We start from the raw sequence: 144,179 nt of genomic DNA on the forward strand, positions 1-144,179 counted from the left end.
ATGAGCATACTTGTACATGTATATCTCTGCGTGCTTGTCCAATCATCTTATTAGGATAAATTCCTGGTTTTACTCCTGCTTACTTGCTGTTTCTTCTCAGTCTTTTTTGCTGTCTTTCCCATCTGTTTCAACTCTAAATGTTAAAGTATCTCAAGGCTAAAGCCTTAGCCCTCTTTTCTAGCTTCACTATGGCCTAGATTATCTCATACATTCCCATGACTTTAAACAGTATCTATATGCTGATGACTTCCAAATTTATCTCTACAGTCTTGACATCTCCTCTTGAGCTCCAGACTCATATATCCATCTGCCTTCTTGGAATATCCACTTGCATATCTGTCACAGAATCTTAAATGTAATGTGACCAAAAGAGAACTCTTAATTTTACCCCAAAATATACTCCTACCTTGGCCTTCCATACTTTAGAAAATGGCATCACCATCCACATAGTTAACTCCAGCCTCAAACAAGGCGTCATCCTAATTTCTCCTTTTCTCTTTACCCTCAGCCCCCATATAATGAATCTTTCAAGTCTTTTCAAGTCTCTCTCCAAAACAGAGCTCAAATCTGCCCCTTTCTGATGTTAAAAAAAAGAACAGACATGCATGCTTTATCATATATTGAATGAATATCATTATGAGTTTCAAAAGCTTTTAAAATTTTTCCACATGATAGATAATAGGTTGCTCATGTTTCTACCATTTTTTAGGTTTACAAAGTGTTTTCATGTTCATTATCTCTGTGAATTCTCTTGACAGCCCTGCCTGCAATGTAGATGATGTTTATTTCCTTTTAGAGATGATGGGCTTGAAATTCCATAAATTTGGGATGTGTATAAGTTACTCAGCTTGATGATGACAGAGGCAGGATTCAAACCTTTGTCTTCAAGCTTCAGTGTGCATGGTAATCCCCTGCAGGTCTTGTTAAAGCTGTCTTCTGGGTCAGAGTTTCTGATTCAGTAAATTTAGGTTGAGGTCTAATAATGTATTTCCAACAAGTTCTCAAGTGATACTGATATTGCTAATCCAAAGACCCACCCACTGGTGTAGTCAGTCCTAGACCCAGTCTATCTATATTCTTGTGTGGTCTCTCTTAAAGAATGGGGATATTCCACAAGCAAGTGGTTTGCCTAATCCCTTTTCTCCATAAGTCCTCTTTATATTTAGCAAATTGTTAAAGTACTATCTTGTGTTTTCAGTTTGTCCACATCAATGATGCTTTTAAATACAAAAAAAAAATCAACACATATGTATCAACTCTATTGAATGAAGTGTATATCATTTTGTTATGTTAAAAAAAATCTGCCCCTATTTACTGCTACATTCACTTGCTACCATCTTAATCCAAGCCACTAGAGCCTGTCATTCAGGCTACTGCATTAGCCTCCTAACTGGTCTTTCTGTTTCCCCTGTTGCCCCTCTACCATCCTTTCTTTACACAGTAGCCAAAGTTATATTTTAAAGATACAAATGAGATCTCGTTGCCTCCATGCTCAAAACCCTCTAATGGTTTCAAATCACACGCAAGATCAAATAAAAACTCATCCCCAAAAGGATAAACCCAAAGAAATCCAGGCAGAGATACATAGTCAAACTTCTGAAAGCTAAATAAAAAGAAAAAATCTTGAAAACAGCCAGAGAGAAATGATACCTTAAGTAGAAGGAAAAAACAATTCCAATGTTAGTGGATTTCTCTTCAGAACCTATGGAGGTCACAAGGAAGTGGCACAATGTTTTTCAAGTGCTGAAAGAAAAGAACTGCTAACACGGAATTCTACATCCAACAAAAGTATCCTTCAGGAATGAAGGGGAAATCAAGACATTCTCAGATGAAGGAAAATTCAAAGAATTTGTCACTAGTAAGCCGATCCTTAAAGAATGGCTAAAGGAAGTTCTTCAGACAGAAAGAAATAATAAAAGAAGGAATCATAGAACATCAGGAAGGAAGGAAGAACAAAGAAAGAACAAAAAAATGGGTAAATAAAATAGGCTTTCCTTCTCTTGAGTTTTCTAAATTATGTTTGATGATTGAAGCAAAAAGTAAAACACTGTCTAATATGTTTCTCAGTGTATGTAAAGGAAATACTTAAGACAATTACATTATAAACTGTGTGTGTGGGGGGAGGTAAAGGGACATAAAGAGAAGCAAAAATTTTATACTTTGCTCTAATAGGTAAATGACACCAGTAGACTGTGATAAGTTATGTATATAGCTATATGAAGAGATACACTAAAACATCTGTAGATAAATCAAAATGAAATTCTAAACAATGTTTAAGTAACCCACAGGAAAACAAGAAAATGAAGACAAAAGACAGAACAAACAGAAAACGCCCAAAACAGAGACAACTAAAATGTCCCTCAATAGGTGAATGGTTCAACAAAGTGTAGTACATCCATACCATGGACTATTACTCAGCAATAAAAAGGAGAAAACCATTGATACACACAACAACTTGGATGAATATCTAAGGAATTATGCTGAATAAAAAAGACAATCTCCAAAGGTCACATAGTGTATGATTCCATTTATATAACATTCTTGAAATGACAAAACTGTAGAGATGAACAGATTAGTGGTTTCTGAGAGTCAGAAATGGGGTGGATGTAACTATAAAAGGGTAGCATGAGGGCTATCTTTGTGGTGATGGAATAGTTCTGTATCTTGATTGCAGTGGAGGTTATACAAATCTACACAGGGTAAAATGGCTTAGAAGTATACACGAACATTGAACCAATGTTGAATCCTGGGTTTGAAACTGTCCTCTAGTTATGTAAAATGTAATCACTGGCATAAAGTTTCAGTTATGTAAGATGAATAAGTTCTAGAGATCTGCTGTACAACATTGTGTCTATAGTCAACAATTGAGCATTGTACGCTTAAAAGCTTGTTAAGAGGGTAGGTCTCCTGTTGAGTTTCTAATGACAAAAGAACAACAACAACCAAAAAAAGGGGCAGGAGGAAACTTTTAGAGGTGTTGTATAGCTTATTACTTGATTGTGGTGATGGTTTCATGGGTATATCTTCAAACTCATCAAATCATCCAATTAAATTATACACATTAAATATGTCCAGGGTTTTTTATATCAACTGTACGTCAATAAAGCTGTTGGAAAAACCAAGATGTAACCACTGTGAGAACATGGGAAAACAGTACAGGAGACGTCTCTATACTACATTTCCATAATCCTATGAATCCATAATTATATCAAAATTAAAAGTTTAGGGACTTCCCTGGTGGCACAGTGGTTAAGAATCTGCCTGCCAATGCAGGGGACATGGGTTCAAGCCCTGGTCCAGGAAGATCCCACATGCCACGGAGCAACTAAGCCTGCAAGCCACAACTACTGAGCCTGCGTGCCACAACTACTGAAGCCTGCGTGCCTAGAGCCCGTGCTCCACAACAAGAGAAGCCACCGTGGGCTTCCCTGGTGGCACAGTGGTTGAGAGTCTGCCTGCCGATGCAGGGGACACGGGTTCGTGCCCCGGTCCGGGAAGATCCCACATGCCGCGGAGCAGCTGGGCCCGTGAGCCATGGCCGCTGAGCCTGCGCGTCCGGAGCCTGTGCTCCGCAACGGGAGAGGCCACAACAGTGAGAGGACCGCGTACCGCAAAAGAAAAAAAAAAAAAGAGAGAAGCCACCGTAATGAGAAGCCTGTGCACTGCAACGAAGAGGAGCCCCAGCTCGACGCAACTAGAGAAAGCCCTGCGTGCAGCAATGACGACCCAATGTGGCCAAAAATAAATAAATAAATAACCACAGTAAATATTACAAAATCTGTAATAAATTATTAAAAAACCGAATTAGGGAAATATTTTAAAAAATTAAGTTTAGAAAAGGGTAACCTCAAAAAGAGAGATATACCATGATGATGTATGAGAAGACTCAACACCAAGATAGCAATTCTTTTCAAATTGATCTATAAACTTAATTCAATTTCAATCAAAATCACAACAGGATTTTTAACGGATCCTGACAAGCTGATCCTAAAATTTATAGAGGAGTCATGCACCAAGAATAGACAAAACAATTTTGAAAAAGATTAATGGGGGGGGGCAGATTCTCAACACTTATTACATTATAGCAATTAAAAGAGTGCTGTGGGATTGGCAGATGGATAAACAAATAGACCAGTGGAATCTAAAAGAGCCTAAAAACAACTCATATAAATCTATGAGAACTAGATATATGACAGAGGTTGATTATAAATCATGGAGGATATGATATAGACTATTCAATAAATGGTATTAAAATGATCCATGTGAGAAAAGATAAAAATTAGATTAACTTCTTCAAATCCTACCTGAGAATCAGTTCAAAATGAATTAAAGATCTAAATGTTAAAAGCAGAATTTCATAATATTTTGATGCAAATATAGAATATCTTTATGGTCTAAGAGTAAGGAAGAATCATTAATCATACCCAAAAACCTCAAAAAGTTTAAAAGAAAAGATGGATAAATGAGGCTGCATTAAATATTAAAATGTCTATAGAAAAAAACAACACTATAAAGTGAAAACAAGCCATAGGGTGGGAGGATATATTTGCCATGCAAAAATTGAAAAAGAAACAGCATCTAAAAGACATAAAACAAATCAATTTTTAAAAGGCAACCAGCCCAAAAGAAAAACGGGCAACGATTACAAACAGGCAATAGACCCAAGAAACTAGAGTGATCTATAAATATATGAAAAGATGCTCAACCTCACTAGTATTCATGGAAATTAAGAAAAAGGAGACATGATTTTTACTTGTCGGATTGGCAAAAATTAAAACTCAAGAAATATCAATGGTATGGTGTCGTGGGACCACATAGACTGGTGTCTGTTATTTGGTACAGACACTTTGGAAAGTAATCTGCCAAGACCCAGAAAAACTAAAAGCGCGTGTACTCTTTAACTAGGCAATCCCACTCTACTATCTAAAAGGTACATACTCTAGAGAATTTGCCACCTAGTGTACAAAGACACATGAACACCTGTGTTCACTGCAAGTTGTTTTTAATAGTAAAAAAAAAAAAAAGGAAACAACATAAATATCCATCAATTGGGGAATGAATAAATTAAATGTGTCATGGTTGTACTATAGGTTACGGTTCAGCAGTGAAAACAAACTAGATCATTATGCACTCACATGGATTGATCTCAAGAACATAACGCTGAATTTTAAAAGTACATACAAAACCATATAGTGTATTATTTATGGCCTGGAAGAAAATGTATCAAATTAAGGAAAATGGATGGACTAGAAGTGGGAGATTAAGGGAACTTCAACTTCTCCTGTAGTTTATTTTAAAAAATAAACTATTTTAAAAATCTGTTCTATTAAACTATTCTATTTTTTTTTAATGGAAGACAAAGTAAATATAGCACTGTATTTCCACTCTGCGTGGCAAGAACACAAGTGTTTGCTATATTCTTCTCTATACTGTCCTGCATTTTTAAAGTTCTCAAGATAAATGAAAGATGTGGTGTCAGATGGTTCTGATAAATACTCAGTTTGAGGAACCACCCTATTAAGGATCTAGTAACTTTATACGTTAACCTTCCCAGGGACATTTTCACTTTTAAAGAAGGCTGCAGTGTTTAATCCAAAGGCAGAGGCACTGTGGTGTTTGCTGTCACTTCTGAATTGTGGGTTACTAAGTTTTGCAGGCAGAACTTCAAAGGGTGTGATTTTCCTCCTATGTGCCAATCCTGCAATTTGGGTGAGTTGCCACCACTTTGACAGAATGATAGGTTTCCCTTAAGTTGGACAGCTCAGGGAGAGGGAACAGAGCACATTTCCCCACTTAATTATGCTTTCACTCTTTATCAATAAACCTGCATTTAAAACAACTCCACAGAAAATAAAATTTAGAGCAGGATTTATTGAAACACAGACACCTAGGTGCAAATAAATCCCGTCAACTTTTATTAAGCATTTGTTCTGTCTTGTTCACCAACCCTGAGTAGATTGAACACAATTTAAAGATTTCTTGGCTTGTCTGCAGAGTATCCAGACCTGTCCGTGGCTCTGAGACGCCTACTCCCTTCACCCCAGTCAACTCAACCAGTTGTTTAAACTGCTCGAATCTTTCTTCAGCCACAGTTTTGAAGTGAGAGTCTTTTTATTGCTTTGGGCATGTTCCTTCTCCTCGCCAGTGCTCAGAATTTTAACTATGTAACTATTCAATTTCTCTCTGTCTCCTTACATGGGGGAGAAACGGGATTTCTGTTCCACACAGCTTGGCAAAGGCTAGCAGGGAGTGAGAGATTACAGCCAGATGTACATCTGCATGTCAGCAGCAAGAAGGTCTGGGATGGTGCTTTTTCAATCAGAAGGGAGTCATTTTCCCCCTCAAAGGAGAGGGCCTCCTCCCTCTTATCAGATATTTGGCTGCTAGCTGCTCACTGATTAATTACTGAGGTTGCATCCCCACACAACTGGTCTTCTTAACAATTCTAGCAGGCTTCCAGTTCATTCCTGAATGCTCTTCTTCTTATTTTTTTAAAAAGTATCCTCCTCTCCTAAAGCATACATTTGAAAAAAAAAGAAAAAGAAAAACAGCTAAAAGAACAAAGCATAGATTTTAAACAAATAAAGTAATTCTACCACAATTTCTAATAGAAAATCAAGCGCCAGTGGGAGAGTAGTTTCAGGGGCAGGGAAACATTTTGGGTACCCTTCAAATCAGAACACCAAGCCAATCACTTATTCTATTTGCATGTGAGGTATTATTCCATCTATCTTTTGGTTAATTCCAGAAATCCCATTTATATTGGAAAGGTAAGGCAACACAGGCATCCCTTTTCTGTACCCCCAGCAGCCTGCCACATGCCCAGTAGAAATAGCATATCAAGTTCATTAGTAGTTAAGTTCCTTTTCTAGTTTGACTCTTTACTGAGAATTTCCATCTGTTTTCCAAGACAGATATATGAGGTGCACAATACAATCACTCCATGAAACCTAGCCTGGAAACTGCCTCTTGGGTCACATTCTCATTTCTAAGGCGCTCAACATGCAATGCAGACAGTATTAGGAGCAGTTGATTGCGAGAAGTATAATTATGGCTTCTCCAAGACAGGCTGAAGTCACAAGGATGGGCTGACAGTCACTACTTTAACTAAGATCCCGCCTCTGTATCTGGGGAAAGACTGGAACTTGATAAATGAGCAGTAGCTCTGTGATGTCAACGACAATTAGCTCTGCAAAATTTGGGAGCAATCCAGTCGAAAATGTGTTTATTCAAGCTCTGAAAAGCTGTACCTACCCATCGGACCTCCTCAGGTTCATCTCTCTCTACTCCCCCACGTAACACACACCTTGTGGGCCACTCCAACAATTCTAAACTGTGATACAACTGACAGATGATGTTCATAAGCGTGACACACTCCCGTGGGTGAACTCGGGGAATATACGATTCTCAGCATGTTGGCTGGTAATTAGACCCTTTTCTCTAACTCTCATTAAAACATACTGAAATGCAAGCAAGTGAGAGTGACGCTGTTATTATAAGGAGAACCTTGAATCCATTCCAACTTATAACTAAAGTAAATGTTGGTCTGTTCACTATTATCAGTAACAAATTATTGATGTCACACTTTACAGCCAATCATGACACATCAACTGCGGTTGACAGCGGCTATCCTTATCGTATCGGTGACTGCCATGTTCTCTCATGTCTCTGCGGATGCTTTTCTCTCTGCTGTAAAAGGTCCTAAACCCCACATGGTAAATCCACAAAACAAGTTTGTTGATTGACTGAAGGAATGAATGAATGAAGTGCTTGCAACCTCAGATAAGCCTCCCACTGCGTTTATAATGTTCACACATTGGGCCGCAGCCATGCATCAATGAAAAATAATATTCTGTTACAAATAGGAAAGTCAACTGTGATTATGGGCAATTTTCTTAACCAGAAAGCATTGAGTAGTAAGATGCTTTGCAGCTGTACATTTTTATTAAGGGCTGTTTAAGTAAACATAAGACATGTTTGCCAGGAGAGGGTAAAAAGACGGATGCAAATTTCAGTCCGAAAATAGGTACATTCATTATTTCTTGCATTTGCCTTAAAATGTGCCCCGAAAACAGCAATTATCCTTGGATGTCATTTTTGAACAGCGACAGGGACCAGAAATAGTGACTTAATTTGGGCAGGAGTTTGCTGGGACATAATATGGCTACTGTGCCTGGAGTCTTTCTTGGTCATAAAAGCAGTAAGGAAGTATGACATAACGGTGTGATGGTGAATCACAGCCCAAGCCATTTTGGTTGGCAGAATTTGAAAGACAAACATTACTTCAGGAGCAGAGAAGTCGTGCCTAATTCCCTCCGTGCCTGGGCTGGGATCTCTTCAGCTTGTGCCGGTCCTGGACTCAGGTGTGTCCACATGGACAGGGGCCATGGGCGCAGGGGCCGGTATGGTCCAGCCAGGAGGTAGGTCTGGTAGGGATGTGAGGACTGGAAGGCCTGCCTCCATATCCTCCCCTCCAGGGAAACCAGGCAGCCCAACTGAAGGAGAAGGGCATCCTTGCGGTGCCCTGTGGAGCCGGAGGGAGCGGGATTGGAGGAAGAGGAGAGGCTGGTCCCAGCAACTCTACCTTGGAAATGATGGGGAGGTGAGCTGATTGCATTCGTGAATCTCTGCCATTTTTACCTCAGGGCAGCCCAAGGCACCTCCTCCTTCCCTTCTAAGGTCTCCCCTTCTGGCTGCAGCTGTGGTCCAAATGGGCTTTGGTGCTCACCATAGGTGACCATAGCCTTGGGATGGAGCCTTCTTTCCTAGCTTGCTGCATTTTCAGAGCTCAGAAACCTCTATTCTCTTGTACCTTTTGTTTTACACTGACAGCCCCAGGCCATCATCCTCTCCTACTTCTGTTTTCTCTGTCTCTGCCCCTTTATGGAAATCAGCTGCCCTCTCATAGTAGGGTAGAACATAGTAGAATCCCAGCAAGTCTTTCGCTGGAGCACTCATCTATTTACCAGGGCTTTTCCCCGCTCTCATTCCTCACGCATACACCCCTAACCCCATCAATTCTCAAATTTTAATTTCAAAAAAAATTGTGGTAACAGATACCTAACATAAAGTTTACCATTTTAACCATTTCATGTGTACAGTTCAGTGGCATCATGTACATTCACATTGTTGTGCAACCATCCATCTCCAGAACTCTTTTCATCTTCCCAGACTGAAACTCTGTACACATTAAACAACTTCCCTTCTTCCCCGATCTCAAGTCCCTAGCAACTACCATCCTACTTTCTGTTTCAATGAATTTGATTACTGCAGGTCCCTCCTGTAAGTGGAATCATACAGTATTTGTCTTTTTGTGACTGGCTCATTTCACTTAGCATAATGTTTTCAAGGTCCATCCATGTTCTAGCGTGTGTCAGAATTTCCTTCCTTTTTAAGGCTAAATAGTGTTCTATTGTATGTGTGTACTATTGATACATTTTGTTTATCCACTCATCTGTCAATGAACACTTGGGTTGTTTCCACCCTTCCAAACATTCCTCTGAACTGTGGAAACACTAGGAATGAACATCAAAAGTGCTGAAGCTTTCAGATGTCCCATCCTCTGTTCTCCGGAATCCTCATCTTGATCATCACAGGCCTCTCCTATTGATCATGCAGATAGGTTGCTAAGTGCCTGACAGACTTTATCATGTTCAATATCCACAACGATGAAGTGAGGCAGGTGTTGCTCCCATTTTAGAGGCTGATTCTAAGACTAAGAGAAGCTAAGCTAAGCAAGCTAAGCTAGCAACTTGGCTCAGGTCAAAGAGTTAATAAGTAGCAGAGCTAGGATCTGAAAGCCCCACCAGAACTGCCCCCTCTGGTGCTTACGCAAGGCCCAGGGGCCCTCTGCCACCAGTTGCTACTCCCTTCTGTTTGGTTTGGGGTCATGTTGGTTTTTTTTTTTTCCCCAGAGAGTTTTTCTTTCTTTTTTTTTTAATTGAAGTATAGTTGATTTACAATGTTTTGTTAGTTTCTGGTGTACAGCAGTGTTATACACATATATGTGTGTGTGTACGTATATTTTCTTTCTCATATTCTTTTCCATCACGGTCTATTACAGGATTATTGAATATAGTTCCCTGCGCTATCCAGTAGGACCTTGTTGTCTGCCTATTTTATATATGGTAGTTTGTATCTGCTAATCCCAAACTCCTAATTTATTGTGTTGGTTTTTAAGAGAAGTAGAGCTGATTCTACACACTGACAGACCATTGACCACATGTACCTGGAGGGGCCTTTTAAATCCTCAAATCCTGACCACCACCACTACCACCCTATCTGTCTCTCTCTCTGTCTCGGCACGTGCACACACAGAGTTCTGAAATCATTCTAATGTGGGGCTGCCAAGACTTCTCTATTGCTGTTTAAACCAGTCAGTGAGCTTTATTGAGATGCCAGGATTTAGAAGACTGGCCTAGAAGACTAGGGACTCGATTCATGTTCTTGGATCTACAACTCTTCCACAAGCTATTTGTTTCATTTCTTCTCCTGAGGCGCTCTGTTCTTATCTACCTTGAATGGATTAAGTAAAGAGGTGCCCAGCATTTTTAAATGCTAGAAGAATTAGGCTTGAGGCTGTTGGCAGATGCTTACCTGTTAGTGTAGGTATGTCTTAGATGCCTGAGTGACACCAGGCTCTACTAAGGAGAAAAAGGCCCCAGGGATTTTGTGGCCGGGACTGGGATATGTGTGTTGGGAGGGGGTACCCCATGGGGGTGAGAAGAGGCCCAGTGGGGTAGGAGTGTTGCAACCATCAAACACAAACTCCACTGCCTCACTCTTGCCAGGAGCTGACACAGTCCACGCTCTCTCTGACACTACCACAAAGACTGGCCAGAGTGGCTGTGCACATGCCGGGACCCTGGGCAGCAGCAGGCCCAGCTGGGTAAACAGAAGTGCAGGAGCAAAACACGCCAATAAATCATGGCCCGGCTGTAGCCTACCCTAGTCCCCTCCTCCCCCTTCCTTTTCAGCTCACCCGGGTCTCCATATGAAGCACATGGGCCCTGGTGTCCTTTGATCTATCTCCTTTCCCTTTACAAGGGAGAAATGTATCTATAGGAGGGGTGAGCTCAGCCCCACCTGTGACCCGCTGCCAGAGTTCCTTGCTAGGAGCCACAAGCATCACACATTCAGCTGCTAATAGCAAAAAAGGGTGAGCAGACATGGAAACACAAGGTTGGCCTATGGTTAGGGGGCCCTGGGTGGTTGACCTTCACAGAGTTATGGAGACAAATGGGGCATGTTCTCCACTTCAAGCACTGGCGCATGGGCCACAGCCTGCCCACACTAAGCCCATAGCACGCTGCTAAGGACCAGAGCTGAGCTCAAACTCTACCTTCCTTTGCCTCACAGCTTGAGGTTTTTATATGCTGCCCATGCTCGAGTTTGGAGCTCTCACATTTTTGAGATCCCTCAGCCTGCTAGCAAATGGATATACCCTCCATTGTATGTCATTGATCCCCAGAAGACTTCTTCCTTCTGGAGGCCCACATAGTGTCATGATCCACTGGATGATCTTCTGACTGCTGTATCTCTAGTGCCTAAAATAGTGCTAACACATAATTGGTGCTGATTAAATACTTGTTGAGTGAATGAATGAATTGACATAGTGTAATGGTTAAGAGGTAGCCTCTGGAGTCAGACAGACCAGAATTCCAGCCCAGGTTCTGCCAGTTTGACCTTGGGAAAGATAACATACCCTCCCTTGGCCTTGGTTTCCTTGTCTGTAAGATAATGATAACAGTACTGTAACAAGACTATTCGCTACTATTATTATTTTGTATACCAACTGCAGGCAACTAGCTGGTCCAGATTAACAGGGGTGCTGAATTGAAGGTTCTGTGGTCTCATCCTGATTCGATAGAAGAGAGTGCTCTAAAGCCTGCTATGGTGAAGATGAGGGAAGTGAGAGCTTACTTGTAGGAAATTTGCCTTCTCTGGTTTGGCTGGTCAAGCCCAAGCTATCTGGAGTAGTCTTCAGGGAGAAGTATATTACATACATACGACAGGTAGCTTTTACCAACCATGCAGGAAAAACATTTATGTCTTCAGTGGGGACTCTCCCCCAGAGTGAGGGCAAGGGATGAGGGTTGGTCTTCCTACTAAAATTCTGAAATCATTCAAATAGCTCATTACTTGCCCAAGAGTTGGAAATAGCATTCAGACTCTTCATCAAAGAGCTCCCTATTCTGAGTCCGCCATCAACAGAGAAGCAGACCCTCAATGGGAAGTCATTTCCCTATTCCTGAGTGGAATCTTTAGCTCTATAAGCAGAATGGCTGCCTTACCATGTGCTTGAGTTTGTCAAATGTCACACACTATATTTCAGACATGTGAGTTGACATCATGTGAGCAATATTGCACTCATTTCCAACCCTATTTGAACTTCAAAGGAGATGTCAGCCTCATTGGCCCCACCTAAATGTGTGGTACTTTTGATCAACTGGTACCTGATGGCCAAGAAGATTTAGAGGCCCATGTGTAATTAGAAATGGAGCCAAGAAAGGGAATTTTTGACTAAAGGTAAATGAACCCAAGTCTTGGAAAGTTTGAGTTCAGCTGGAAACACAAAGCACATGAGGTCAGAGTAAGTCTTAAATTCTCTATCTGAAAACACTCAAATGACATCACCTTGAGTCTGGGAGTATCCTTGGGGTCTGGAGAAGTGTGAGGCAGGAAGCCTCCCTGGAGAAAAAAAATCTTCCCCACCTCCAAGTCTCTCCAGGGACTTTTAGCTCTCAACAAAGCTGTAGGGTGGGCTGGGCTATGAGGGGCACTGTAAGGGTGGGAGTAAACTTTTACTCCCACTCCCTGAGCCTGCTTCACCAAATGATGAACTTGCCTGTGTGCATTACTTGAAAATTACATAAACAGCACCATGATCTCCAGAAATACCTCCTTGTTGGCCTCCAGCAAGTCCCCGTTTTTACAACTTTGGGGCTTGACATTCCTCATGCTCAGGGAATTTGGACAGACTTTAGGGAGACCTTAGCAAACAAGAACATGTGGTTCAAGCAAATGGATGCCATCTGGCCAGTTAGCAAGGGTTGTAGGCGAGGGACACCCAAAAGGGAAGCAATTTTGAGAGTAGTCTGAGGGCGAAGGCCCCAGCTGAGGAGAAGAGACCTCAGAGATATTGTCCTGGGATCTGGCTACTTGAGGCAACTGGGGGCTGAACACAGCAACAGAAAGGGGAGACTAGAGGGCAAGGAAGATAAATGGGAAGGCTTCCTTCCAAAGTCCTCCTTCTCTATCAGACAGAAGAGAGACAAAGCTGAAAAACTGCTCTCTTCCTTTCCTCTGCCCACCTCCCTCTCTTGCCAAATGAAGGAGGTACAAAGGGGCCTGTGAATAATTGCATTTTACAGAAAGGCTAGGCCCCCTTTTTTACTGATAAAGAATTTGAAATAGTCATTCTCTAAATAGAAAGGATTTCACCCAAGTTATTTGCACTTCACACCTGGGCAAAAACTGCAGACGATATCCCTTACGAATATAGATTTTAAAAAACCCTCAACAGGGGCTTTCCTGGTGGCGCAGTGGTTGAGAGTCTGCCTGCCGATGCAGGGGACGCGGGTTCGTACCTCGGTCCGGGAGGATCCCACATGCCGTGGAGCGGCTGGGCCCGTGAGCCTATGGCCGCTGGACCTGCGCGTCCGGAGCCTGTGCTCTGCAGCGGAAGAGGCCACAACAGTGAGAGGCCCGCATACAGCAAGGAGAAAAGAAAAAAACCCTCAACAAAATTCAGAACAGGTAAATCCATAGAGACAGAAATTACATAAGTGGTTGCCAAGGGCTAGGGAGAGGGGAGAATGAGGAGTGACTGCTTAATGTGTATGGGGTTTCCTTTCGAGGTGATGAGAATGGTCTGAAACTAAATAGTTATGATGACTGCACAATACTGTGAATGTACTAAATGCCAGTGAGTTGGACACTTTGAAATGGTTGAAATGGTGAATTTTATGTATAGGTGTGTTTTACCACAATAATGAAAAATCCTTAACAAAATACCAGTAATTATTTATTGGTATATGAATTACATGAATTCAACAACATATAAAAAGGATTACATACAATGACCATGTGGGATTTTTCCCATGAATTCAAGGTTGGTTCAAAATATGAAAATCAATCAATGTAATACACCATATTAATAGAACAAAGGACAAATCCCACATATTCATCTCAGTAGATGCAGGACAAGCATTTCACACAATCCAATATCCTTTCATGATAAAAACATTCAAAAAACTAGAAATAGAAAGTAATTTCCTCAATCTGACAAAGGACGTCTATGAAAAACCCACAGCTAACATCAGATTTAATGGTGTAAAACTGAAAGCCTTCTCCCTAAGTTCAGGAACAAGACAAGGATATCTACTCTTACCACTTCTATCCAACATTGTACTAGAGATTCTAGTCAGGCCAGTTAGGCAAGAGAAAGAAATAAATGGCATCCATATTGGAAAGGAAGAAGTAAAAATATCCCTATTCACAGATAATATAATTTTGTACACAGAAAATCCTAAAGAATCTACAAAAAAACCATATTAGAGCTAGTAACATGTTCAACAAGGTTGCAGGATACAAGATCAATATACAAAAATCAATTGTACTACTATACACTAACAATAGACAAATTGAAAATCAAAACAACAATTCCATTTGCAATAAAAAATAATTAGGAATAAATTTAACAAAGGAAGTGTAAGAGTTGTGTACTGAAAACTATAAAACACCACTGAATGAAATAAAAGAAGCAATAAATAAATGAAAAGACATTCCTTGTTCATGGATTAGAAGACATAATATTGTTACAATAGCAATACTCCCCAAAACAATCTACAGATTCAGTGAAATCCCTAAAAAAAACCCCAGCTGGCTTTTCTTGCAGAAATTGACATGATGATCCTAAAATTCATACGGAAATGGCAAGAGACCCAGAGCTAAAACTATAAAAACTAAAACTAAAACTCTTAGAAGAAAACATAGTTATAAATCTTCATGACCTTGAATTAGGTAATGAATCTCTAAATAGGACACCAAAAGCACAAGTGACAAAAGAAAAAAAAATTTTCGTGGACTACACGAAAATTTAAAACTTTTGTACTGCAAATTATACCATTCAGAAAGTGAAAAGACAACATGCAGAATGGGAGAAAATATTTGCAAATCATATATTTGATAAGGGACTTGTATCTAGAATATATATAGACCTCTTACAACTTAATAATAAAAGGACATATAATCCAATTAAAAGTGGGCAAAGATCTAAATAGACATATTTCTCTAAAGAGGATATACAAATGGCCAATAAGTACATGAAAAATGCTCAAAATCATTTAGCCATCAAGGAAATCCAAATCAAAACCATGAAGAGATACCACTTTACACCCACTAGGACGGCTATAATCAAAAAGACAGATTTTGCCAACAAGTATTGGCAAGGATGTGGAGAAATTGGAACGCTCATACGCTACTGGTGGGAATGGAAAATGGTGCAGCCGCTTTGGAAAACAGTCTGGCACTTCCTTAAAAGGTTAAACATAGAGTTATCATAAGACCCCAAAATTCCACTCCTAGGTATATATACCCAAGAGAAATGAAAACATATGTCCACCCAAAAACTTGCATACAAATGTTCATAACAGCACTATTCACAATGACCAAAAGTGGAAACAACTCAAATGTTCATCAACGATGAATGGATAAAGAAAATGAGGTACATCCATACTATGGAATAGTATTCAGCCATAAAAACAATGAACCTTGAAAACACTGAGAAAAAGCGAAAAATAAAGACCCCCCAAAAGGCCACATATTACACTATTGCATTTATATGAAATGCCCAGAATAGGAAAATCCATAGAAACAGAAAGATTAGTGGTTGCCAAGGGCTGGGGGGAAGGGAAAATGGGAAGTGACTGCTAATGTGTAAGGAATTTCTTTTTGGTGTGATGAAACTCTTCTGGAATTGGATAGTGGTAATGGTTGTACCATGTTTAAAATATACTAAAACCACCGAATTTTATAGTTTAAAAGGGTGCATTTTATGGTACATGAATTATATTGCAATAAAAAATGGAAAAAAGTTGTTTTTGTTGGGAGATCACTCTGATACCTGGTATGGAACTCAAAGGAACTCATAGAATTATACGACAGTGTTATAATAAAATGTTTCAAGTCTCATCTTCTTATTTATATGAACAAGATTTCTCAGTTCTTATGTATATAAAGAAAATTAGAAATAGAATTGATGCTGAATAACTGTCTCTTTCTAGCAATATAGTAATATTTGTCCATGGATACCTGAAAAAAAGTCCCATCCATTTCACTGAGATGCATTTAAATAAAAATATGCTTTTTGGGCTTCCCTGCTGGGGCAGTGGTTAAGAATCCACCTGCCAATGCAGAAGACACGGGTTCAAGCCCTGGTCTGCGACGATCCCACATGCCGTGGAGCAACTAAGCCCGTGCGCTACAACTACTGAGCCTGCACTGTAGAGCCCATGAGCCACAACTACTGAGCCCACGAGCCTAGAGCCTGTGCTCCACAGCAAGAGAAGCCACCACAATGAGAAGCCTGTACACTGCAACAAAGAGTAGCCCCCACTCGCCGCAACTAGAGAAAGCCCGCACACAGCAACAAAGACTCAGTGCATCCAAAAATTAAAATTAAAAAAAAGCTTTTTGTAACTGTTAATTATTTTCAAAACCTTTTAATATATTAATTTTGTTTTGATCATTTATGTACAGTAGTTATAATAATTTTAGTAGTGTTTTACGGATACAGGAAGTAAAAATTAATTTCACTTTATAAGTATATTTTTGTTACAGAGAAGTCTGATGTGGAAGCATTATATTTCACATATAAAAATGTATTACCTTAAGATAAAATTCTCTGAGGGAAATGAACTAAAAATACAGATTCAAGGAATAAAATGTTAAATGTTTAAAATGTTTATATGTTTTAAAATAAAATGATGGTGGGTAAAAGTCACTTCAGGAGCTTCCCTGGTGGCGCAGTGGTTGAGAGTCCGCCTGCCGATGCAGGGGACACGGGTTCGTTCCCCGGTCCAGGAAGATCCCACGTGCTGCGGAGAGGCTAGGCCCGTGAGCCATGGCCACTGGGCCTGCGCGTCCGGAGCCTGTGCTCCACAACGGGAGAGGCCACAACAGTGAGAGGCCCACGTACCACAAAAAAACCAAATCACTTCGGTATTTGGTATTTAGAATACATTTAAAAGAGTGAAGTAACAGTATTATTTAAAATGCTGATATTTATAATAGATTGGAAATAACATCTTTGCAATTATTTACACTTATGATTTTAAAATTGTGTGATAAAAATGTGAAGGGGACACTGTTATTAAAGGTCAGGAAACACTGAGAATGGCACAAATCATTTATGTGGTATTCTTGTTGAAAATATATAACCTCGATCTAATCCTGAGAAAAAAATCAGACAACCCCAAATTGAGGGGCTTTCTACAAAGTAGCTGGCCAGTATCTTAAAAAGCATCAAGGTCGTGAAAGACAGAACTGTTACAGATGGGAGGAGACTAAGGAGACATGACAGCTGAATGCTATGTGGGATCCTGAAACAGAAAAAAAATCAGTGGAAAGACTGGGGAAATCAGAACAAACTCTGATGTTTAGTGTAATGGACTGAATGTCTGTGTCCCCCCTCCCCCAAATTCATATGTTGAAATCCTAATCCTCAATGTGATGGTATTTGGAGGTGGGGCCTTTGGGAGGTGATTAGGTCATGGGGGTGGAGCCCTCGTGAATGGGATTAGTGCCCTTATAAAAGAGTCCCCAGAGAGCTCCCTTGCCCCTTCCACCATGGGAGGACACAGAGAGAAGATGGCAGTTTGCAACCCAGAGGAGGACTCACCAGAACCCAACCATGCTGGCACCCATTTATCAGGCCTCCAGCCTCCAGAACTGTGAAAAATAAATTTCTGTTGTTTATAAGCCACCCAGTCTACAGCACTTTATTACAGCAAACTGAGTGGACTAAAACATTTAGTTAGTATTATTGTACCAAAGTTAATTTCCTGGTTTTGATCACTGTATTATGGTTAAGTCAGTTGACATTAGGGAAAACTGGATGAAGGGTACATGGGAACTCTCTGTACTATTTTTTTTTTGTCAACTTTCATGTAAATCTAAAATTACTTTGAAATAAAAATTTAAAAATCTCAGGGGATTCTCAGGCAAAAGCGTTTGAAGATTATTGAGTTACATGAGTCACAGTGTCCATAAGATAAAAGCAAACCAGTGTAGCTTTTCCTGGTTCTGAGACCTGAAAGAAACTTCTCCCCCAGTGCCCTCACCACGCACTGATATGATAAGGTCCTCAGCATCCTCTTGCAGGAAACTGTGACAAGTCAGGCTCATTTTTCTTTCTGTAGGACTGCATTGTGTCCTGAAAGGATACGTACATCCTTCTCAAGTGCATGTGCTCAATTTATTTTCTTTTCAAAAAAGTGTTTTTCCTGATTACAAAAGCAATATAAACTTCTAATAGAAATTTTAGAAAGCAAAGATAACTACAAAGAAGAAAATTAAAATGCCTCCAATTGCACACCATAATGAGTATGTTGGGCTATTTCCTCCTTGTCTTTTTCCATGCATGTATACACAATTTGTTGTTTTCTTAAAAAAATAAAAATACTGATCATCCTGTTGTTATTGTAAACTACTTTTGTTTATAATTACAATATAAGACCATCTCTCCACATCATGACATATTTTTTTCTAACATTATTTATTTATGTGTGTATGTATGTATGTATTAAAGGTTATACACTACTTAGAGTTATTATGAAATATTTGCTATATTTCCCATGTTGTACAATATATCCTTGTAGCTTATTTTATACCTAATAGTGTGTACCTCTTAATCCTCTACCCCTATATTGCTCTGTCCCCCTTCCCTCTCCCCACTGGTAACCACTAGTTTGTTCTCTGTATCTATGAGTCTGTTTCTGTTTTGTTATATACATTCCTTTGTTTTATATTTTAGAGCCCATATATGTTATATCATACAGTATTTGTCTTTCTCTGTCCGACATTTCACTTAGCATCAAGCCCTCCAAGATCATCCATGTTGCTGCAAATGGCATTATTTCATTCTTTTTTATGGCTGAGTAGTATTCCATTGTGCATATATATACCACATCTTCTTTATCCAGTCATCTGTTGATGGACACTTAGGTTGCGTCCATATCTTGGCAATTGTAAATAATGCTGCTATGAACACTCAGATGCATGTATCTTTTCCAAGTAGTGCTTTTGTTTTTTTCAGATATATACCCAGGAGTTGAATTGCTGGGTCATATGGTAGTTCTATTTTCAGTATTTGAGAAACCTCCATACTATTTTCCACAGTGGCTGCACCAATTTACATTCCCACCAGCAGTATATGGGGGTTCCCTTTTCTCCACATCCTCACCAACATTTGTTATTTGTGGTCTTTTTGATGACAGGCATTCTGACAGGTGTGAGGTGATATCTCATTGTGTTTTTATTTTGCATCTCCCTGATGATTAGCGATGTTGAGCATCTTTTTGTGTGCCTGTTGGCCATCTGTATTTCCTGGAAAAATGTAAATGTCTATTCAGTTCCTCTGCCCATTTTTTAATTGGGTTTTTTTTTTTGATGTTGAGTTGTATCAACTGTTTATATATGTTGTCTCCAACATCATTTAAAATCATGAGATAAAATTCTGTTGCATGGATGGTCCAAAATTGATGTTACTGGCCCCCCATTACTGGACCATGTGCTTGTCAACCATACAAAGGCAGGGACTCTGTCCCTGACATAGTCTCTGCACTCGGGGTAGACACTTAGACCAGGACAGGTGGACCGACACACGATTTATGGCTATTAAATGCAAAAGAAGATGGGGTTTCTGCTTTACCAAAACATAAGCAGGCCTCAGAATATTGCTCTTTCTAGTGGATAGTGGTGGGCTGTGTATTATCTCCTTGCACTTCTGTTTAGAAAAAAAGTTTTCAAGTATATCTCTAAATACCATGTATAATATGTGTAAAATATGTATAATTTTAATATATTTATTTATATATTTTATCAATGCATTTATATAAAATATAATGCATTTATATTTATATATATTTATCAATGCATTATATATTTTGTCAATGCATTTATACTTTGTAAATATATTTCTAGTTTACAAATTATATTAATGTACTATAAACTAATATAATAATTAGGGACATTCTATAACCTATACAAAAATAGAAAATTATTTATAAATTATGGGTATATTAATAATTTGTAAATTATAAACTAAGCTTAGGGTGTATGTTCTACATCATAAAGCATACACAGAAAATAGAAATTTAGGGAATTTCCTGGCGGTCCAGTGGTTAAGACTTCGCGCTTCCAACACAGGGGGTGTGAGTTCGATCCCTGGTTGGGGAACTAAGATCCCACATGCTGCACTAAGACCCCACAGGCTGGTGTGGCCGAAAAAAAAAAAAGAAAAGAAAATAGAAATTTAAAAGTGATTAAAAAAACAGACAATGGAATTAGAAGTTCTAACATTTTCTTCCCACACCTCAATGTGCATACCCCACTTTGGAGATCAGTGAACGGGGAGATCTTCAACTTAATCCATTTCTTTGGAAAGAGAGGCAGCAAGTCACTTTTCATAACACCTTCAAATAGCTTCTGACAGAGTCTGCAGTCAGGAAGTCCATCTCGAACCCTCTTGGACCCCTCCAGGCATTTCAGATTGACTCCTGCAGTGGTCTGCTGATCTTGGTGCCACATGGCTCTTGGTTACATGGCTGGTGTGCTGTCTATTGACTTTAGATTGTTGGAGCTGGTAGGCAAGAGGCGGGTCATTAATCAGTCCAGCACTTAGCATGCTGTTAGCTTTCATTGTTAGAGGCCACTGTGATTTGTAGACCAAACACTGGCCCTGGAGTCAGAAAACATGGGTTTTAGTCCTTCCTCTGCTCCTTGCTTAGTTGTGTGACCTTGGCCGAGCCAATTTATCTCTCTGAAGGAAGTCACAGTGCGCCACAGGAGGCAGTGTCAACGTGTAGAAGAGACAGGCCCTAGAATCAGGCAGACCTGGCTCAAATCTCAGCCCTGCCCCTTGGGTGCCATGCAGTTTGGGGCCAGCTGATCTTCTCTTGGCCTCCATGTTCTCATTTTTAATTGGGGGGGATAATAATAATACGGATCTCACAACCTTGTGAAATTTTGTGAAAGTTACTAGAATAGTACTCAGTAAAGGTTTGCTAAATCTGACTAATTTAAAGGTAAGCAAAGGGGCTTCCCTGGTGGCACAGTGGTAAGAATCTGCCTGCCAATGCAGGGGACACGGGTTCGAGCCCTGGTCTGGGAAGATCCCACATGCCGCAGAGCAACTAAGCCCGTGCACCACAACTACTGAGCCTGAACTCTAGAGCCCGTGAGCAACGACTACTGAGCCCACGCGCCACAACTACTGAAGCCCACGTGCCTAGAGCCCATGCTCCACAACAAGAGAAGCCAGCAAAATGAGAAGCCCGTGCACCACAACAAAGAGTAGCCCCCGCTCGCCGCAACTAGAGAAAGCCCATGTGTAGCAACAAAGACCCAACACAGCCAAAAATAAACAAACAAATAAATTTAACCAAAAATACCCCCAAAGAATTTGCATTTGTAACAAGTTCCCAGGTGATGCTGATGCTGCTGGTAGAGGGACCACACTCTGAACATCAATAGTGTACAGATCTTACACTCTGAACCGTCTTACTACACCACCCAGGTCACTCTCCTGTGAAAGCCTTCACTGACTGCCCCACAACCTTCAAGATAAAGCACACATGCCTCCTTGAAACACGCAGGGCACTTCATGGTCTGGCCTTGTTTAGCTTTCTAATCTCACCTCCTTCTGGTACCCTTCATAAACCCCATGTCCACCCTCCAAAGCTGTTTTTTCATTCCAAATGTGCCACAAGCTCTCTCTGGCTTCTGTCTGCATTTGCCGTTCCTTCTCTCTAGGATGCCTGCATCCCCACACACTCCTCCCACCAACACTTGACAAACTTCTTGTGCTTCAAGATTAGAGATTCAGCTCAAGCACGACCTCCTTGTAGAGGACTTACAGATTCCTATGTCCTACCCCCCACTCCAAGCTGGAGTGAGAGGCTTCCTTGCAGCTTCCAGGTCTCTGGCCTTCCCTCAGTTATAGCCCTTCTTTCATTATGCCGTTATATTCCATACATTGTTTTCTCCTATAACCATGAGAGACCTGTTTTATTCATATCCTTATGTCCAGTGCCTGACACCTGGTAAATGTTTGTTGAATGAAGGTATAAGGTGGATGGTTGACAAACATCTCAAGAACCCAAATAACTATTAAAAACTGCTTGGTGAAAATATGGAATCAGAAAAAGCAAACTGCACCACATCTTCTTTATCCATTCCTCTGTCGATGGACACTTAGGTTGCTTCCATGTCCTGGCTATTGTAAATAGTGCTGCAGTGAACATTGGGGTGCATGTATCTTTTTGAATTATGCAATATTACTCAGCCATAAAAAGGAATGAAATTGTGCCATGTGCAGAGATGTGGATGGACCTAGAGACTGTCATACAAAGTGAAGTAAGTCAGAAAGAGAAAAAGATTATTGTATAATATCACTTATACGTGGAATCTAGAAAAATGATACAGATGAACTTATTTGCAAAGCAGAAATAGAGACACAGATGCAGAGAACAAACTTAAGGATACGAAGGGGGAAGGTGGGTGGGATGAATAGGGGGATTGGGATTGACATATATATAGTACTACGTATAAAATAGATAACTAATGAGAACCTACTGTAGAGCACAGGGAACTCTACTCGGTGCTCTGTGGTGACCTAAATGGGAAGGAAATCTAAAAAAGAGGGGATATATGTATACGTGTGGCTGATTCACTTTGCTGTACAGCAGAAACTAACACAACATTTTTTTAAAGTCCTATGTACAGCCTAGTTAGCTTATATATATATATATATATATATATATATATATATATATATATATATATATATATTTATGGCTGTGTTGGGTCTTCGTTTCTGTGCGAGGGCTTTCTCCAGCTGCAGCAAGCGGGGGCCACTCTTCATCGTGGTGCGCGGGCCTCTCACTGTCGCGGCCTCTCCCGTTGCGGAGCACAGGCTCCAGACGCGCAGGCTCAGTAGTTGTGGCTCACGGGCTTAGTTGCTCCGCGGCATGTGGGATCTTCCCAGACCAGGGCTCGAACCCATGTCCCCTGCATTGGCAGGCAGATTTCCAACCACTGCACCACCAGGGAAGCCCAACACAACATTTTAAAGCAACTATACTGCAATAAAAATTACTAAAAAAAAAAAGGAAAAAGCAAACTGCCTCTTGCTCTAAGCCTGCCCCAATGGCACAGAATTTATCAACTGTTCTTTGTGCCATTGCCTGTCTCCCTTTCCCTTTTCCTTCCCTCGCCCATTTCCAATCCAGCGCTGGAGACACTCTGCCTGTGCTCCTCAGGTTTTCTTTCCAGTCCTTCTGCCCCAGTCTCTGATTGACTCTAGTTCACCATAAAAGCTGCCCCTTTTGCTATAGGGAGAACCTCACATAGGCACCCCTGTCTCTGGCAACACTGCAGGATTCAGCCAACTCCAGTTTGCAAGGGTGTACTTCCCTCCCCTCCAAAGTAGGGAAGATCGGGAATGGAAGGAAAGGGCTAGGGGCATCTATCCTGGATGACATGGATTTCAACTCTCTTTCTGGAGTGTGGCTTATTCTCTTTAGGGGAGTCTTTTCAGGCCTCTTAGAAGAGTGGAATGGGCTCTTCTCTCATGCCATATAAATCTCTCATTATTTTTTTTCTCTTTTTCACATGAAGGCAGATAATGAAGGCTGACTGGCCTTCTGACTTACAAGGTTCCTTGAATAGAAGTTGCTCAGCAGAGATCTAAGAAGCATAAGACAAGTTTAATATTTATAACTAGCTTCTCCCAATGACTAGCCTCAAATATCATCAAAAGAGCTGTGGGGCCACCAAAGCAAACAGTAGGGGGAGTTATACCTTGTAAACTGTAACTATGAGATAGGACCAACCAGCTCTCGTGGAAGTTCAGATAGAAAAAGTCACTTAACGGGCTTCCCTGGTGGCGCAGTGGTTGGGAGTCCACCTGCCGATGCAGGGGACGTGGGTTCGTGCCCCGGTCCGGGGGGATCCCACATGCCGTGGAGCGGCTGGGCCCGTGAGCCATGGCCGCTGAGCCTGCACGTCTGGAGCCCGTGCTCCGAGACGGGAGAGGCCACAGCAGTGAGAGGCCCGCATACCGCAAAAAAAAAAAAGAAAGAAAAAAAAAGAAAAAGTCACTTAACAAACAACAACAACTACAACAAGCAACAACAAAAAACCCTGGGGAGGAGGAAGGACCTGACTTCCAGATTTAACACATTATAATATTCAAAATGTCCAATTTTCAACAAAAAATTATGAGACCTGCAGAGAAGTAGCCCATACCCATGAAAAAACAAAACAACCAATAAAAACTGTCCCTGAGGAAGCCCAGATATTGGACTTTTTAGATAAAGATTTAAATCAGCTATTTTAAATATGTTCAAAGAGCTAAAAGAAACCATGTCTAAAGAACTAAAGTATGAGAATGATGTCTTAATAGTGGATATCCATAAAGAAATAGAAATTATTTTTTAAAAGAAACAAATAGAAATTCTGAAGTTGAAAAGTACAATAACTGATATGAAAAATTCACTAGGGAGGTTCAACAGCAGATTTGAACAGGCAGAAGAAAAAATTAGCAAACTTGAAAATATTGATATTCAATGTGAGAAACAGAAAAACGAATGAAGAAAAATGACCTGAGCTTCAGAGACCTGTGAGACACCTTCAGGTGTACCAACATGCATATAATGGGACTCTCAGAAGGACAGGAGGCAGAGGAAGAAGCAGAAAGTGTATCTGAAGAAATAATAGCTGAAAACTTCCCAAATTTGATGAAAAACATTAATCCACACATCCAAAAAGCTCAACTAACTCCAAGCAGGATAAATTCAAAAATACCCACACCTAGACACATCATAAGCAAACTGTCCAAAGGCAAGGAAAAAATCCTGAATGCAGCAAGAGAGAAGTGACTCATCACATACAAAAGGTCCTCAATAAGATTAACAGTTGATTTCTCATCAGAAACCAAGGAGAAAAGAAGGCATTGGGATGACATATTCAAAGTGCTGAATGGCAAAAGCTGTCAACCAGGAATTCTATATCCAGCAAAACTACCCTTGAGAATGAAGGAGAATATTATTCAGCCATAAAAAAAGAATGAAATCTTGCCATTTGAGACAACATGGATGCGCCTTGAGGGCATTATACTAAGAAATAAGTCAAACAGAGAAAGACAAATACCATATGATCCGACTTATATGTGGAATGTTAAAAAACAAACAAACAGGGCTTCCCTGGTGGCGCAGTGGTTGGGAGTCCGCCTGCCGATGCAGGGGACGTGGGTTCATGTCCCAGTCCGGGAGGATCCCGCATACCGCGGAGCGGCTAGGCCTGTGGGCCATGGCCGCTGGGCCTGTGCATCTGGAGCCTATGCTCCGCGGCGGGAGAGGCCACAGCAGTGGGAGGCCCACGTACCGCAAAACAAACAAACAAACAAACAAACAAACACAAGCTCATAGATACAGAGAACAAATTGGTGGTAGCCAGAAGTGGGGGGTGGGAGTTGGGCAAAATGGGTGAAGTGGATCAAAAGATACAAACTTCCAGTTATAAAATAAATAAGTCATGGGGAGGTAATGTACAGCATGGTGACTAGGTAATAATACTGTACTGTATATTTAAATGTTGCTAAGACAGTAGATCTTAAAAGTTCTCACCACAAGAAAAAAAAATTTTGTGGGCTTCCCTGGTGGTGCAGTGGTTGAGAGCCCGCCTGCCGATGCAGGGGACACGGGTTCATGCCCCGGTCCGGGAGGATCCCACATGCCGTGGAGCAGCTGGGCCCGTGAGCCATGGCCGCTGAGCCTGCGCGTCCGGAGCCTGTGCTCCGCAACGGGAGAGGCCACAACAGTGAGAGGCCCGCGTACCGCAAAAAAAAAAAAAAAAAAGAAAAAAAAATTTTGTAACTATGTCTTTTGATGGATGTTAACTACTGTGGTGATAATTTCATAATATATACAAATATTGAATCATTATGTTGTACACCTGAAACTAATACAATGTTATATGTCAATTATACCTCAACTTTTAAAAAGAAGGTTAAAAAAAAGAAATGACAAACGGAGTCCTTCAGGCTGAAATGGAAGGACACTAGACAGTAACTCAAATCCACACAAATAAGTAAAGAACACCAGTAAATGTAATATTTATCTAAAAACATTAAAGATACGAATATATTTTTGTAACTCCATTTTTTCCATCTGATTGAAAAGAGAACTGCATAAAGCAATAATTACAAATCTATGTTGATGGGTACAGCATGGGTAAGGATGAAATTATGAGATTTTACAGATGAAACGCCGAAGCATGGGGAGGTAGTGTGCCTTGCCAAGGTCACACCACAGTCAAGAGGCAGAGGCAAGAAGTGAACACACGCCTGCCTGATTGCAGAGCCCATGAATTTAAACCCCTTGCTATTCTGTGTAAGGAAGGGCCCTGGGCCCCTCCATCTAGCTGTCAGATGGGGCTCTTTGGAAGAAGCTCAAAACATTACACCAAAGCAGATCCCTGAGATTAGCTCCCCCTTTGTAGATTTCTATTGTCTTCCTCACAGTGTCCCAAGCACGGGGCTAGGAACACAGCAGATACTCAATAATTCCAGCTGAATTGAGTTCCCCTAAAGTGACCTACATAGTTCAAGGACCTAAGGAAAAGCCAGCTTTAGTGAGGAAATGCCAAGACTAGATAACATTCATTAACTGCTTCCCACTGTGCTAGGCACCATGCTAGGTGTTTATAGATATTCAAGTTATCTACTTTCACCCATATAAGAACCCTGTGAATTAGGTTCTATAACTATCCTGTTTTATAGAAAAAGGAAACTGATGCAGCAAGTGTTTAAGTAACTTATGCGAGGTACCCCAGCTGGGAAGTGGCAGAGCTGGAATGTGACCTTACACAGTCTGGCTCCAGAGCCCATGCCCTTTCCGCTCAACCATGTCAGGAGTGTCTGAGATTTTTCCAGCTATAGATATTAGTTCCCATATAAGGAGCTGACATTCAGAGCCACTAGTATGATTTCAGAAGTACAAGAAAGGTGCCTTTTCTCAATATCCCTTTATTAACCCTCCCACTTGCTGGCCGATATCTGAAATTTCACATTTAGAGATTTATTCCTTTGGCTTAAGTTTCTGTCCCCTGAAACAAAGATCTAGGAAACAGTATTATGATACTCTTTCAAGAGAGATGTCTTTATTGTGCACATGCAGACAAGTCAAGGCCAGATGCTCTCATATTTGGAGAAAGGAGAAAACACAAGAGCATGACGGCCTGAGGGCTCCATGGAAGAGAAAGCAACATGGTGAAGAGTGTCAAGCGACAAAAGCCACCGTTTTGGAGCGCCTTTGTCAAATGGCAGTCATTGCTCTGGAAACATCCTCACAGACAGAAGCACTGAGTTCCTGAGAAGGGCAGTCTTTCATGTGGGAGCCTTGGAGGATGGGTCTTCAGGGGCAGTGGTGCTAAAAACCCCGGAGTCATCTGTTTATCCTGGAATTCCCTCCATTAGGTCTGAAATATTACTCAGCACAAATTTTTCTGATTGTCAGTACTGTTACTGCCATCTGGGGAACAACTCCTGTCTGTTAAAGCAAGAGGAAGGGGGCTGAGGAACAGGATGGGGGGAGGGTGGAGCAGCCTCCCGGTGTGGAGGCTGCAGCTGGAGAGCTGCACTTTCCACCCAGCTGACAGGAGCAGCGATGGGGGAAGTGCTCTCGCCTGGGCTGGGCTCTGCCCTTGCTGGCTGTATGACCTTGAGCAAATCATTCCGGCTGGTGCTCTCCTGTCCACCGGACTTCACTTGCCTTCTATATGCTGATGGCTCCCACACCTATATCCTTATACTGAACCTCCCCGCTGAGCTAGAGCTGTTGTCCTAGGAGGGCCGAGGTCCAGAGAACACTCACAAAAAGAAACATCACTTAATTTTACACATCTGTCTATAAGACAAAGAATGTTCCTCACAGCCTGATTTTAGAACCTGTGCTCTCTGCTACACCGTGTTTTGGTTTTTTTAAAAACATCTTTATTGGAGTATAATTGCTTTACAATGGTGTGTTAGTTGCTGCTGTATAACAAAGTGAATCAGCTATACATATACATATATCCCCATATCTCCTCCCTCTTGCGTCTCCCTCCCTCCCACCCTCCCTATCCCACCCCTCTAGGTGGTCACAAAGCGCTGAGCTGATCTCCTTGTGCTATGCGGCTGCTTCCCACTAGCTATCTACTTTACATTTGGTACTGTATATGTGGAAGAGTATGGAGGCTACTGTGTTTTAATTCCAGTGCCACCACTTCAGAGCTGTGTGACCTCGTTTAATGTGCCTGAGCCTCAGTTTCCTGGTGTATAAAATGGGGATGTAATCGTACTTGCCTGTCACATATGAAGCACTGTGCCTGGAACATATTAAGTGTTCAATATGTCCTTTTATTTTTTTAAAATAGTACTTTATTTGTTATATGGAATTAGGTTTAATAGTGGTTTCTCAATATCCAGGGCAGGTATCTTTTCCTTTGTAGGATAATGGAAATTACCCTTAGAGGCAAGATGCACCTGTATGTTACTTATCTCACCCAATGAGGCAAATATTTAAATATGTGCTTTTAAACGTGAAGAAATGAGCAACGGTTGGATTTGATTCCCAAATTCATGTTTTGTGTGTCAATAGAAGATTGAGTCCTTTCTCTGTTTTGAGACATTTGAATCAAATGAAAGCCAATTCAAGTTTGAGAAACATTGGACAAACCTTCAGCCTTCTTGTCTAGACTATAACCCTGGGGGCCTGCCCAAAACTCACAAAGTCACGTGTGCCACCTGATACTTCATAAACGCTCTCCACCACACTGCCAGGGTGGAGCAGAGAGATTGGCACCGTCTGACCAGAGATGGTGTGGTCTATTTGGTGGCATTTCTGGGGCACTGGGAAGCAACTCCTCCACCCCATTTTCCCAATCATTCTGTCCTGATACCTGAAATGCCCACAGCATCTTCTAAGGAACTCGATCCAGAAATATATACCCTATTAGCTCTCATCCCAGCGCTATGGCCTCCATCCATGGAGACTTTTAGCCTCCTTGAGACTCCTGTTAATATGCAAGTATGCCTGTTATGCCCCGGGCTCTTACCAACTAACTCCCAACTTGCAGTTAATTCCTTAGCAGGGCTTGACGGGAGTCGGGCACAGAACGAGGATGTGAACTAGAGGGCTGCCTTGCAGCAGAAGCCAATTGGTGCCGAAGGAGGTGGGGGGCTGGGGGCCAGAGCCTCTGACCTGACCTCAGTGCACAGGGCCCTTGCATCCCTCCCTCCAGTCTACCTAAAACTCCAGACAGAAATTAAATCCAGCATCTGAGCAGCCCAAGACTGGGCCATCAAGTCACACCAATTTGGGCTAATGGGTGCAGAGGAGGCTGGTCTAAATTATGGACCATTTTTCAAAGAGATAAAGCTTTATGACTGCCCAGCCAGTACAGTAGCATGGAACTAATAGCTCACCGAGGGCTGCCAAGTACCAGCCCTGCCAGATCTGCTTTAATGACAAGATAAGAACCATTTATAATTAGCACACTTGGTCTGTAAATGGGCCCTGCTACACTCCTAGCCAAGGGTTTGTTCCCAGGGTTGTGATGAGCATGTACCCACAATGCCTACTCCATTTTTACCAGGATCTCAAAGAAAACCCAAGTTTTATGAAGCCCAGCCCCCACAGACGCTCTCAAATGCTGAGGTAGGGCCATCCAAAGCAGTGACTCAGTTAGGCTGCTGCCAGATCATCAAAAAGCACTACTGTAGGGACTTCCCTGGTGGTACAGTAGTTAAGAATCCACCTGCTAATGCAGGGGACATGGGTTTGAGCCCTGGTCTGGGAAGACCCCAGGTGCCGTGGGGCAACTAAGCCCACGAACCACAACTACTGAGTCCACGTGCCTCAACTACTGAAGCCCGTGTGCCTAGAGGCCGTGCTCCACAACAAGAGAAGCCACTGCAGTGAGAAGCCCGCACACCACAATGAAGAGCAGCCCCCACTCACTGCAACTAGAGAAAGCCCGCGCGCAGCAACGAAGACCGAACACAGACAAAAATAAAATAAATTAAAAAAATAAATTTAATTTCAAAAAAAGATAACATTTTTTAAAAAAGTGCTACTGTAGGGGTGGAGAAACCCTGATGTCTGTTAGAAGGCAACACCAGCACCCTGAGACAGGAGTGGCCCCAGCCTCCCTTGTCTGCTGAGAATGCGTACAGTCTCCCTCAACATTCACTGAACACGATTTTTTGGTGGGCATCGAGTGGGGAGTGGGACATAGTCAGAAGCCAGAGATGCAACTTTTTGGTTTCATCCAACCAGACTGTGAGTGAAAGACATCCCTAGCAAGTTGGAGGGGGGGATGGTGGAGTCCTCCACCGCTGTTCCCTAATACCGCTGGGAATAGACACCCACTTCTGTTTCCTCCCAAGAAAAGTGAATGGACAACAAGGATCCTGTGTGCATTCTCCTGCCATGGTACACACACACACACACACTCGATACACAAGTCCTTTGTTGAGCTCCAAGGCAGGAAATGGGAAATTCAAATAGAAGAGCCTGAGAAGCCATTTCATTTCATTTTCAGGGGGCTTCTCACCATCCTGCAAAGGAGCCAGCCCCGAGTGACACAGACCAGGGCCCTTCCCATGGAGCCTTATTTCTCATCCTCGATAGAAAGCAGAGAACTCCCAAGGCTCAGGTCAGGAGAGGCTTCACCTGACGGGGGAAATTGCCATGGGCTCTGAAATTTCATAACCCAGGGTTGGCCTGATGGGCATGGTGGCTTTGTGTTTTGGTGAAGTGAATGCATAAAAGAGGTGAATATATGCAAAAAAAATCGCAGGAAAAGCTCCAGAAACCCACTTGAGCTGGGTCCGAAGGGGCGGCCAAATAGAGAGAGGATCACTTTCCTTTTCTAGACTTCTTTGTCCTCTGGACTGGTGGGCAAATAGGGAGTTCATGAGCTTGTATATGCAGGCAGTATGTGCCCCAAAGCCCTGGGCCAGGCAATAATGGGGGGACTAAGGGTGCCTGGGGCTGTTTCCTCAGAGAACTGGCGATGTGGAAGGATAAGGAGGCTTTGAATCATCAAAGGGCAAGAGGACTCCAGGTGAAGCAAAAGTGTAAAGGCAAAAATGAGCATGGTAGAGTGGCAGGGGTGCTAGAGGCCTGGAATGAGGCCTGGCTTTCAGAGAAAGCCCCAGGCCGGGAGCATTGAGAAGTAAGGAAATGAAAAAAAAAAAAAAAACAATAAAAAACAGAGTATACTTGTCAGATACTACAGGTTATTGGCATAAGAGTGTTCACTGCCCTTCCCTCGGGGGGAAAAATGTTTGCAGACCAATGTGAGTTTATGCACTTCAAGCTCCAGCCTGATCGATGTCTGCCTAGCGGCCTCACCTTTGAGGAATAAATCTGCTGTCTTCAAAGATCTGTATGGGTCCTAGGAAACCTGGTTGAGGTTCTTTCTCGGATGAAATACAGTAAGCCAGGACAGCTGTGCCCGACATTTCATGAGTAAAAGCAAGGAGGGCTGTGCCTGACTCTGCCTTGTCTGGGAGGGAGCCCCGACCCCCAGCCCCGACTCAGCCTTCCTGCTTCCACTCTGCTCCCTCCCTCGGCCCCAGAGTTGGGAGCCCTCTCAGATGTGTTGTGCTGAAGAATAAGTCCTGGATATTGTTTCTTTCCAAACTCCATCCAGGGCGGCCTTCCCACACTTAGCCTATTGTCTCCGGCTCATTGGCCATGACCTAGGCCTGACCCCAAAGGCAACGGCTGGCTGGTTTCTGGAGAAGTGTTAGCACCGGGCAAGCATGGCAGTCGGGAGCCTCCGCAGAGCCCAGCAGGTCCAGCGGAGGGGCCTGCAGGAGTTAAAATGCAGGCTTAGTCCCCTACTGCACACCTGCAGAGGGACGGCAGGCTTGCTCTGCCCCAATGGCTGGCAGACAGGGGCCTCATTCACAATTCACTGCGTTCCAAGGGGCACTGCGTATCCCAGGCTGCTCTTCCACGGCCTCCTGCTAACGAGTTGCTGCTGCCCACACGCAGGCCGCTCTAATCTTGCAGATAGCCCTGAACCTCCCTCCTTCAGCACATTTTTTAGGAAGGGTGTTTTTTTTTTGCCTCTCTCTCTTTTTTATCATCATCAAAATATATTCACAAAACACCCACATCTCTGTCCACACTATAAATCAGCGTGGGGAGCCTCTGGCCCACAGCCCAGATCTGGCCCTCGGCTTGATTCATCTGGCATGTGGAGGTTACTGTACTGGCTGCCACAGCTGCAACCCAGAGAATAATGCCTGCTCCCTCCCCGCCTCCCACCCCCTGGACCGCTGGGGCCGGCCCATTCCAAAGGGAGCCTCGAAAATAGCCAGACTCAGATGCGGGGTGGCTCCTGTGACTCCCACGATTGCTATTAAACAGGAAACAGGACTCCAGAGCCCAGGAGGTGATTTTCATAATGAGAAAAGCCACTATTTAGCGGCCACTTTGCTAATTTCCAGGACTGACCTAACAAAGCGCGCCACCTACATTTTCTTATTTCACCTTCCCAACCCTTTTGTGCTAAGAACTCTCGTTTTCGTCTGAGCATAGGAAGCAGGGGCTCAGGAACTTGCCTCGCCCCACGGCTAGGAAGGAGCCCAGCCGGGAATCAGAGCCGGCCAGCGGCCGTCGGTGTCTCTGTGAGCGTCCTACACTGTACTCCACTGCTCCGTGCCTGCACTCACGATGCTTCTCCTTATCTCTGAAGCATATGCAGAAGCCACGTGGTGGTTCTGGGGTGACTCCAGCTACTTAAGTGTGACAACCTCTGCTCCATAGATTTATACAACAAACAAACAAACAAAACTGAAGGGCGGAGATTGTGTTTAACGGGCCACTGAGAATTTGAAAAGGCAGTGAAACTCTTCTCAAGTCCAGAGCCCAAAGAAATATAATGCTAGGGGAGTTTCTCATAAAGATTCCCCTCTCCTATTTGCCTAGACAGGTCTGCATGGCCGGATAAGGCGGGGGCGGGGTGGGGGGAGGAGCAGTGGGTCTGAGCAAGGTCTTACTCTCCAAGAGACCTCTTTAAACCCTCCCATGGCATTTCAGTGCCCCAGTGAATCACTGGCACAAGTCTCCATCTCCTAAAAGACTGCATTGGGATGGCACCTCTGGGCAGGTGAGCTAAAGCCCAGACTTTATGCCCCAGTAAAATACAGTATGTCTCTGAGCACCAAGAAAGATGTCATGAATCCACAAATACCCAGCAGTTGAAAGGTTAAAAACAAAGAGAGCAGGGGGGTAAGTTCAGAGCCTGTAGTGTCAGACCATCTGTCTACCTTAAAAAAAAAAAAAGAAATATAAGCTTTTGCCTGATGTGAAATCTGTAAATACCAACGGACCCACAAATACCCTCTGCTGACGCTGCAAGGCAGTAGACAACTGCTTGGGTTTAGGAAAAATCAGGGGAACTCTAGACTGATCCAGGAAAGAGAAGGCAGCTGCTCGGTGACAGAGCCCCAGAGCTCCCCCTGACTCCTGCTTCTTAAGGCCCAAGTGACCAGAGGGTTGGCTGGGCCTCTAACCCCAACGACAGGGTGGTCCCAGAATCCAACAGCTGGTACTAACGGCTCTGGCAGTGCGATACTCCAAATGAGTACATCTCGTTCCTCTCAAGGTCCTTGGAAATGGAAGCTTTGCTATGCTCATTACTGAGAAGGGTCTGGCGCCCTCCAACCCATTTGTATCTCTTCATCCTCTCTCTAAACATTTGTTGTCTGGCAGGCACAGCTGCAGGCTCCTGAAAGCCATGGCCTCAGACCTCCGGGAGACCCGGCCGAAAGGGGCCAAGGTGAGGAGTATCAACCTGAAGGGCATCGGGCCTGATTCTTAGAAGCAAGTGGACCCCGCAGGCCTGACCACGGAAAACCCCTGCCTCTTTTCAGAAGCTGCTCGAATCTTTCCCCGTGTGGCACTCCAGAAGCCAAATAACTCAGAGGAGTTTCATTCTACCCAGAGAGAAGTGTATAAAAAGTGCAAGAGCCTAAGGAAGTAAATCAAAATAACAGTGCATCTAGCAGCCTGGTGACCTATTTCCTGAATTGGATGTTGGAATCGCCTTCCCACAGAACAGCCAATTGTGATGTGTTAGTAATTTCATGCAGTGCAGCCCTCTGGCATGGAGGCGCTGCCCCATTCCTTCCCAAGGAAATTCCACTGCAGGCAATGTTATGATTAGTGGACTAATAACACTTGTCGTTGGAACACTCCAGACAAAGCTGCAGTGTGGACTGGACTCCAAGTCCTGTAATCACCTATTTCATCATCTCGACACTGGAGCCCCGGCAGTAGGGATGGGCTTGTGGATCCCAATAATTAACCAAAGGGACAGCTGCTTGCTTGCACGGGGATCTCCCTTCCCTCCATTCATAATCCCAAGCCAATCCGGGGTGTTAACTGGTGTGGTTACCATGTCCGATAACTGGATGGCAGCTAGAAAAAGAGGTGCTGCAGGCTAATTCTAAAGCAAGCCACCTGCCCGTTCACTTCTGAAGTTCATGCACAGACAGTTTCCTTGTGATTAGCTTGCTGGGGTTCTGGGCAGGCGCCAGGGGAGAGTCCGGGAAGTGTGTGTGTGCTGACATGCCCGCCACCTGACTGGGGGCACTGCCCAGTCCCAGCATGGTAACGGTGAACTCCTCTGCCCTTCCCCTGATGTTGTGCGGGGCCCTGCGCAGAGGAGGCACAGAGTCTCTAACCGCACCAAGGCCTGTGAAGGAAGCAATCGGGTCTATGGGAAATTAGGTGGAGATGCTGAAGGACTGTCTACTCCTTCATTTTGGTCCCTTTTGATTGGGCTTCCAACCAAATCAGAGTTAATTAGCTGAAGGCAGATGCTCACAGTCTTTGAATCAACTGATTTAGAAGTGAGCATTTATAAAAAGAGACTATGGGGCTTCCCTGGTGGCACAGTGGTTAAGAATCCACCTGCCAATGCAGGGGACACGGGTTCAAGCCCTGGTCTGGGAAGGTCCCACATGCCGTGGAGCAACTAAGCCCGTGCACCACAACTACTGAGACTGCGCTCTAGAGCCCGCGAGCCTCAACTACTGAGCCCGCGAGCGACAACTACTGAAGCCCACGCACCTAGAGCCCCGTGCTCCGCAGCAAGAGAAGCCACCGCAATGAGAAGCCCGCACACCACACCGAAGAGTAGCCCCCGCTCACCACAACTAGAGAAAGCCCGTGTGCAGCAACAAAGACCCAATGCAGCTAAAATTAAAATAAATAAATTAAAAAAAAAGAGAGAGAGACTATGATAACATAGACCAGTAGGGGAGAGGGAGGCTGATATGATCATAGAGGTAGGAAAAGAATCTCCTGGGACTTAGTGATCACTCAGAACCACTGACTAGCACAGACCAGTGGATTTGACCTCCTTTCTAACCCTGAAAGCCGTCAGGGCTTCTTGGCCACGTCTTTGAGGAAAGAAATAAACATATAAAAAGAAAACTAAGTTGGGGGTAGGGGCAAGTAGTGAGAGCAAGACACAGACGGTGAGAAAAAATCAAAAAGGAGAAAGGTCAATTATTGTTGGAAGGTAGAGTGCTAAGAGCAACGTCTGCAGGCGTGGAGCAGAAGCACTGGAGCTCTGGGGTGCCTGGAACAGGCTTCAGGGAGAAGCACTTTCCCAGTGCACAGTATTTGATTATTTGAAACACATCAGCGGTTCTCTAGATAACAAGACACAAAGCAGACAATTCTTGGCAATTTTCTTCCCACAGATGCTGTGCTCATCCTCCAAGTTTCCTGACGTAACTACACTGTTCCTGGGGTTCCCAGGGTGAGATGGCTGCCTCCAAGCAAAGTGGGCAAATCCCCGTGTCCAGCCCCCCTGGCCCCAGGTACCAAGAGAGGATGGCTTTTTTCCTCTCCTCCACACCCCCTGAGAAGTACAAACTGTGCAGGTGACCAGACAGCTCGCAGAGCAAAGGCTCAAACATTCTCTGGGAAAGTCCCACCCCAATCCCTTTCCCACTGACCTTTCCAAAATTCATTTGGCTTTGTTTGGGGCTCCACAAGTTATGAAAGTTAGCTTCCAGGAGAGCCAGAGATGAGGCATTCCCAATGTGGGATTTCGAACTCTGTTAATTTCCACCGAAGTGCCAGAGTATAGTTTGGGGGCCGTTTCTCCCTCATATTTAGACAATGATGTAAAACCTGTTGATTTGTTTAGACACAATTGTCCCTCAGCAGGACAGATGGTATTCAACAGAATGGAATAATTAGGGGATTTAAAAGAAATAATTATGTGGGAAAATAGAGTTGGAGTCAAAAATGCCTGGTAATCTAGATGAAGAATTCATGTTTTAAATGTGCATAAAAATTGTCATTGTAAATTTTGTTGCCTTGTTCTCTTGAGGTAAAACAACTCTTTATCAACAAGAGATGTTTCATATCATGCTGTTAAAGACAAACATGATTTTTTAAGAATCGTGGGAACAGTGACATGAAACATTCAGTTTATTTTCATCTCTTCCTGGGGAAACTGAAGTTCCTGGTGAAACAACTTTATGAGGCAATGGCTTAATTACACTAAATGGTTTTTAAAAAAATAACACAGCAGGGTGGGAGTGGGGGTAGTATCTATCTTGTTAAATTGTTTGTTTGACTTTGAGCTGCCTTTGGCTTTCCTCAGCTCAGGGTCCAAAAGATGGGACTCTTTTCTGAAACATACACTTCTTTCAATGAAAGCTTCATGGGTAATGCTCTTTACTAGGCACACATCACTCCTCTACCTACCCAAGTCAGGATGAAAGAGCCTGCCTGAGACACTTGATCCTGAGCCGGCTGAGTCCTGGAGCAAACAGGAGGCTTAAATGCAGGGAGGAAGCCAGTTAACTCCAGCTAACACCCTTGGTCACATGGTTTGCTTGTTGCCTCCCACCATGGCCAGTGCCACCAAGCTCCCTTTCACTTGTGTGATCTGACAAAGGCAATGTGGTGTGATTTTGGCCCAGCACCTTGACGGGGCACTAAGCCAGAATGAAAACGTACAATAAAATCTGCCCAATTCAAAAGGTCTCGGGGTGGCGGGGGGGAAGGTCATGAAGAACCTAGGGGCAAGATGGGAATAAAGACGCAGACCTACTAGAGAATGGACTTGAGGATATGGGGAGGGGGAAGGGTAAGCTGGGACGAAGTGAGAGAGTGGCATGGACATATATACACGACCAAACGTAAAATAGATCGCTAGGGCCTCCCTGGTGGCGCAGTGGTTGAGAGTCCGCCTGCCGATGCAGGGGATGCGGGTTCGTGCCCCGGTCTGGGAGGATCCCATATGCCGCGGAGCGGCTGGGCCCATGAGCCATGGCCGCTGAGCCTGCGCGTCCGGAGCCTGTGCTCCGCAACGGGAGAAGCCACAACGGTGAGAGGCCCGCGTACCGCAAAAAAAAAAAAAAAAAAAAAATAGATCGCTAGTGGGAAGCAGCTGCATAGCACAGGGAGATCAGCTGGGTGCTTTGTGACCACCTAGAAGGGTGGGATAGGGAGGGTGGGAGGGAGGGAGACGCAAGAGGGAAGAGATATGGGAACATATGTATATGTATAACTGATTCACTTTGTTATAAAGCAGAAACTAACACACCATTGTAGAGCAATTATACTCCAATAAAGATGTTAAAAAAAAAAAAGGTCTCGGGGCAGGAGAAAGAGTAGACTTTGAATTCAGCAGATTTGAGATTACTTGAGTTTTATTTAAGTGAGGCATCTGGTCTTGATCTCAAAAATTCATTCTAACTTTCATACTCTTATCATTCTTCGACATTATGTACCAAAGCTGAACATGTAAATAACCTAGGACTCAATAATTCTATTCCTAGGGGTACTCAACAGTAATGCATGCACACGTGCTCTAAGACACATGTACAGAAATACTCATAACAGAATTATTTATAATAGCTAACACTGACAGCAATTCCAAGGTCCGTCAAGAGTGAAGTGGGTAAATTGTGACAAAGTCCTTCAATGGAATACTATCCAGCAATGAGAATGACTGGTCTACAGCTATAAGCAAACATGTACATAAACCTCACAAGTGTGATGTTGAGCGAAAGAAGCCAGACACAGAAAAGCACATCCTGTATGATTCCATTTATATAAAGTTCGAATGCAGGCAAAGCTAATCTATGCTGTTAGAGGTCAGGACAGTGGTTAGCTATGACAGGGGAGTGGCTGGAAGAGGAAATGAGGGGTGTGGTAGGTTGAACGGTGGCCTCACAAAAGATATATCCACACTCCAGAACCTGTGAACGTGACCTTATTTGGAAAAAGGGTCTTTGCAGATGTTATTCAGTCAAGGATCTCAAAATGAGATCATCTGGATTATTTGGCCTTAAATCCAATGACAAGGTGTCCTTATAAGAGATGGAAGAGGAGAAGACACAGAAGAGGGGGAAGAAGGAGAAGGGCCTCGTGAAGAAGGGGGCAGAGATTTACAGCAATGCGTACACAGGCCAAGGAACTCCTGGAGCCACCAGAGCAGGAGGAAGCAAGGAAGTCTCCTCCCCTAGAGCCCCTAGAGGGAGATGGCCCTGCTGACATCTTGATTTCAGACTGCTGGCCTCCAGAACTATGAAAGAATACATTTCTGTTGTAAGCCACTGAGTTTGTGGTAATTTACAGAAACCCTAGGAAACTCATGCAGGGAAGGTGCTCTGTTTCTTGATCTGGGTACTGCTTACATGGGTGTGTTCATTTTGTAAAAATTGATCAAGTTGTACACTAATAGTTTGTGCATTTTTTACATGTGTATTATACTTCAATAAAAATTTATTTTAAAAATCTATGATTCTATATTCTAGTTTCCAAATACCCACCATTTTGAGTAAACAGAGCCTGGCTTTATGAGGTTTCATTGTTTATGTTTAAGCTGTGCTTTACAACAACAAGGAAAGCCTTTCACCAAGTCAAAAAACTCTGCCCCTAACAAATGTATACTCATAGTCTTTCCCTCCACCGCAGTACGGTGAGGGGAACTTTGGAAGACAAAATATCAGAAGCAAGTAGCCAACATCCATTTTCCATATATTTCTTTTTGTTGAAGTAGGCAGCAGGGTGGGTAAGGGGTAACAAATCTCCAGGACAGGAACTGTCTGGAAGTTTGGGGTAATGATAGAATGACCAACACCTTGCTTTTGCTCAAAGTGGATCAGTTGGGAACTCTTTGTGATCAACAAGAAGAAGAAGAAGAAGCCAAACCCTAACCCCACCTTATCTGGCAACTTTGCAGTGGGTGTGAGAAGCATTACATATTGTTTGTGTGTTGTTAAGAATGAGATTCAAAGATGGTTTCCTCTGTCTTGGAAAAAAAAAAAAAAAAAGGACACATTTGGCAGCCTACAAACAATAAACCAGTAGAGGCTTCAGATTTTTTCCAAAAGAATGAGATGACTCCAAAATGAGCATGTTTTCCATTTTCCACTCTCTCCAACCCCAGGCAGATGATTTTGAACGTGCACTCTCCTCACACTGGCTTTGAAGAAGTCAGGACTTGCCAGAACTGTGGACTCAAGACTAAAGCCAAGCACAGATGGAAGTGGCTGTGGAGAGCAGGCCCAAATTCCCTCAGCAGGGATTACTGAGGAACAAAGCTGGCAGGGTGGGGATTGCAAACAGTCACAGGTGCAGAGAGGCGCAGGGCAAGGGATGGAGTGCCGGGGAAGGGCCTTTTTCCACCTTCATATACCTCAGCTCTCATACATATTTGCTTAAAGGGGGCCACTGCTGCCTAAATCCAGTTACTGAACTTGTCGGTTCAAGGAGACCCCATCACTGAAGGTGGCAGACAGACCTGCTGTTTCCTCCTTGATGGAGCAGACTGTCCCCTTTAGCCCTGCCCAGGCACCAAGAATACAGGACTGTGGCCACATTGTCGGGAGCATGGAGGACAAAGTAAAGAAGACCACAGTGGTCTTGCAACTCTGAGAGGGGTTTTGACATTTTCAGTAAGAATAAGCAGTTTTGGCAGTGATTTGGGTGCTGACTTCCTTAAGGGGCCAAATTAGGTTAAAACTGATGGATGACTCTCCTGTAAGTTTCCACCTGCATTGGAATCCTCAAATGTGTATGCTTTGTTTTGAGTGAATGCTGTGTCTTGCCCCTTTTAAAGTGCAAGTTACAAGGACAGCAAGGGCTGGGTCCTTCATTTCTGTTGTCACCTTCGAGCTGTTGTCATCTACACATAGCTGTTAATGTAAAAAAAAAAAGAAAAGAAAAGAAAAAGAAATAAAAAGAAAAGCGAAGACAGAAGTGAAATGACACACGTTCCAAATTAGGCCACTCAGGGATGGTCACAACAGTGACTTCTTCAGCAAGAAGAAAAACCTCACTCAAGGATTTGTTCGAGAGGGAAAAATGTGAAATTAGGGGGCAAAGATAAGAAAACACCCTCCTAGGAGATATGAAAAAAAAGGCAATGTTTGTGAGACCAGATAATAACTAACTGATTTGAAAAGAAGTCAAAACATTAGGTAATGTGAAATTCTGAGCCTTGACTGTAACATATATTGCATGGTTTTTTTTCCTAATTCAGTTTGGTCTGTATGGCATTCCAGCCAAATGTTCTAACCAAAAGCCCTTGAGGAAAGACTGAACATGAGACAATAGTTCATAATTCAATTCCATCAGCATTCACTGAATGCTTACTACGTGCTCAACATTCTGTTTGGTGCTGTGGGGAATGTGTAGGAAGCAGAAAACACAGTCAATGCCTGCAAGAAGTTTGTCATTTAGTTGGGAGAGAGAAGATTTCTAAACATAGAACAACTAAAACAATTAAGTTAGAAAATAAAGACATAGCAAAGAACCAAAAGAAACAGACTTTAGTGCCAAGATGTATGGTTCAGGTAAGAATGGACAATTCAACACCACAAAAAAGCTGAAGTTAGTAAGGAGAGGGTTACGGGATACAAATAAGGTAGACTCCTGGGCTGTAGGAGGAAGGCAAGCCCACGTCACATTCTGAAACTGACATTAACAAGAAAAACTCTAACCGTTGGTGCTATTAAGATGAGGGTATTGTCTCAAAATCAACAAGGGACTGTGAGAACAGCTTCTAAAATCTCAACTGTAAGGAATCGGTTTAAAAAGCTAACATACAAAATCAGTTATCTAATGTGTTTGTGACAAAAGTTTTTGGAGTGTGACTATAGGCATACCTCAGAGATACTGCTGGTTTGCCTTGAGACCACCGCAATAAAGCAAATATTGCACGCAATAAGTCAAGTCACACAAATTTTGTTTTTGGTTTCCCAGTGTGTATAAAAGTCGTCTTTACACTATACTATTAAGTGTACAATAGCACATTTATGTCTAAAAAAGCAATGTGCATACCTTAGTTAAAAATACTTTATTGCTAAAAAATGCTAACCATCATCTGAGCCTTCAGCGATTGGTAATGTTTTTGCAATGGTAACATCAAAGATCACTGATCACATAACACATATAATAACAATGAAAAAGTTTGAAATGTTGTGAGAATTACCAAAATGTGACACAGAGACACAAAGAGAGCAAATGCTGGTGGAAACTGGAGCCAATATACCTGCTCAAAACTTCAATTTGTAAAAAAAAAAAAAAAGAAAAGAAAAATCTGCAAAACACAATAAAACAAGGTCTACCTGTGCTGAATAAGGAGACCTGGATCGTAAGAAGTTGTCAGTTAGTGTGCAGCACTGTTTACAAAGGTGAACCTAAGTTCTTTGGGCTATTAGAAAGGTATATTTTGGATCAGAACAGAGGACACTACCCAGGTGCTCTCCTTCTCTCCCTCCCTTGGTTATGAGTGCCTAAAACATAGTGGTTCCTTTAGAGTCATGCTGGGTGACCCCACCACTTATCACCCCACGTGGACTTGGGGACTTACTTCATCTCTCCAAGCCTCAGTTTCCTAAAATGGGAATAATAATAATAATACCTACCCTCACTGGATTATGATGAGGATTCAATTAGGTAATACATGTGGAGTGCTTAGCACAGGGCCTGCCGTAAGGCAGGAGCTCAGTAAAAGTTTGCTATTGTTTTCATTAGTCATAAAAACATCCTGATTGCCACTAAAGGCTAGATAAATTAGTAGTTAAGAGTTTGGGCTTTGGACTCAGACAGAATAGAGTCTAAATCTATTTACTAGCTATGTAACTTTAGGCAAATTAGGCTGTTTGTTATTATTATTTGCTGTTGTGGCTACTGTTACTACCAACTTGGTCTCCCAGCTATCTTGATACTGGGAAAGAAAATTAGAGGACATAAGTCTTCCAGGCATTGGAAAGGCATACATTCCATCGTTAATGAATAAACTGACCTCCTGAATTATAATCTCCTCTGAGTCTAGTTAGTGTGTATCAGGCCCTCAGAGTCCCCACTGGATGATCTGGGAGTTCCAGTCTCAGTGAACAGCCAGCCTCTCTTGGTCACCATCTACCCCCCCCAACAAGACAGTTTTTGGCTCACAAAACTGGAAGTCCAGAGGCAGGTGGCTTCAGGGCTAACATAATACTGGAACCCCAGTTCCTTTTGCCTGCTCTTCTCTGTGTCCTGATCTCCCCCCTGAGTTGACTTGATCCTCAAGCTCGAGTGAGATGTCTGCGGCAGTTTCAGACCTCACATTCGTATACGACAACATATCAGAGGGAAAGAGACCTCTTTCTTAACAATGAGGGAAACTTCCTCACAGCAAACTTTCCTTCATCTCTCATTACTGTGAACTGGGTCACATGCCCATTTCCAAACGAATCCTCGTAGCCAGGTATATCTGAAATATCCAGGGGCAACAGCATTACCAAGATTGCTTTAGACTGATTAGTCTCCACCCACTGAAGCTGGAAGCAATCCTCAAAACTACACTTGTGCTAAACAATGTGATGGTAGGATATCAAACTGCAATGGCCACCTCCTCAACTGTAGGATATCCGCACTCCTTAATGCTAGAGATAATGAAAAATAACCTTACCCCCGAGCAATTGGCCACTCCCTAAAAGCCAGCTGAAGTTAAGGTCTACCCCAGTGACCTCTTTGGAACTATAGTCATATCCGGAGTAACAGGAATGTCACTGCCTGGAAAAACAGGGTCCTTTTCTAAAATGGGCTTTCCCTTCTGGCCAAACTCCTTGGTCCATAACTGCAGTTGATAGGATCTTTGGGAGAGGTTTCCTTGGCCTTTTGTTTGAATGCTGTGCCCCCTTTATGATTCTATATGTGAAGAGGAAACCAGCCCTTTCCAGCTATGTCAAGACCCTGATTAATGCCTCACTAGCAAACACGACCCAAACCCCAGCAAGCCTGGTTCCTTCCTTTCCCAGAAGGAAGCTAACATGGCTCTCCCTTTGTTTGAAGGTGCTGGGTGAAAAAACACTAGCTGCAGCTTTGGAGGGAGGTAAGGAGGCCAGAAAATCTGTTCCCCTCCTCAGCCCTCTACAGTTTGTCTTGAATTTAAAATGAATCAACCTGAGAAACCAAGATTCATTCAAGCTGCGATTGAGGACTCCAGACACTGACACAGGCGAGGCTGAACTTGCAGAGCTCAGGGTGACATCCAGTTCTGGACGGTGGACAACCATAGGCCTGTGCCTCAGGGTCCAGTTCCCACCACTGGCTTCCTCCTTGACCTGTTTTTAATTTTTCAAAACTCCCACCCCTGGGCCTCCCTGGTGGCGCAGTGGTTGAGAGTCCGCCTGCCGATGCAGGGGATACGGGTTCGTGCCCCGGTCTGGGAGGATCCCATATGCCGCGGAGCGGCTGGGCCCGTGAGCCATGGCTGCTGAGCCTGCGCATCCGGAGCCTGTGCTCCGCAACGGGAGAGGCCACAACAGTGAGAGGCCCGCGTACCACAAAAAAAAAAAAAAAAAAAAAAAAAAAAAACTCCCACCCCTCTTGCAGAATGGTTTCGGTTCTTTGCCTGACCTCTGCTTGGTCTCCCTGGGCAGGTTGCCTTCCTTGTTCTCCCTCAGCTGGCCAGGCTGGCTGGCTGCCTAATTGTCCCAAGAGACAGGAAGGCACCCTTTACATCTCTCCAGTTTGGGTCCGTTTTTACTGCTTCTCTGGAGTTAACATCAAGGACTTTAAAAACATCTCGGTAAATGCAGATGTAGAGGCTAGATAGGATTGTGGTCACCTTGGCCCTCATTTTTCTTGCTGCTCACAGAGTAGGAAAATTCAGTGCTGTTTTTGGACTTGACCCAATACCTTTTCTGTCCAGAAAGCCAATAACTCACTCTCGGAGTGACTTGTTTGGCTCTGCTTGCTATATCACGTATCATATATTATAGATGATATATCACAGTCATTGGCAAAGCTAACTAATGCCCAAACTCCACTCCCAGATCCCAGCACCGACTGCCAGAGGTAACCAGACATTCACATTAATGAGACGTGGTGGGCTGTTAAACCAACCTGCATTATTTGAGGTGAAAGGGTGGAAGCAAACAGACTTCCAAGTTTCTTGGATTAGTATCAGTATAATTTCTTTTGGACTGTAAGTACTGAGAAAGATTGTATTTTCTACATTACTAGGAATTTGTTTTTCAAATCAAGTGAATATTATGTACAGAACATTGTACTCAATCTTAAACGGGCTACAAGAATTTTAGTAAGGGATACATGCCATATGCTTTGGAAAAATTATAAACAATCCAAGGTAGTATATGCTAGGTCAGAAGGAATGGTATAGAGCAAGGCTGTAAGGACAGAAGCACAGGGGACTTTGTCCTTAGTTGATGTATAACAGCTTGAACTCATTTCTAAGCATTGCCCTTGGGCCTTTTCATTCAGGACAATGACATACTCTGGGAGAGGTGGGGTGGAACACCACTGACCACCTAGAGTTAAATGAAACCTCTCATTAACCCATTGCCAACCTGCACCAAGAGTGCCCTGTTCAGTTGCTTGCTTCCTGTGGCTAAATTTGGCCTATCCGGAGGCCCGAAGAACGTCTGCCCAGTGGTTTATATGGCAGTTTGCATTCTGATGGGGAAAGGAAGATATATGCTTAAGGATGTGGAGATGGTGGTGACCTGACCTCCCCGGGAAACGCCCTCCTATATTTCGAGTTGCCTGGTCACTCAGCTTAATGATTTTAAAAGAAGACATTATTTTGTTCAGTGGCCTGTAGTGAAGTTTGCACTCTGCCAGGGAAGAGAAAATAAATGTCTGTGGGAGTGAGGAAATAGTAGGGACCTCCTTGGGAAATTCTCTGCTGGTCAGTCAGCTTATTAATTTTTAAGAGACGTTAAGGGGTCATAAAGAGAACCCTGGCCTGGAAGTCAGGAAGTGTGCTCTGCAGTGGGCCCATCAGCAGCGGGAGGGAGAACATCAGCCACGGGAGCCCACAAGGAGCATTTATAATGATGAGAATGACACAAATGTCACATTTTATACTGCTTTACAGTTTTTAAAGCACTTTTGCATCTACTACCACAAAATCCTAGAATCTTATGAGTGGGAAAGGACTTTAGGAATTACCCAGCATGGCCCCCCAACCCAGGCAAGACTCTCACCTCCACTATCCCTCTCGTTTGATGTTCCAAGAAGCCCTTTGCAGAAGCCAGCTTAGCAAGTAACATCATCTTCATTTTATGGGAAGACCAACTAAGGAGTTAGTTTCAGGCCAAGATGATGCAGTCAATCATGACAAAACTGGCCTTAAACACGCTAGTCCGGGGTTCTTTCCATGCTATCACATATGTCTTTTATATTTAAGAGGATAGGTTCTAGTCACCCTTCTGGCCCTTACTAAGTAATTTAGCACCTAACCGTTCTCAAATTGCTTTAGAAGCTTCAGATCTGATACGTCAATTAGAGTACAAGATCTCTTCAGGCCAGACCTCATACTGCTTTGAATCTCCATCCTCTCCCCACCTCACCACCAGTGTTAGGGGTTCTTGGAAGATACTTAACAAATGCCTGAATGAAAGAATTGAAATTCTAAAATTTCTGAGTTATTCCTTATACCTTAGAGGCATGCCAGGTTCTACTTTCCATGATTTTGTCCTCATCTTTGGAAATTTCATTTGCTTGGAGCTACTGGGGTTACTTGGGCGGGTTGAAATACTCTGGTATCAGGGGTTATATGGGGGAATGTCTTGATATCTTATAGCAGATCCCCTTTCTCGAAGGATAAAACAACTGGCAAGTCAATGACCTAGGTCTGATATTGGCAGGTTGAGGATTCAATATGTATTTTATTTTTCTTTAAAGTCTTGGCTGGAATTCTATAGAATGGAGAAGTTATGTTGCCCCTTTCTGGCCATTGGAATGTATTAAATGAGACACACTGTGCTCATTTTAAATCTTAGGGTTAGAGGAAGAGTTCTGATCAGGGTTATTTGTCATGGGCTTTTGACATAAACTAGCCTTTCCCAAGAATGTTAAGGTGCAATGAAAAGAAGAATCAAAGACTTACATGGAAATAGCCACAGGATTGACTAGTTAGCCAAAGTGCACACTTTTTTCTGAAGTTAAAAATTTATGCTTGGTGATTTCCATTTAAAAATCAAGGTTTTAAACTGCTGTCTATATTGATCTATGCCTGGACTTAAAAAAAAAAACTTTTTGGTTCATAATTCTTTTGATGCTGTTAACATACAGAAGAACTCTAGCTTCCAAAATAGGATATATGTTGCAATAAGCATCTCCTGCTCCTGCCCCCCAAGGACATCTGGAAAGGGTGTTAGTTAAATAGCCATGGATTTGCACAGTGCTATAATTTTTATAGCTATAAAGAAGCCTCCCTCCGCCTTCACCCCTACACCAGCAATGGGTGAGCTACCCCCAAACTCTTTCACGAGGAGAACAAGCAATGGAATCTGGCAGATCACCCTAACCAAATACCACCCAGACAGAAGGAGCCCAACCTGTCTAGTGAAATTCTTTCAAATATATTTTATACTATCAATGCTTAAACTCACCAGGAAAAAAAAAACAATGAAATTTACCAGGAAACGTTTCAGGTAGAGTAATAGAGCTGCTGAGATACACTTAAACATAACTTCCTAAACTTAAACCGCATAATAATCTTTTCCAGATCCTTTTAGCTAGTTTCTTATTCCAAAGTGAACCTTATATGGAATTGCACACACTTGGCCCAGTACAAATTTCACCATATTGAGCCCCTTAGACTTGGCCCACCACTAATTCATACTGTCAACTACAGCTTGGCTCTCACCACTGCCCAATTGTTCCTTATATACCTTATACCGTGAATATTCCAGTCTTTATCTTCAGGTTCCCAAGTCCTCTTTATTCCAACACCCCCATTCTTAGTAGATGAGCCTACAAAGTTTGCTGAAAAAATCGAAGCTATGGAGATGTGAGAATATCTCTCACGTCAGATGATTTTTTTTTCTGAGTACTATCTAAGTTATCCCCTCCCTCTCTGCTGTAGAATTCACCCCTTCATACTTTTCTACTCCCACAGTTATCCTCTCCCTCCAGACTTGCACTGTCCTGTATGGTAGCCACTAGCCACATACGGCTATTTAAATGCAAATGAATTAAAATCAAATAAAATTAAACATTCAGTTCCACAATCACACTAGCCGCATTTCAAGTGCTCAATAGCCACACGGGATTACCTGAAGGGACAGTGCAGATACAAAACATTGCCATCACTGTGGAAAATTCTACTGGATAGCAGTGCTCAGTAGGGTCCTCTGATTTCTTACCTATCCCATGGGCTCTTCAGTCTCATCATCAACAACAGTAACAACTACCCTACAAGTGACCCTCATACCCTTGTTGCTACCAGTATCTAAATGCTGCCAAACTTTTAGAATAGATACTTGCCTTCATGCTTGCATTCCTTTCTTGGTCCTAAGAAGCCACCAAAGACATTTGGGGCATCCTCCACCATTTTTTCCTTGTCATCACCCTCTAAAATTTCTCCTCTCTAACCTGTTTTTCACACCTCTTGTCCCTGGCTCATCCCATTGTTGAAGAAATGTTGCGTAGATGAGACAATGAGCTTCCCTCCTTGATCATTCACTCCCCCCTGTCCTGAAAGCCCAGTCCTCTGCTTTTCTTCTGCCAGCCCTTCTCTGATGAACTCATCTTCCCTTATTTGCCTTTCACTATCTGCTCTATGAAAACGGGTCTCAATCTCATGGCTCGAGATGCTAATTCCTCACCTACCTGCCTGGCATTACAGGAGAGCGCCAAGAGTAAGTGTTGGTATTATCAATGAAGGCAGAGAAAGCTATCTTCCATCCCAATTAATTTCCATGTCCCTTGAAACCCTGTGGGCAAGTGAAGAGTTAGGGATGGAAGGGGGCAGAAACAAAGACTGCAAAAGGAAGACATGGGAACGCTCTGGCCAAAAGAACTTTGTCTATATAATAATTCTGCCATAGTCTTTTCTTATAACCAGTGTCAAAACCTCAGGATAATATAGAAGTTCTTTGTCCTTTTGACTCCTTCCTCTTTCTTTTCTTTTGGAGGGAGGAGTGGGTTAGTAACCTCCGCCTTGCCTTTTCATAGCAAACTCCACAACAGTTGTAGATCAAAATGGAAAACCAGTCACTTGCACCAAGGCACTAGCCTGCAGTAAGCCCACAGCAAATTACAGCCCGGTGTTTTGTGAAGGAAGTTGACAGGACAACACCTCCTTCCCTTCTCAAAATGAATGCATAAAATACGCTCTAGCCTTTAACAGCATCTGATGTCTATAACCAACATGAAGAGAACATCAGAACGTTTCTTCCCCCCTTTGGCTTTTTTTTTTCTTTCAGCAGACACATTGCTCTGCTGATTAGAAAGCTAAGAAAGTGAATAGGTAGAAATATATAGCTTATTCAGCGAAAGAAAAATTAAAGTAATGAAGACAACACATTGCATAGTGCTTGATTTGGTTACACTTAATTTAAAGACCACCAGGTTCTGACCAATGCTCTTTCCCCCCCCCCAGCTTTATTGAGATATAGTTGACAAATAAAATTGTAATATATTTAAAGTGTACAACATGATGATTTGATATATGTATACACAGGGAAATGATTACCACAATCAAGTTAAGGAACAAGAAACACATCCACCACCTCACATAATTCCTTTTTTTGTGTGAGAATGCTTACCGTCTACTCTCTTCGCAAATTTTAAGTCCACAACACAGTATCATTCACTATAGTCACCATGCGGTACATTAGATCCTCAGAACTTACTCATCTTTTAACTGGAAGTTTGTCCCCTTTGACCAACATCTCGCCATTTCCTCCACCCCCAGCCCCTCACAACCACCGTTCTCTGTTTCTATGAGTTTGACTTTTTTTTTTAGATTCCGCATATAAGTGAGGCTATACAATGATCCTCTTTCTCTGTCTCCTGACCAGTGCTCTTGAAATGTAAATTCACTATCCAAAACCACAAGTGAATCCAAAACATTGGGAAACAGGAGAAATTTACGCTGGACAGATGTGGGCAGTCCCCAAACTCAGTGATCTTTGACAGCTACAAGGTCAAGGCAGTTTTTCAAAGTGATTTGTACAAAGTTTGCTTATAAAAGAAAAAAAAAATTTTAAGAGGGCATTCAGTTATATCCGAGGTAATCAAAGCAGCAAAAATAATCTCCAAAGTCAGCATTTACTAGGCAATTTGGGTTAAAATGTTATAAAAGGCAGACTGTTTGGGCTAGTACATCTGCCTCTCTTGCACTTGAAGAAAATTTGTAGATGAAGAAACTGCCTTAAAAAAAAAAAAGAAAGAAAAGCCTCCTTTCCCACAGCCTTCTGCCAAACAGATTCTGTTGCTAGGTAAACAGAAGCTACCAACAATTTATGTACCAATATATATAGCAAATTATAGCTGAGAGGAAGCTTGCTAGCTTATGAAACAGATGGTGATTTGTTGTGGCTCGGGAGAGAACAGGGTTTTGCCATGATGAGCCCCTGCTAGTCTCTCTGACAATTTCCTAGCCTAATAAACACTCTGACTTTGTATGTTATGAAGTTGGATGAGAGTGGAATCATGTAGAAAAGAGAGGAAAAGTTGGAAGGAATGGCAAAGACGATGCTCTTTGAGAGAAGGAATTATGGGTTTTAAACTTTGTGTTTAAATATGAGATATCAGTAGAAAGTAAACCAACACAGCTTGTAATATAACCCCCAGACTTGCCATCTGGGTTGAAGTCAAATTGAATAAGCCCAAGAACATCAACTCCACTTCTCTAACACTATGACAAATTTCAGAAAGTATGGTCAAGCAATCAGAAGCAAGAATAAGAGGGTGTAATCTTCTGTGAACATCTGTAACTAGAGAATATACCATGCTTATTAAGATTGTGTCAAAAGAAATTTCATCGAGTTAAGGCCCTTGCAGCTCACATTTCTCATCCAAACTAAACTAGTGTTTGTTCAATAAGCAACTGGTTCACAACTGGACTTAAACTGTCTCCCCACATCCTGGAACAAACTGTTGAACCACACTCAGATCCACACTGACACCTGCAGGTAATCAAAACAGGACTTCTATGAATTGATTTCTAGACGCAGATTCTCAAACCATTCACCACAGTAGTGTGCAAACCCATAAAACCTAAATACCCTGGATGACTATTTCTTTAAAAAATACTCTCAATCTTTAAGTGCTTTCATAGTCTAAAATATTGTATATAGAGTATGAACTCAATTATCTAGAAAAAAACCCCACAAACATATAGTTATTTCCACTTGGTGTAATTACGGTGATTTTAATTTTCACTTTAAACTTTGCCTTCAATTTTTCATTACTTTTCAGATATTCTCCAATGAGTGTATAGTCCTTTTACAATTAGTTATTGAAAGGCTGCTACCTCGATTTAATTTTTTTAATTGTCAATATCAACATTTTAATGAGTTATTAAAAATAAAATCATGCATAATATCCTCAACAGGCAAAGGTTACAATTATATGTAACATAAATATCTAAAGGAACATTTAAGATGAAGGTATTTTTTTTAAAGATACGGATATATAGTCAAGACAATAACTTGTTTTTTAAATATGCGTTTGAAAGAAAATCTAGGGAAAGTAAGGTACAAAAAGCGATGGTCTCATTTAAAAAAGGATTTTCATATGTCCTAGCTAATAAGCACTAAATATGTTATATATATGAGTGAAGAGGAAGATTTTAAAAGGATAAGTAAAGTTAATGAGGTAAAGAAAAACACAAAGGATACATCATGGCAATTGAAAAATAGTGTACTAAGGAAAAACCTGCCAAACGAGTTGAATCAGGAGGACACACGATAAAAAACAAAGCAACAAACATCCAAACAAAAAATCATTTGAAAACAGTTTACACACATTCTTCCAAAATTGATGCATGTTAGTTTTTGTACTAACATGACAATGTCTATGGGATTTTTAATGTTCATGTTTATTCTTCTCCTAAAATATGGTTCCTATTGCAGAAATTAATATTAATCTAAATTTTCTTCTTCCCATATGTCAGTGAATGAAGAAAAATAACAATTGTCACACAATCATCAAAAAATATTCTGTTACCAAAAAAATTCTCTAACCAAAGGAATAAATGATAGATATGACATATCTCCAGTACAACTTTGTTGATAATTCATTTTCCAGACACCTCTGGATACTACTGTATCTTTTAATACCCTCTCTAGTGCGACCGCTACCTCAATTTTAACCTCCAACCCCTAGTTGTCCCAGGTCAATTTGTATTCACATTCATCAAAGCCTTTAAAAAAAATCCTGCAAAATGTTTTTCTGTGGTAAACTGCTACTAAGCAGCATGCTTATTTATATAGGCTATCAAAACTCCTAAAGACACACAAAGATAAGGAGAAAGCGGATTTGTAGAGTCTAACATACGTGATTTTTCTATAGTCCCTTTCAACTGAGTGAAATTTCAAAGTAACGTTTATTGGATCAATCTATAATTACTGTATTAGAGAAAACAGGATCTATTACCAAGAGACTCCTTTTACAATGACTGTCTGGGGGAAAGCCTGTTTTTCTGGGCTTGTGAAACCAAGTGACTCATTAAATTTCTGAGGTAAAAAATCAACATTTGAAGAAAGCCTTATTCTACATGTTAAAAATTAAGTGTAATAGAAAAATACACCCAGGGTTTTTAGTGGTAGGGAGAAAAAAGACAACTGCTTAAGGGCTTATGAACAAATTCCATCGATAGGCACTCATAAACCTGCAGGCCCTCAGCTTACAAGTGTGTTACATTTCAAACGTTTATTGGTATATTTATTTTTTGGTGCCTGCAAAGCGTTTTCTTGAGGAAACAAAGTCATGGTGGTTAGAGTCCCAAGCTAATTCACAAAAGTAAAACTAAAATACTGAAGGTTTGCAACGAAATTGTAAGAAGTAGTTTTAGTAATAAGATCAAACAAATGCTGGAATGATTTCAACAATAAATTATTTTTCAGTTTTCCTGTTTTGGTACATGAGAGAATAATTATAGAAAGATAAGAAAGGCAGACCTTTTCAAGCACTTTAGATATTAACATTTAAGTTCCCTTTAAAACTTGCAACTTTTTAAAATGTATGCTTATTGGCCATACTTGAAGTTTTACTTTAGTTAACAAATGGACACAAGATGGAAATTAGGGAGAAAAATTAGGAGAGGAATTTTGATATGGAAACTGGGCAAAAACTGAAGCAGAGTGGGGGAGAGGGAACTAAAGAAAACATAGGGGTTGCCTCCACTTCATTCATTCATTCATTCATTCGACTGTTAAGTGGCAGGCCCCATTGGTAAGTATAAAGACCCAGTATTCATCATTCATTCATTCATTCAACCATTCGCCCTCCTCCCCAAGTGACCCAGATAGTCAAGTTGACTGCATATTTTGAAAAAACATATTTGCATCTCTCATACTGTGTGTGAAGTTGAGCAGCTTTTCATATATTTAAGGCTCATTTCTTCTGTGAACTGTGTTTTCATATTTTTGCCCATTTTCCTCTTGTGAGTTTTAGCCTTCTCCCCGCTCTGAAATTTGAGTTCTTTATATATGTATTTGGGATATTAGCCATTTAGATAAGTATTTCTCCCAGTTTTGTTGTGTTTCTTTTGACTGTGCTTATGTGGTGTTTTTGTCTGTTTGTTTTTGTTGGGTTCTTTTTTTGCCACGCAACAGGTTTCTATTTTTATGTAGCCTTTACTTTTATGTAGTTGAAATTATCCATCTTTTTCATTGTATCTGGATTTGGAGTCATACTTAGAAAGGCTTTCCCTATACCCAGATTATAAAGGATTTCATCCATGTTTTCTTATATTACTTACATGGTTTCATTTTTTAACATTTAGATCCATTTGGAGTTTATTCCAGTGTACAGTGTGAGGTATGGAACCAAATTATCTATTTTTACAGAAATCCATTATCCCAACAGCATTTATTAAAAAGTCAATTTTTGCCCCAGTGATCTGGGTATACCACCTTTACTATATGTTAAATTTTACACTTGGGTCTATGTCTGGACTTTCCACTTTGCTCCAATGATCTGTCTGTTCACGCACCAGTATAATATCATAAAGGTAACAGGTTATAACACGTTGGTATGCAAAAAGGGGGCAGCTTTCTCTACAGAAGAATGCTAGCTAATAAATGTGGAAGGAATGACAGAATTGGTAAAATATTTTGCAGCCACCATCTTAAAAACTGACTCAGGGAGGCATCACTAATGGATGCTAAAACTATTGGGTGAAAGTTGTTGGGAAACAGGACATTTACATGGTCACATCTAATACTTTTAAAATACTAATTTAATATTAACTACAAAGGGGGAAAAGTACCTTTACAGTGGAGAAATCTGGAGAACGCTACCTTGATTGAGTGGCTGAACTTGGCATCACCAGTGGAACAACTGACATCATATACCTCCTGATGTGATGCAATGGGAATCACCTATGTGGTATTCTTGCCAAAAAGATTTAACTAATCTAATGTTTAATTGAATCTAATCATGAGGAAACAACCCTACAAATCCGAACAACAGGACCTCATATAAGACAATTGGCCCAGACTCTTCAAAGTGAGTATTTCATGAAAGATGAAAGACAGTGAGGGGACTGTTCTACATTAAAGAAAACTAAAGAAACATGACAACTAAATGAATTTGCATGACCTTTGAGCCTGAATTTTGAATCCTCAATTGAAAAAAATTGATAAAATGATATTATTTAATTCACAGTCCATATTCAGATTTCCCAAATTGTCCCAATAATCTCTTTTAGATCAGAACCACCTAGCTCAACCACAGACTCATGAGAAAAAATGAACTATTTAGTTTTAAGTCACTAAGGTTTCAGGGGGAAGGAGAGGGAGATTACACAGTAATAGCTTATATAAATATGCTACCATTTGTGTGAAATATTGGAAAAAAGAATATATTGATGAATTTGTTTACATATATGCAACCTTTCTCTGTAAGGATACACAGGAAAATAAAACCACAATTGCCGTGGGGAAGAGGAGCTATGGTGGCTGGGGGATGAAGACAGGAGGGAGACACTTCATTTTCTGCCCTATCGTACCTGTAGAATTTTAAACACATGAATGTATTTCCAATGAATGAAGGAGTGAATAAATGAAATCTGTTTCTTTTACTCATGTCTTTCCAGGACCCTTGAATCATCTCTAGTGGTAATGGGAACTCTCATACCCTACTGATGAGAGTATAAATTGGTACAATCTTGGTGGAGGGGAGGTGTGGCTTTAAGAAATGCCTATAACGTAAGGTCAGACACTATAAAACTCTTCGAGGAAAACATAGGCAGAACACTCTATGACATAAATCACAGCAAGATCCTTTCTGACCCACCTCCTAGAGAAATGGAAATAAAAACAAAAATAAACAAATGGGACCTAATGAAACTTAAAAGCTTTTGCACAGCAAAGGAAATCGTAAACAAGACGAAAAGACAACCCTCAGAATGGGAGAAAATATTTGCAAATGAAGCAACTGACAAAGGATTAATCTCCAAAACATACAAGCAACTCATGCAGCTCAATATCAAAAAAACAAACAACCCAATCCAAAAATGGGCAGAAGAACTAAATAGACATTTCTCCAAAGAAGATATACAGATTGCCAACAAATACATGAAAGAATGCTCAACATCACTAATCATCAGAGAAATGCAAATCAAAACTACAATGAGGTATCACCTCATACTGGTCAGAATGGCCATCATCAAAAAATCTACAAACAATAAATGCTGGAGAGGGTGTGGAGAAAAGGGAACCCTCTTGCACTGTTAGTGGGAATGTAAATTGATACAGCCACTATGGAGAACAGTATCGAGGTTCCTTAAAAAACTAAAAATAGAACTACCATATGACCCAGCAATCCCACTATTGGGCATATACCCTGAGAAAACCATAATTCAAAAAGAGTCATGTACCACAATGTTCATTGCAACTCTATTTACAATAGCCAGGACATGGAAGCAACCTAAGTCTCCATCGACAGATGAATGGATACAGAAGATACAATGGAATATTACTCAGCCATAAAAAGAAATGAAATTAAGTTATTTGTAGTGAGGTGGATGGACCTAGAGTCTGTCACACAGAGTGAAGTAAGTCAGAAAGAGAAACAGAAATACCGTATGCTAACACACACACACACACACACATATATATATATATATATGGAATCTAAAAAAAAATGGTTCCGAAGAACCTAGGGGCAGGACAGGAATAAAGACACAGATATAGAGAATGGACTTGAGGATGCGGGGAGTGGGAAGGGTAAGCTGTGACAAAGTGAGAGAGTGGCATGGACATATATACACTACCAAACGTAAAACAGATAGCTAGTGGGAAGCAGCCGCATAGCACAGGGAGATCAGCTCTGTGTTTTGTGACCACCTAGAGAGGTGGGATAGGGAGGGTGGGAGGGAGACACAAGAAGGAGGGGATATGCGGACATATGTATACGTATAGCTGATTCACTTTGTTATAAAGCAGAAACTAACACACCATTGTAAAGCAATCATACTCCAATAAAGTTGTTAAAAAAAAGACATGCCAATAAAATATGCAAATACATATGCAATACATAGCCTATCTCCAGAATAACCCACCAGAAGCTGATAACACCGGTTGCTTCTGAGGAAGGACCTTATGGGACTGGGAATCCAGGGTAGAAGGAAGACTGACTTTTTCCTCTATGCCCTTTTTACTCTTTGAATTTTTATGCTGAACTTGTATTACCTTTTCAAAAGGAGCATAATAAAATAAAATGCACATACCCTTTGACTCAACTATTTATCACTTCTAAGATTCTCTCCTGCAGAAATACTTACAGAAACAAAGATATTACTTGTGTATACTAATAAAGTATAAGGAACCTAAATGACCATCAGTTAAGGATTAAATAAATTATGGAATGTTCATACATGGGAATACTATACAATTGCTAAAAATGAACCCATAAATCATCACCCAGGCTGACACAGAATATTCCAGAAATCCGGAAGCATTCCCTAATGCCTGCATCCAGCCTTTCCCACCCTGTAAGTTACTACAAACTGAATAAACCCATGTAACCATCACCCAGGTCACACAGAACACTCCAGAACACTTGAGGCGCCTCCAATGCCCACTTCTAGCCATTCGCCCCTTGTGAATGATCACAAGCTGAATAAACCCATGTAACCATCATCCAGATCACACAGAACATTCCACAGACCATCCAGTTTGTAATAATTCATCAAGCTGTACACTTTTTGTATGTATGTTATACTTCAATAAAAAGTGTTAAAATATGCATGTGTGTCTGTTATAAATATGTTCACATATATATAGAAAAAGGTAATTAGGTATACAAATCAAACTATTTATGGATGAAAAGGCTATGGGGGGAGGCATTTATATACTTTGCATACTTCTATAAAGTTTAAACTTTCTAATGAATGTTTCCCTTCACAATTTATAATTTTAAAATGAATAAAAATAATGAAGAAAAACACTTTTAAAAAAGAAAATAATTTTAAACACTGCTATGAAATGTTAGTTTTGTCTTAGAAGAGGAAATATACAACATCAGGGTTTTAAATCCTAAAATTCTTGACCACTACCTACAACAGCCAGTCCCCCGTCCTCCCAATCCAACCCCATAGGTCCTGGAGGGAGATAAATGTCTGAAGAATAGATTCAGACAAAGAAACACTTAACTAGCTCGGTCTTTCACCTCAGACTTCAGTGTAGTCACCGAAAGGATTAGACTAAACCTTCCTTTTGCCCAAAGCGGGCAGGCCTCAGTGACCCAGACTACAAGCTTCTTTCTCTGAGGGCTACATTCTGACCTTAGCTTTGGAGCTCTCACCACTACTTTATTCAGAAGAGATGGTTAAGGAAACAAACTGAAGGAAAACCACACCTAGGGAAGGCAAGAAACCATTTAGGGTGACTGATTTGTCCCAGTTTGCCCAGGATTCTCCTTGTGTTAGCACTGAAAGTCCCCAGAAAACCCTCCAGTTCCAAGCAAACCAGGACCTAGGAAATCAGGCCTCAAGTGCTTTTTAGGCCTCTTCTCCCTGAGCCCCAACCAAGTTCCCTTTTGATCTGCAAGGTGAGGGGGAGTGTCTTCTCCTCAGAAGCTAAAGGAGAGATGCCAGACTTCTCTTACCACGCTTCATAGGAGAAGAGCTAGCAGAATCAGAATCCCAGAAAGAGGCTCCAAAGAGGCACCCCAAAGAGCATTTCACACAGATTCAACAGTTTTTAACCTCTTCATACCAACAATTCCACACATCATTGTGACCCAATCCAATCCTGGATCAAAGTTCTGATTTATATTTTACTTTGAAGATTTTGGCTATATCTAGCTAGCTATTACTCAGACTCCTGTTTACTGAAGATGTTTCTTTTAGTGAACTCACTTTTTCTTTGTTATATTTATCTTTAAAATACATCTTTAAAAATATTATTTGCTAAGTTTATTTTAACAGAACACTTCACATCACTTTCATAAACGGAAAATTGGTATCACATGCCACAAACAGAAGGTACATATTAGGTACATATGAATAACTATTACCTAAACGGAGTACTCCTTGATGAAGTTTCCTCATGCAAGTTTTCCTCAGGAATGCCTGGAACACAAGAAGCTTGGTGCTCCTCCTAGAGGTCAGAGTGTGTGGTTAACACTGCTCTGGGAGTTTCTTCCAGCTCCTTCTATAGGTTAACCCTCCCCCGTGACTTTCTTTCAGCTCCCTCTACAGGTTGGAGTGATTATCTTTCAGCTCCCTCTGTGGGTTAGAGTGGGGGGAGGGGGGTTATTGTTCAACAAAATTTTATTGAGTGACTATTATGTTGTAGATACAGCACTGAGGATACAGGGGGAGAACATGGGAACAATTTCGTATTGTAATTGAGCACGAATAGGGAAAGAAGGGAAAGACGAAGTTAGAAGATTTGGGTACAGACCGTACTGCCTCCATTTCCTAAACCCCTGTTTATTCAAGCCACTGCAATCTGACTTTTGTTCCTTCCACCTCACCAAAATTATACCCATGAAAGTCTCTAGGGGACTTCCTAATGATCGGATCCAATGGGAAGTTTTGCATCCTCATCTTAAGTGACCCTGGACACGACTCCCTCCCCTTAGCTTTGCTGACAGTGTTAGCTGGTTTCTCCAAGGTTTTCTCCTATCCTTCCTGCCACCCCAGCTCTCCTCAACCTGCCTCTTACATGTTGATGCTTGTCAGGATTTTGTCCTTAACCCTCTTCTCCATAAATCTCCCTTCTTACGTCTACACCCATAGCTCCCACCTACATAAGCTAAAGACTCCCAAATCCTGAAAGACCAGAGGTGCCTCTATTTCTCTCTCCAACCCCATTTCTCATGTTAGCAAATTACTTGTATGACTGTGAGAGTGCCTTGGTCTCTTCTTCCTGTATCCTATTTCCCTCTCACTTCTTCCTCCACCAGAGGTTTGTTCTTCGATTCAGCTTCAGTGTTACCTATTCTGGGAAGGACTCCAGAAGCACAGCCCGGGCTATGCTGGGTGCTCTCCCTTTGTGCTCCCCAAAACACTAGAATTGGTGCTTCTAATGGTCAGCGTACTTCTGTTTATTCCACTACGCTGGTCACCTTGAAGGTACTGACTGCATCTGCATTTACAGTTCCCAGCACAGGGCTCAATAAATACTTTCAAATTGATGAATATAAGAAATCCATGAGCTGTGAACAGGTAAACATGGAGGAAGAGAAGCTTGGGGATGGCTGGGGTGTGTGTGAGAAAGGGATATTTAAAACTTGAGTATTTAGAATACTATTCCCTTTCCCTTCCTCCTATGGAGGCAGCCAGGGCTGGAGGGGCCGATGGGGCATTGATGTGTCAGGGTCAGAAATTGGTTACATACAGGAGAAATGAGCAATTGTATTGAGGATAAAGGGAAACAGGCTTGTACTATCCAAGAATAGTTACAAATACGGATAGGACGGATGCTGGAATGAACCCGGTAGTGTTGAACTGGAATCGGAGATACTCATGGTCTTTAATAGATGATCAGATATACATATGTGTGTATATATAAATATACATTTACATGTATTTTCTGTGTTGAGAGGGCCTTTATTTATTATTATTTTTTTGGCCGTGCTGCACAGCTTGCAAGATCTGTTCCCCCAACAGGGATTGAACCCAGGCCATGGCAGTGAAAGCCCAGAATCCTAACCACTAGGCCACCAGGGAAGTCCCGAGAGGGCCTTTAAACCACAATGCTCAAGTAACAGTGATTATACCTAGCGCCTATATTTTGGTAATTGTACCAAATACCATTCTCTATTAAAAGGAATCAAGTCTCCTTAGAGATACAGCTGATCGCAGGGCTTGGGGCAAGGAAAGTATGAATCGGGGACATCTTATGCCAGAAAGTAAAACACTGCTCAAAAAATGATAGATTTGCCAAAAGGACACAGCAGCTAGCTTGGAGGGACTCTCACTGTCGCTATCTGAGATGTGAATATCAAGAAAAAGTCATGGTTATGAATAAAAACCCACTGACTAAAATAGGAGTCCACGAGTCCACAATGATCAAATAAATGGTGGAGAAGGGAAAGTTCTTTACACTAGAATGCCAATTAATAGGTGTAGAAGGAATAAGGGAAGTAGAGAGTCACCACTGGGTAGTCATCATAACACTAGCAGGCAAGAAAGAGCAACAGATACTAAAATTACTGGAGGAAATTTGATGAAAAACCAGGATATTTATAGTCTCAAAATACTTCCACACAAAATATTTTACCAATTTCAAAGGGAAAACGCTAACTATGCAGTGGAGAAACACAGCAGACACCTCCTTAACCGAAGGATCAAGGGTCACCAATAATAGGACGAAGTGGTACCATGTGCCTCCTGCAACGAGATGTTGAGAACACAACACCACTTCTGTGGTATTTCTGCCCAAAATGCATAACCTGAATTTAGTAACGAGGAAATATCAGTCAAACCTAAATTGAAGGACATTTTTCAAAATAACTGGCTAGTACTTCTCAAAACTATGAGGATCACAAAAGACAAGGAAAGACTGGGGGATTTCCAGACTGAGGGAGACTAAAGATACATAATGACTAAGTGTAACACATAATCCTGGATAGAATCCTGGGCCAGAAAAAAATTTTTTTCCCTCTTGCTAAAAGAGCCTTATTGGGACCACAGGCAAAATATGAACGGGGTCTGTACACTAGGTGGGATAGTTTTGTATCAAGGTTAATTTCCCGATTTTGATAGCTGCAATGTGGTCATGTAGAAATGTCCTTGTCTTTAGGAAATTTACACTGAAGCACTTAAGAGTAATGGGGTATCATGTCTATATCTTCTTCTCAGATGGTTCAGAAAAAATGTGACACACACATACAAATATACACAGACACATACACACATACAAGTGAGTGGGAGGGATGGTAAAACTAATGTGGTTAAATATCAACAACTGAGGAACCTGGGTGAAAAATATATGGGAGTTCTTTGGGCTATTCTTGCAACTTTTCTCTAAGTGTGAAATAAAATAGTTCATGTATTTTTAAAATACTGAAAAGAAAAGTGAGTGTTTAAAACCTGAGTCACGCATGAAAGGCTTTTATTTTTTGCCTGTCTACCCACCCCCGCCATCTTGCTCCAAAACCAATTTAGAGTCTTATGAATATGTAAAAAAAAAAAAGCAAGACACAATAAATCCAAAACAAGTAAGAAATATGTGTAGCCTTGGCAAGAACCATCTAAATTGTCAAATTCTACAAAATGCTCTTGAAAATTTGACAGATTATGTGGAGAGGTTTCTCTTTGTTTTGGGAAACAACCCAAACTTCAAAACAGCGATTAGTTCTTCTGTGTTCCCGATATCCTTTTATTCAAAACTTGACTGCAATTAGACACAGAGAATGCAATACTGGGATATGGATAGGCTTAAAAATTTTACAGAATTTTATGCATGTGTACACACTTTATTAAATTTGCATTCTAAGATATACACAAGGTCAGCAGTTCACAAAACTTATTATTCCAAAAGCAGTTATCATGAAACACAGCGATTATATGTCAGTCAAGCAAAAAGAGCATCTATTAAATTTTCTTATCATATCTCTTATACTTGTTTTCAAATAGAAGCCTGAAATACGATATAATATTAGAATAGGAAGAGAGAATTTTACTTTATAACAATGATGACTTTTCAAATATTAGACTTTATATAAAAATAAAGGAGTACTGTCAACAAAGCTCACCTGAAGATTAGCATCTATTTTATGTAATCCGAAACAACCCCTGCACAAACTTAACTTTCTAGTCACTTTAAACAATAAAAATGAACCTTGGCTTAAACAGTAAAGTCAGTTACCTTCCCTCTTAGTTCTCATAACAGAGGAACATTTTCATTTTCCTGTCCCAATTCTACCACACTGCTGAATTTCAAAAATAAATTTAAATATCATTACATTCTAAAGGTTATGTCTTAAGAGTCCTAAATTAGAGCCAAAAAATGATGGCCAAAAGTGTCCCTTTAAGGCAAAGAAGACAGTAGAGAGCTGGTGGATAAATACCCTATAGGAGAAAACCATCTCTCAGTGTTATATAGGCAGAGACTTTTAACATCTTTCACAAACAGAATAAGTACACTGCATACCACTGATGTAATTTTTCTTTAAAATGACATACTAGAGAACAATCTTCATAATATATACATTCATGTTAGGTTTGAAGGATTATGGACTTTGCACAGGTGAAAGCCAATATGAGAAATAAAGCCATTAATGGCCATTATGGCAGTTATCACAATTTAAAATAAACAACACAGCTGATGCTACAACAGAACTACTTACTGCAAGCTAAGTGATGCTCTCTTATAATTCAGGGAGAATAGGTTTCCCTTCAAGCCCTACAGTATTACTAGTCTGTGGGTACCCTCAAAGCACATCATCTTCCTTTAAAATTCAACGACCTTTGCCTTCAAAAGATACAAATGCAGTAGTTTTCATTTCTTACATTCATTTAAAAATGGAATATTATGGTCCTAGCAGGCAAATTTGCATGTTAAATACAGACAATCCAACCACGATGTCTGAACATTAAAAGAGATCTATCACAACAGACATTTTGCACAGTTTTAAATAATAAATAACATGGCAATAGATTACACTCAGGTTCGTAAAATAGCTCTATCGGGATTTTCCTCTTTTAAATGTTAAATAACTTATGGTACCGCAGACTTACTATCATGTACACTGTTGACAGCTCAAACAGCTTCTTAAAAGCAGAACGTACAATGACATTGACTTTGGCAGCTCCTAAAAGCTTCCTCGTAGGTATTAAACTGTGCTTCCTATAAGGCAGCATGTATAAGAACTGGACTCTGATTCTGGGGGCAACACAATAACCAAACTACAGTTGACAACACCACTCACCACACAACAAAACAAACAACTCCAATGATGAAAAAGTAATCAGAAAGAAGCAGCAATCAAAACGGTATGTGGCATTCAGACACATGAAGCCCCTTTTCTATCCTACCTTATGATATACATCTTTACAGCATGACACTGAACCCCAAGGCCCCTCAGGCCTCATTACACCACCCAAGACAAGCTGTCAAGCTCCGTGTACACTTTTCTACACAGTGGTTTTGTGTGTAAATAACATTATTCATTCATTTGTAGATGCTCCACACATCTGGTCAAGGCAGGAATTTCTTCTCCTTGATAACACCACCTAGAAACATTAACAATATTTTATATATTCCTTAGGGCAACAGGTTTGAGGAGAACAATATCAACTGGGGTAGCTAAGTCATAAGAAGCTGTGGTGACTAATCCCGGCATCCTGTTAAGTCCGTTTACATTCTCAGCACTAAAATCAATCCTTGCATCCTACACTCCAACAGCAAAGAAGCAATATGCACAGTAATGAAAGCAACGACATGTTTTTTCCCCTTTGTGAGAAATGGCAAGGAAGCGGCTCAAACAGGAAAGGGAAACAAAATAATGTACTTTAAGCTGATGCAGAAAAATAAAAATTTATATCAAAAGCAACTCATCTAATATTGTGAGATAAAGAGATTTGAGACTTATGTAGTCAACAGAGAACAACAACAAAAATCTCTCAAGCAAGAGAATTTCTGATCAACTCTAGCTGTCATGACACTGTTGGGAAAAAGAACCATTGTCGAAAATACATATTAGTGCTTTCCTTAAATGTATAGACTCTAAAATAGGTGCTCTTTGAAGCACTGAGGAAAAAAATATATATATATATGTACTCTAAGCAATCAAAAATGAGTATTTGAGATTTCGTTACTAGTTCAAAATGAGATCAGCAAAAAGAGACCTAAGTAAGGTTACTATACTCATAAAATCAAACTTTAGAGAAGTGCCAAAAAAGAACGGCATCAAAATGGTTTAGATCAGTAACACTTTAATCCTCATTACGGATCAAAGTTCCCTGTGTTCCTCCCTGAATGTTTTCTGCAGGAAACAGCAGTTAGAACACTGAATCAGAAATGGGTAAGTCACTTGGGTGAGAGATCATCCATCAAGATGAACGGAGAGCATGAATTGGAGCATGCTACTGGAGCCTCTGCGGTTGTGCTGCCTTTAGCCAGTGAGTCTGAGGACAAGCCACTGCTGCTACTACTGCCATCCAAAATATCTGAACTGAGGACAAAGCAAAAAGAATTATAAGCAGATGCATCTATCAGGGTAAAGGCAAACATAACATGCAATGACATGGTTTCAAGAACTCACGGATCAGTACAGCATTGGTAAATCATAAAAAGCATAAAAGCAACAGCAAAACTAGAGAATGTACTATATTCAGATACCTGGGAGAGGACAATGTCAGAGAAATCCCAAGTTAAGACACGCAAGGTTCTGTATAATTTGGGTGCTCTCCTAGAGGCACCAGAAGGTCCAACATACCAGTAAGTGTTCCTCTTGACATGTCATGGTTTCCGTGAGGGAGTTCCCCTACCTTCCGCTCAAGCAATTTCTACCCTTATATATCTCTTCTTTAAAAATTTTTTTTATTTTTATACTTCTCACCTTCAGCCTTCGAGTAACAGGAGTGGTTACTCGTTGAGGTACCCTGGACTATCCGAAGTATTCTAGCAAGTATACTGCTTCATGGTCCTTCTATTCCAGAACAGTCTTTCAACTGCTCTAGATTTTATCACTTCCCCACTCCCAAGAGGCCTTCGACTCAAATACACATTTTTTCTAATTTCCTCCATTATTTGCCTTTTATGTTCTTCTCATTTTATGAATTTCTTAGACTATTTCCTTTCCTATTGCTTTCAAAACTCAAAGGTCTCCCTCCTATTTCTAAAAGACTTGTTTCGTTGATCCCTTCAGTTAACTTCCAGTCAAGCTTCTAATAGGAATGCTCTATATCCACAGACCCAATACCCTCACAGCCCATTTGCCTGGCTTCTGCTCCTGTCCTTCCACTAAGACTCCTGATCTGGTCATCAAGAGCCTCTAGAACCCAGCCTGGGGATACCTGACCCATCCAGCCCAGGCTCCCAGGGCTCCCAACAATCAAGCCAGCCTGCCTCATGAATCTGGCTACAGACTTTAGCATTCACAATTGCCAGCCTTCACAATGTGACATGAGGCTGCCTTCCTGGCCACGATACCCATCAATACAACATGTAAGCTCTGTGCTCTATATTTGGCCCGAATTCACTCATTCAGTCATTTCATTTCTTCTAATATTTACTGAGTACCTGCCAAGTGCAGAATGTACGCCAGATATTAGAAATACAATGGTGTATAAGACAGACATGATCCCTGCCCTCATCTAATTTACAGTATAGTACAGGAGACAGACAGTTATATAATCATGCTAATAAATATATAATTATAATTTGTGATCAAAGCAGTAAAGATACAAGGGACTCTGACAGTATATAACATGGGTGGCCTGATCTAAGCTGGAGGAATACGGAGGAACAAGGCTCCCCCAAAGTGATACTTGAGCAGTTGTCTGAAAGATGAGTAGGCCTTAACTGGGTAAAGCTGGGGAAGAAGCAAGGGTATTTCTAGGAGCCCAAACCAGGCTAGTATGGCTATAGCACAGAGAGCAAGGAGAACATGATGAGAGAAAGCTGGCGAGGGAGTCAGGCAGTTTTAGGATCTACACGGACATACTTTTTTATTTTTGAAAAGGAAACAAAGCATAGAATTGGAGAAGGACTTGTGAATCAGCAAATATAGGTTCTAGTTTAAGTTTGATCACTAGCTCCTTTGCAAAAGCCCATCCTGGTCTAAACTGCCCTGAAACTCAATATTATGTCTTTAATATTATCGTTTTTATGAATTTCCAAGTTAATATATTTCCACTGTTAAGCAACCTATGATACATTTGGAAGTTTCTGGGCTCTGTACCACCCTTAATAAAATGTAACTTCCCCCAACCCAGCTTCTCTACTCTTATATTTCTTCAAAATGTCATTTCTTTCTTTTGCCTGTGGATTGTTTTCAGACGGAAACAGAATACAAATAGGCTTTGGAAAAGTAAAAATATCAGGTTAGCCAAAAGGTTCGTTCGTTTTTTTCCATAAGATGGCTCTAGTAGTGCTTAGTCATCTTTAACTTCATTTGAAACAATTTTGTTAGACTGTGTTGTGACAGCTGTCGTATCAGCGTGCATTTTAAAAATATCAAAATTGGTGAATTTTTGTGTAGCCATTTTAATATTGAAGATGGAAGAAAATAGCAACATTTTCGGCATATTATGCTTTATTATGTCAAGAAAGGTTAAAAACACAACTGAAACACAAAAAAAGATTTGTGCAGTGTATAGAGAGTGCTGTGACTGATCAAACATGTCAAAAGTGGTTTGCAAAGTTTTGTGCTGGAGATTTCTCACTGGCCGATGCTCCACAGTCGGGTAGACCAGTTGACGTTGATAGTGATCAAATCGAGACATTAACTGAGAACAATTAATGTTATACCACGCGGGAGATAGCTGATGTACTCAAAATATCCAAATCAAGCGTTGAAAATCATTTGCACCAGCTTGGTTACGTTCATCACTTTGATGTTTGGGTTCCACGTAAGTTAAGCAAAAAAAAAAAAAACAAAAACAAAAAAAAAAACAACCAAAAAACCAGTATTTCCGCATGCGATGCTCTACTTAAATGTTCTGTTTTTAAAACAAATTGTGTCGGGCAATGAAAAGTGGGTACTGTACAATAATGTGGAACAGAAGAGATCGTGGGGCAAGCAAAATGAACCACCACCAACCACACCAAAGGCCGGTCTCAATCCAAAGAAGGTGATGGTGTGCATATGGTGGGATCGGAAGGGAGTTCTCTATTATCAGCTCCTTCTGGAAAACCAAACTATTAATTCCAACAAGTACCGCTCCCAATTAGACCAACTGAAAGCAGCACTCGACGAAAAGCGTCCAGAATTAGTCAACAGAAAACGCATTATCTTCCATCAGGATAACGCAAGACAGCATGTTTCTTTGACGATCAGGTAAAAACTGTTACAGCTTGGCTGGGAAGTTCTGATTCATCCGCCGTATTCACCAGACATTGCACCTTCGGAGTTCCATTGATTTCTGTCTTTACAAAATTCCCTTAATGGAAAAAATTTCAATTTCCTGGAAGACTGTAAAAGGCACCTGGAACAGTGCTTTGCACAAAAAGATAAAAAGTTTTGGGTAAATGAAATTATGAAGTTGCCTGAAAAATGGCAGAAGGTAGTGGAACAAAACAGTGAATATGTTGTTCAATAATGTTCTTGGTGAAAATGAAAAATATGTCTTTTAGTTTTACTTAAAAACCGAAGGAACATTTTGGCCAACCCAATAAAAATGGAAACAGTATATTCCACAGTCCTCCTACTCTATACTTTCTGCTGTCAAATGCATCATTGATAATACCACTTTTAAGTAAGAAGTTTGGAAAATTTAGCTGGCTCTGGTATTTTTTCAACCAAATGGCAAAATGGGTCTAAAATATGAATTATTCAAAGTACTGAAAGAAAGTTGCACAGATAATCTAAGACGTTGGAAAATCAAAAGACCTTTATATTTGCCTTTGGAACATATGTGATTTTCCTCCTGCAGCATTTTGCCTAGACTAATACTAAAATGAATTTACTTTCCTAAAGCACATATTGGTTGGGAAGCCGAAGGACACGCTCTCTGCTACTTGGCAGGAAGAAACAGGCTTAGATTAAAATTTGGCCACCAACCAGATAATCTGAATATAAATACTTTCTTATTCCAACCAGACTTATGGTGAGCCCTGGGTTAAAAGATTCCATTTGCCATAAAACCTGCTTGCTTAGGTGAATCCTGTATTCATTCAAAAACATAGAACATGACTCGCCGTGAAATCAGTCTTCTAATGCTGTTGATTACCTTAAAGAAATAAGCTAATGGGGAAGTTACCAAGAAAAAAAATGAGTCTGAACATTTCACTTCATATATTTTTTCAAGAGTATATTTTTTCAAGAATTTCTTCTCAATTATTAACTGGAAACATATATAATTGTGTTTCGTTGACAGAAAAATAGCATACTTGCATTTAGTCTCCAGTGCAATTTAAATTCAGAGCCTAGTAAACCTTTAACCAGGTATTTTTACTAAACTAAAATCTAGTTTCTGTTCTAATTAATCTGGCACTACTATACTTGGTCCTGGAAGCAGTGACTACAGGTCACAAATTACCCACTGTTAATATATCCACAAGCAAGACCTAATGAGATTTTGTAATACCAGAGAGATCACTGTACAAAAGTGATTTTCACTGTGTCTGCTATTAAACCTTCTACCAGGGCTTCTAAAAGCAACAAAGTGTGGTCCAATTTAAGTTTCTCTCTTTTTTTCTTTCCTAGTTTAAGCTCTGATGGAGGTGCTAATGAGCCTTAGACTAGTGGCCCAAAGCCAAACAACGGCAGGAAAGCAAAGGACCTAGACAATTCAAATTGGACACAGGAGTATGTGAAACAAAAGTAAACTAATTCATTTCAGCCACTGACTATACCAATTGAGGCAGTATTTGAACCACACCACCAAAAATACTTACGACAGCTAAAGTAGTGCCCTCTGTCTAAAAAAAACTAAGGGAAAAAGTATAAGGGAATCATTAAAACATTCAGTGATAAAGTAACAACAAAATTAGGTTGTCCAGTGTGACTCATGCTATCACCCATCTGGTGGAGCCACTCTTGTGTCTTGTCCAGTCAGTAAATTGGGTTCTATCAGATAAATGGCAGGCAGGTAAATGTGCTAGAAATCAGCCACAGCCCTATCAGCCCCAGCACAGATTTTAGTATAAGGTAAGACTACAGGGCATCCCCCTACCCCTTTGTGTGGGTTAAACTGGTCCACAGGGTTTGTTCTCTACTCTCTACTATCTTACCTTACGAAGACCCAGCATTATCTTGCTGTATAACCTCTAGGTTTTTAAGATCACATAGTTAAATATGATCGGTTCCACTGTCACTTTGGGGATAGGAGTTTTAAAGTATCAGCACATAGGGATGTAACGTACAACATGATCAAGATAATGAACATGGCTATACATGATAAATGAAAGTTGTTAAGAAAGTCAAATCCTAAGAGGTCTCATCACAAGGAAAAAATTCTTTTTCTATTTCTTTAATTTGGTATCTATATGAGATGATGGACATTCACTAAACTTATTGTGGCCGTCATTTCATGACGTACATAAGTCACATCATTATGCTGCACACCTTGAACTTATACAGTGTTGTATGTCAATTATACTCAGTAAAACTGGAAGAAAAAAACTTTAATTAAAAACACTACTCTTTAATCACCAGACAAAAAAGTATCAGCACAGAAGTCTAAGCTGCTCACATAAACACCTTCAAGTATATGTGAACATTTCTGTCATAATAAATAATGATTACCTTATTCTTTGTACATGTAACATACTCATGATAAAATTTTCTTGCTGTGACACATACATTAAAAATAATGTTAAAAATCACTAAGATAGGGGCTTCCCTGGTGGCGCAGTGGTTGAGAGTCCGCCTGCCGATGCAGGGGACACGGGTTCGTGCCCCGGTCCGGGAAGATCCCACATGCCGCGGAGCGGCTGGGCCCGTGAGCCATGGCCGCTGAGCCTGCGCGTCTGGAGCCTGTGCTCCACAACGGGAGAGGCCACAACAGTGAGAGGCCCGCGTACCACAAAAAAAAAAAAAAAAAAAAAAAAATCACTAAGATAAATCTAGTGAAAAATGTTAAAATAAAACCATAAAGGTTAAGTCAGCAGTCCTGTTAACACTAAGGCACTGGGCAGGAAATTTCATGGAAGACTTTTTCCTTTTCTGTAGGAGAAATAGACTATCACTTAATCTTCACTACATGGCTAGCAGCCCTGAAAACTCCTTTATTTTATATGCCACAGATAGTCTTATTCCCAAAAGAATGAGGAGCAGAACAAGAGTTCCCAGCATGAAAAAAAAATGAAAGCGCCACGTAAAGGTGTACTTCCGAGCTATGGTCAAACTCCTGATGTTCATAAGGACTAAAGGCAGAATGACATAATTCCTACCTTGTGATTAACAAAGGTCCCCTGATTTGCTTGGCAAAGATTGAAGAATTTTTTGTACAAAATAGGTTTATAGGGCTTCCCTGGTGGCACAGTGGTTAGGAATCCACCTGCCAATGCAGGGGATGGGTTCGAGCCCTGGTCCAGGAGGATCCCACAAGCTGTGGAGCAACTAAGCCCGTGTGCCACAACTACTGAGCCTGCAATCTAGAGCCCGCGTGCCTAGAGCCCATGCTCTGCAACGAGAGAGGTCACCGCGATGAGAAGCCTGTGCACCACAATGAAGAGTAGCCCCCACTCGCCGCAACTGGAGAAAGCCAGCACACAGCATTGAAGACCCAACACAGCCAAAAATAAATAAATAAAATAAACAAATTTTTTAAAAAAAGATTCAATCACTAAAAGAAAAAGAAATAAGTTTATGAAAAGGAGGCCTACTATTCCTTTCCATAGCAGTTGGCACACTGGACACAAACTCCATATGGGTCAATACTCAAACTTCACATTTATTGATAATTTATACTTCAAAGATGCAAGCTTTTAAAGATCATTATCTAGTATATAAACTTTAAAGTTTTAAAACCCATCTCTTCTTTATGGAGTGGGGCAGGGAACAAACTATAATGATTGAAATGATGAGATAATACCTACTGATGATCTGATACCTTTTCTCTCCCTAAAATGTATAAAAATGGTTTCCTTAGTTATCGAGTAGATTGTTATCCTTGGCAACAGGTAGCTCCTGTCTCTGTCCCCATTTCTAAGAATATGGATGTCTGATCAATGAAGCTGCTTTCAAGAGATAGGAAAAAAAAGTTTCTGCAAAAGCAGAATCCAATTTTACATATCATGAATAACTCATATTTAAATTCTGTTAATTGTAAGACATAAATGTCAGCAATCTTAGTACACAAGGTGTTCCAAAAGTCTTATTGCGATTGTCAGCTTTAACAGCCTCAGAAGTCCAGATGCTCCAAACTTACTAAAAACATCGCTTGAAAGTTTAATCACCTAAATATCTTTGATGCTGAGTTTTGTGAATTTTGAGTAATAAGTTTCTTTTTAATATATTACTTGAGCCATATGTTGGCTTGTTAGCACTCTATGAGCAGCCACGAATAAAGCAAATCTCTCCAGTGTGAGGCGACACTTTTTGTGTTTACAGATCAGAAATGCCCTTCATCCCCAATGTTGATGTTCCCAGGGCTCCCACAGCCAGTTACATGTCTACGGAGAATGGAGGTGGTGGCAATAGAAATAGAAGCCTCATGGGAGTTCCCTGGTGGCCTAGTGGTTAGAATTCTGGGCTTTCACTGCCGTGGCCTGGGTTCAACCCCTGGTCAGGGAACTGAGATTCTGCAAGCCATGTGGCACGGTGGAAAAAAAAAAAAAAGAAGCCTCACAACAGCTACCATCACAGACAGCTTAGGTTGTGCTGCTCAGAGGGATAAACATCTGAACAAGGGGAGAGGGCCCTTGGTAAATGCCATATATTCTCTGTCCTTCCTTACTTATTAGTGTGAACCTGTTTCATAGTGTCAAGCACAGTTAGCCTACAGCAATATTTTTAAAAAAATCACCTCATCCTGTATGTTTTTAGCTTGGCGAATGCTTTCATATCATTTAACATGAACTTGGTTACTTGGTTAGTAACTGCGTAAGGAAATCTATTTATAATGTCATGTGCCTATATTAAAACACACTTTACCATAAAAGTGATATGCAGTTTCCACTCAGTATAGAGTTTCACCCACTAGTCCTCTTCACAAGCTTTAGAAGTTTTCTCTTTGCAATCATCTACATACCTGGAAAGGCATTCTGTACCAAATTTAGCACACTGAGCTACCAAGGACAGACAGGGATGAGAGAGAAGAGAGAGTGTGGGGCTGAAAATAGCCAGAACTATCTAAAAGGCATCTGTTCCAAGGTTAGAATGGTACTGATCAACGAGTCTAATGAGCTAGAATAACCTGTGACTTCTTGGGTCAACTAGAAGTAGAGGTTACCTTGGAAAAACAATGAATAAGTGATTTGGAAGGAAGGAATCGTCAGTCTGTATAACTTAGAAGTGGCTTATAGGATTCTTCCATTTAGAGAGCACCATCTTTTTTATTTTAAAGTGAACGCCCTCTGGGGTTCTTAAAACAAAAAAAGAAACTTAGCCATAAAATTCAGAGAACAAAAAGTTCTGCAAGGCACTACACAATTGCATCCAGAACATGGGTGCTCAGTAAGTTGACTGAAATGTACTGAAAGATTTCAAAATATCACCTGGCCACTGCTATTATCCTTTCTTTTCCTTCCTATAAGTATGTTGGCATCCAAGTACTCAACTCATCCAAGTACTCAAATTTGGGTACAGGAAAAGAAGTTAACTTTCGCACAAAATCATGAAAGGGCCTTAAGTTAGACATCTAAACTCAGATGAGTAAGACTAAAAGACTAAAAAAAGTTATGTGAACAGACCACAGGAATCTGCAGGTGTTACTATTTAAACGAAACCTTAGTTACTATTGTGACAGAACACCCCAAAATTTTCAAAAAGATTTTATAACAACAGATAGTGCTATTTAGAAAATGCCATGCTTAAGAAAATGCTAATGTTCTCTGCTAAGTTAAAAGGATATAATACAAAATGCAGGCAGAGCAGCTACAATCAAGGCATATTACCCAAGGCAACCCAGAAGCTCCTTCTCATGCCATCCAGCTGTTGACACTCTCCCACACCATTAGCACCTATTGAGAGGCTGACCTAACAGGAGCTAGGCATGAAGGTGAAGGTGCCAAAAAGATACACGCACTTCCAAAGGAAGTCCTGGTGACTTTCAAACGATCTGGTTTCTCACACTGTCTACATCTCCATGGAGATTTCACCTCTAGGGAGCATGGATAAAAAGTTGAATATGTTTTAAATGATCCCAATATACTTTTGCTGTGGTTCTTTTCAAATACATCATTCCCTAGTATCCTTTGGATTTTATTTCATTTTTTACCATGAACTGAGATCAGACAATTGTGCAGCCTCCGGAGACAGCATAGTGGTAGTGCCTTGGAAGAGCCTCTTGGGCTGGCTTTCGGTCTCCATTTCACCTAAAACAGAAAGAGATGATGCTACCGTAAAGCAATTTTACAGATATAGGCTCGCTGCTAAAATGGGGTGATCTTTGTTTAACCAAAGATCAGAATACTTCAAATTGTTACTTGAAAGCTATTTTTCCATGTGCTTTAATGTAGAAGAAATATACTGCCACATAAACTCAACTAAAAAGTCAGCAGCCCTAAAAATACCTTCTCATTTATTGTATGCAGCACGCTGCCCATATAGTCAGGTTCTTTAATAGAAGAGTAGAACACTGATTGCATTAGGCAAAATGAATCAAGACTAATAACCACAGCAGAAATAAAGTATCCCCCAAGAGCTGAAGCTCATGGTGAATAATAATTTATGCTAGATGATTAGTAAAGACTCTTGATTTTATATATTTTAATATCAGAACATTTCCTGAGTTGAAGTCAAATGGATTCAAAGGCATGCAGTCTGATAAAGAGTATATAAATCAAAGGTTGCTTTAGGCTACTTAGTGAAAATGAAGATTAGAAAATATAAGTTTGAAAGCACATCTGTAACGGAAAGCAATTATTAATTAGTTCACAAAATTGATGTTGTACTGGCTCCCTCAATCCCACAGATTTTCTCAGAACTGGGAATAGAAAAACTTTGCATCAGAAGAAATAATGCTTAACATTTTGCCACTGGGAGTGCAAAGACTAAAAACCCTAAATTAGACAGAAAAGCCCCTTTCCAAATAAGCTATGATTTAAAACATGCACATACCTTGGTTTCAAAGCTCTTTATCTGAGCTTTAAAATTGAACGTTAAAGACAATTTAATTCATGGGCCTATCTACACTCCATTAAGAAATTAGCAACCATGAACTTAAACCTCTACAAGATTCTTATGATGGGAAAAGATCAAGGAAGAACAAATGCAACATTCATTTTTCCCCATATTATTAATTAATTCATATTATCTTTCCTCTGGAGCTATTCTGAAAATTACTGAAATTCAAGAAAGGTTATGTTTTCATTTGCTTTTTTCCATGCTTTAATATGCAGCTTTTCAAAGCTGCTGCCGGGCTTTCAACACCTCATTAGCAAAAGACTTTAGCCCTTTTTAGCAAGGAATCCCTCCATCTGCTGGTATATTTTGGAATAGCTTTGAAACTGAACAACCATATTACATTCCATCAACTTCCTACAACATATTTAAAATTAATACTAATAACTATACTAGCTTTAATTTCCAAGTTTTATTTTCACATAATAGCTCCTGAGAAGGTTCTTCGGATTGTAAATAATTCCTTGCAGCATTAAGGAAAAAGACTATTAGTTTATAAAATAAAATTTATTCACTAAATACAAATATTGTCACTGTATCAGCATCTATTCCTCAGAGCACACCATCTTTAATTTTAAGTTGTCTGAAATATAGCACTTTTTGAATCTGTGTATGATGCTATACCACTGGGAAGTCTTTGCCGAAGGTGCAAGTATCCGTTTACCTAACATTAGAAGAGTTGATTTGTTTACTAGCTCCAGAGGTGATCTGCACACAAAAAAAAACTTACTGAATTGCTTTTTAAAAATGATCATTAAAACTCTCATTTAAAATGACATCCAACACTTGTAATCATGTGGTCATATCCCCAGGAATAATGACTAAACCCGTGTTAAATTTCTTTGCCTTTTATTTTAATAGACCCCATTGGGTGCCCTCTATAAGCATCTAAAACTAGCACTGAGTGAGATCATTTTCGTTTAGTGCTTTGTGGTTTAAAATAAGGTAATTAAGAGAGCACCCCTTGGGAGTTTGGGGTTAGTAGATGCAAACTATTACACATAGAATGGATAAACAACAAGGTCCTACTGTAGAGCACAGGGAACTATATTCAATATCCTGGGATAAATCATAATGGAAAAGAATATAGAAAAGAATGTCTGTCTGTGTATAACTGAGTCACTTTGCTGTACAGCAGAGATTGGCACAGCATTGTAAATCAACTCTACTTCAATAAAAACATTAATTAAAAAAATAAAGTGTATTTCTTATAAACCACACACACAAAAAAAGAGAGTACCCTATTATATCAAAAACCCTATAGAGACTCAAATGGGAGGCATCATTTGGTGGTGACTTATATTTGAGTGTACAGCATGTGTATGGACTTATTTGCTATGACATTAACACATATTTCTGCAACGTATCAACTTACATATCTTTCATATTCAGATCACTGAGAGGCAAAATTTCTAGAATATATATTGATATTATGCATATCTGAATAAGATTCAGTTATGAAGTATAAAAAAGTATAGACAGTATCAAATAACTAATTCCCAGAATTTAGAATCAGTAAAGCATACATTGGAAAGAATATTTCACTATTTCTTTAGAAGAAAGGAGTCATGCCTTGAACTAATTTCAGACAGAAATGCTAATTTGTAATTCAAGCTGGACTATGTTTAATAGCAGAAGGGGGATGACACATACCTTTTCTTTTAAGAGGACCAAGAACACTGGGCCTAATGCACTTGACTGGACTCTGGCTTCTCCTGCTTTAAAGAATAAACAAACAGGATGACATTAAAGTACTTTTGGCAAATCAATAAAATTGACAGATACATAGGGAGAAATGGACAACATCTGTGTTGTAGGTTGAGTACATGATCTGACCTGGCATATGACAATCTGGAATAACATGGCATTTTAAGCTATTTTAAAAACTCATTTTCTGGGCTTCCCTGGTGGCGCAGTGGTTGAGAGTCCATCTGCCGATGCAGGGGACACAGGTTTGTGCCCCGGTCCAGGAAGATCCCACATGCCGCGGAGCGGCTAGGCCCATGAGCCATGGCCACTGAGCCTGTGCGTCCGGAGCCTGTGCTCCGCAACGGGAGAGGCCACAACAGTGAGAGGCCCGCGTACCGCAAAACAAACAAACAAACAAACAAACTCATTTTCTAAGACAAAATATCCACAACAGTTAAAAAAACAAAGATAAACCTTATTAATAAGTTGTTTGGGATTTTGACTGGTCTACAATTTTAAAAAAATATATTTTTTCCTTATCCTTATAAAGAATATATTTTCAAGTGTGTGTGTGTCCCCTCTGAACATAAACTGGCATAAGTCTCAAAAAAATAAATATGGTAAAATGTTAACGGTAGAATATATAGGTGGTAGGTATGTGGATGTTCACTGTGAAATTCTTTCAGTTTTGCTGTTTGAAAATTTCCATAATAAAATGTTGGGGAAAAAGTTCACCAAAGAGACAAATTTAATGAACAGCCTTTCAACCACATTTAAAAAGCAGGTTTACTTACCTGGAAAAGCGTCTTGGACTAGGAACGGGACTTGGTGGTAGCCCGCTGCTGCTCACAAACATTTGTAAGGATGGTGAAAAACATTGCTAGGAAAAAACATATTAAAATACTTCTAGTGTTCCAGTTTTCAAAAGGTTCTTATCAAAACGACAACAACAGCAACCTTAGAATTGCTTACCTGTCTGTCTCTCATACATGTTTATGAGAGAATACATAGATAGATAGATAGATAGATAGATAGACAGATGGATAGATTGATAGATTTTTTCATATTACTACTATAGACTTTTATTATTTTTCCTTCCAGTCATTGAATTCATCAAAATTGAGGTGATTTGTGTGTGTGTATGTGTGTGTGTTTGTGTGTATTTTAGAGAGTAAACAGCTCAGTGTGTGAAAGAGAGTTAATATCTTGTCAATAAACCTACCTTTCCAAATCCTCTGGTGGGTGATGGTGCTGGAGAAACCGGAGTGAAGTCAATCCTTTTAGGAGAATAAAATTTCTCTGGCTTGTCAAAATCACTATCATTCTGTAAATAGAAAGTGTTATTTCCTCATAATTCACAACTCAACACATCACATATCTTCTTTACTACACAAATAGGCCTACATTTTTAGAGTAGAAATATATAGATTCTAAAAAGTTGCAATCTCATATACTGGTGGGAAAGCAGAGATCAAAAACATTGAATTCAAATGTGGAAACAGGAGGGCCAGAGGTAAATGAAAAAAATGAATGAAGCCAATGAACAATATAGCGGGTTCTAGAAAATAAAAAACAAGCAGACATGTGAAAACTTTACCAGGGTCAAGCTCTCATCCCATGATTGGCTTATCTGCATTGCAGTTTGCACTTCTCTAAAACAGACAAAAATAAATGGCCATTAGTGCTCGTAAACAAGACATACCTTCGGCCACACCCTGTTCTTGTGAAGCACTAACCTTTCATGTGCAGTTTCTCTGTTCATAATATCCATGCCTTCCTCCTGCAAAGGCAAACATGTGCTGAAAACATAAAATTTATCCACACAGTTCTCTATTTCAAAGAAAATGAAAAGGACTTTTCTGCCTCATTTGACATCATCACAGTACAGCGGGACTGACATTTTAAGACTGTCACCTGTGCCACATCTATATTTTATCTGCCCACTCAGAAGAATTTGAACCTGTCCACAACTAACCAGAGTGGCAGCCTGACTCATTTTTAATATCTAAATCTGCAAAATGAAAATAAGATCAAAATGTAAAATGCAGAAAATTACAGATCTGAGCCAGTAAGTAAAATTTACCCTTTTGATTTGATGCAGTCTGCTGCTAGGAATCCGATTAGGTGAAGATGACAGCAACTGGAAAGAAAAAGTAAACATTTACTATTTTCTGAATCACAAAGCAGCAGCCTGCTGTCAGTGCCAGTGTACAACCTCTTCCTAGATAATTTTTCATATTCTTCTTAGAAATCGAGCTCTTTAAATCACTGAACATTAATGCACTAGAGAGGCAGTACATTCAGTTTTTTTTATCACAATGTAATTGGTAAAGAAATTTGGTTACAAGAATTATGACTGATTATAATTTTAACCCTTGAAAACCTTCATCTCTGGCAAAAGCCAAGAAGCAAGTAATTGTGCATTTCCTGGTTGGAAAACAATGCTTTAGTCTTCCTCTCCTAAGCAGGCAAAGGTAAGTAAACTGAGAGCCATTCAGCAACTAATGTTTCAACATTTTATCCTATTTGAAATGACCCACGAGTACATTGAGTCTTTAGAAAGTACACCAGGTGTCCAACCTCAAAGCACCATCTGTCGCTAGGCAGGCACTGACTTTAACATTTTTCCCAAAATGAATGCAGAGCCGTGTACGTTTATGTAAAAAAAGACTCCAGGTCTTAGAAATAGCCATTAACCCACTTATCTAAAATAAGGAACTCTATACGAAGGGAAAGCAAAAACACTGATTCTATTCATTTTTATTACTAGTGAACTGACGGAGGAAGACGAGCAAATAAGCCCAATATAATATACTGTCTATGATTAATGTTTATCGAAAACACTTTAAAACTGCAATAAGGAGATTTTACTTGCATGATCTAAGTCAATTCTAAAATTCGATCACTAATGCTATCACCACAAAGCTTACAGGTTCAGAAAAAAATCAATGTAGAGGCAAGGTGCATTTTTAAGATAACTGTTGCTTTCCCTTAGATCATTTTTTAGTAACACAAAGATGAAATGGTTTGGGGGCCAAATTATGTTCCTTCAAAATCATCATAATCTGATCATGAAATGTAAGGTACAATTTATATCAACATCTTACTGAGTGGTTGGCGGGGGGAGAGTCTATAGCCATAATGTAAACAACTACTATTTATTCCATGATGAAATGCAAATGAATTTGTAATACTATAAAACCAAATATGACAATTATCCTGCTACAAGAGACCTTATCCTATTTAAACTTTAAAAAATACTCATGTAGTGAGCAGTATAAAATGGTGATAAACTGCTCTAAGGTTTTTAGGCAAAAGCTAATTCTGGTGAAATTTTTTAAAGTTATCCACTAAAATAAGATTTTACCTCAAAAGAGATCCCTTCATTTCCCACCCCTTTTACTTCTTCCTCTCCTAGGCTTTGAAATAAGAAAAATTTTACCAGTAAATTCCTTTCCAAAAGTATTTTTTTCCATTATGAAAGTGATAAATGTTTGCTGGTGAACTCTTGATAAGGTCATTTGAAAAATGCTAAGCTACTAGGCAAGTAAATAAGGCAGGAAAGACTCCATCAGGATACTGTGGCAGAGAGCATGAACATGTCAGTCAGGGAACAAAAGAAACCCCAAAGGCAACGAAATAATCAGGAAAGCCAAAGTATGGATTGCCAGAAGCTGACTGCAGAGAAAGTCACAAGCTTAGATGGTACATCTATATCACACACAACTCGTCGATTTGAGACAGAACTGGAGAGTAGACCCGCAAGAGGGACAGAGAACAGCAGAGCTGTGTCTAGTACCAGCAACAAGAGCAATGGATGGGCTGAGCAAAAAGCCAAGAACCTCAAGGAGGTGCCAGTTAATGGTGTGAAGTTAGAGCAAAGGGCTTAAATGGGACCAGAACAGAGGCCCCTGACACTGGGGACTTTAGCAGCATGGTTTGTTTGTTTGTTTTTTGTGGTACGCGGACCTCTCACTGTTGTGGCCTCCCCCATTGCGGAGCACAGGCTCCAGACGTGAAGGCTCAGTGGCCATGGCTCACGGGCCTAGCCGCTCCGTGGCATGTGGGATCCTCCCGGACCGGGGCACGAACCCATGTCCCCTGCATCGGCAGGCGGGCTCTCAACCACTGCGCCACCAGGGAAGCCCAGCAGCATGGTTTTTAAATGGAGTTGCGGTAGATGTAGTGAGATTATAAACTGGCTGAATTGTTGGCAAGGAGTCAGAGGCAGTTGAGTGTGGATTAAACTTTGAAAAAGCTCGGAGAGGGGAAGGGGAAAAGGGAAAGACAGACGTATGAAAAAAAGAGAAGCTTGTCTTCCAGATATGAGATGTGTGAGCCGGGAGAAGAAGGTGGGAGGGAAAGAGCCAGCAAGGAAGAGACTGAGGACACAAGATAGAACAGAGATGACAGACTAAGCGAAGGCACAGGGGAGTCCGACAAATTCCCAACCATTAGCAGAAAGCACCCCATGGGAAGGGAAAGACACTTCCAGGAGAAGAAAGCTGCAGATTATGGAAGAGAGGTGTCTGCCTTCTCTGAGAAGTGAGAAGGGTCATCTGCTGAAAGTGAAAGGGGGTGAGGCAGGACGATTGTCGTTTCTGAGAAGATTTCTGAATATTGCTTTGGACAACAGCATGGGGCCACTGGCACCTTGAACCCAACATGCCTGGAAAAAATGTATCTTTTTTCCCTTCAAACGACCAATTCCTCTTAATTCTCTACCCAGAATAAAGGCAACACTTTTCCCCTGGTCACCAAGAAACAAAATTTCAGTCACTCTGACTTCTCTTCTCCCTGCCTTTCTACCTAATCAGTTAAATAATGAAGGTTCTAGTTCTGCACGCCTCTTTCTTTAGCCCCGCCCCCCACCAGCCTTTTCCATTTTAGTCTGCATGCATTTTAGTAGAGCCAGAAGGAAGGCTATTAATGAGAGATGCACCCCGCCAGAGTTGATAAGAATCTTCACATCTTAGAAGAGCCAAGTGAAGTTCACAGGGGCAAAATCATTTTCCCTTCTTTGCTATGCTGTTGAGATCAGAAAACGGCTGTAGAACATACAGAAACATTTTTCACATATACAGCAAAAACGAGTAGGTCTATGTTCTAGTATACTCAGGGAAGAAGGGGCAGTCAACGAAATCTCCAGAGAGCTAACATTTCCCCCTTGAAGTATCTGTAGCCACTTCGGCTGGAAATCTTTCTTAAAAGTGTTATATTCCCCACCTCCATTTCTTAAACAGATTTGACCAAACAGAATGGCACTGGAAGATCTCTATTCTAATCCCAGCTCTGCCACTTACTAATTGTGTGATTCGGAGCAAGTTACTTAGATCCGGCTGAGTCTTAGCCGTTGCCTCTTTTAATTGGGAAAAACATCTTTTGCCCTACTTCACAGGGGTTGCTATGAGAATTAAATGTGTGAAAGTACTTTGTAACATGTAAAATACCATATGAGCGTAGGTATTACTATAATTTAAGGAAAGGTTAATGACCCAGGTATCTGTAGGAACATCAATTATTTTACTGTTCAACGCCAGTGACACCCTCAGGGTCTATTAACAGGCTCTCAGCCCTAAGACCAAGCCACGGGCTGATTTTGTAAGAACCTCTGTCCGCTTTTCAGTTTTCCCCTCTCCTCCCTTGCTGCTGATAAACCTTTAACCCAAATGTACCTCTTCTGATTTGCTGCTTCTCACACACTACTGGGTTGGAAGCTTATTATAATTGTGCATAAATTTTAGATGATTCAGAGGTCAGAGAGCCCCTCCTATAAATAAACTGATGGACCTTTGTGCACAGTCTATGGAAATCTGGTTCAGCCATTTAGAGGTCTATTTGCTTACATCTCATATCTTCCAGGGCACTGCAATTACCGGATAAGTGGGCTCCACATGTGAAGGGCCACTATGTAAAAACCTCATCATAATTTCTCCCAACACAAACAACCAACTAAAAAAGGTGTTCCCTGATGGCTCTGGCTACATAGACCAGTCACCATCAGCACCTCTACTGGAATACAAATCCAAGCATTTTCAAATAGACTTTACTTTGAATAGATAGCACTGTCCAACAAAAATAAACTCTCTGCTACCATATACATGATTTTTGCATCCTAGGACAAATAAAGACCACTGTTCTCAGTTATAATTAGAAGTTAATCCTGACTTACCTCACAACCATGATGCAAGTAGTGACAAAAAACAAGGAACAATGTTTAAAAATACCAAGTCCCACAGCCAAGAAAAAATTCTAACCAGATTTCCTTTTTGCACCAAAAGCTAAAAATAGCCACAGCACGAGCAGTAAACAAGACAGGTAAAATCATTCGTTTCTTTTGTAAGCAATGGTGCAGAGAACGTCATCTCAAGAAAGAACCACATTTGCAAGTGTTTCCCCCCATCTCAACTACTAATGATACTTACTCCTATACTTACCAAGCTGTGACGGCTCATGATGGTTGTACTATTCCTCCGAGTTTTAAACGTGTAAGGTTGAAAAACCTGTGAAAGGTCACTGAAAAATAAAAAATAAAATGCTTAATGTCTTCTCATTTAAGAGATCTTTCGACTGTATTAACGCCAGCTCTCTGGTTAACAGTGAAATCGACAGATACAATGAAGCAACTCCTCACCGTCCTCTTCAGAGCTTCCCGAGAGTGGTGTGCTGTGGATTACAGGTTGGCTGATACTGATCTGCTCCGGCTTGGGGGATGGCTAGGAGAGGTATGGGGCGGAGCTCCAGACTGGTTGTCTCCAGCTCCTTCTGGGCAGAACTCACGCCCCCAGACCGGTTACCACCAGACACTGGCAGCCTCATCTGTTTACCCCAGAGGACCTACCCGCAAATGTTACTGCTTTCTACATGCGCCATGACGTGAGAAGGGCTGGGGAGCCCTGATCTCCAGTGGGAGCCCTATCAGCACGTCTCCCACTATTGCCCTAAACATGTGTTCTACTTTGGAACCCTGCTGTCCAACTACATCAGCACACCTAGAGTCTTGCTCATGTTGCCCCTTCTGCCTCAAATGCCTTCCCTCCCACCACCATCTGTCCAAACCCTTCCTCTCCCTCAACACCCATCGAAAATGCCAGACCCTCCACAAAGCCCCTCTTCATTCCACAAACCTAATGCGATCATTCCCTCCTTTGCATTGGGTGGGAGCACAATGGGAAATCAGACGCTTCTTGAGACACCGACTTTTTTATTAAAGGAAAGTGTGCATGTGGTTTAAACCCCTTGGTAGAGGTGTTTTGGTCATCCTTGCAGTCCCTAGCAGAGTGCCATGCCCAGGACAAGAGGTCAAGAAGGATTTTCAGGGCTGAACCGGATTGGGCTTCAAGGGACCGTGGAGATGACCTAATCCAGCTCTCTGAAATTTTAAATGAGAAAACAGAGACTCGACAAGGCTAAGTGACTCATTCCTGATCACAGCCAGTTAGGGAGAAAACTGGGACTAGGCCTGGTCGCCTCACTCCTTCTTCTGTCGCATCATGCTACCTTTCAAATAATTACTTAAATCATGATTCAAAAAACCCCAGCATGATATTTCTACAACAGTCTAAATGCAGGTCAACAGGATCACCCCAGTCCCCAGCAATTGCTGGCTTATGAGATTCAAAAAGACAACCAGAAAAGACCAGTTTATTCCTATAGTGTCAAAAAGAAATGTAGAGCTGAGGACAGCATTAGAAAAGCAAAGAGTCACTCCACCATTCCCTCAGTTTTGAAATATAAAAAAAAAAAAGGTGAATCTGTTTTTTCCCCAAAATAAAGATATTATAATCAGTTTGACAGACAAGGATTACCTCTTCCTTTGCCTTCACTGTGCCTGATTAGTGTTTTTGGCTAATTCTACTCCCATCCTCTTTTTTATGGAGTCATTCCATTTCTACAGGGTCTCACGAATTGGCTCTAAGATGAATTGCCCACTTACAAAAAGTGAAATGTAATAGGCTCAAGACGTCTGCCAACCTAACCTTCACTATCACAAGAGTCTACCTTAAAATAGACCCTCTGGTGACTTAATTCACATGAAAACACAAGACCTTACACTAAAATTCAAGGGTCAATTCTTTCGATTATTTTCGAAAACCTGTGCTTTCACTGACATGCCACCCTTCTTTTTTTATTGACCAGAATGCATTTCAGGCAGTTCTAGGATCTGAAAACATTATGACAAATCCCAATCACTTAATAGGACATGAATATGCCATTTAATTACAAGTTATTAGATAAATTACGACTTATTGAAGTAAACCTGTGTTAATGCCAGGGTTCCTGAACTAAGCTTAGAAATAGCAACTCTTAGACGCAGGTGTCAAGTTGCAATCCTAGTTCCAGGGGCTTCAGTCTGACATTCAGTGGTGTAAATTAGGCAGGGCAAGCAACTTGTTAGAAGAGCCAGAAGCTTCTTGTAGTTTCTTTTACAGTGAGCCAACAGAGCCCCAGGTAGAGAGGGCCCCATTTTCCCCACACTGCCCAGAGTTTGGGATCAAACTTTCACTCCACCTTGGGACCCAAGTTACTGTCAAGCAAACAAGTCCCCACCCCCTCAGCATGGAGGACCCAAATGAGCTCCAACTCTCACTTGAGTGAAGCAAGACTGCTTGCAGGGGGTCGAGGAGCCCCTGAACCCTGCACTCCATCCTCCCCAACTGTGCTCACCTGAGCCCATGGATCAGGGGAGCGCTGTTGGATCTCCTCAGGGTGACCCCATCAGATGTGTCAGACTCAAAGTCCAGCTCCATTTTCTCCTGAGCCATGTCGGAGACTTGCAGGCAGGCACGGCGGACAGTGCTTAGCTCCTGGTGCTTAGCTATGGACTCCCAAGAGTCTCACTGCAGGACTGAGCTGCTGGGGACTGGCAGCTGGGGGCGGGGGCTAAGGGGCGGAGGCTTGGGGGCGGGGGCGGAGAAAAGCAGGAGAGGAGGAGGAGGGAAGGAGGATGAGGATGAGGAAGGGAGGATGAGAGTGAGGGGGGAGGAGGATGGAGAGGTCGTGGTGGAGGCTGACAGGATAAAGGAAGAGGAACGAGGAAGGAGAGGAATGGAAGGAGGAGATAAAAGAGCAAGAGGGAGGGAAAAAGGTTAGATGGAAAAGCAGGAAGATAAAGAGGGTAAAAGGAGGAGGACAAGGGGGAAAAGAAGAAGACGGGGGAAAGGAGGAGGGTAGGGTGGAGGGAAAAGAGGAGCGGGAGGAGTGAAAGAAGAAGGACGAAGTCTGGGGAAGAGGAGAGAGAAAGGAGGGATAAGAGAAAGACGGGGAGGAAACTAGGCAGCGGCGGAACTCATGCTGCTATCTTTTGGCCAACGACCTCAAGCGGGGCCGGGCTACAGACACCCCAGCTGCCCGGGCACCACTAGCACCGAGGAGCTGACAGTCAGGCAGGGCCCGGCCAGGCAGCCTCGGAGACTCCAGCTCCCCATGCTCGGGTACCCGGTCCAGTCCCCCATGCTCCGGGACCCGCCCGGTCCAGAGGCTCCTCAGCCCTGCGGTCGCTGCTTCTCCTCTCCTCGCCCCCCCTCCCTGCCTGGAGGACAGGTGGGGGGTTCGACCAGCCGCCGCCGCGGTGCCTCCTTTTCCTGTCTTGGGTTCCAATGGCCCGGGGGAACCCCTCGGGGCCAAGACCAAATTCTACAACCTGCCGCCTCTCACGCCTCAGAAGCGGGAATCGCCGCGGGGCCAGGTCTTCCGCGTCCGGGGACCCATCGAGCCCTGCGCATGCGCCCGGCGGCCGCGCCAATGGGCCCGCGGGCACGGAGCATGCGTGGGAGCCCCGCCCAGCAAACTTCCTCCAAAGGGGAGGAGCGTTTCCAGGGAGCCCGGAGCCTTTTTTGACTGCATTGGCCCGGGGACCCTGGCGCCCGATTTTGAAAAGGACCAATCGTTTGGAGATACTGGAGCATCCTCTTTCTGGAGGAGTTTGGGCCAGTATTCATGGGAAAAAAGAAACACGTGGTTTCCACGTTTTTTCGTTCCCAATTCGTATGCTCTGACTTCTGTGATCCTAGCTCATTTCTTAAATCCCTCGACTTTGTTGGTCTCTGTCTGGAGGGGCAGATTTCTTTTTCAGATCATCCATTTGGATGCACTAGACCAAAGGGAAGTGAATAAACAAAAAGCAATGGGGTAATAATAAAGAGAATCTAGTGAGAGTTCATATAGTTAGTGAGAAACACTCGTCCCCATTATACAAGCACCGTTCGCCTCAATGATATTAGGTAAAGCCCTGACGAACAAGTAGCAGAACCAGAATTTTTTTTTTCTTGGCTTTATGAACGAAGACTCTAACGATCACGATTCAGCTTGTGTGAGACCTGGAATTACTTATTTTATTGAACACCTGCGTAGCAGTTACTGTGTGCTAGGCAGTATTCTGAGAGCTCTAGAAATATTAACTCATTTAATCCTCACCACTTGAATGACCCTGGGAGAGAGATGGCCTCTGTGTTGTGTTAATCATACATACCTAGAAAATACAGGAAACTTAATAACCAGGAAATTTAAAATAAAAAAAAGAAAAATTCATCTTTTGCAAAAATAGTTTTACCTGCTTCTTCAACTCAGTTGTACCATATTAAAACTTGCCAAGCCTAATCGTCATTTTAATCCTCAATATTTATGTGTTCTGACCATAATAGAGTTTTTAAACCACTTTTAGATAGTTTCCTTTAAATTGCCTATATTTTCCTGCCAGCTGGATTAGAAACACGAGCTCTGTGTTTAGATATCAGTAATGTTTAGACATGATGAGATTTGATTGGTCTATTCATTCAGAATATATCCATTAAACCTTATTACCTGCCAAGAATAGTAACAAACTCTTTGAAAAGTAAAATAAGCAGTAGAGTGGAGGTAAGAGCTACCTGTTCTCTGATGTACTCCATATTTTTCTCTTATTCAAACAGTTTGGTTTTGACCCTCTGTTCTGTATTTAACCATTGCCTTCTGCAGTCACCCTGACTTTACTAAGCTTTAGCTGCCATCTTTCATAAACTTTCCAGCTTACCCTGGGAACTTCAGCAGTGGCTTTCAGGAATCTTGGTACCAGCCCAGATTCTACTGCTACCTAGTTATGTGCCATTAATCTCTCTGGAATTTTGTCAACTGTAAAATAGAAATGATTTACCTACTTTACAGGATAGCTGTGAAGGACAGGTTATTTAAACCTGTATTTATTCATAAAATAATGTAATAAGTATTTATCGAGTACTTATGGGTACAAAAATAGTATCCAGAGAAATATCCAGAGGCACCTGGTCTGTCTTTTCACTTAAATAGAAGGGCAGAGGAATCTTGGCTTTGCCACTTAGTAGTTGTAATTTGAGTAACCCCTCCCGGCTTCGGTTTCCTCCTTTGAAAAATGGGCATTGTGGTGGCGCCTAACTCACAGAGTTACTGTAAGCATTAAATGCGATCACATATTTCAAGTGCTTAGGACAGTACCTGGCACATAATAAGTGCCCCCCAAATGGTAGCTATTGTTAACCTGTCTTATATCAGGAATGGAGACTCCAAATCGTCCTCATGTCTGGGGTTTAGGTAACCTAATTCTGCCCAATATAACTACACGTTTCTTAGTCTATTCTCAGAATGAATGAAGAATGATTATGATACTTCATGTTATACATGAACTTGTCATGAAGTGTCTCAAGATAATCCCATTATTTTAAATTCACCACTGATTAGCTGAGCAAGGTTAATGATTGAACCAATTGAGATAAGTATGTGAAAACATTTTTTTAAAACTGTAAAGTGCTATACCACGTTATGTCTATTTTAATAACTCCCATTTCACTCGTTTCACTTGCCTTATCTCCCAGTTCTCTATATGGTTCCTAAAATGTGTGGTTTTTCAAAATTATTAGCATGGAGTTAAGATTTCACTACTCAATGTGGCTCATTAACTGATGGTGAAAAATTCTAAAAGAGCAGTTCTTAGAATGTTTTGAGCCATGATAGCATTGTTAAATGGAAACACTGGGATGTATACTAAATTCTGAGATATTCGCTTTAAGAAAATAAGCCTCCCTGCTTTAACCCCAATTTTTTTCTTAGATGAATAGCTTCGAGCAGCTAGGTTTTATTCATTGTAAAAATATACTGTATGATTATGGTAAAACACACACACACACACGGAAAACAATGATTTGTTTGTGCGATTGGTTCAATTGTGCTAGCGCCTTACCAGGACCCTTTGGGAGCGGGTGGTCTCTAAGCACTTAAAAGTGTCCCCGCCCACACCCCCAGGCTTCAGTGTTTTTAAAATTGCAAAGGTGTAGGGTGTCTGTTGTAACAGGATGGAAAAATTCGTCCTGGGAGATAACAAGCTTGTTGGCCTCAGTCATAAGGGGACACTGGGCTAACCCAAACTGAGAAAACTGGGTATTAGACTTAAGGCAGAAAGGATGGCGCTCCCACATACCTTATTCCATTCTTTCTTTCCTAAATAATGGTTAACGAAACCACGCCAGGGTTAACACAGGAGCGGAAGAACAACCAAGGTGAGTCTGCACTAGGGAGAGAGAAGGGAGCACCGCATTTGGAGAGGAAAGGCGGCTCCCTCACCGCCTGTGCGCCCCCATCGAGAATGACACAGGCGCCTGCGATAATGCTCATTGCTTGCGTGATAAACAGGCGTCAGCGGGCCGGACCCAGGACGCATGCGCAGAGGGGCGGTGCCCAAATGATTATCCAGGGCTGCAGGTTGTAGTTTTTGTTTTGGCCGGAGAGGCTTACCCGGGGTTGCCTTGGCTGAGAGAAATAAAGGAGAAGGATTCACGGATTAAGATAAATTCCTCATTTTCATTACAGGCTTGGAGGTGGAGGATCTCAGTGTTGGTGCCCCGAGCTTGGGAGTTAGGCGGGTCGGAGCCAGTCCTGCCCCACTTTGTGCCCACCGGTGTTAGGGATGGTAGGGCTGCAAAAGTGAGCACGCACTCGTCTAAGAGCTTCCTCCTTTCTTCTCTTTTCCCCCTTTTTCCTCTCTCCCTACATCAGCTCCTCACTTTGACTTGTGCTTATATGAACGGGAGCCAGAAAACCTTGAGAGCTCCAAACTAAGCTTCGGCACGGACATGGCACAGGAGAAAATGGAACTAGGCTTGGAGGTGCTGCCGAGTTCAACCACCACAGAAGACAACACTCTGAGAAGATCCAACAGCGTCCCTTTGATCAGTGGGCTTGGGTGAGCAGGACTGAGATACTGGAGGAGGCAAGCGGGGGCGGTGGAGGGTGGCAAGAGCTGCAAAAATGTGACTTCCAATAGCATTCCCACCCCTTTATTCATCGAGGTTTTGCAGGTATCTCCGGTGTTCCTGGTGTCCGGAAGACCCCACCCTCAGTCTGGGGGCGGGGGGAGGCGGGGCGGGCTGACCGGAGGGCGAGCTCACACAGGAACCTGAACGTCCTCTTCTGACAGTTCATCGCGACCGGAAGGCAGCAATCATTTGGTTTGGAGCACGACTTTTTCTAGCTTCACCCCATCTCTTACCCACTCTTGAAGAAACTGCACTCCCCACCCTCGCCTCCAGATCTTCTGTAATGACTGTAATTTTTTGTCATTCTCTCTGCTGCTTTGTCACTTCTGACCTTCACCTTCAGCACAGTTGGAATGGAACTAGTTGTCAAGCAAATAAGCTTGGGCCTTTTTTACACCTAGTTTTTATTTGAACAAAAAGTTTAGGTATCACCGAAAATTGATCTCCTAAATTTTGCATTCTCAATGGCCGATATTGCCCCTACTTAGTTCTTGGTGGGTGAAAAATTTTTTCTCGTATGTATAAAGCACAGGTATACATACAGCACATAGACTGATATGCAGTATATTTGTGCTTTTTAAATGGTGTGGGGATTTTCGAGGAGGATTTGGGTGAGGAAATGTCTAAAAGGCTCTTTAGAGCTCTGCTGATGAAAAAAGATTTAAAAGATTTAACTAACTGATGGTTAACTGTATTTCCTGCACATATCCAAAGATCTGGCATGACTTAAGCTTATTATTTCTTAAAATAGAATTTTAAAGTGAGATCTTGGATCTCACATCCCAGTATCATAAGGTTTTCTCAGTATTGTAAAAATGTCTGAAAAATGCATTCACTGTTACAAGGGAACTCAAGAGACCAGATCTATCTATCTTCCTTGTTTAATGTATGGGGAAACAGGCCCATGAATCTCCAAAATGTCAGTCAGTAGTAGAGCCAGTACTAGGAAGCTGTGTCTCCAAATTCCTAGGCTAGTGCTTTGTCCACTACTAATCAATATCTAAGCTGATTAACTAAACAGATGCAGCTTTCTGGTCATTTCAGTTAAGGGAGAATATGCTGTAACAAAATGAAAAGCAAACTAAGTGACCAGAAAATAATACATTACCTTTTTAAACAGGCAGATAGAAAAATAAAGGGTGGAGGCAGCTCTGCATGTTGTACTGAGAACAAGAACATTCTGTAAATTCAGGATTCTACTCTAAATCCTGTTGTGTGAATAAATGAACTGTTATGGACACACTCTGCTAGTAGAAGAAAACACTTGAGGAGAATGTTCATTTTTCTGAAAGGCTTTATGAAATGAAGAACAATTTGCAAATACGTAGATGACAGAGGATATATATTTGAAGGAACGTGTGGATCCTGTTTAATATATTAAGTGCTGGGGCGGGGGGAGGTGGATGACCAGGCCCCTTTTCCCGATCCTCAAAGTCCTGGAAGCAAAGAGTGATCCCAGTTATCCCTTCATACTTTGCTTTGTTCTGCAAAGGATTTGAAATTTTTGCTTTTATCATCTTAGAGCATGGTTACAGTGTTGAATTCCATGGCTTAAGATCCTGATGCAGGAAGTGAATTTTGTACAGAAAGGTTAGGGGCAGTTGCATATTTATCTAGTAGGAGTTAACCCACAAAGCAGACCAAGTCCAGGGACTCTGTCTGTCAAAAAGAAGTAGCATAGGAATGGTATATCACATGCCCGAGGTCATGTAATCAACAAGAAAAAATTTAGAGTAGAATTACACTGAGCCTTAGTTGAATTCATTTCCCACCAGTTCTTTGCAGTTGCATATGTCCACTGCTCACTTTTCCCACTTTCTTTAAGGTGGGCCTCTAATACTCATTGCCTGGCCTCTATCACAGCTCACTAAATATTGTTGCACCTCTTTCAAGCAATTTTCCAATTTTGCTTGATGTTTCCTGTATATAAAGACTTTCAGTCTCTTGCACCAGCATTTGCAGAATTTGTTCTTTAAATGTCAACTCTTTAATACAAGTATCACTATTTTTTAAGAAGTTCCTGCATAGTTTTGTGTTCATCTTGTATTAATAAAAATACCAATGTCAGAAGTTTTAAACCTCTTGGTTCTTTATACTCTTTAGCCCCTCTAGTTGGCTGACTTCGATACCGCTGTCAGTGACTTTATTTAAAGGTAGTATTTTTTTTCTTCTACTTCTCTGGCCCTTGTTAGAATTAGACCTTAAATTCTTGGATTTCTGCCAGTGCCTTCCCCCCTTAAATACTGCTAGCCTGACCCTGCATTTAAACTGTTACTGCCTCAGTTTTGTTTGAAAGGTAAACTACTGCCTGGTGGCCAAATTCAGCCTGCTGATTGGTTTTGTAAATAAAGTTTTATTGGAACACAGCCACACCCATTTGTTTACTTATTGTCCTTGGGCCACTTTCCCAGTACACTGGCAGAGTTGAGTAGTTGCAATGAAGATTGTATGGCCCACCAAGCCCAAAACATTTACTGTCCGGCCCTTTACAGAAAAAGTTTGCCAACTATCGGGTTTATTAAACTTGTGCAAACCTGGAAGAAGAATAGTGGCCATGAAGAGTGATTGCTTTGGGAATATAACTGGCATAAATATACTGTAGTTTCGACAGAGCTGCTTACTGATCATTTAAACATTATCTAGTTATATTACTGCTTACTGATCACTTAAACATTATCTAGTTATATTACTTTCACTTTTTCCAAATTGTAAGTAGCACTTAATTCTAGATATCACCTAGGATTTTATGAATTCATGTTGAGTGACTCATATCAGTTGAAAAATATGCTGCCTCAATGATTTTTTTTCAGTTATAGTCTTATTAAATAAAATTGGCAGATGAAAACTTAGGGGAGAATATAATTGTCAGCCTTAAGAATTAGCCCGGGTGGGGGGAGAGATAAATTGGAAGATTGGGCTTGACATATACACACCACTATATATAAAATAGATGACTAATAAGGACGTACTGTGTAGCACAGGGAACTCTACTCAATACTCTGTAATGGCCTATATGGGAAAAGTATCTAAACAAGAGTGGATATATGTATATGTATAACTGATTCACTTTGCTGTACACGTGAAACTAACACAACACTGTAAATCAACTATACCCCAATAAAAATTTTAAAAAAAGAATTACCCCCCCCACACACAAAAGACAGTGGAAATATGTAACCCATTAGTTTCCTTCCAACTTCCTAGTAGTGACTGCTAAAATATATTCCTCTTCTCGTGGGGGAAAATGACTGGGAAAGGAAGTAAAAATTAGACCTGTACATATATCCTCTCAAAAAATATTGAGTTACTGCCTGTTATATGCAAGTTACTATTCTGCAAAGATGTATGTCTAGGCTCAATAAGCTTTTTTTTTTTTTTTTTTTGCGGTACACAGGCCTCTCACTGTTGTGGCCTCTCTCATTGAGGAGCACAGGCTCCGGACGCGCAGGCTCAGCGACCATGGCTCACAGGCCTAGCTGCTCCGCGGCATGTGGGATCTTCCTGGACCGGGGCACGAACCTGTGTCCCCTGCATCGGCAGGCAGACTCTCAACCACTGCACCACCAGGGAAGCCCAAGCTTTTTTTTTTTAATGTATTTATTTTTGGCTGTGTTGGGTCTTCATTGCTGTGTGCGGGCTTTTCTCTAGTTGTGGCAAGCGGGGGCTACTCTTCGTTGAGGTGTGTGGGCTTCTCATTGCAGTGGCTTCTCTTGTTGCAGAGCACGGGCTCTAGGCGCGTGGGCTTCAGTAGTTGTGGCACGTGGGCTCAGTAGTTGTGGCTCGCAGGCTTAGTTGCTCTGCAGCATGTGGGATCTTTCTGGACCAGGGCTCGAACCTGTGTCCCCTGCATTGGCAGGAGGGTTCTTAACCACAGTGCCACCAGGGAGCCTCTCAATAAGCTTTTAATAGGGGAAATAAATACTTAAAAGACTTCAATGTATGTTAGAATGACATGTGCTTAGGGAAAGAAAGTGCTAGGGTAATTAAGAGAAGGGAGTGAGAAGTGACAGCAGAATTGGTGAGGGATACAGGAAAGATTCTTGGACAGGTGGCATTTAAGATGGGCCCTAACAGATTGACAGAATGCAGACTGGAAGAAAGGGGGCCAGATAGCTGGACAGCATTCCAAGAACACGGAACAGGCTTGGAAGTAGGAAAGCATCTGCTGACCAGTGCTGATCCTCAGGGACATTTTACCAATCCATGATTTTAAAAAGTTACAGCATACTTTCCTGGGCAGGACTGTATTTTACTCAGATTGTTAGTCCTGCTTTATTCTTATTATTTTTAATAATAGCCCTGCTTTTTAAAAAATAACAAAATATCCTTTTATAAATGAAATGATGGTGTTGATAGTTGGTTAGATTTTTAAAGAATGACCTTACTTGGCAAGAGAAAATGGTAGCAACTGTATGTTTGTGCCAAGATTTTGTTTTGAAATTTTCCCAGTCTATGAAATCCAAAAGTCTGTGGAGCTAAATTGTGGAAGGCTTTGAAAGTTATAGGAAAGAATGTAACTGAATTCAGCAGGCGATGAAGAGAGTCATTGAAAGTTGTGAGCAGGAGAGCAAGCTGATTGCAGTAGGGAAAGGACAGAGGTGAGCCGACCAATTAGACTATTGCAGAGTCAGTGGAAAAGTAAAAATGCTTTGAATTGGTTTTTGGCAAGGAGCCTGGAAAGAATAAGATGGACATGAGAGATCACAGAGGTAAAACCTAAAAGACCTGGCACCTGATTGGATATAGGTGGCAGAAAAGAACATGTTAAAGATGTTTTCTTATTATCACTGGGGAAACCTGGATGAAGGGTACATGAGAGCTCTCTATATTCTTTTTGCAATTTCTTGTGAGTCTTAAACAGTTTCCAAATGAAACGTTATAACAGCACACGACTATATTTAAAATAGGTAACCAACAAGGACCTACTGTAAAGCACAGGGAACTCTGCTCAGTATTCTGTAATAACCTAAATGGGAAAAGAATTTGAAAAAGAATATATATATATATATACATATATATATATATGTGTATATACACACACACATATGTATAACTGGATCACTTTGCTGTACACCTGAAACTAACACAACATTGTAAATCAACTATAGTCCAATATAAAATAATTTTTTAAAGTTATAACAAAAACAAAACATAAAAAGGAAAAGAGGACTTCTTCAGAGTCCCAACCTCAAATCAGGCCGAGGCCCGCCAGGCGAGCACCTTCAAGGCTGGGCAAACAAGGACCATCTTCAGCATGCAGCGGCTGCTCAGCTTCAGTACATTGTTGCCATGGGGGAATGTGGCCCAGTGTGGCAAAATCTTGCAAACTTTCAGTAGAATCCAGAAATCTGGAATGTGGATTCTTTATGTGAAATCTCCATGGTTGTTCCAAGTGTGCACAACTAATTCAAAAACATTTTTAACACTGAGTAGGCCAAATGAAACATATCTGAAAATCTCAGTTCTGTTGACCCCTGCTACTGGCTATCGTTCTCATTCATGTGAAAGTTTGGGAGTCGAGAGGGAGTTGGTACTAGCACATAATAGCTTCAGTCATAAATTTAAGTTGGTTACAAGTTTACACAGAAAATGATGTCTCTCCAAGGCCACAATAAATTATATTTATTCTTGGTAGCATGATTAGAGGTAACATGGCATGCTTGAGAATTCCTTACCTTACATGGACAGTTGTTTAGGCTCAGCCAACCAAGGCTGTGTGTGTGTGTGTGTGTGTGTGTGTGTGTGTGTGTGTTCTACTTTCTACATCTGCACAGCTGTCTCCACTAAGAAGCCATTTACATCAATGGCATTGTTGTTTAAGGATTTGAAATCTTATTTCTTTAAAAAATGTTTGTAATAGATTTTATATGACAAATGTTTTCCTTTTCTTCTTAGTGGTAATTCACAGGTGTTCCAATCTGACACATTAAGAACTCGAAGAAACAGTACATCGTGTATGGCACAGCACTGTCTGGTAAGAAAATGCTTATAGACTTGCACTATTGGCCTTAGTCAGTGGTTCTCAAACTTGAGTGTGCACCTGGAAAACTTGTTAGAACAGACTACTGGCCCTCAACCCCAGAGTTTCTGATTCAGGAGGTCTCGGGCAGGGCCTGAGAATTTGCATCTCTAACAAGTTCCCACTTTGAGAAACATTGCTCTAAACATTACTGAAGGAAAAATAAACACATTGACTGCGGCTATGATTGGTGCAGCTGCTGCAGCTGCAGCAGAATTAACTTTTAAATCCCACATGGATTTAACATTGAGATTTGCTTTTATATATAAAACCATCTGGCTTTCAATTTTTAAAAGAACATTCTAATTTTGAGAGGAAAACTTGCAGGCTCTCCTAAGGGTAGTTTTCAGGCTTATAGTTGGACTTTATCTCGCATTTATCTTGAATTGAAAATATAGTTTGTTTTTCATGGTGTTATAATGCAATCTCTAAATTAGAACTCATCTACAAATTATCCTGTAAACATAGGAAATATGCTTGTACATCAGTAAGCCAAAGTGAATAAATGATTCACACTATGAATCATTTTATTGAGGTGAAATTCATATAACACATAGTTAACTATTTTAAAGTATACAATTCAGGGGCATTTGGTGCATTCACAATGTTGTTCAACCACCACCTCTCTCTTGTTTCAAAAAGCACAATCCTTGTCTTGTTCCTGATCATAAGTGGAAAGCTTTCAGTCTTTCATCATTGAGTATGATATTAGCTATAGGTTTGGGTAAATGCACTTCATCATGTTAGGGAAATTCCTTTCTATTCCTGCTTGCTGAGTATTTTTATCATGAAAGGGTGTTGAATTGTTTCAAATGCTTTTTCTGCATCTATTGAGATGATCATTTGTTTTTTCCTCTCTATTCTGTTAATATGATTTACTACTTTGATTTTCTTATGTTGAACCACCTTTGAATTCCTGGGATAGACCCCACTTGGTCTTGGTGTATAATCCTTTTAATGTACTATTAGATTCGGTTTGTTATTATTTTGTTGAGGATTTTTCCACCTGTATTCATAAGGGATATTGGGCCATAGGTTTCTTTTCTTGTAGTATCTTTGCTGGCTTTGGTACCAGGGTAATGCTGATCTCATAGAATGTGTTAGGAAATGTTCCTCCTCTTATATTTTTGGCAGAGTTTTATTAGGATTGGTGTTGATTCTTTAAATGTTTGGTAGAATTTACCAGTGAAGCCATCTGGCCCTAGACTTTTCTTTATTGGGAGGTTGTGGAAACAGATTCTATCTCTTTACTTGTTTACAGGTCTTTTGAGATTTTATAGTTCCTCTTCAGTTAGTTTGGTAATTTGTGTGTTTTTAGAAATTTGTCCATTTTGTCTAGGTTATCTGAGGAAATTGTTGATATACAGTTATTCACAGATTTCTCTTATATGATTTAATATGATGGAAGCTATAGAACATATTTTAATGAAATGTTATAGCTTGGAACCTATTTTAAAAATTGCCTCCTAATCTTAAAACTGGACATTTTCCTCTGTATAAAATGATATTCAATATTATTCCCACAAATGTACTAATAGTATATTGGGAAAAAAATAGAACTGTTCATTAAACAAATCTTTCTTCCTCTACCCACCCGCTCATTTACTCATTCATTCAACATTTACTGAGCATTTGCTTGTCTATCAAAGCCCTCTATACCAGATCAGCTCAGTGCTTTGTGACCACCTAGAGGGGTGGGATAGGGAGGGTGGGAGGGAGGGAGACGCAAGAGGGAAGAGATATGGGAACATATGTATATGTATAACTGATTCACTTTGTTATAAAGCAGAAACTAACACACCATTGTAAAGCAATTATACTCCAATAATGATGTTTTTAAAAAAAGCCCTCCATACCTATCCAGTCTTCTTTTCTACTCAGCCAAGTCAACAAATATTTTTAGGAACCTACTATGTATTAAGCCCTGATCTACTTGCCAGGGAGATCTAACCTAGTTTGAGGGATTTAGAGAAGAAATGACATAGTAGTTGAGATCTTACTGCTGTGTAGGTGTTCGCTAGTTTGGGATATTGGTTACAGGAACAGACAATATTCCAGGTTAAAAAAATGGCATGTTAGAAGGCCGAGAGTGTGGTGTGTAGAGAACAGAGTATGTAGAGAATTTGAAAGAAGTACATTCTAGTGTATTATGTACATCTAGTGGAAGATGAAGTGGTGAGAAGTGAGGTTGGAGATATAAACTAGTGCAAAGTCTTGTGGGGCTCTCCAAGTCATTTTAAAGATTTTGCACTTTGGGAATTCCCTGGTGGTCCAATGGTTAGGACTCAGCGCTTTCACTGCCGGGGCCCCGGGTTCAATCCCTGGTCAGGAAACTAAGATCCCACAAGCCACACAGTGTGGCCAAAAAAAAAAAGATTCTGCCCTTTATCTTAAGGTCAGTGGAAAGCCGTTAAAGAATTCTAAGTCTGTGATTGACCTGATCAAATTTGCATTTTTGTTTTTTAAATTAATTAATTAATTAACTTATTTATTTTTGGCTGTGTTGGGTCTTCATTGCTGCACGTGGGCTTTCTCTAGTTGTGGCGAGTGGGGGCTACTCTTCGTTGTGGTGCGCGGGCTTCTCATTGTGGTGGCTTCTCTTGTTGCAGAGCACGGGCTCTATGCGCACAGGCTTCAATAGTTGTGGCACATGGGCTTAGTTGCTCCACGGCCTGTGGGATCTTCCTGGACCAGGGCTTGAACCCGTGTCCCCTGCATTGGCAGGCGGATTCTTAACAACTGTGCCACCAGGGAAGTCCCAAATTTGCATTTTTAAAAGATTACCCTGGCTGCAGAGGGGGAAAGTATTGATAGATTGGAAGAGGACAAAAGATACAAGAAGCTCAGATAGGCACCTGCAGTAACCCTGGCAAACAGCTGATAGTAACTTGGACTAATGTGATGGCAGTGGGCATGGAGAATGGTGGCAGATGCGTGAGATATTTGAAAGGTAGAATCAACTGGTGATAGATTCTATGGAGAGGGGGAAACAGTGGACGCAAAGATGACTACTAGCTCTCTGGCTTGGGCAACTGATGGGTTAGTGGTACCACAGAAGAAGGGAACACAGGAGGAAACGTGGATTTAGAAGGGAAGATGAGTTTAGTTTTGGACATGTTAAGTTTGAGGTTCTCAGATCTTTAAGTGGAGATGTTATGTATACTAGTTTGAAGCTCGGGATAGAGATCTGGGCTAGAGATACATTTAGGACTCATCAATAGATTATTATTTAAAGCTATGGGAATGAATGAAATGACCTATGGAGAGAGTATAAAAGGAGAAGAGAAGAGGCTATAGGAAAAAGCTTTAAAAATCACCAGATTTAAAAATCAATCTCAGAAGAGACCCCACAAAAGAAGACTATGATGGAATGGTCAGAGAGGTGGGAGGAGACTCAGAAGAGAGTATCATGATAAAGACTGAAAGGTGTCCTTCTGAATTACCAAAATGGAGCTTATTCATGAACTTGAAAGTTCAGTGGAGAAAAGGGTAGGATGAGAAGCCAGATTGGATTGGGTTAAATAATGACTGAGAGGAAAGGACCTATAAATGGCACCATACATATGCGCTTGATTATTTGGGGGGGCAGATTACCCTTTCTGTGCCTTAATTTCCTCATCTGTAAAATGGGAATGTAATAGTATCTGCCTCATAAGTTTGTTGTGATTATATTAATCAGTGTAAAGCACTCAGCACAGCACTGGTACATACTAAATGCTCAATAAATGTGTTTCTGCTAGTAATAGTATGTATGTAGAGAAACTATGTACCTGACATTTTTTTAAATGCATAATTTTCCTTAGGATTTCTAGGCTCTTAATTCCCACAAGGTTCAGCTTAATATCATGCATATTTAAAATAAACCATCCTGTACAATGGATTGGGTTTGGCAGAACTGAAGTCATTTTAACTTATTTGATTTCAAGGCTTATTGGTTTAGCTTGCTGTAACAGCATTATGCATATGCTTTTATTTTGTTCCAAGTATCACCTCATTATAATTATAAGACATATGGAGGTATATAGTTGCCTTAAGTATAGATAGGCTGAGTTATCTAGGAAAATGACATAATAATTAGAATGTTTGGGGCAGAAGTAACAAAATTCAATTAGAAGTGACTTAAACAATAAGGGACATTTATTATCTCAAACAACAAGAAGTCTTATGAAAGGAGGTTCCAAGGTTGGTTAATTCAGTGGCTCAGGGTTGTCATCAGAGACCCAGGTTCCTTCCATCTTTCCACTCTACCATCCTGAGCAGCCTCACTAACCTTTGTACCTAGTAATTAGACCCAGGGTTCAGAATCACATGTATAGCATGATCTTCTATATATTTACAGATGTCGAGAAGGATATGTATCAATCTATTATTAATAGTTATCTCTGGAGCATGGAATTACAGGAAGAATTTTACTTCCACCTTATGCATTTCTATACTATTTGAATGTTTTTCACAAAGCATCAACAATAGAGGTGTTTTCATTTCTAGTGGATATACCATATTGCAAAATAGAAATATCCCTGTTGAAAAAATATTGTTTTGAAAATACAGTCGTCCCTTGGTATTGGCAGGGGATTGGTTCTAGGACCCGCAGATGATACCAAAATCCGAGTATGCTCCAGTCCCATAGCCCACCCTCCATATCCAAGGGTTTGAATCCTCGGATTCAACCAGCCACAGGTTGTGTATTAAATTTGCAATCTGTGGTTGTTTTAACCCATGGATGGGAACCCTCAGATACAAACAGCCGACTGTATATTTATTGAAAAAAATCCAGGTGTAAGTGGACTTGTGCAGTTCAAACCCATGTTGTTCAAGGGTCAACTGTACTTGAAAAGTGTTATTGAATGATGTCATTAACCATAAGTTTAAGGTTCCTATCCCATACTAGACTGTCCTTAAAATTGGTACTGCAGGAATCTAGAGTATTCAGATTCCCAGAGACAGAAAGTGGAATGGTGGTGGTGGTGTTGGTTTAATGGGTATAGAGTTTCAGTTCTGCAAGATGAAAAGGATTCTAGAGATTGGTTACATAACAATATGAATGTACTTATTTAACACTACTGAACTGTACACTTAAAAATGGTTAAGATGGTAAATTTGATGTTTATGTATATTTTACCACAATTAAAAAAATTTAAATGAAGCTGCTTATAATGTATTAAAATGTAGGTAGAACAGTGTTTTAGAAAAAATTGCGGTGATAGAGGGCATTGAAGAATCACGGTTGTCGTTTAACACACAAATAGAGATGTATATTTACAAACCTTGTAAAAATCTGCTATCTCACAATTATTTTCTTAATTAAGTTCAAATGTTTTCTTCACCACTATCAGGAAATCACCCCACCCCACTTCTGATGAGCAGAAACCCGAGGCCCTCTTCTGTCTATGGAGACTATGCCTTCCCCCTGAAGTACCCCTTTGCTGTATCCCCTAAGACCTCCGAGGTTGGCATGCCTGTTTCCCCACTCTTCTGTTCGGAATTCTCTTCCTGGAACCTCTGTTAAACTTGGTGCAGCCTTGTTTTTTCTCCAGGAAAAGTATCTCATCTTCCTGTCAGAAACGGTTGTACTTTACTTGAGCAATTTGTCCGTTTTAATTTTATGGCTACCAATATTTACCTGATTAGGTTTTGCTTTACACATTGGCAACTATGAACTCTAAATCCAATCTATGGCCCACCCAGTAGTGAGTGTGTAATACATTCCTTGCCCTGCATTATGCTATGTCCTTCTAGCCTACATTCAATTCATGTTCAGTATCTTCGTAAGCCACCTTAAATCATTTTGGGAACTAGGGAGAGACATTCATAAACATAGCATACAACCCTTGTTCAGAATTTTCTAAGTGCTTTATCTCTAGTAACTACAGTAGGAAATGGGTTAAAAATAGCAAACCTAGGAAAGTTAAACATTATTTTAAAAAAATTAATGTCTTTACAATATTAGTTTTCTGTGGTCTCTCTTAAATGGAACTAAGCATGACCTTTCCTCCTATCTTAATTCCTTCACTAGAGATAACACTTGGGAATCAGCTTCACCCAGCACTCTCCCAACCCCCCACTCCCACTCCTACCCTCCCTGCCCTGTGACATCATTCCTTGCTGCTGGTACTCTTGCTTCCTCCCAAGGACTTTTTTTCCCTAAAATGTGAGAGAATGGCACGACGGGAAATTTACACCAAAGATACCAGTGAGGTTTATTGACATCTCAGGAAACTAGTTCTATTTTAATACCTTGTTTCATGTAGAAAAATTATCTGAGGTAATTCCCTTGCATATACCACATACAGTACTTAATCTTTGGGAGAATTCTCTTCCAGATGCCTTTTCTACAATTAATTTTCTACATTATTACTAGAAGAACCAACCAAGTCCCATAAATGATCCATATTTTATCCAATTTAAAAGCTTTACTGTGGTTTATACTTCTATAGCTCAAGTTCAAATCCTACCTTCCCCAGACATTTCACACTATATCCTTGCAGATGTCATCAACTTCAGTCAGGCAATCTTCTCAGGATTTCCTGGATAAAGTTTTCCAGTAGGAAATTCTGAGCCATTGCCTGAAACTAAACTGGTTCCTTCCCACCTCTTAGATATCAATTAAAAATAATCTCTTCCATGAAGTCTTTCATAATTGGTTTAGAACAGTTTGCCACACCATACAATTCTCTTCTTTTGGCTTTTAAAAAAATAACAGTCATTTATAAAACAGCTAAGGTACCATATTTTTCTGTATATAGGGTGTATGTATATATTTAAGTTCAGATTAACATGTCTTTTCAATTAGATTATAAATCTTATAAACCTTAGTGTTGTACATTCTATATTGTGAACTTTCTGGGCATTTGAATGAGGATGATATGAGCATCAGTAGTATGAATTAAACTTGTTAAAATTCTACTTGTTCAAAGATATGTGTGTGGATATATATTGGATTGGCCAAAAAGTTCATTCGGGTTTTACTGTAACATTGTCCTAAAATCCGAATGAACTTTTTGGCCAACCCAATATATTTGAACTTTTTAAAGGTAAACCTAAATTTTTCAGATTTGGTGCATGTTGCCGCACAACTTCTCAATGATCAATGCTAACAGACGGGCACATTCGGGGAGAATATCCAAAACTGTGGATAAATCACAATATTTTCTACTTGCTTTGGAAAATAGATTATTTTTTACAGTATGCCTTAAGAGTGGGCATACATTTTTTTTAAAATTAGCAATAATATCTAATGTTGGATAAGTACAAGGAAATCAATGTTTTCACACACTGCTGGAAAGTGAATTTGTACAAGCTTTCTGTAGGGCAGGTCAGCAGTGCGTATCAACAGCCTTGTGACCCAGAAATTCCAACTCTATGAATTTATCCTAAAGAATTCACTAAGGATGTGTGCAAAGATTAGTTTAAAGGTTATCATAGCATTATTTATAAAAAGCAAGCAAGAAATGTGGCAACAGTATGAATGTCCAGCAACACAGAACAGATTAAATGAATGAACCTTCCTTATCTGTGTTTGAGTCCCAGTTCTAACAATTATTAGCTGTATGACGGAGCAAGTTGCTTAATTTCTCTGGCCATCAGTTTTCTAATCTTTAAAATGAAGACAATAATAATGTCAATTTTTCTACATGAAACAAGGTATTAAAATAGAACTAGTTTCCTGAGATGTCAATAAACCTCACTGGTATCTTTGGTGTAAATTTCCCATTGTGCCATTCTCTCATGGGGTTGTTGGGAGAATTGAGTGAGATAAGACACGTTTGGCACGTAAATAGGTGCTTCTTATTATTATGGTACTTCTATATGGTATAATATTCAGCCTTTAAAAATGGTGTTGCAGGTGAATTTTAACATGGAAAGATACTTGGAATGTATTTTGGGTTTGTTTTGTTTCTAAATTAAAAATTCAATTTATTCATCTGTTTACTATACAGTACAAAAGAGGCAAAGTGTTTCACATCATAGATTTCACTTCCAACTCCTTGGAATGTTCATTTCTTTGGCTAAAAGGAGAAACTTGCTGGGAAAGTCAGGCAATGCTTAGGCAAGGTGAGGGATGGGTACAAGCGGGCTGTTAACTGCAAACTGAGTTTCTAGAACTGTCACCTAGAATCATAGGAGCCCCACTTCTGGACACTTGTGCCATCTCAGGCATCACCCCCACCACCCAGGCACAGCGATGCTTACTCGTGGTTACCCTTGCTGTCCTCCTGGATGTGGTAGTGCCCGCCATACTTTCTCTTGAATTCAGACCTAATTTTCAATGTGTCCCCTTCCTTCACTGCAGGAGACCATGATTCTAATCAGGACTGTATTGTGAGTCCACTTGCCCTTCATGGAGTTGTACAGTCAGTCAGCAAAATACAGGGACTTCTTGTTCTGAATACACATGACCAGGTTCAGGAAAACATTTTGCAGGTCTCCTTTGCCCTCCTTCTTGATCATAAGGGCTATTGCTGTTGTACCTTTCAAATACTTTCTGGAGGTGACACACACTGCTCTGTCATGATGCTGATCCACTTGGAAACATCAGTTCCTTTGCTCTTCATTCCAGCATTATAGAGATCTCAAGTATGTTGGGCCAGTCAGTTCATAGTCAATGACAGATCCATCCTCTGCTCTTCTACCCTTTGCAAGGGCAACTATCAGCTTGCAGAAGTCATCAGATGTGTCAGAAGCAATGTCCTGGGACTTGCTGGTAGTCCAGTGGTTAAAAATCCACCTTCCAATGCAGGGGACATGGGTTTGATTCCTGGTCGGGGAACTAAGGTCCCACATGCCACGGGGCAACTGAGCCCACGCACCACAACTTAGAGAGCCCATGTGCCACAACTAGAGAGAAGCCTGCTCTCCGCAATGAAAGATCCTGTGTGCCGCAACTAAGACCGATGCAGCCAAAAATAATAAATAAATAAATAAATATTAAAAAAAAAAAGAGGGCTTCCCTGGTGGCGCAGTGGTTGAGAGTCCGCCTGCCGATGCAGGGGACAAGGGTTCATGCCCCGGTCTGGGAAGATCCCACATGCCGCGGCGTGGCTGGGCCGTGAGCCATGGCTGCTGAGCCTTCGGGTCCGGAGCCCGTGCTCCTCAGCAGGAGAGGCCACAACAGTGAGAGGCCCGCCTACCGCAAAAAAAAAAAGAAAAAAGAAAAAAGAAACAATGTCCTTCTCCAGATCAATCTTGTACATTTCCTTGTAGACTGTTAATTTCCTGAAGCCCCTGGTTGGTCCCTGAGCAGGTGATTTCAATGAGAGAGTCTTCATCTGTCACCAGCCCCTTCATTGTGGAGGGTTTCAACTTGGAATCCTCGTACTGAGTGGGTGTTTTTAGAAGGCCCCAAATCACCTTCTCCAGGTGGCTGGACAAGTCTGACTTCAGTGCTGATGCAAGTTCCTTTTTGGTCCTTCTCTGATAGGCAAAAGTAATATTCTGTCTCTGTTCATTGCTGCAGTTGGTCAAAATGTTGACGATGGTGATCTCATCCACGCCTTTAGTCTTGATGGCCGTTTCAATGTTCATAGTGTCCCGCTCAGCATCCCAGTTGGTGTATGCTTTGACTGACCTGTCTACATTTGGGGGTGGATAGTGGTCACCTTCTAAACTGCACTTGCACAGAATTCTGTGAACAGTAGACATTTTGATAGAAGCTGGACCAGGAGCTGAGAGCTGCAAGTGGCCCCAGATGTGAAGCTGGAATGTGTTATTAAAAAACCCCAAAACTCAAACTGCAAAATAATATCTGGAAAAATAAACACTGAAATATTTACTATGGTCATCTCTGGAGAGTAGATGATGCTTTTTTCCCCCATTAATTATGTTTTATACTGAGCATGTATTGATTGCTTTATAATGAGAAAGAAAGTGTGTCAATTTCTATTGAAAAAATTAAAGATCAGGATGAATAGGTGGAGCACAGAGGATTTTAAGGGCAGGGAAACTGCTCAGTATGATACTGGAACAATGGATTTGTGTTATTATACATTTGTCCAAACCCATAGGATGTATAACACCAAGAGTGAACTCTGATATAAGCCATGAACTTTGGTTGATGATGTGTCAATGTCATTGAAACTTGGCTGTTTCCTCCATCTTCTAGCAAATGATTAGAAAAAAACTGATTTCAACACTTTCTTCAGAAAAATATAATTGGTGAGGTAATATCTCCTTTAAAAGTCATATGATAAATTTTAAAACGTAATAAAAATTCAGACTATCTGCTTCATAAGAATATTTATTTGTGCAACACGTTCCTCTCACTGCCTTTCTTGACCACCATCCATCTGTAGTTTCGGCTAGAACCCTCAGGCCAACCTTTAGCTCTTTTTACTTTCTTATCATTTCTCCAATCTGCCTCCTTGTCTTCCTCCCTCCATTTTTTCGGTCAAACCCTTGTCATCTTTTGCCTGGCCCGTGACCCTGCTTCTAGTCCCTCTTCCCTCCACCCTCAATTTGTTTTGCATATGCTGCTAGGGTTGCCTTTCTAAAATAGATATGATCTTCTTGTCTAAAATACCTTTGAGGTTTAAGACCTCAGAGGGACCTATGCTTTAGATTTCCTATTAGGCTCAAAGGCTAAAGTACAAAAACAACAAACCTGGTTTCAGCCAAATTTCCCCCAAGTTTGCTTCTTGCCATGCACTATCATGTGCCAAGTTTCAGTCACCCTGAATCTCTCTGTTCCCCAAACATGGCTCTCTGCCTGAGCATCTCTTCCCACTCCCTGAAAGAGCCTCCCTCCTCTTTTCTATCTAATGAATTCCTGCCTCTTCTGTGATGCCATCTCAAGACCCCGGGCAGAATCATATTCTCTGTCCTTTGAATTCCTACAAATCCTAACTTGTTCTGGCACTTACCTGTGGCCTAGTTTTCCCTACCTTGACTTTGAATTTCTCAAGGACAGGAAAATGTCTTATTTGTCTTTGCATCCTCAGGGCCTAGCACAGTGCTTTAGCATATGGTAGGTGCTCATTAAATGTGATCTTAAGATATAATGTGAACATAAGATATGGTAAATTCATTATTTAGCATTTCAAGAACCAACCAGGCTACAGATAGAATTGATAAATGAATTCTATTTAGCACTTCAAGAACCAACTAGGCTACAGATAGAATAGATAAATGAATTCTAAAGGTAATTTTCAAGCCTTATTTTCACACAGCTTTAAATCTCTCCATTCTTTCATTTCCCTCTTGTATGGGTCTTCATAAGCTTTGAGAAAAGACCAAAAAGGAGAAAAGAGTCCTGCAAAAGAGAAAGGGCCTAGACAGCAAGTATCTGACCAAGCAAGAGTAAAATGTGTTGAACTCCTTGAACATGATTGCCTTAGTCATTCCTTATTATGAAAGTTTAGTTTCCCCAGCTAGATTCCAAGATATTTGGAATTATTTTCTTTGTTTCTTTTATATGCTTATTAAGTTAGCTGCTGATTTAATGACCATTTCAGTTTTTTCTGGATAATGCCTATCACTAAGCTTTAATAATGAGCTAAAAATGGCAAGGAAAAATGAGGTGATTTTAAGATCTTAGTGCTTTGGGAAGGGACAGCTAGAGATAAACACAATGTTCTATTGATGTTCTGCCCCGTATTTATGTTAACAATTATTTTGTTCTGTTATGATATATATAGACTTTCAAGTAGTATAATTTTCAGACAAGATTCAATTGGATTTTTAGTTTTTAAAAACTTTAAATTTAATTAACGCTGTTGCTAGCATGCATTAGGCATTCAAGAAATACTTTAAGCCATTCAACATTGACTTAATTAATGTTTAGAAATAATCAGAAACATTAAGGGAAACTTGACTTTTATATTTTAAAATTCAGTTTGTGCCACCTTCTCCCATTCACGCATCCACCAGTCACCTTCATCAAATCAAACAGGTAAGAAGAAGTTTTGAGAAACTGACAGCTGTTCATTAAAAAAAGTAAATTTTATTTTTCTTTTAAAAAATACCTGTGGCTCAGTAATTCTAAGTGAGGTCACATGTGATTAAGTTTTTAATTCCAGGAATGGTTTCTCTAAAAAAAAAAAAAAAGAAAAAAGAATCCAAAACAACTAAGGAGCCCTCTATTTATTTGGGTTATTAACTATCTTAATAAACTGATAGTTTCCTGAAATACTGCATACTCTTTTACCTTGAATCTAATTTCTTTCAGGGATATCAAAGAAGATGATGAATGCTGTATATGAAAATTAATTTTCAGGTTCATAATAGCCATAGTTATCATGGTTTTCTTAAATCCCCAGATGAAGAATTTTTTTTGACACATAAAACGGTCTTTATGCAATCATTTGTTTTCACTTCTCAGTAATTTGAGTTCAGGGACACATTGTACCTCACTGTCTTATGTTTTGTGTGTGTGTGTGTGTTTAATAGCAAAAGCCTAATACAGAATTAAATCTTTGATTTATCCAAGGATTAGCCACAGAACTCAAAAGATCAAATCGCCATTTCACCACAGGTGGTGGGATTTTTTTTTTCACCCAACTACAAGCAGACTTTTGTTCAAGGCGGGGCCGCTTAACTGTTATGAAGCACTTATTATTCACTTAGCACTGTAATAGGTCTCATTTCATCCCACAACAAACTTATAAGGTCAGAAACCAAAGACGGCAGAAATTTAGTAATTTACCAAATGTCCAGAGTTAGCAAGTGTCAAGCCAAGACTTAGCCCCAAATTACTGGATTCTTTTACAACTACCCTCACCATGTTTTCAGTGGCACAAAACCCAGAGTATCCTGTAACCCTAGTTTTTTGTACTCCAGCTCCTGCTTCCTTTCCCTCTCTCCCCCTCTCCCTTACACCATGGCTTCCCTAACGCCCAGCTTATCATCCACTAGCAAGAAAGTATGGTTTAAAAGATCCTTTTACTTTTTAGTAAATAAGACATTCTTTTACTGTTTGTCTTTGTGAGTATGTAGCTATTTAAGAAATTCTAAATGAAAGAACCTAAAACTAGTAGTTAAAGGGACCTCTGGTTTGTTCGTGCAATTTTTGTTTGCTTCCCCTAAATTAGACCAAATATTTTAAAATTGATTACTACATGTTTCTATTTGATTATGAAGCTTGAAATCAGGACTAATTTAACTGGTTAGTAATATAAATTGTAAAGCAACTTACTTCCATAGTGACAGAATATATATTATATACATTTAAAATGAAACACAAGTGGTGATCATTTTTTGTAATATATAGAAATAGTGAATCACTATGTTGTGCACCTGGAACTAACAGTGTTGTAGGTGAATTATACTTCAGTAAAAAATAAATTAAAATTTAAAAAATTTAAATAAAATTATAAAACAAAAAATAAAGCTAAAATAAAATAAAATGAAACACAAGTAGAAAATGAATGAAATGGGAAAATAAAAATAACATTAACTTTCAATCTGGGTGCTGATTGAATGGAAAATTAAGACTTATTTTAAGCAGTTTAATTGTCTGATAGATATCTTAAGTTGCATATTTCTTTACATGCATTCTTTAACCATGACTTCTTTTTAGCTATTGAACTTAACCTTTTAAGTACAAAACAGAAATGTCTGTTTCTTGCCTCATTACATTCTGAACTTTCACTCTAATGACATTAACAAAGGCATTTATTTAATTTCATTTTGTAGCAAAATGGGGGAAATAATAGTAGCTACTTCATAGGATTTTTGTGAGGATGAAAGGATTTAATATATGTGTGGTTACTGGCACACTACATTAAAAATCGTTTAATGGAAAATTTAAAACATGCAATAAAGAACCTCCATGTATTCAATATCTAGCTTCAACTATTGATTACATTTTGTACATCATTTTTCAACTATCCCCTTCTGTTTTGGGGGGAGGAGTGTGCTTTAAGTAAATCCCTAATATCTTTTTACCCTTAAATACTCAGTATGAATCTCTGAGGACTTTTATTTTACATAATCGCAATACCATCATCACATCTAACAGAGTTATTCCTTAATTTTATCTAATAACCAGTCCAGGTTAAATTTTCCTGATTCTCAAAAAATGCCTTTTTCACTGATTCGAACATGTTGCAACCATGATCTTTTAGGTCTCTTATTTGAAACAGCCTTCCCCTCCTGTTTTTGTTCCATGACACTTCCTTATTGAAGAAACCAGGCCAGTTGTCTCGTGGAAAGCCCCACATTCTGATTTTGCTTCCATGTGGTGCTGTTTAATATGCTCTTTTATTCCCTGTATTTTCTACGAACCGATTTGATTATATTTGCTTTTATTCTAAAACAAGCACACAGCCCCAAGTCAATATTAGGTTCTGGGTCAACTTTTCAGTAGGGTATGGTTTAAGTTGCCCTCTTCCTATTAGGCAGTTAATGGACAATTTCTTCTTCTTTTTTTGTTTTTTTTCCGGTACGCGGGCCTCTCACTGCCGTGGCCTCTCCCATTGTGGAGCACAGGCTCCGGAAGTGCAGGCTCATCGGCCATGGCTCACGGACCCAGCTGCTCCGCGGCACGTGGGATCTTCCCGGACTGGGGCACGAACCCGTGTCCCCTGCATCGGCAGGCGGACTCTCAACCACTGCGCCACCAGGGAAGCCCACCTTCTTTTATTAAATGAATCCATTTATTTGCTTATTTATTTTAAAATTTATTTATTTATTTTTGGCTGTGTTGAGTCTTTGTTGCTGCGCGCAGGTTTTTCTCTAGTTTTGCGGTGAGCGGGGGCTACTCTTCATTGCGGTGCACAGGCTTCTCATTGCGGTGGCTTCTCTTGTTGCAGAGCACAGGCTCTAGGCGCGCGGGCTTCAGTAGTTGTGGCACGTGGGCTCAGTAGTTGTGGCTCGCGGGCTCTAGAGCACAGGCTCAGTAGTTGTGGTACACAGGCTTAGATGCTCCATGGCATGTGGGATCTTCCCGGACCAGGGCTCGAACCCATGTCCCCTGCATTGGCAGGCAGATTCTTAACCACTGCTCCACCAGGGAATTCCCTGAGAATTTCTTCTTGACTGTGGTTGTTAGTTGTTTTCTAGGTATTAGAGAGCTTGAGAACATCAAGCTAGAAGTTAATTTTCTTTTTTTTTCAGCTTTGAGATATAATTGACATATAACATTGTCTAAGTGTAAGGTGTACAACGTAATAATTTGATATGTGTATATATTGCAAAATGATTACCATGGAAGTTAATTTTCTAAACATAGTAATTCTTCCTAAATATTCAGGAATTATTCTTTTTATGTCATTTTCCTTTCCTAATAACAATTGAGCTTATATTTCAAGAGGTTTGAAAGCACTCAGGCTTTATTTCCCTCTCTCCCAGTCCCCTAAACAAATAACGTCCCTGCAGAAATAGTTTGTGTATTAGTTTGCTAGGATTACCCTAACAAAGTATCATAAACTGGGGACTTAAACAGAAGTTCATTTTCTCACAGCTCGGGGCCAGAAGTCTGAAATCAAGGTGTTGGCAGGGTTAATTTCTTCGGAGGGCTGTGAGAAAAGGATCTGTTCCAGGCCTCTCTCCTTGGCTTGTAGATGGCCACTTCCTGTTCACATGGTATTCTCCTTGTACAAGTGTCTATCTCCAAATTTCTCCTTTTTATAAGGACATAAGTCGTATTGGATTGGGGCCCACATTAATGACCTTATTCTAACTTGATTACCTCTTCTAAGACCTTCTCTCCAAATAAAGTCATATTCTGAGGCACTGAGGGTTAGGAGTTAAACATATGGATTTGAGGGGGGAACAATTGAACCCATAACAATTCGTTCACAACCTATTATTCTATAACTGTATATTTATTTCCCGACTTGTTAAATAGAAAATAAAATCATTGGTACCCAATAAGAACTTGACTTTCTCTGTAGTGCCTTCAGTAAAATCAATTAAAAAATTATCTACTGGGCTTCCCTGGTGGCGCAGTGGTTGAGAGTCTGCCTGCCGATGCAGGGGAAACGGGTTCGTGCCCCGGTCTGGGAAGATCCCACATGCCGCGGAGCGGCTGGGCCTGTGAGCCATGGCCGCTGGGCCTGTGCATCCGGAGCCTGTGCTCCACAATGGGAGAGGCCACAACAGTGAGAGGCCCACATACCGCAAAAAAAAAAAAAAAAAAAAAATTATCTACTTACATACTACCTCTGCATTTCTAGCATCCCTTGTATTTATATCTTCACAAATATAAACTTTAGCCACATATTTTACAGTCTTCTTTTTATATTACCTAGTTTGGATAGATTAAACTGGGTTTAGACACAAATGTAGGGGAAGTTTATGAGATGAGGCCATTTAAAACAGATTATACCAGCTGGAGTACAGGGCATGATTGTGATAGGGACAATTTAGATATTGTCTGTTACATAAGGTGTGCCTGTGAGCTTTTTCTTCTGCTGGCCAGGTTTCACAGATAGTCTGTCTTATGGACTTTGTTACCATTTTTTAGTCTAGTAAAGCAATGACATTAGATTTCTGTGATTTGTTTTTGAGTTTTCCTTGGAACCTACAAAGTACCTAGTCTCTCTTATGAAGAGACCTTCTCTAAGGGAATAGCCTAGCTTGTTTTAAAAGAAATTTAATTTGATCTTAGTTTACAAATTGTTTCATTCTTTCAGCAAGCATTTATTGAGCAAGGTGCCACTGGGCAACTAAAATCTTTCAAGCATACTCTCCTTCAGAGAGCAAAAGTGGGTGACTTCCTATTTTCATTTTTACCTTAGATACTAAAAAGTTGAAAGCTAAGGTCAGTGCTCAAGTACAACAACTGTCCTTAACCTAGGTTTCTAGCATACAGTACTCTTTGCCCTTGACAGTTACATGGCTCTTGACTTTTAATCCTTAATTTAACAATCTTATTTTATTATAAGCCATCTCATATCCGTTTTGGAATAGGCAAGATGTAAATAATAAAAGTGTCAACCCACTTTTACTAATGATCCTAAAATAGCTGATGTTTGGGAATGCTCCAACTTTCAGTGGGAGAAACAATAAGCAAAATTCTGTCCTAGTTCTGGGAAAACTTGCTCTTTACTTGTGGATTGAGTGAATTACAAAATACTTTGAGCTTCTCCCTAGAGGAAAACATCTACGTCAATATTAAATGGAAGAACTATACTAACAATTACATTTTGCTGAAAAGATTTACTGTTATTCCATTGTTTTAAAAGACTGATTAACTTCTTAAACTTCCTTTCCCAATTTCTCTCATTTTCCATAATGGCATCAAAATAGTCAGTCTCACAGTTTTAAGACTCAAAGCTCTAGGTTCATCTTCAATTCTTCCTTATTTTTCTACTGTATCCAATTAGGCATCTAATCCTATTAATTCTTCCTTGACAATACCTTCTCTGTTCCCATTACTACTTCCTTCTGTCCCTTGGGTCCAGATTACTGTAATAATATCCTAACAGATTTCCTATCTCTGCTAATTTAATCCGACTTCCACAATCAACACCAAAATATCTTTTTTAAAACATTATTTTCATCTTTTTCTCTCCCGTGCAAAAAGTTACAATGGCTTCCCATTACCTTCTGAATAATAATAAGGAGAAGAATAGCTAGGCCGTATTGAGCGCTTACTATGTGCCAGGCGGTACGCGGGCCTCTCACTGTTGTGGCCTCTCCTGCCGCGGAGCACAGGCTCCGGACGCGCAGGCCCAGCGGCCACGGCTCATGGGCCCAGCCGCTCGGGACCCCCCCGGACCAGGTCACGAACCCGTGCCCCCTGCACCGGCAGGCAGACTCTCAACCACTGCGCCACCAGGGAAGCCCTGTGCCAGACCTTTTAATAGGAACTGTACAACCACGTCATTATCCTTATTATTATCATCTTTATAGGATGAAGAAACTGAGGCTCAGGTTAAGTTGCTTGCCTAAGGTCACACAGGTAGTAAGTTATAGAGCTGGGATTTGACTCAGTTCTGTTTGGCTCCAAAACCAGTGGTCCTAACAGCTATGCTATTCTGCCCAAACTCTTTAAATTCAGTCTCTTCAATTAAGATCCCATAAATCTGGTGCTCTTACCAGTTTTCTTTCTCATTGCTCTGTAGTGCAAATTCCCTTTCAGCCAAACTAGTCTCACTACCGTCTAACCTGCCATATTCTTTCTCTCCTCGAAACTTCTGTTCATATGGTTCCTTCTGCTGTTACAGCCTCCCCTCCACCCTCTGCTTGTCCAGATTTTAAACATCTTTCAAGACCGAGGTCAAATTTTAACTCACACAACTCACACCACTCTTTATTACAGACTATTTATGACATTTATTTTTTATACTGTAGACAATAATATTTAAACTCTTTTAATCACTCACTGCATCAAGAAAAACTGAGCACATGCTTCCAATTTATATATATTGTATTTACATTATCGCCATATACTGTGAATATAGTGTGTATTGAGTGCCAGCATATAGTGTGAATCATAGAATATATGCAAGATTAGAGATATAACAAGGATGAGATGAAGATGAAATGATGTTTCTAGAAATTTTTAAATTTTATTTTATTAATTATAGATGATTATTGAGAGTCAATATGAATTTGTATTTCCAATAGTCTTGAGGATTAGAATTACTTTAGCCAGCTCCTTGACAAAGCGGATTAGCTCAGCATTGTGTTTTCAGTCAGGTGGCTGATGAGAAGCTGTGCCAGGAGAGGCTGTTGTCTGCACAGACTTGCATTACTAATCTCTGTCCAAGGTTTCTCGTGGGAATCTTGTTAAGGCACTTGTCCATTTTGTGATGCTTGGTTTAGTTAAAACTAAATAATATATCCATATGCCCACCTAACCTGGCACAGGTGAACTGCAATTAGTTGTACTTAGCTAAAGGCCAAAACACTGATCTTCTCTCACAAGATCTTTGGACCCTATGGGCTGAGTGAGGGCACCAGTGTCAATCTGTATGTCTAATATTGGCAAGCTTTCATTTCTTACTGTCTTAGATTTTAAAGTATATAAATTAAATTTCTATTTTTTTTTCTTTTTTCTTCTCAGTGGATCATGTTGTACACCTCCTGGGCTATGACTATGCTTACTTTGGAGATGGACTAAATGTATATAATAAAGCTTGTCTTTCCAATATGATTCTAGGCCTCTTTAAGGGAAGGTTCATCTTCTTATTTCATGTTCCACATAATATTTAGCACCATATTTCCCCAGCACCATCCTAAGTTCTTCATTATTTGTGAAATATGTTTTTAGGAATGCCAGGATGAATTTGGACTATGGGTTGTTGAGGTTTTCTTTAACCATTTAACCATTTTTAAGACTACAATTCAATGGTATTAAGTACATTCACAATGTTGGGCAGCCATCACTACTCTACACTTCCAGGACTTTTTCATCATCCCAAACAGAAACTCCGTACCCATTCAGCAATAACTCCCCATTCTACACTCCCACTCCTGTAACCTCTGTTCTACTTTCTGTCTCTATGCATTTGACTATTCTAGGTAGCTCATATAAGTGGAAGCATACAATATTTGTTCTTTTGTGTTTAGTTTATTTCACTTAGCATAATCTTTTCAAGATTCATTCATATTGTAGCATGTGTCAGAACTTCATTCTTTTTATGGCTGAATAATATTCCATTGTATGTATATACCATCTAAAAAAACTATTCATCTGGTAAAGGATACCTTTTGGCTATTGTGAATATGACTGCTTTGAACACTGGTATACAAGTATCTGTTTGAGTCCCTGCTCTCCATTCTTTTGGGTATATACCTAGGAATGGGATTGCTGGATCATATGATAATTTAATCTTTAACTTTTTGAGAAACCAATTTTTTCCCAGAGTTTGCACCATTTTACATTCCCACTAGCAATTTATGTTCCAGTTTCTCTGCATTCTCAACAACACTTGTTTTTTCCCCCATATTTTAAAATAATGCCTATCCTAATGCATGTAAAGCAGTATCTCATTAAGGGTTTGATTTGCATTTCCTTAATAACAAATGATGTTGGGCATCTTTTCATATGCTTATTGGCCATTTCTATATCTTTTTTGGAGGAACATCTATTTAAGTCCTTTGCCCATACAGATTTTCCTCAACTTGTGATGGGCATATGTCCCAATAAACCTATCATAAGTTAAAAATATCCTAAGACGAAAATGCATTTAATGCACCTAACCTATGGAGCATCATAGCTTAGCCTAGCCTATCTTAAACGTGCTCAGAACACTTACATTAGCCTACAGCTGGGCAAAGTCATCTAACACAAAGCCTATTTTATAATAAAGTGTGGAATATCTCATGTAATTTATTGAATACTGTCCTGAAAGTGAAAACAGAATGGTTGTCTGGGTACAGAATGGTTGTAAGGGTATCAGATGTTTACCCTCGTGATTGCATGGCTGACAGGGAGCTGCCATGGCTGCTGCTGCCCAGCATCACGAGAGAGTATCTGACTGCATATTACTAGCACAGGAAAAGGTCAAATTCAAAATCGAAGTAGGGTTTCTACTGAATGCACATTGCTTTTGCACCATCGTAAAGTTGAAAAATTATAAGCAGAACCACTGTAAATTTGGGACCATCTGTATTTCAAGTGAGTTGTTTTGTTGTTGTCACTGAGTTGTAGGAATATTTTATAAATTCTGGATATTAATCCTTTATCATATATATGATTTGCAAACATCTCCAATTCTGTGATTGTCTTTTCACTCTCTTTTGATGCAGAAAATTTTAAATTTTTATGAAGTTCAATTTATTTTTTCTTTTGTTACCTGTGTATCATATCCAAAAAATCATTGCCAAATCCAATGACATGAAGCTTTTGCCCTATGTTTTCTTCTAAGAGTTTTATAGTTTTAAGTCTTACGTTTAGGTCTTTGATCCATTTTGAGTTAACTTTTGTATATGGTGTAAGGAAAGAGTTCATTCTTTCGCATGTGGATGTTCAGTTTTCCAGCACCATTTGTTGAAAAGACCGTCCTTTCTCCACTGAATGGTCTTGGCATCCTTATTGAAAATCAATTGACTATATACACAAGGGATTATTTCTAGGCTCTCTCTATTCTATTCCATTGGTCTATATGTCTGTCCTTATGCCAGAACCACACTGTTCTGATTACTGTAGCTCTGGGTAGTGAGTTTTAAAACCAGGTAGTGTAGTCCTCCCAAGTTTATTCTTCTTTCTCAAGGTCATTTTTCTATTTTGACAGAAAATTACATTGAGATTTTGATAGGGGTTGCCTTGCATCTGTAAATCACTTTGGGTAGTATTGCCTTTTTAACAATATTAAGTCTTCCAATTCACAAACACAGGATGTCTTTCCATATGTGGGTTATTTTTTTAAGTAACTATTTATGTGAAAAATACTTGCATACTTATAAAAAGGTCAAACAATATGGTAAAGTACAGAGAAAGAAAGAACAAGCTGCCACTGATCTCACTACTCATTGATAAGTACTGTTAACTTTTTGGGGAACATCCTTCTGAGCACCTCTCATTGACAGTTTTACATAAAAAGCATTTGTGGTTTTTTCCTACTTAATATGTAATACATGTTTTTCAATGTCAATGACTAGATTTAAATCATGCTTGTACCATCATTTGCTTAAGCAAACCCATGCTGAAAGACACTTAGTTTGTTGGACTGTGAGTACTATTTTTTAATATCATAGTATTAATGGTTGGAAAAATAGCTTAATGTTTGATGTTTTCTCTTTTGAATGAAGAAAGGTACAAAGTTTTTCATCTAATCAATTCCTGCATATCCAATGTACTATAATGCATAAGTAATAGATCTCTGGTGTGGTAGGTGCAACAATGAAAAGTAGAGAACCAGACACTTGTTTAGAGATTTGTTTTTACTCTAGTTCTACTATAGCCCAGTGAATAATAATAAATGTACAGCCAAACGAAGTAAAACTTTGTAAAGTCATAGGAACAGGGCATTCAGATTATTCTCACGTTCTCACCTTTCAGGAAGAAGCCATGGATTTAATGAATAGGGAAACAATGCATGAATGGTGAGTAGTGTGCACTGAATTCTGATCATATTCAGTTATATCTTTTTTTTTTTAGATAGGTAAACTTCAGTACTGATATCTTTTCTTTTGTAAGGAGGTACAAACTGCAATACAGATGGGTCAATCTTGGAAAGAAACTTTTAAGTATGGTATGGTATGGTATTAGCACTTCAATTTTGTAGAAAATTTGAAATTTTTACTGATTTTTAATGTTGGCACTACCTAGTTTTGCTGTAATTTCTAGAAATTTAAACTCTCATTTGAAACTAAAATTATGTATGCTGCATAATTTTTTATTGCTCTTAAGAAACAGTTTATGATTTACCCATAAAAATAACTAATTGTTTGAGAGTGGGGTTCAAAGTAAATAGTTGTCTGATACAAAACCACTGTTCCTGTGGCTCAACTTCCTCTCTGTCCTAGTGAGTCTAAAAAAAGTTCAGTTGTGCTGGTTGAATTGCTTAGATGATGAAATGATAAATGATTTCACTCCCTTCTATGTAATTTATTAACTATAAATTAGAGTTTTAAACCACAGACCATGGATTTACTGGGAAAATACTGCATTTTTATGCCTGTAATACATATACTCCTACTAACATTTTAACGTACAGCCTTTCATTTAAACATGTTTGGAATGTAGTTACATTCCTTGCTAACATTTTTTATGTTCCTGTACATATTATAATTACTAAGTTGTGGTAATTGAATGATGTTTAGGGTTCTTTTCCATGGACATCTCAGATAATGACAAAATAAGAACTGAGCTGAAATTTGAGTAGAAGAGGCCCTGGTTAGATGTCAGTTTCTAGATTTGGGGATTATTTGGTAGGGAAATAGGTCATCAGCAGAAGCAGTGACATCTTATTTTCGTTTGAGCCCTGAGCGCCTTAGATGGCCATCTATTCCTGATTTAGGAATAAGTCCTGAAGAATGAGTAGATAACCTCTGGAGCCTGTCACTTTTCATGTTTTGGTGCTAATACAATTTATAGAGGCTCTTGGATTCCCTTAACTGACCCAATTCTAATTAATTTAAGTGTTGGTGTGAGTGAGTAAATCTGCAAGTGTGTTAGAAAGAGGAAAGAAACATGTAATATAACTTTACTTGTGTCTTGGAGGAGAAAAGAACACGTTTTAAAATCCTGAATTGTGTGGTCCTGATTTTGTCCACATAAAATCTATAAACATTTTTATAGCTGTTTATTTTTGTTGTCCCATTTGTATCTTAGTTCTAACCAAAGCTTTTTTGATCCTTTCCTGGACACAGCATTGTAGTTTTCAATAACAAACACAGGTCAAACCCAAAGAGAAAGACTGAAATTTAGGATTTGTGTATATGTTAGGTATTGCTCAATATTGAGTAGTCACATTCTAGGTCTCTTTTGGGTGCTAGGGAAGCACCTTATCCGGCATGTAGCTCTCTTTCCCAAAAGGCAAAAGGTGCCTTTGCTTATTGAAGTGAATCTTGGGTTCCCTGCTTGCTTTAGGATGGTGAGAGCTCCATGGTACAACCACTGACACAGTAAGGATTCCCTTCCCCATGCCATAGCTATCACCCTCAGCACTTGATAAGTAAGCAATAGTTGCTACAATTGGACACTGCTTATAAAGAGTAACAACGATTTAGAGAAACCACCTTCTCCAAAGTCCACTGATTTAATTCTAGCACGCCCAACAGCTTCTCTCACCAGGGCGACTGAGAAGGTAAGAAAGGAGTGTCTAAAAGTCTGTGTCCCTTGAAATACTTATAAAACATCTATGTTTCACCACCCAAATCTTTGGGGGGACACATTCTGCTATAGTTATATCTGATTCAAAATGGCAGTTTTCCCTTTCATTTCTTAAACTATTATTTACATATTACAAAAGTCACCAACCTTTAAGTATACGATTTGATTAATTTTGGTAAATGTGTACAATCCTGTAGCCGTAACCATAATCAAGATATAAAACAGTTCCGACACTCTGAACAGTTTCCTCGTGATCTTTCGCACTTGATCTCCTCTCCCCCTACCCCTGCCCACCCTAGGAAACCACTGATCTGCTTTCTGCGAAAGTTATACCGGGTTCAATCCCTGGTTGGGGAACTGAGATCCACAAGCTGCACGGTGCAGCCAAAAAAAAAAAATTGTAGCTCCAGGTTCTGTGACAACCAAACAAGTAATGTCTTTTTAGCTAAATTAAAATGTCATTGTTTTGGTTTATCTTTTTTTTTTTTCTGCGGTACGTGGGCCTCTCACCGTTGTGGCCTCTCCCGCTGCAGAGCACAGGCTCCAGACGCACAGGCTCAGCGGCCATGGCTCACGGGCCCAGCCGCTTCGTGGCATGTGGGATCTTCCTGGACCGGGGCATGAACCCATGTCCTCTGCATCGGCAGGCAGACTCTCAACCACTGCGCCACCAGGGAAGCCCGTTTTGTATTTTTGTAAAGAATCAACTAAGAACATGTGAGAACATCTGAACATATGAAGAATCAGTAATTCATTAACCCTGTCTGAACGTAGCCTTCCTCTGACCCAGCTTGTTCATAAGGATCAAAGCTAACTCTCGAATGAACGAATGAACGTTTAACAACCATACCCTCTCATTCACTCATGATTTTCACCTTGTCTTAAGGCAGGTCACAGCCAGGACTACAGGTCCTTCTAGCTTTTTTTCCCCACAACTTGGGAAAATCCTGAATCCTTATAAGTTACAAGACAGTTTTCTGTCCTGAGGCTTTCCTGTTTTTACCTAGATTTAGAGAAAAGCAATGAAATCATGTGATGTGGGATACCACATAGAGTCCTCTTTTAGTGTATATCCTTAGATCTGTTATAACGAAATAGTCACAGCTGATCTTGTTCAAATGTTTTCTTGTAACGATCATAATTTTATTTTAGAAGAAGTCAAAGTCCCAACCAACACTATTAGACCAAGTATCCTTAGACCATTAAAAACAAAAGGTACTTTTATCTACCAACAGAAATAAATATAAGTTTATTTTCATAAGATATCACATAAAATCAAGTATTACACAAAAATTCATTTTAAAGGATTTATTTATTTAAAACATATTTGATAAATTACTAGAGGCCTTTTGTTTTACTGAAATGAAACTATGTGTAAAGACATTTTGAAAGCTATAAAGGGCCATATAAATGTGAATTGAAAAATTTAATTCCAGTTTAGTCAACTATTATGATTTTCATTATATAATTCGCCAAGCTAGCTGCCTTAAATACTTTCTGAAACAAGGTGGGGAATGAATGAATAAATAGAGTGATTCAGCCATCAAGTATTCTCCTGAATCTCAACCCCTGACCTGCTCCACCACTACACGTACACGTTGATATCATATGAATAAGTTGACACAAATTAGATCCACTTACAACACTAAAAATATATGCTAAAGTGTATGTTGATGTTTCAGCTGTTTATGGAGGTTATGTTTGGTTAAATATATGGAAAATGATCCACCTATTCAATAATACAAGGGCAGGGAAAGAACAGAAGTGCTTTTTTTTTTTTAAACTGCCACAGTTCTGGATCCCCTTTCTCAACTCTGCCTCACTAAGCTATGTACTTCTTCCTTTTTTTGATATGACTACTGAATTATAGGCTTAATACAAAGTTAAACTATAATAGGGAGGGAAAATGGATAAATGGGAAAGAAGATTAAACTTAAAAATGTATATTTGTGAAAAACCCATTAAGATGGGAAAGAAGAAGGAGAAAGAAGAAGAAATGGAAGGGGAGGGGGAGGGGGAGAGGGAGGGGAAGAGCAAAACCAGAGGGAAGGAAACTGAAATGCCCTGCAGTGTTCCCTGCCTCTGGCATGAATTAATGGCAGTCTTCCTAACAACATACCTAACTCAGCGTGTACCCGTTATATTCTAAGACTAAGAGGAGATCAGTTCTGGAAAATGCTCTTTTACAAACGAAGCACATTGTTTTATGACAATGGATCAATGACCTAGCTTAAGTGTCTTTTACCTGTGCTGTGTTGAAAAAAACATTCAAATGTATTAGCAGTTGAAGAGCTGTTAGGAAGTTGGGGGGGTCATTTGAGTATTTAAAATCAAATACGCTTAAAGACAGTGTTTTACTAAATTAAAATAATTCTTCTTTTAAGATAACACAGAAAATGTTTTATGACATTGAAAATGCCTGGAATTTTCTTAGAATTTATGATTTTAAAAATTGTTTTTTTTTTTTTTTTTTGGTATGTGGGCCTCTCACTGTTGGGGCCTCTCCCGTTGCGGAGCACAGGCTCCGGACGCGCAGGCTCAGCAGCCATGGCTCACGGGCCCAGCCGCTCCGCGGCATGTGGGATCCTCCCGGACCGGGGCACGAACCCGTGTCCCCTGCATCGGCAGGCGGACTCCCAACCACTGTGCCACCAGGGAAGCCCTAAAAATTGTTTTTATATTTCAATTTTGACATAATAGACTTGGTTTCCATCCAGTGTTTTGGTGCATGTGGCATGTTCCACATGAGCTTCTTGTACCTGGTTTTCAGCTGCTCTGGAAGTTGACTGCCTCATTTCTTTGAGGTGTCCCTAAGAACTCCAAAGCAAATTCTCTAAGTACTACACGGTCTATATGTTTTAAGTCAGACCCTCCCAAACATAGTCTATACAGATCTGGTCAAAGTTTATCTGACTTTCCAGATGTAATAACAGATTAAACAGAAATTTAATTTTATTTATATATTTTGGAATATGAATATTTATTTGGGAAACAACAAAGTATGTCCGATTATCACATTAATACAAGTGAAGTGTGGGGAAAGATGGTATAAAAAATCAAAAAGAGGTCCTGGGGGGAAAAAACAAAAAAGAATGAGGACTCTCTGTAAAGTGGAGGAGAAATAAGGGTTAGAGTCTCCAAGCATATGAAGGCATATTTTATGCTGATTAGCAGCAATTACTTCCGTTGGGAACAAGCAAGAAAAAATAAGGCTTCAAGTGGGAATTCTGAGAAATCTACAGAGATTGAGCAGCTGGAAATATTGTCTTACAAGTAAGAATGATTTTAGCAAAGAAAATTTTAATTTTCTTCTATGATGAATTTGTTTTGATTTGTCTTGTTTTAAATTTAAACCAAAAAGGAGAGATGAGTAGTTTTTCCATAATGGTGTAAGTGTATCTGGCATGGGATAATACCTAGACCTCTTTCGAGCTGTATGAGCCATGATTATACTCCTAAGGAAGGTCTGGAAATCTCTATTCCTAGGGATATTTTTTAATGAGTAGGTGGCCTTAGTGTTTTATCATTCAAATATATTCCACCCTAGAAGTTACGGACTTGGTCATCAGTTTTACTCACATCCAGACATGGTTATCACATGAATGTGTAACATTTACTTCAAAGTGAAGATTATAGCAATGTGGTTTTTTGAGATTAAGTTTTTCTCCCTAATCTTTGAAAATGTATTTATTTTGTTTATTGTATGCTGTAAAAAAAATCGATCTATTTAGTTCATTGTGTATGTTTAGCAAAATAAGGAGAGCAGTAACTTAAAGTTTAAAAATAAGGAATGAGATTAAATTATGGTACATCCTTACTACATAGCTATATAAACTTATGTTGTAGAATTTAGTTACTAATATGAGAAAAATTATAATCATTAAAAACAAAAAGTAGATTACATATCAGTATTATATACAGTACAAATCCAATTTTGTTTAAAAAATCATGTATACACACATATTCAGGAATTACTGAAAAATGGTTATCTCTGGATAATGGTGATGTAAAATTTTTTTTCCTTTTGTTTTCCTGTATTTTATAAATTAATTGCAATGAACAAGTTTTACTTTTGCAATTAAAAGCATAATAAACACATTAGACAAAATATATCTACCTTGATCTGCATTTTTGTCATAGGTGAAATGACATTTGAACATCAGCCAAAGAGATTTTTCCAAGACACAACCAACGTGCTTTCTTCTGATACTACCCAACTATCTGATAGGAATGTATTGTGAGTAATAACATGAGATTTTAAGCATTCATTGGCCACTTTTAACTTGGTTTTTAAGTCTACTTTGGTTTTTGTATACACTCAGAAGTATGGTATATTATGAAATATTTTTAGAAGTTTTAAAAAATGAATATCCCAAATGGATACTATATTAACTTTAGTTCTTCTCCCCAACACTTATATGTGACATTAATATATGGTAGACATATTTTTATTTTATATCTTCATTGGATTATAATTGCTTTACAATGTTGTGTTAGTTTCTGCTGTACAACAGAGTGAATCAGCTATATGTATACATATATTCCCATATTCCTTCCCTCTTGAGACTCCCTCCCACCCTCCGTATCCCACCCCTCTAGGTTGTCACAAAACACGGAGCTGATCTCCCTGTGCTCTGCGGCTGCTTCCCACTAGCTATCTATTGTACATTTGGTAGCATATATATGTCAATGCTACTCTTTTACTTCATCCCTGCTTCCCCTCTGCCCCATGTCCTCAAGTCCATTCTCTATGTCTGCGTCTTTATTCCTGCCCTGCCACTAGGTTCATTGGTACCGTTTTTTTTAGATTCCACATATTTGCGTTAGCATACAGTATTTGTTTTTTTCTTTCTGACTTACTTCACTCTGTATGACAGTCTCTAGGTCCATCCACCTCTCTACAAATAACTCAGTTTAGTTCCTTTTTATGGCTGCATAATATTCCATTGTATATATATGTGCCACATCTTCTTTATCCATTAATCTGTTGATGGACATTTATGTTGCTTCCATGTCCTGGCTATTGCAAGTAGTGCTGCAATAAACATTGTGGTACATGACTCTTTTTGAATTATGGTTTTCTCAGGGTATATGCCCAGTAGTGGGATTGCTGGGTCGTATGGTAGTTCTATTTTTAGTTTTTTAAGGAACCTCCATACTGTTCTCCATAGTGGCTGTATCAATTTACTTTCCCACCAACAGTGCAAGAGGGTTCCCTTTTCTCCACACCCTCTCCAGCATTTATTGTTTGTAGACTTTTTGATGATGGCCATTCTGACTGGTGTGAGGTGATACCTCATTGTGGTTTTGATTTGCATTTCTCTAATAATTAGTGATGTTGAGCATCTTTTCATGTGTTTGTCAGCAATCTGTATGTCTACTTTGGAGAAATGTCTATTTAGGTCTTCCGCACATTTTTAGATTGGGTTGTTTGTTTTTTGATATTGATCTGCATGAGCTGCTTATATATTTTGGAGATTAATCCTTTGTCAGTTGCTTTGTTTGCAAATATTTTCTCCCATTCTGAAGGGTTGTCTTTTCGTCTTTTTTTATGGTTTCCTTTGCTGTGCAAAAGCTTTTAAGTTTCATTAGGTCCCAGTTGTTTATTTTTAATTTTATTTCCATTACTCTAGGAGGTGGGTCAAAAAGGATCTTGCTGTGATTTATTAGACACATTTTTAGAAGTGGGGTTTTGGCATTAGTTTAAGAGGTATTAGAGATATACATAAAAATGCAAGCTTGGAAAAAAGTCATCTTCTGCTCCATCTTTTCTATCTCGGATTTTTGTGTGCTTTGTTAGGCTGAGCATATTATTTAAAAGTGTGCCAGTAAAGCAAGTTTTAATGATCAAAATGGGAAATACAGTGAATGGATTTTTATTACTGTTACTGTTGGTTTTGTTTTACTGCTCTTATGAAACTGCTCTTGTAACTAATGCCAATTCTTTGCTTCACATATTTTGCATTCATTTGTAGACAAAGCACAGAGATCTCTTGAATTCTGTTATCAATGAGTGGTATTTTCTTTTTCCTAGTCTATCTTCAGATGCTCTTGACAGAAACAGCAGCAGTGCAGGGTCTTCTCATAATTCACCAGCTAAAATCAGCACTGTCACAAACTCTCCCGTGTTGTCTTCTGATTCTAGTTCTCTATTTATTCTCGCAGATGAGCTTTTAACTAAGTGGTTTACCTATCCCAAGACTCTCCCCAATAGAGCAATGGAGAAACAAACATGCACCTGCTTGATCTCTCTCTCTCTCTCTCTCTCACACACACACACACACACACACACACACACACACACACATTGGAGCAATACCAGGATTGAATGTGGTATAATTTAGACTATTTCCTATTTATCTGTTTTTCTCAATTTCCTATTTCTCAATTTCTGTTTATCTATAGAACTTGCATGTCTAATTCCTGGGTATGCCCTTAAAAGCAATGTAGTAATACTTTCAAAGGTGTTTTCTAAATAAGAAGTATGTTGACGATACAATCATACATCTTCAAGTTGCTAATGTATAGAAATATGCTGTACCTTGATTTTTAAAAAAAATAATTGAGAGCTCTATCTATTTATGTGAATAAAAAATAAATAAAATTATACATTCTAATGAAATATTATTGTTCCATTAATCAACAGGTAAAATGGTTTTTCAAATTATGTACTGAATATTTATGCTAGTTTTTAATATTTTCAGTAATTGCTAGTTTCCATTTGGTAAGGAAAAATCATCTATCAAAAACAGTTTTAAAACTAAGCTAGTTATACTGTCCTGACCCAAGGATTGCCAATTTTTTTTTTCTGCGGTACGCGGGCCTCTCACTGCTGTGGCCTCTCCCGTTGCGGAGCACAGGCTCTGGACGCGCAGGCTCAGCGGCCATGGCTCACGGGCCCAGCCACTCCACGGCATGTGGGATCTTCCTGGACCGGGGCACGAACCCGTGTCCCCTGCATCGGCAGGCGGACTCTCAACCACTGCGCCACCAGGGAAGCCCTGTGGTTGATTTATTAAAATTATGGAAAGACTATGTTTTGTTATCCTAAACATGCCAAGAAATTGTCATGCCAGTTTTCCACAGGGAAGGACATGTATTAGTTTCCTAGGGCTGCAATAACAGAGTACCACAAACTGGGCAGCCCAAGATAACAGAATTGGATTATCTCATAGATCTGGAGGCCAAAAGTCCAAGATCAAGATGTCAGCAGCATTGGTTCCTTCTGGAGGCTTTAAGGGAGAATATGTTAATGTCTTTCTCCTAGCTTCTGGTGGTTGGCAGAAATCCTTGCCTTGCAGACATATTACTCCAGTCTCTGTCTCCATCATCACTGGGTTCTCCCCCTGTCACTGTGTTTTCACATGGCCTTATAAAGGCATCAGTCATTGGATTTGGGGCCCACCCTAATCCAGCATGACCTCATCTTAACTTGATTATATCTGTAGAGACCCTATTTTCAAATAAGGTCACATTAACAGGTGCTGAGGGTTAGAAATTCAATATTTATCTTTTTGGTGACACAATTCAACCCACAACAGGATAGTTTTGGTATTTTGATTGTTCCAATTTTCTTAAATTAGTTTTTTAAATTGTCTATCTTATAACCCATCTTTAAAGAAATGTAAGGACAAGAGGTGATCATATTGTACATGTGTTCGTATGTCTTCTTCCTGTATATTATAAATGTATATATGTGTATATATATGCTAGTTTTCACATTGTCACTAAGAGGATAAATGAAAATGGAAATAGTTTTTCATATATTTTAAAAGCATCATTTTTAACCCTTAAATATGTGTTCGTGTTCAATCAAGTATTCCTATTTTGCTTATAACCTTATAAAAGAGCAGCACTCAGATACATCCTAACATGAAAACTCACTGCAATAATAAATTAGATTCTCAGACCAGGGAAAAAAATATGGTTCTTAAAATTTATAATGACTAAGTCAACTAATCAAGCTTGTAATTTCAAGTATATTCAATAAGTATCTAATGAATACTTTCTGTATACATAAACTATACTTAAAACTGTAGGTTATATGAAGATGAGTGAGATACCATTGCTATCTTTAAGCAGGATAACATAAGTGCAAAAATAATGGTACAAGGCAGTCTAAGATAATATGACTATAAATACACATATGAAAGGACCTCTGTACTATAAAAGTATGAGAGAAAGACAATATTGAAATTACAGAAACTCAGAACTTAAGGGATCTTAGAAGTCTTTTAATCTACCTCTCAATGCAAGAATCCTTTTAAGAACTCCAGACAGGTTACCTTTTAGCCTGAGTTTGAAATCTTGTGATTTCAAAGTGATTGACTGAACTCCCTCACAGGCCAGTTCATTCTATTGTTGGACAACTCTCACTATTAGAAAACTCTTAGATTAAAAATGGGTATGGAGTTAGAATTTGTATCTACGTGGCCTGTTTCACTGGCTCTTTAGAACTGAGGCAAATCAAGTGAGATTTTAAAAGCACATGAGTTAAGATTCTAATTCTGCATTAATCTTTGTCCCTGCTCCTTGAATTATTAGTACTCCCACTACAGGATATTTAATCTCATCTGCTAAATGAATTTTTAAAATTCACCTAGAAGCAACTATATATAAATATCCATGATGAAAATGCATGTATGCTACTTTGGATATCTATGGAGAAAACTAATTACAATTTGCCTGAAGTGTTTTTAAATATTTTAAATCTTAAAAGTTGAGCTTGAAAAATATATCATATAGGTAGACTTCACTCTCAGATAGTTGAAATTGTGCATTTTTAAAAGGCCAGAGAACAATAGGTTACTCTGGTGAAAAGGTAGCTTTCTTTCCCTTAAATTCCATGATATCTCACAGCATTTCTTAAAATGTGCTTCTTAACCCAAGAGTAAATAAGATTGATTTTTACAAATGTCCACAAGGTATAGGTGGAAAAGAATAGAAATAGAAATCATATAGGAATCTTGGGAACTTGCTCAACTTTCTTAATAATGGGAAACAATGACCCTAGTCTCTCAGAAGAAATGTGTTAAACTGATGCAGTTATTAACTGGATCCCATAAATTGCCCAATAAGCTATTGTATGAAATCGGAGATCTCTGTGGCATTACTGACAGCAAAGCAGATTGGTAACATTGGTTCACACCAACCTTTTAGGGGAGGGAACAGCCTACATTATTAGTGAGTACAGAAGTCAGGAAGCCTGACTTGTAGGTCCAGCTCTGTCACTAGCTCTGTATGACTTTGGGCAGGTCACGTCACCTCTCTGGGTTTCATATTTCCAATCTGTAAAATAGAGTTGGACTAGATATTTGTAAGGTCCCTTCTGCTTCTTAAAATTTTATTGATTCTGTAAAAACATCTGCCTTCATCTTTGCTAGCATGACAGCGAAAGTCATGATGACATTAAACTTCAGAAGGCCTTAAGAAAATATTTAGGAAATTAGAGAGCTTTGTACCTAATATTTTGATTCTTTCTGGCAACAAGAAACTCATTTTCTTCAGCCTCATCAATAGTTTCCTCTCTTCTATGAATTATGCATGCTTTATGATGAAATGTGGAAAGCTAATTTCCCCCTGGTTTCTTGTTTTGTGTGGATAGATGATCCTCTAAGGATTTCCATATTAATAACAAGTTCCCACTGACAAAACACTAATCATAAAATTTTCTTTCTACTATAACTACAGCTTGAGACAAAACAAAATAAAGGTATACTTGGTATATTTGTTTCAAAGAAGCAAAGGAGACAGGGCCAAAAGCAACATCAACTCTAAAAAATTCTGTCCCAATACACATTTGGAAGTACTCAACTAGTACTAAAAAGCAGATAACCAGCAAAATAGCCTTTTCTTTTTCCTTGATAATTATTATATGGCTATAAGAAAAATTTCTTCCTCTAATTTCAGTTTAGTTGATTTTTTGGCATGACTCGTGTTTGGTAACTCTCCATTGAACACAAATGAAAAAGGATACACTTGAAAGTCGCGAACAGCTGGTCTGTGACTTTGTGCTGAGGAAAGAAATATTTTGAAATTACACTATCCAGCAGAGGAACCTAAATATACTTTTCATTTCTAGTCCTGCTTTCCTGAGAGGAAGGGTTTAGTTTGCTTCCTTAGCTAGATATATTAAACTCTGTAGTGGTTTACATCAAGTCTTATTCTTAGATAATCTCTTCATAAGTGTGAGGTCTTTGGAAAGGAAGGTGCTAAGGCTAGCATGTTCGGGCTGTCAAGGGAAGTTCAGCTAAAACTCCCTTAAACTTGATTTGGAATACATTTCCATGCCACATTGATTAGCAGAGATTAAAAAAATTTTATAATAGACAAGTCTGTTAAGAGTGTGGGAAAAGTGGTATTTGAATTCACTGTGGTAAATTCCTAATGTCCTTTCTGGAGGAAGTTTGGTAGTATGTATCAAAAGCCTTCAAAATGTGTACATCTTTTGATATAGCAACTCATAGGAATTTTTCTTAGGGAAGAATATAGGACAGGTTGGAATGGATGTTTACTGTTATGTTCTTTGCCACTGTGAAAAACCTAATGTTTTTAACAAATGGGGCCGGAGCAACTGAATATCCACGTGCAAAACAATGAAGTTAGATTCCTACCTTATGCCATATGCAAAAATTAACTCAAAATGGATCAATGACCTAAATATTAAGACCTAAAACCATTAAACTTTTAGAAAAAAAGGAGGTAAATCCTTATGACCTTGGATTTGTCAATGGATTCTTAGCTATAGCACTAAAAGCATGAGCAACAAAAGAAAAAATAGATAAATCAAACTTTATAAAAATTAAGAATTTTGTGCATCAAAGAACATTAACAAGACAGTGAAATGACAACCTATAGAATAAGAAAAAATATTTGTAAATCATATCTGATAAGGGTTTAATCCAGAATATATAAAGAAATCCTATAACTCAGCAACAAAAAAATAAGCCGATCAAAACAGGGGCAAAGGACCTCATGAATAGACATTTCTCCAGAGAAGATATACAAATGGTCAGTAAGCACATGAAAAGATGTTGAACATCATTAGTTATTAGGGAAATGCAAATCAAAACCACAAAGAGATACCACTTCATACATGAGGATGGCTATAATCAAAAAGACATATGATAGCAAGTGTTGGTGGGGACGCAGAGAAATAGGACCTTTGCACATTGCTGGTTGGAATGTAAAATGACACAGCAACTGTGGAAAACAGTTTAGCAGTTCCTCAAAATATTAAACATATAATTATCATATGATCCAAATAATTCCACTCCTTGGAAACAAAGACTCAAACAGGTACTTGTATGCCAGTGTTTCTTGCAGCATTATTCATTCACAATAGCCAAAAGGTGCAACTTGTGTCCATCACCAGATGAATGGATAAAAATGTGGTATATCCATACAACAGAATATTATTCAGCCACAAAAAGGAATAAAGTTCTGACACATGCTACAACATGGATGAACCTTGCAAACATTATGCTAAGTGAAATAAGCCAGACACGAAAAGATAAATACTGCATGTCACCACTTACTTAGAATAGACAAATTTGTAGAAACAGAAAGTAGATTACAGGTTACCAGGGGCTGGTGTGAGGGAGAATGGGGAGTTATTCTTAATGGGTACAGAATATCTGTTTGGAATGATGAAAAACTTTTGGAAATAGATAGTGGGAATGGTTGTACAACATTGTGAATGTAATTAATGCCACTGAATTGTATACTTAAAAATGGTTAAAATGGCAAGTTTTATATAAAAAACAGAAAACCTAGTATTAACACTAAAGGATCAGTTAAGCCAGTACTTATCAGGGTGTTTTATAAAATGTGAATAAGTAAGCGTCCTGAAGAATTAAAGAAGGGAGAGGCCACGGAGAATCTATGGTCAAGTAAGTTTGGGAAACTCTGTTAATTCATTTCTTTAACATTGTGAAAGCCCAAGAAAAGGGATATGGTATGGAGCATATTTAAACTATTTAACCTAAGTTCTCTTTTTTGAGGGTCATCTTGTGGAATTGACGTTATGTAGAATGCCCTTTGGGAAACATTGGATTAAACAAATTACGGTACATTCATTTCATGGAAATCTCTGCACCCATTAAGAATGATGACATGGTCATATATTACTTGATATGGAAAGATGTTTACACTGTATCATAAAGTAAAAAAGTAGTGTGATTAATGGGATCTCATTTTTGTTTTTAATAAGTATATGTATATATTTTATAGGGATCTATAACAGAAAAAATCTTGTAAGGCTATATGCCAAAATGTTTACGTCTCTGGGAGATTGGAAGATGCATGATTTTGTTTTCATTTGCATTTCTCTTTGCTTGTCTGTATTTTCAATTTTTTGCACATGGCATATCTGTTACTTGTATAATCAAGAAATAATAGAAGTTAAATATGTTTTAGAAACTCATATGCAGTTATTAATTATGTGAGGGACAGGATAAGAGGATCAGCACTCCCTTACTGCTATTGGATTCTTCACTTACTTCTATTTGAATTTTCACTGAAGGAGAGTCAAAGAGCCTTTCAACTATTGGAAAGTTCTACTCATTCAAAAATTCCCCCAGATATTGAACTAAAATCTGTCTTCCATCCTTTGTAGACTTTCAGATGCTTGGCAACAGCTACCATGTCTAGACAGATCTTTTCTCCTCAAGGTTTCCATTCTAGTCTTTTTTTCTCTGAGATGGTTTCCAGGCCTTGTTACCATCCTGGCCATTAGCCTCCAGTTTGTCAATATCCTTCAAGTTTGGCACCCAGAAATGGCCACAACACTCCACACTTGTTTTTCACATTTCATTAAAAGTTCCTTAAAGATTGTGATATTATTAGAACCCTCTGATTAAAAAAGTAATTTCAGAATATTTCCCAGTGTGGTGTGACTGTACTCTGAATCCTATCCTAAGATTATATATGAGAGATACTCAATTATCTATTTTTCCCATCTTTTAATTTCTAAAGCTATATAGATGAATAAAATATTCCAGATCTGTTCCTCATCTGATCTCCTGCATTTATAAAAACCTTAGTAGAATTTTTTACCAAACATTGAAAGGAGAATGAGAGAGCTTCCACACTGATGGGGAGGGCAAGGGATTCCCTGTAGTCTGGCCAAGGAATCTGAAGAACCTCTTGTCCTATACCATTTTCTACTCTTTGTCCCAGTTATTTGGTACCAGTTTTTAGATAAGGTCAAGATGCATCCAGATTAATTGGCCTCCTTACTGAGAGGCACCTCACAAGATGACAGTGACAAGCCAGGGTTCATGGTGATGTACTGGAATATCATTTCTTGTCATTGATCTGATCCCAGATCTCCCAACCAACCTAGTGTATATTGATCTCCTTTCCAGCCTAATGAATCCTTTCCTTTTATTCCTTTTGCCAATCCCTCCACATGGTAGGCACTATTTAAAAGAACCTGGTTAACTGTATATACCAGCTCCAAATAGCATTGGGCCCAATGCCTTCCACATGTTCCTATGTGCTTAGTTTTTTCAAGAGAGTAGTTCCTAATTGTAGAGACTGCATCTTGGTACACAATTTGCACAGGATACTTAATAGTTACACTTGCTAAGCAGATAGAACTTTAAATTTTCAACTTTTGAAGAGTTTTCATTTATGCTATTTTAAAAATCAACTCTGTTGAGAAATAATTTACACACTTACTATAAGTTTCACCTATTTTAAGCTTGCAGTCAAGATATAGCCACTTCCATTGTCACAGAAAATGTCCACTGACCCTTTGTAGTTAATCTTCCTCTACTCCTACCACTGGCTCTAGGTTACCACTGATCTCCTTTTCTTCATCACTACAGATTAGATTTCTCTTCTATACAATTTCATATATATGTATAAACTCATACGGTATATACTCTTTTGTGTCTGGTTGCTTTTGCTTAGAATGTCCTTGAAATCCATTCATGTTGCTTCTTGTATCGGTACTTAATTACTTTTTATTGCTGAGTTGTGTTTCATTGTATGTAAATGGTACAATTCACCTTTTGATGGACATTTGGGTTGTTTCCAGTTGGGGGTTATTACAGATAAAGCTGCTATGAACATTTGTGTTTAAGCTTTTGTGTAGATGTGTATTTTAATTTATCTTAAGTAAATACCTAGTAGGATTGCTATATTATATGGCGAGTGCATGTTTAACTTTATAAGAAATTGCCGATCTGTTTTCCAAAGTAATTTTACCATTTTATATTCCCACCAGCAATACATATTCATTTATGTTCCTCATGTATGTAGTTTGTTTAAATAATATTTTGATTTTGAAATCCTATTTTTCCAAAGGATTTGTTGTGTTAAATGTTGCTTGAGATAAGAAAGCCATCAATGAAAGTGAGGAAATATGTTTAAATATTTATTTTATCAAAAATGCTCATCAGATTATATTTGTTTTCAAAGAATTTACCTTGTATATCTTGGGTTTTGGTATTCAGCCAAATGCAATTATTCATTACTGTTTAAAATGATCAGCTAAAGGGAATACTTCCTTCAAAAGATAATCCTATTTGATTTAGAAAATAAACTGACTTGACTTTCTCCAGAGGCTTGTGAGATTCTTAGGAATAGCATCATCTGACTTCCCACTTCTTTTAGATAACTTCAAGATAAATTCATAGATAAATCATAGTCAGTTCAAGAGAATCTATGGCCTGCTAAAGTCTCAGTGACATACTAAATGTGTATGTAGGCTCCCAAACTCCCTCATCTACTGGCAGGAGAAGAGTCTGACTTTCATAGGAATTTGCCAGTGTCCTGTTAGTTAGGGGGTTGTGGGTACCTCGAAAGCTGTGAAGCATGGTATTAGCCTTTGGATCTTGGTGACAAGAAAGAAAGAAAGAAAAAAAGCAAAACAAAATAGTGGATGTACTTGGTCTATTTCATCATACCCAAGATCCAAGCGTTTAATAGAGCACATGTTACCAAGCAACAAGCTTTGCTAATTTCACTTTACCAAACAGGAACTCCAGCAGAAGTGCCAGGGTTGTCTGAGTCTTGTCTGGGACTCCTCAAGTGTTGGGCAGGAGAAGGAAGCTATTTGTGTACTAGAAAATGTGGTACCACATTCACCAGGCTATCAACTAAAGGATTTTGCTGTCTCCTTTCCTACATTGTGAAAGCAGGGGTGGTGTACTTGCCTTTAGGGATGTCTATCCCATCGTAGATGGTCTGCAACAAACAGATCCAATACTGTTTTCCTTTGTGACATAGGAACCACATAATATCACATTTGAGGACTATTGGGGGTCATTAGGCAGTGCTTGCTCTATGTCAGATATAACCCTTCTGCTCCTAGTTTTTCTGTTTCCATGAGAAGCTTTTTTTCAGTCTCCAATTTTCTCTAAGCTATTTAAAAAATATTATTATTTACTCCGTTCAAAGATTCATCTTCCCTTTAGAAATCAAATATTGAAGGACCGCATTACTATATTATATTGAACTTTTCTTGGTTGTAAGCCTTTCAGGGAACCTGGCTTCATCTGTGTGACTTTATGGGAGTCTCATTATTCAATGATAACTGAAACCAGGAAAAGATATATCTCGGGTTCAGATTCTTAGGTTGAGTGGTTCAAAGTCCCATATTATTTCTTATGAATGAAAGTGGTTTTCTTTTTTAGAAACAAAGCTCACTTCTCAGGAAGTTGAATAGCAGTACTACACTTTCAGAGAATAAGCATGTTAACAGAAACTAGGCACTGTCTCTCTGCTGGTGTGTTATTTATTGCATTTATATTCTGTTTCTTTCCACAAAGGACTTGAATTAGAGACAACCGAAGTTGATAGCTTGTCTTTAGTTTTGTCCCACCTTGCTTTCTGTTGCCTCTTTCCCTCCAGCTGCCCAAGTGCCAGCCTTCCCTCCCTCTGCTGGTACCTTCCAGGTCTGCCCTCTTCCAAAAGGGGCCGGGGCTGATGCTCCAGAGGTTCATCTTCTTCCCCTCTTCCAATCAAAACTCCCATCCTAGCGAGTCTGTAATCAATTTGGACATTCTGATTAAAGTTCTTCGTAGGAAAATTAAAGTGACCAATAAATTTAACTCTGAGGGGAGGTGTTTGTATTTTAAAGCAGTAATCTAGCTCTAACCTCAATCATTGGATTTTGTGGGGTTGGTGGTCAGGGGATGATGTAGCTGGGAGCTTCTGTTCCCTTCCTTTCCCCTCTCCAAGTCTCCCGCCAGCACGACATGGAGTAAGCAGAAGCCATGGGCCCTTCTCTCCTATACTGACTTTTCTAAAAAATAAAAATAAATAAAATTTTAAAACTTTTAAAAAAGTTTATATTTTATAATAAATACTCATAGAAAAATTGGAAAAGTCAAAGAACTACAAGATTAAAAATTTACTGATAGTCTTAACTCCCAAAGATAATCAACAATATTTTGATGTACTTCCTTCCAGTCTTTTCTTCTATGCATATTTTTGAAATATTTTTGTGATCATGCTGTATATATAATTTTATGTGTTTTGTTTTACTTATTTAAAATCTTAAAAGTTTTTTATGTTATTATAAACTCTGACTAGAAGCTATAAGTATATAATTTCTTCAATTAGACCCTCATTTGGGGGCATTTAGGTTATTTACCTTTTTTAAAAAAAATGAACTATAATTGACCTACAACACTATGTTAGTTCCCTGTGACTCATTTATTTTGTAACTGAAGGTTTGTACCTCTTAGTCTCCCTCACCAATTTTACTCATCCTCCCAACCCACCTTCCCCTCTGGCAACCACCTGTTTGTTCTCTGTATCTATGACTCTATTTCTGTTTTGTTATGATTGATTGTTCATTTCATTTTTAGATTCCACATCTAAGTGAAGTCATAAGGTAGTCTTTCTCTATCTGACTTATTTCACTTAGCACAATACCCTCTAGGTCCATCCATGTTGTCATAAATGGCAAGATTTAATTCTTTTTAGTTTTTAGTTAAAAACATTTTTTTATATCTTTATTGGAGTATAATTGCTTTACAATGTTGTGTTAGTTTCTGCTGTATAACAAAGTGAATCAGCTATACATATACATATATCCCCATATCCCCTCCCTCTTGAGCCTCCCTCCCACCCTCCCTATCCCACCCCTCTAGTTGGTCACAAGGCACCAAGCTGATCTCCCTGTGCTATGTGGCTGCTTCCCACTAGCTATCTATTTTATATTTGGTAGTGTATATATGTCCATGCCACTCTCTCACTTCGTCCCAGCTTACCCTTCCCCCTCCCCCTGTCCTCAAGTCCATTCTCTACTTCTGAGTCTTTATTCCTGTCCTGCTCCTAGGTTCTTCAGAGCCATTTTATTTTTTTAGATTCCATATATATGTGTTAGCATATGGTATTTGTTTTTCTCTTTCTGACTTACTTCACTCTGTATGACAGACTCTAGGTCCATCCACCTCACTGCAAATAACTCAATTTTGTTTCTTTTTATGGCTGAGTAATATTCCATTGTATATATGTGCCACATCTTCTTTATCCATTCATCTGTCAATGGACACTTAGGTTGCTTCCATGTCCTGGCTATTGTAAATAGAGCTGCAGTGAACATTGTGGTACATGACTCTTTTTGAATTATGGTTTTCTCAGGGTATATGCCCAGTAGTGGGATTGCTGGGTCGTATGGTAGTTCTATTTTTAGCTTTTTAAGGAACCTCCATACTGTTCTCCATAGTGGCTGTATCAATTTATATTCCCACCAATATGTTGGTGGGAATATAAATTTCCTTTATATTCTCTTCACTAGAATGTAAGACCCCCAGGGCAGGAATCTTTTTCTGATTTTGTCCACTAAGTGGATAAAGTGCCTAAAAGAGTGCATGGCCTGCAATAGATAGTCACTAAATATTTAGTGACTGACTAAATGAATAAATGTGGCATTCACAGTCCTTTATAATCTGGTCCCAATTTATTTACAGCCTCACCTCTTGTCCTTCTCCCCTCTGTGTGTCACTGATGCTAGCAGTTTCCCATGCACACCATTTGCTTCCCCATCTCTGTGCATTTACTCATACTCTTTCCCTTGCCCTGAAAAAATAATCATGGATCCATGCAAATATTTACTTATAAGAATGTTCTTCACAGTCTGGGTTTGTATCAGTGAAAAATTTGAAAACAGCCTCAATATTCATCAATAAGGGATAAGTTAGAGAAATCATGGTAACTTCCACTTGAGGAAGGGCAATTTGACAATATCTATGAAAATTACAAATGTGTAGAACTTTTGAACCGGCAGTTATGCTTTAAGGAGTTTATCCCACAGATACACTTGCTCATGTACCAAATGAATATGTGCTGGTGAGTCACTGCAGGGCTTTAGTCACTCCTATTAGACACAACACTGACAGAACTCATTACATTATTATGTAGAGCTATATTTATTGACGTTGGACGATCATAATAGCTAACATTAATTCAACTTGCCATGTGTCAGGCACTGTGATAAGTGTTTTTATATATTTTCGTCTCATTGAATCCTCATAACAGCCCTGCAAGGTGGTTACTACAATAGTCCTCATTTTACACAGGAGGAAATGGACTCAGGAATGTTAATTTACTTAACCAGGATCAGATAACTAATAAATAGCAAAGCTAAATGTCTGAAATATAGTATGACAGCACATTGTATACTATGATCCACTTTTGTAAGAAAAAAATGCATATAGATATGTAAATGAATATATGTGCATATAAAATGATTGGAAAGAAATACACCAAAATACTAACAGTTACATGGTGGGATTGTGGGTGGTTTTTATTTTCTTCTTTTTACTTATCATTATTTTCTGAGTTTTCTGTTAAATTTTGGGGCTGACTTAGAAGGAAGAAGTGAAGCCAGGAGGCATGAATTACTTGTGTAATTTTAAAGATGACTAAATTTTCAAAGTTTGTTGGTAGTGTGGAACAGTGACACCAATATGAGGGGGGAAGTGTTTTTAGGCTGAGAGGGAAAAACTAGCAGGGAGGGAGAGCTTGCCCAAAGGGAAAGAGGATGGCCCCTGGGGCCAAGTGCAGGAGAATGCAAAAGTACTTAGTGTCAAGCGCACAAGTGGAAGAGGCAGCCTGGAGGAGGAAGTCCCTTGTTCTCTTGAGGCTGAGGGATGGGGGATGAGCAGGCATAGGCGAAAATGCGGAGATCCAAGGAAGGGCGAGGTAAAGAGCAGAGAGAATCGAGGGAGTTCCTGCTTGGTGACCTCTGTCCTGTCATTGAAACCCAAAGCTAGGCCCTCAACTGAGGGGTTGGGGTGAGAATGGGGAAAGGGACCTGAAGAGAGGGACAGGATTTGGAACAATCACTGAGAGAAATTTGATACAGATATATAAAAGGACTGCCTCGCAGCCCTTGGGGCCCCGCTGAGGCTGACTGGCCTGGCTTTGTAGCAGAGCCAATCTCATGACCTTCTCCAGCAATAGTTAGCAGGCTGGGACTGGGGGATGGAGAGAATGGATGGTGGGGTTTTCACAGGGCTGAGGATTGGCAGAGCAGGTACTACAGAAGGTCATGGGGAGAGTGAGTCCAGGGATCAACACTAGCATGTTGACAGCTGATCATGGGGCCAGCTTGGAAGGAGGAAAGGAAGCAGGCAGGCTACTGATGACCTCTGGGCAAGGAAAGGGGAGGAAGAACAGGCCGGTGGTCGTGTGGCCAGAGCTGTAGCGAGAGACCCATAGGAGGCTGAGGTCAGAGAGGTGTTTCTGAGTTTGATATGTTGAAATGGTCCCCTACAGGCCCTTGGAGGAAGTGGAAAGGTGCAGCAAGAAAACTGCGCATGATAAAAGGGTGAAGACAGCATTAAAATAACTCCTACCTGATTGAGGGCAGTTTGGCAATATCTATCAAAATTACAAGTTCATGTTCCTTTTCATCCAGCAATTCAGCCTTGAGGCATTTCTCTTACAGATATAAACACTTACTTGCTTTGATGCAAGATGAATGTGTAAGATGAGTCATTGCAACACTGTCTATAGCAGCAACAGATTGGAAACAGCCTAAAAGTCCACCAATAGTGATTTGATTAGTTAAATAAATTGTGGTTCTTAAATGGAATGCTAGGTAGCTGGAAAAAAGAGGGAGCTCTTTATGTGCTGATATGGAATGATCTCTAAAATATTTTGTTAGTTGGAAGAAGCAAGGTACAAATAAATGGGAATAGTTTGCAATCTCTGCTAACATATGCATAAAACCTCTCTGGAAGGATACATAAAAAGCTGTTAATGTCAGTTTGCCTCTGAGGAAAGAGAGCTGTTGTCCTTTCGCTTTGTACGTTTTTTTTTTGTTGTTGTTGTTGTTGTTGTTTTTGCTTTATGGAAGTGTAAATACAAAATAAAAATTGTATATATTAAAGGTATACAACAGGATGTATCTTTTGAATTTTGAGCCACATGAATATATTACTTTACTGAGAAAATTAAGTAGAAACATTATAATACATATGTATATATAATATGAATCTCTTTTATAGGTATTAAATCATTTATTTAAAAGCACAACAAAAACTCCCACCAGAGATTTGCTTCAAATTAGTTTGCCAGGGTAATGGGTGAGGACTTGGATGAAATGAAATTGATTATGTGTCAATAATCACTGAAGCTGGGTGATGGGTATATGGGGGTTCATTTTCTTTTGAAACATGAAATTGCCATTTTTGTGGGTCAAAAATTGTCACATTTTGGCAGTTTTATGTGGCTGAAGCCAATGCTGTTTTCATTATTTTTATAAATTTTCCATAATATAAAAATTTTCAAAGAAAGGAAAAAAATGAGCTCCCACCAGGCCCTTGGTAGGAACATTCATGTACTTTCTCATCCTGGCTCTTATATCTAATAATTGAGTGGAAATTCCCATTCCCCCATTGACTTCTGAAACAGCAGTACTGCCTTGCTGATTTCCCTTCATTGTGGAACCCAGCACTGTTCTCAGGATTTTTCCTATTAACAACAATCTCTCCCCATCCTGTTGTGTGTTAATTGGGTACTACCTTATCCTTATTGCTGGTAAAGCTCATCCTGTTCTTGAAAAATCACTTCTTTAGTTTCTTATAATCACTTAATGTCCTCTTCCTGCCTCACAGTCTATTATTAGCAATCCTAGCTAATTTGGGGCCATGCCCTTTTCCAGGCTACTTCTATTGATATTTATCAATCTAGGGGCTGATGTCTCTAGGACATTCAGTTTTCGCACCACAAAGTTCATCCTAAGTCATCAGTAAGCACACTTGTGTTCAACCTTTCAGCTTCAGGTGTTTTTGCTTATGCTTGCACTTCTTATGTTACCTCGGAGGCTATGGTGATTTTGGCCTGGCCCCTGACACCTGCTAATCCAGGCTTTGTTGTCTGTCCTCAGGAGGCACCTCTTGTCTATAACCCACAGTCTGTTGGTCAGCTCTGCTTGCATGTCCTATTGGCACCCCAAACTTAATTAATTAGCTCCCCCAACATTAAGCTTCTCCTTTACCTCATCTGTAAAGAGCCTTCTGCAACCCCCTCACCCTAGGAGGTCTGGGTTTAGCACACCTCCTCTGTGCCATCCTTTATCACACTGAATTGTGCTGGCCTCTTTTTTGTCCTGCCAGCCCCAGACCGTGAGCTTCTGGGTTAAAGATAGAGACCATGTCTTGTTCTTCCTTGAATATCATACCTAGCACAGCATCAGGCACTATGGTTAAATGCTCAAAATAATATATTTTAAAATTTTTAATTCAAGATATTTTCAACTTACAGAAGATCGTATGCAAAGGTAGTAAAAAGAAATTTCACATACTCTTGATGAAGATTTATCTATCATTAGCATCTTATTACATTTACCATTGTCTCTCTATGCATGCGCATACGCATGCACACACACACACCTTTTTTTCTAAAACACTTGAGAGTAAGTTGCGGACATCCTGTCCTATTGCTATTCTATTGATTTGATCTTCTCCCTTTTTTCTTAATGAGTCTGGCTAATGGTTCATCAATTTTGTTTATGTTCTCAAAGAACTAGCTTTTAGTTTTATTGATCTTTGCTATCTTTCCTTCATTTCCTTTTCATTTATTTCTGATCTGATCTTTATGCTTCCTTTCCTTCTGCTAACTTTGGGTTTTTTTGTTCTTCTTTCTCTAATTGCTTTAGGTGTAAGGTTAGGTTGTTTGAGATTTTTCTTGTTTCTTGAGGTAGAATTGTATTGCTATACTGACTTTAATTTTACTTGAGGTAAATTATATATTTGCACTAAAATTATATTTGCACTAAAGGTGGGCCTTATCACATGGACAGTTTTACTATAAGTGTATCAGGGAAGTAAAGAATTCAGCATGTTACTTTCATATCTTTGAAATGGAATGTTGATGCACCTGAAAAATATAATACTGTAAGTCAACTATACCTCAATTAAAAAATAAGATTTTTAAAAAAAGAAAGTGAAAAGAAAAAGAAAACCAAACAAAACAGAAATGAAATGTTGATGTTCCTTTATGCCCATTTCTGGGTCTCCATCAGTAGTATCACTGAGGCAGCTGGGAAGGCACCATTTAGCCTAACCAATAGGGACTCATTAACAGTGTACTCAACCCGATGCTAGGTACAGGGGGAGAAAGAACAGAAAGAAGCTCTCTCAAGGAGCCTCCAGTCTAGTGGGTAATGTGGCGTCCACACTGAAAACAATGAGCAGAGCAAAGAGAAGGCTAACATTTGCTAGGCACCTACTAGGTGCCAGACACTTTACAAACCCTGTAAGGCAGGTATTATCCCCATTTGCCCCATCTGCAAACTGAGGGGCAGAGAAGTTAAGACAACTTGCCCAAGATCACACAAATAATAAGCAGTAGAACTAGGATTTGAACCCAGGCCCCTATGACTCAAAATAATAGAATAATATGAGACAGCTTGTAGTCATGTGCTCTGGGTCAGATGAGATGGATTGAAGAAGTTTCAGAGAGATGCATGGAATCTACGAAGGCCAAGCTGGGGCCTCTGGCAGATAGAGTGTGTCAGGAAGCTGACAGCCCGTGGCAGGTGCTCCCATCCCAAACCCCTTTATAACCTGCCCGTTACAACCACCTGTTCCCACTGAAGGGCTCAGGCTCTGTCCACCTCCGCTTCTGATGGACTTGGGGAAGTGGGGAAGGAAGCTGGTTCACATTTCTACATTTGACTCCAAGGGCCCCCTCTCTGAGGCTAGTTGAACTGTTTACCTTTCAAGTGCCTGACCTCCTGGGGCAATTTCTCTAGGCTTCTCAACACCAGAAGCACAGAGGAGCTGAGAGGAGCCTCTCTGCTTTACCACAGGACGCCAGACCCTCCTGACCTGTCTTCTCCCTCCTGCCTACCCTTATGCTTCTATTCACATGCAAGGCATGACAGGAATTTAACATGTTTCTGCTTTTTTTCCATTTCAGAGAGAAGAGCTGGCTTAGTCATAGAACCTCCCTGTCTGTGTCTGCTCAAGGCATTACCAAATGAATAGCTCCATCTGAAACATCAGACCTGTAGATTAACATTAAAAAGGGGAAGATGCATTCTCTGACAATCTTTCCCCAATGAAGAAATTAAGATGGATAAGGAAAAGTTTGTTCCTAAGTCTGTAGTTCTAATCCTCAAGAGTGAAGGAGTTATGGTGTGTGGGGTAGGGTTCTCTTAAAAGAAAAATTGGGTAAATGAAGTGTTTTGTAGGGCACTTAAAAGAAATGCAGGATTGTGCTTGATGTTTCTTTAGTTTTTATTTTGAAATAATTATAGACTCATAGGAAGTTCCCCTTCACTCCATCTCCCCCAATGATTACATTGCACATAATTATAGTACCATATAAAGGCCATGAAGTTGACATAGGTACAATGTGTGTGTATAGTTCTACGCCATTTCATTACATGTATAGATTCGTGGAACCACCACCGCAATCAAGACACAAAACTATTCCATCACCACAAAGATCTCGCTGGTGTGCCCCTTTATAGTCACACCTACCCCGTCCCCCTCCACCATCCCTAACCTCTGGTAACCATTAATTTGTTCTCCATCTCTATAATTTTGTACTTTAAAAAGTGCAGTTTCCGTAAGAAAATGAAATGGCACCTCTAGTTTTCACAGAATTTCAGGCCTGAAGGAGTAACTTCTCCAGCCCAGTCTCCCATCCCATGCCCAAATTCTGTCTACAACATCTCTTCCAAGTGTCCAGCCAGCCCCTATGACATGCAAACCAGAACGTTCTCCAGGATTTTAGGAGTGTTGAGGTATTTGATATAAATATTTATACCAAGGACATTGTTTCCTTCCATAAATTTATTCAGTAGTTAGCAAAACTCTTACCTTTAAATATTACAAATGCCCTCTCACCTGCTGATTTTTCCCATCACACACTGTCCTGTCCCAAACAAACATCTCCTTTTTCCACTCCTTTTACGTAATGAGAGGGATGAGATGCGGGAAGCCTGGAAGGCTCACAGAAAATTCCAGAAATCCCTTCCTTAACTACAGATTAGTCTGGCTCCCAGCAGTTGGGGCCTTTCAAATGTATGTGGTTCATGTGTGGAATTTATTTCTTGGGCTGATTGTGTGTTATCTACATGGTATCTACAAGGGTCATTCTGTTAGATAATCCGAACTGGAGCCCAACTCCCCAGGACTCCCTTGTGGGGAAGAGAGCTTTACGGGGCACCCTATAGCCCATTGTAAGAACATCAGAAAATAATGACTCAAAGTCATGGTAAAACTGGAAGGGGCTAGCAGAAGTGAAGTTATGGGGGTTCCCCCACCTCCTCTCCCCTGGACTATTTTGGAATCTTTTCACGAACTTAACTCGCTCTTCACGTCACACAGAGCACTGTGCTCTCCTCAACTGGATAGCAGCACATATACAGATCCAGACTCAGACCCATTAGGACGTGCCCTTTAGAATAAATTCAAGCTAATGGTTCCCTCCATAGCCAACCCCAGAAGTAGAGGTGGGGAAGGCATCTGACTTTGGCCTGGGAGACACTGCAGTCTACTGAATGCCCTCTTCTTGAAGTTGGAACAACAGTGCCCCAGCTCCCTACTTTCTGAGCAGGGGCCCCTGCCTTCCAGAATATTCCTGACTTCCCCTTAGGTGGGGAGAGTATGAGCAGTGAGGAAAGGAAGGACAGAATGCAGCTAGCTTTGTGCCCCACCCCAAGTGCCATTCCTCTGGGTCCACATCACAGCTTACAATCCAAAGGCCTTCAGTACTCGTGTCTCAGTGTCTTCCCCCTCACCAAATAACCCATGGGTGTAACTTGTAATTTCCAAAGTGAAAAGGTATTTCCCACTAATTTAATAATCCTGACACATTCTCAGCTGCCTTAGTTCTTTTAGGGGGTAGTTTTGTGG

The 144,179-nt window shown here is 40.0% G+C and overlaps 1 protein-coding gene and 1 pseudogene across 17 annotated transcripts; both read right to left on the minus strand.

Annotated features, from left to right (window-relative positions):
- Nucleotides 1-63,416: 63,416 nt before the first annotated feature.
- PABIR2 (PABIR family member 2) lies at nucleotides 63,417-84,661 on the minus strand (the record flags this gene model as incomplete). 16 transcript variants are annotated; one of them, XM_079727460.1, is made up of 10 exons in its annotated part: nucleotides 63,417-63,486; nucleotides 73,303-73,399; nucleotides 75,861-75,922; nucleotides 76,691-76,752; nucleotides 77,119-77,220; nucleotides 77,494-77,548; nucleotides 77,633-77,676; nucleotides 77,980-78,036; nucleotides 82,334-82,412; nucleotides 84,564-84,661. In XM_079727460.1, the coding sequence occupies 10 exons, from the start codon at nucleotides 84,659-84,661 to the stop codon at nucleotides 63,417-63,419; spliced, it is 726 nt and encodes a 241-aa protein (XP_079583586.1). The 16 variants fall into 16 exon arrangements, with proteins under 16 accessions (XP_079583586.1, XP_079583585.1, XP_079583599.1 ...); XM_079727459.1 differs by having other exon boundaries at nucleotides 75,861-75,925; XM_079727473.1 differs by having other exon boundaries at nucleotides 75,861-75,925; nucleotides 82,322-82,412.
- Nucleotides 84,662-103,366: 18,705 nt separating this feature from the next.
- LOC307069807 (annexin A2-like) lies at nucleotides 103,367-104,819 on the minus strand (annotated as a pseudogene). Its single transcript has 2 exons — nucleotides 104,348-104,819; nucleotides 103,367-103,868 (listed from the first exon to the last, which is right to left on the minus strand). The product of its transcript is annotated as an annexin A2-like (transcript).
- Between the last annotated feature and the right edge of the window lie 39,360 nt (nucleotides 104,820-144,179).

Source organism: Hyperoodon ampullatus (genome assembly GCF_949752795.1).
Source record: "Hyperoodon ampullatus genome assembly, chromosome: X".
Lineage (NCBI taxonomy): Eukaryota > Metazoa > Chordata > Mammalia > Artiodactyla > Ziphiidae > Hyperoodon > Hyperoodon ampullatus.